This window comes from Trichoplusia ni, chromosome 1 (assembly GCF_003590095.1).
Source record: "Trichoplusia ni isolate ovarian cell line Hi5 chromosome 1, tn1, whole genome shotgun sequence".
NCBI classification, from domain to species: Eukaryota; Metazoa; Arthropoda; class Insecta; order Lepidoptera; family Noctuidae; genus Trichoplusia; species Trichoplusia ni.
Genome location: NC_039478.1, coordinates 20,167,952 through 20,312,130, shown reverse-complemented (window position 1 = coordinate 20,312,130; position 144,179 = coordinate 20,167,952). Strand labels below are relative to the sequence as shown.

The following is a 144,179-nucleotide window of genomic DNA, read 5'->3' as shown; positions in this document are numbered from 1 at the left end:
CGCCATTTAATCGTCCTCATTTTTATTCTAATAATTTATTGTTTTTCGTTTTTTTTCTAGATTTTCATTGATAGGTAGATCATTTGGATGGCAATTTGAAATTTCAAAATTATGCATGCATATATTGTGATTATGCACACCATTTGAGTGTTTTTTTCGAATAAAATTAAGTTTTAGTAAGGAAATTAAATCAAAAGTTTCTTATATAATTAACAAATATGTATTTATCTCAATTTTATTCATTAATTCATGTTTTATCTTATACACACACTCACCTGTAACATCAAAATAAACATCATCAATGTTTTTTCAAAAGGAATTCTACACATTAACTTTAGCCAAGAATATTAATTCGATTTACGAAATAATATTCAATATGAATACAAAAAAAAATACACCAAAGAAGCTTTCGCATAAAAAAAATCGACTGGTGTGATCAGACGTCAAAATTCAGGCGCGGCCGGCACTTTCGCGGGCGCACCTTTACCACCTGACTCGCGCCGGAAACGAACTTGTACACCCGGGGCCTACCATCAGACCTCAAAGCAAGACCATCGGAATTGGTGAAAAGAGACGCCGCTATACGAAATGCATAGTGTTATCTCGCTCCTACTAATTCTGCAGTTTCATTTTAAGGTTAAGTGGTAGGTGTTCGTGGGTTTTGTAACGATGACATACCAGTAACACGTGATGAAAGGCATTCAAATTATGTGAGTTTGGGAGATGATAGGAAGTCAGGTTTTATTGGTTGCAAAAGTTATTAGTTTTAATTGTGAAGTTACGTATAGGAGATGAAAGCTTGGGAACGTTTTGTCGAACTTTTTTCGTTGTCTACTCGAGTTGAAAAACTTGGCTCATAAGTCATTGCGCAGTTTATGTAAAAAAAGTTAATCTGTCTTAGAAAACCATTACCACAAATGTACAGACAGTAAATTCCTTTTTTCAAGGGAAATTATTTGTCCAGCTATGAAATACTATTTCATTATATAATCAGCAAATTTTTCAGATCTTTAATTTAGCCAGAGTATCCTTTTCTACAATTACCGATTTGCAGTCTCCATTAATTATCAGAACGCGCTGGTTAATGACTTACATTACCTGATTTTTTACTAACCTTTCATGAAATATTTTATCTCCAAGTATCCGTGGGTTATCTTCAAGGTTGTAGCGAATTTATCCGCTACTACATATCAACTTACTAAAATTATTTTCCTCCTAACGAATATAAACCAATCCTACATCGGAAGCAAAATCCAATTAAAAACCAAGTTACCGAATTCACTTTCAGAACTTCCTATCGAGTTTCTAATATTTCTACAATGTTAATTGAAGCTAAATATATTAATTATGTATTCGTATAATTACATAGCATTATTACGGCTATAAATTATATTTAGAGTGAAAGTCCGATGCTTGTTATAAAACGCATTATAACCAATATTTTGGGGTATACGTAATAAGGTTATGTGAATTCCGTGTGAGTCTAAGCAACGTAGCAAATCGAAATGCCTGATTTATAAGAATTTCTATTGCTGATTCAACACGTGCCTTCCTGTTTGTAACGTCATAATTGGTATGAATACGGCTTTCGGTATGAACATTTTATTTTATTGCACGGATAGCCGAATGGTATAGATCTCTGTGCATGCATTGTGCGTGATTCAAACGTAGTACAAGTATTTATGTGATCCAGGATTGCTTGTTCTGAATCTGGGTTTTTGTGTACACGACTCGAATGTTTGTGAAACCCCTCACGATATCAGAATTAAATCCTTTGAAGTGGTATTCCTTTTAACAATAAAAAATTGGAATTCAATAATGATAATACTAGCCTATAATGGTGCAAATGCTGTGTGCTAGTCAGATTTTGAGGTAGTTATAAAGTTTAACACTAATTTGTACTATCATAAAACTCAAAAAAAATCTCATTTAGTGAAATTCACTCCCAAATGCAAAACAGAAAACATTCAATTTCATATTCCAAATCGAGTAAAATCTTTTTTACAAACACAAATTAAGGTCAATAGAAAATTGGAAAACTTCTTGACCTAAAACTCAAAAAACATTGCGGTAGAGAGAATCAATAATATCTAATAACAGAAACCAGTAATGACTTTGGAAAACACTTGTGCTTATTGGAACCACCGAGCACCCATTCATCCCAGTGAAAAGCTAAGGAATGCCTCAAGCGAAACACATCCGTATGGCTTTCGAAGCAAACGTCCTAAACACATGTCGTTTGCTTGTGTCGCAGACCTATTCTGCTATCTGATACTTTTACATTGTATGGGTAAACATCTTAAAACTCTACTTTTCATGACGGCATTTTTCTGTGCCGTGTTTTTCGGGGTTATTTTTTTATCGTGCTAGGTAAGTTTGAAGTGCTGGTTTTTCAGAGGTGTCGTTAGAATAGTCCCGTTCTCGACTCCACTGTCGAGTTAAATATTGTAGTCAGGAAACTCATGTATACTAACCTTAGAGCAAGATTATCTCTTGTTTTTATTTCGAGGTAAGATTTGAAAAAAAACATCGAATAATTTATACATTAGCTTTTGTTTAGAATACTTCATTTATTTTTTGATAATCAACCCCCTATCATAATAGCTTCCATTTCTCCTCGACTCAAATCCTAAAATCCAAACAAACAAGTTTCAAACATCGTCTTACCAACAATTCTACTAAACAGAATACTGGCGTTACGACGGTAAATAAGTTGTAAGCCAGAGATCCGGTTCCACAGTCAGACGGACTAAATTGTTCGCTGTCTAGTACTATTACTGTAGGTAACCTCGTGAAGGTATGTGTTACGCAAGATGACCTATAATATGAATGTGAGGATGAGAAAAAGGAAGATTAAGGTGAAATAAGGAGTAGAGATGAAGGAGAGGAAGAAATAGGTTCAGCTGATGTAGAAGAACATAGCAGGAATGATAAACAGAGAGATAATGATGACGTTGGTCATGAATGAAAGTTTTCAATAGAAAGAGCATCTAATAGAACTAACTTATAAGCCTCACGTACTTTAGAGTAAAGTAGGTAGGTAACCCATTCCACCATCACCTCAAACAGGTTCAATGATATGCAAGAAAGACAAACGGTAAAAGGAAATATTATCAGGATACCTGGATTCCAATTGACTACATTGTAAAGGGCTGTTCAAGCCAGTATTTTAATTGAGAACATTGTCCATATCAACAGGATTCTAATTAATCGATTCTCAATTACAAGAACCTATTAATTATCCTAGTTTGACGAATGTCTTCATGAATACAATGTTGGAGTATCAGACTCTCATCATTAAATAAAATCACATCTAATACTTGCTTTACTTTGTTACTAATTATCGCAGTATGGGAACCTTTTTTATCGTGATCATTTTTCTATGAAAGTGTTAATTAATTTTCTAAATGCTGTTAAGTCAATCAAGTGTGTAAAAAACTTATTGAAGCTTTAGCAAATAGTATCGAATGGACTATTTGTAATGTATACGGTATGTTCATTGAAGACATTTTGAATTTAAATTACCTATCTACATTACTATCTACTTAAATAGTTTCTATTATTTCCGTGCCCGCAGAATGTTTTTTTTTGTATCTAATAGACATAATATGACATTTCGAAAAATGACGTATTAGAATTGACAATTGACACAGCATGTAAATTGTTAACAATAGTTAAGTTCCTGTTTGATTGACATGTATTTAATTAACTGAAGTATAACTAAATGATTATAATATCAGCTATCACAAATATCGATATATGTATTTATATCATTTTGAGGTTTTATGAGACATTGTAAACTGTTGGGAGAGTTAATATGAAAAATATACACGAATAAGTATTTTTAAAAGTTGTCTTTATTGACTTTTTACGTGGATCCATCGTAAAATAAATTAATCATCGCACAAACAAAACTGTTAACATCCTTCGCATTAAATAAACATTGGTTTGTAATAAATATGACTTGACTTGTACCCATACACATACAAAAAAAAAACAAAATGACTAAGAACAAAAAATAAATTGAAATAAAAATAGATAAATATATAAGATATCTTTGGAACTGAAAACTTAAAATAATAAAATGTACTATCATTTGCCCGCTTCAGAAGCGAAACGTACTTAAACATAATAAATAAAAATACTTATATACAAAAAGAGCATAGACTAATAGTATCAGTCATTACTTAAAATAACAAAAAAGATATATATAAATATAACTTAGCATGTGTATCGAACGGTGGTCAATATATACAAGAAGAAGATTTTATCGTAGAGCGTAATAAATTAACTTTACCTAAAATAAATAAGTTAATAATTTAGGTTTACGCCTGTTTGACGTGGGCTCCGTAAGCCAAGTCTTGGGCGTCGTTGTTGGACCTTCCCCAGCCACCGCTGCTTTCCCAGCCGTGGTGTTCTTCGTGAGCGGGCTCAGACCAGCCACTGCTCTTCTTGGATTCGAGGAGTTTCTTGAGAGCGCCGAAGGCGGCGGCGATGAAAGCGATTTTACCGAGGAGGTAGGCCTTGAAGACGGCGAAGGCGATGATACCGAGGAACAGAGGGATGAGGGCGACCAGCTTCAGCTTGATGAGGGCCAGGATGGGGAGGAGCTTCTTCAGCTTCTTCTTCTTCTTGCCACGGCCTGGAAAATTAATGAACAATCCAATTAAAATCAAACACTTCAAGTTTTACAGTTGAGATTCCATTGAGCTCTAAAATATTTGAAATAAATTCCAAGACACAATGGAAAAATGAAACAAGAATTCTCAGTAAAGTACAGTTCGAAAAAGTATTGATGTCTCTCTTAATCCCATAGAATTCTCACGTCGCTCACTAATTATATCAAAAACAAATCAACTTAACAAAAGAATAACCGTCCGTTTAATTTCACATAGCGAACAGAGAGGAATCTTGCTTACAAAAAAGCTTTCCCACAGCATAAACGCCTTTGTAAACGTAGCAATGGCAATTAAAAGAAAGCTATCTCAAGTTTTGGCATTCATAGTTGAATTAATTAATAATTTCTTCGAGAAAGTTCAACATGTGTGTCACGAACTAAAGGTCAAATGTGAGGAATTTGGCGGTGCGCAAAAATATTGGAAATTTTGACATTTAGCATACATTTAATCAGATTTTATTTGAGATTAAAATATAAGCTTTCTCAGACCGAGTGACATGATATTATCGTGAAATCGGCTCGTGTGTGTATACTTTATTCTCAAGTGTCGGTATTAAGTTTAATAACACTGCCATTACATAATTAGTGACAGGTTAACGCAGATTAAATGTCTCCTACGTGCCGCCTGCAGATAGAAATCTTCAAGACACTGAACTTCTCGAGTACTAAACTGGTCTAGCAGGCTCTTATACAAACAAACAGGTTGCAGTGAAAACGAAATCTTGGAGATAATTGTGTTACGTCATTTCACACGTCTGTCGTATGAACAAGATGTATAGTTTGCTGATACTGAAATTGAAATTCAGTTTTCAGTTTCAGCTTTTGATGAAGATAGATTTTAACGATATGATGATGAATTATTAATAGATCCAAAAGAATTAAATAGTGCCAAAATGTATTTTTCATGGTTAAGGAAGTTAATACTACAGACAAATTATTATTTGCGTAATGGTGAAATTGCTAACGGAAATACAGAAATACTTAAATCGTCTACCGGGTCATTGGGTGTGTTCGCAAGTTTGCTTATGTAAGTCAAATCCGAAAGAGATTTATCGCTTAACGTAAACATGAAATCTATAGTGAAAGTAAATACCGTTAAAAAACTGGTACTTGATTTTGAAATTAATATCCGAATTTGATTTGGTGCGTAGTTTTGAGTTTCACCGTTTTGAATTACTGTACTCGTCGTATGTTAAGCTTTTGTAAATATTACTTTAAGAAAGCGTACGCGAGTTTGTTTGAAATCTCACAACTGAGTGTGAACGCAGTCCTCGTAAGTGCATTTTCTAGGTAACAAGTCATTACTATTGAGCTTAAATGTTTCAGTTGTTTACTAAAATCTTGGTTTAAAAAAACTGCGAAACAATTTGAGACATCAGGAATCAAATTTAGTGTTTCTAAATTCCTAAATCCCTACTATATTCTTTACTTTTCCCGTTAGTCCAGTGAAAATTCCAATATAAACATTGGAAGCGCACAATAAACACCTGAATCGCATTAACATATTTCATTCTCAGATTTTATCGTGTTGCGTGGGAATATCTTAATACATTCTGTACGTAGATTCTGTATGCTTAATGGCGTAACTAATACTTTTATTGCCGGCATGCATATTACCATATCCAGCATCTTTAGAATTTGTTCGCGGATAATTATGTGTGAATTTATTTGTATGATTGAGATTTGATTATCAATTTCATCTTTTTGTGTTTCTACTACGAGTATGTTAGCGATCATTGTATTAGACTTAAACTTTCATGGAGTTTAAGTATAGTTACTTTAGCAATGCTTGGCACGTGACTGACTTATAATGAGTTAAGTAGATTTATCGTACAAGTAGATGATAATAATATTCTAGTTTAAATCTCTGTAATAGTTTAAACGGCTAACAATTTACGGTTACTTAAACTCGAGTTAAATTAATCTGTTATACTTTATAGCTGCTCTTTTTTCTAAATTGCTGCTTCAGTGCTTGGGATTTATTTAAGTATTTTACTGAGTTTCTTATGATCTGGGCTACATTTTTCTTCGTGTGTTTTTGTAAGATTAATTTTTGCTTTAAATTCTTGAACAAATTAATTATCTTTAAGTGTTATAGTATTAATAGGTGAATACATACCTTCTTCTTCGACAGAGTTGTCTTCAGTGAAGGATTTGGGCATTCTGAGCTGGAGTACATGGCTGTCCAGGAAGTCCACGACGTTTTCCATAATCCTCTCTTCGACCTTCAGTTCCCTGGCTTTGGGGTCATCGGGCAGGGGTTCGTAGCTGCGAGCTGATCTGGTGTTGGAGCCGGTGTTCTTGAAAGTCACGCCATCCAGGATGTCGAGGCTTGATGATGCCGCCAGTTTGTCAGTAAACCTCATTGCTTTTTCCTGAAAACGAAAGAAGTGATAAGTATTTTTGAGATTCAGGTCTAATTACTTAGTTAATGCTGGGAGGATTCGAGTTTCAATTGAAATGAGGTCATAAAAGATTACTTTGATGATAAATCTTTATGGCTAATTTGAAAAATAAATTGTTGATTCACTTTGCAAATTATTTTATATTTTAATTAAATATTTCTAGCAATAAAATTTTCATTTCAAATGAACAGCACTAATAAATCCGCAATTATTTTTCAAAGTCCTTTCATTTAGCATCAAAACTAAATTCAGGCTCGTTTTCAAGCCTGATAAATCCAGGAGCTTATCACAAAACACTGTCACTGTCACTGCACTGCACACACACCTTGAGACACATAGAAGTATCTGTATCCAGACAATCCTTGAGGGATGAGATGATTCTCTCGGCGGCGCCATCCTCCTTGGCCATGGGCAATGCCCCGGCGACTGCCACAGCACACAATAGCACTACAACCTTCATCTTACTCGATGGCTAAACACAAATTGTTAAAGATCAGTGTATGAGCGTCAGTTTTATTTTGTGTTCCCCCTCCCCGTGTTTCCATATGTCACGCACTGAGCTTCGGTCGCGATGGAGTGTGAGACCTATGACGAAATACAAACATGCTTGGGGGTAAGCGTTTTAGCAGGTATTTGTCAGGTTTTATGAAAATGTGTTATGGTGGCATGGTATTACGGTCAATGAGTGTTGGTGTTTTGTAGATTTTACTTTTGTTTTAGTGGTTTTATTGAGCTCTAGTTTTTTTTTAGTTTCTGTTTTGGAATTTTGAATTTTGATGCGTAAAATGAGATTAAGTATTTTTACAACATTAATTAAAACCGAAAGTTCACTTTTTTTTTGGGGGGGTTTGTAGTGTTATAAAACACAATGTTATTTTTTTAAATACTATTTTGTGTTAGAAAAGGACAGATATCAATACTAAAAATTAAAAACAAAATTGGATTTATTTTAATTCTAATAATTCAAGTAGGTCAACAATGATTTTTATTCAATTTTTATTTTTGATGATTTAGCTTACTGAATATAAAAAAAATCCTTTAGCAGTAATTACTTCGACCGAAATATTTGGAATACCTCGCGTATTTCCGGTTTTCGGTCCGAGGGTTTCGCAAAATAGCTTTCTAAAACCCATCAATACTTATATCATCGTCTCAATTTCTATATTTTTGACCATTTGTATTCTAAAGTAAATTGTTTAATAGTCCATTTATAGGCACCGTTGTTTGCTTACAGCGAAAGTTTCTCTGGTACTTAAAGACAAAGGTGATACCTCTATTTGGAATATAAAGTGCGATATTATGTAGTTATATTCGTAGTTACTGCCAACAGGTCTTTTGTTTGAAACACTCTTAATTTCATTAAAGAGGTTAAACTCCGCTTCTTGCGTAAGGTGCACTTTCTTTGATTCATGAATAATTACGTCATTGAGATTTTTTTTAATTCATTACAAATTCGATCTTCCTTTCATTTTGCTCATATCATGTTGAGACGTGTCGACGACAACTACTCTTGTTTTTTTTTTTAATTGTTTGAATTGGTTTGCCAATTACTTAAGTGATATATTTTTATTTAATTTATGAGTAGTGTTTAAAATTTTATAAAGTATTTCTACGTTACTTGTAGTTAATAATACTTTCTGCGTATTTATAAAGTACGAAACGTTTGGTATTGAGGTAATTATTTTCAAAATTGAAGTAGGTATCAGTTCCAATGTTTAAGATTCTTGTCTATCTAGATTTTCAATGCATCTTTTCCATTCAACAACGTACTCATTTAAACTATTCCTAATTATGCCTCTATGTATAGGAGATGGCCTCTACAGACTACAATGTCGCATAATTATTCCTCCATTACCGCCTCAAAAGGTTCTATTGACAAAGTATTCAATCACATTTAAATCGGAGAGAGTCTATTGTCCCGATCTATTGAGACATTTTCCAGCTTCATACAAAATTGATCCCTATTTTGAGAAGGTTAAATTTCAAACTGGTGCTAGCTATTTTCTTAGAAGTTGACTGTTATCTAGGTACAGTATTGGCTAGGAGGACGAAGAGTTAATCGTCGTTGGTCGTTTACTGAATGTGTAAAGGGAAATTTCTCTGACGCCGTTGGTGACGTTAATGATTTATGAGCTTTTGTCGGTCGTTGGGTCCTTAACTTAAGTACCTGTTTTGCAGAATATTCTTTAACGTTACTTTGACGTGTGGTTTTACCATTTAATATCTTAGTTTACACTTATGCTTGGAAAACAATAGATCATTGTTAATTTATATTTTACGATCGAAATATTTGTACTACAGAAGTTTATCGTCTTGCGTTGGAAATTAATTTTGTTTTAAAGCCAGTAAAAAATAAATAATTGAGAATGACGAGGGAAAAGTAGACAATTTACAAAATAGTATCAAGACTTTAGGTGAAAGAGAAAATAATAATATTACTACCATAATACACGTATATGGTGATTATAATAAAAACAAATTGAGCTGGAACAGTGACTTGGAGATTCAAGCCTTAGTTGTTAATGTCTACAAAAAAACGAAAGTGTACTAACGGCTTGTCATCGTCGCTGGACATTTTAATGTCCATCGCAGAATTGCTATTTACTTTAATACGTGTTTTGTTCTCAATAGAAGCAATGGACTATGTTGTGGAGTTGATGAGGCTATTGTATACAGGTGCTATTAGATTTACCGCGAGAAATAAATTTCTACGGTTGACAGAGGCGATGACTATGCAACTTATGGCTTAATATGATAACTATAATAATTTACTTGAGATGGTTGGCTCTAAGTTTAAAAGTACGTTACTCGTTTGGGAGAAATATTTACCTTATTGTCAATGGATATCTTTAACCATGGAATATTATGCTAGGGCCATGCCATTAATATTTTTTCATAAGTAAAATCATAATATTTATGCCTACTTATTTTCAGCGACTGGAAAATGATTCATTAAATCAGAGTAAATATATAATGTACCTGAACTACTAGAGTTTAAAATGGTATATAAAAAAGATGGAATAGTACGAAATTTATTTAAATATTTTCTTTCTCAAAATGTACCGTTGCTTCTGGGTGTGGTATTAAAATAGCTTCATTGCTTCAAGTGAGTTTACTGTATATTGTGGGAATAAGCCTGACTCGAGCAAAAAGTGATGTTAAGTTATCGTCATAGAATGTAACTGGTTCCGTAGTATTTTTGCAAGTTTATACTGGTTTATAAGCTGCTGCGTTAAAAGGATCGCATCGTTTTTAAGCTTTATGTAGGCTTAAAAGTTTTAATACTATGATATTTTATTTCTCTCTTTAAGCACTAAGGAACTATTTAGCGAGAAATAACTTGATTTTTTTTTGTAACTTAAATGTGTTAAACCTTCCTCGTACAGGGTGCTAATGATCTAGAAAATGGTTATAGTGGCAATCATCGACTTGACGAACTTTGAAAGCCGTTACTAAAATGGCTAGAAAAGAAGAAAATTATAATTCAAAGGGCATGTCACCGTTTGTCTTGTAACATGGCGCTTAGTATTTCATTACGCTACGAAGGAGAAAATGGCGTCTTAGTAGTCAACAGAGGCATCTGTATCATTTCCTTCCTACTCGGCGTTCTGCCAACAAACTACATCAAACAGTTTGTTAAAACCATCACATTTCAGAACCTTCGTTTAACTATTTATAACCATACATAGACGTTCAGATTTTTAATTAAGTACAATGATGTAAAAGGAAACTTAATACTAATTAGTCTCATAAATAAATATGCTAAAGTCATTATTCTAAAATCGTAATTTCTCTTTTTTTATTTTGAAGAAAGTTGTAAAGGTTGTGGATTTGAATATTATTTGAATATAAAAGCTAAAGTTGATTAGATTCATGTTTTAGTTAGTATTCAGGCTTAAAGTGATAATATGGTTAAAATTTAAATTATTATTTTTGTTAAAATAATCATTAATGATAATATTAGCTCGATCATCATAGTTTGTATAAAAAACACTTCAATTAACGTAATTATGCCAATAGCTCAAATTAGTCTTATCTCTATAACTTTCAGTAATTTGCAGCAACACTGGAACTTCCATGTAGATATGTGTAGACGACTATAAAAAATTATGAGTTCTTTTCTTGAAGGGATCCCGTGATTTGAATAAAATATAACCTCATAACTATCTCACTGCTCTGCTAAGGATTGTTCCCTTCACACTCACAAGTCTGAATTTTGCTCGTTCTTCTTAAGTTCACTTCGTACTTTAGTTTTGCACTTCAGATATTCCAAAAATACCATATGATATCTTCGTGAAACCATTCTCAAACGGACCTCTAAAAAGCAGTTTGTGTGAAAACCATGAATCTGCTAGACTAGTGTTTAGTTTCACACGATATAAAAACATTTTCTCTTAGTTTTTTATTACTGCTAGCATTGTCTGCGATGATAAGCTGTTGTACAGGTTCCGGACTGTGCCTAACGGAATCATTCATGGAAGTCACTTGATAGGCATTTTTATTAAAGGTTTGTTATTTGTTTATTTAAACGGACTTATTTAGGAAATTGCTGGGAACTTTGAAAAGGCAGTATTTTTTATTATTTCCCAGAGAATACTTCTACTACGTAGCTATTGTGATTGCCCTTCAAATTCGAGTCTAGCTCTAAGTAAGGGCGCCGTTTCGTCGGAATCCTGATAATAAAATATACCTGAGTAAACAATTGCATTTAAGTATGAATTATCCTCAGTGTTTTTATTCCTACCCTACTACTATTATAAACGAATACTATAATATCAATAAACTCAAATGGATGTATATTCACGAAAAAACTAATCAAAGAATTGATGGAGTAACAGAAAAAGTACTTTTCCATTAAACTTGAAAAATAGAGATGATAAAAAATGTGTTAAACCTTCCTCCTACAGGGTGCTAATGATCTAGAAAATGGTTATAGTGGCAATCATCGAGGTAAGTCCAGCAACTTTGAAAGCCGATACTAAAATGGCTAGAAAAGAAGAAAATTATAATTCAAAGGGCATGTCACCGTATGTCTTGTAACATGGCGCTTAGTATTTCATTACGCTACGAAGGAGAAAATGGCGTCTTAGTAGTCAACAGATGCCTATCTGTATCATAGGGGAAGAAAAATAGAGGTGATAAAAAGAGCGACTGCTCTTATATATTCATATTTCAACTATATCAATTAAACGACCAGGTATAAAAAATCATAGAGTGTCTTCATTTCTTTCACCTGAATGAGAATCATATTGCTGTCATTTGCGTCTATAGGATCACCTTGTGGGAATAGTGCCAGAAGTCTGAACTTAATGACTTAATAGATTCGTCATTTCATATACCCTTAATACTTGACGACTTGTTTCTTACCCTTGAATATGATATTCTGCTTCCTTCGTATATTTTGGCGAAGGATTGACTATCTTATCATGTCTCTCTTTTTCGTTCTATGTAGGTCTGTAATGTTCCAGTTTATTATTTTTTTAATTATTCTATTATCTATTTGGTAATAGACTTTTACTTCCTGCATCCAGTTTTTCAAAATGACGGCACTATAAAATTAATGAAATCAATAGTAATATACTTTTGTTGAATCAATTCTTTTTTTTTTGAAGAAGAATCTTCGAAAAATATTTAGATTTTAGAAATCAAAAGTGATAATCAAATTCAGTTTATCTTAGAACTTTATATTATTTAAATATTATGCTAAATTCGAAACCGTAACTGTTTAAACAATCGTAAATTTCGCATTCAGTTTGTAAAAACATTTATTTTATTTAAATTATAACATGTCGAACATTTTTGAGAATCAAAGATAATAGCCAGAATTATTGATCACAAGTTATCAAAGTACATAATAAAATATGATAAACACTCTATACCTCACAAACTTTAACAACTGAAATAGAGGTTGTTTCTCCAAGCACTGATCCTGATAGCGACATAGAAACTATGCTTACTCTTTATGGTCAGACTACTTTAAGTTCAAGGACACACGAAGAAAAAAATATTTTTATGAAATAAAGCAAAACTTGAATCCGATTTCAACAGAATGAGACCGAAATTTTTAACTGGTACTTCTTACATATTTTTATAATTTTATTAGCTTTAACATAATTTATCGACGATATACATTTAAAGCTTCCGTACATAATGGGTAAAAATGAAACATTGTTCTTGAGTTACCGCTGTCTGTCTGTCTATCACCAGGTTATACTTATGATCCATGATAGGCAGGCTTTTTGTTGCTTGCAGGTGTTTTCTGTTGCCGCTATAACAACAAATAATAAAAATAAAAGTCGACGTTAAGCAACGTCGTTACAGTCATGAATTTCTTAACCTTATACGGAACCATTCTGCCGAGAGTCCGACTCGCACTTGACCGGTTATTAGATAGGCCCACAGAATAAGTTAAAACTTCCAATCATAAAAACCATAACTGTCCAGTATTTTGAGTTATCACAACCTCACCCAAGCAACCTCATAAAAAGTTAATAAAAATTCAAAAGAGCATGTTTCGAATCACGTTCTATAAAAACTTTCTTTCTAATCAATAATTGTGTTCGCAATAAATAATATTAGTGCGTAAACTGGGCGAAGCCGCGGGCTATACTTGTTAACGTTTATGTCGAATATTTGATAATTATAGTATTGGACCTGTTTCGGTTCGTCGCCGCGAGGTAGATGTTGAAAATGACGCCACAACGTCTGCCGAAGCTGCGATTAAAAACTTATATAACTATTTAATACCTCATGAAGTTTCTATAAGGTTTGAGATGATGGTCGAGTGAATGCAAGTCATGGAGGAACAGGTGATAATGAAATTGATGAAGTTAAACATATATTTATCGCTTTCATATTAAGTACTTATAACTTACCTTGAAACAGATGGGATATCAAACATAACCCATTTACCCAACCAACCTAAAATTACACCGCAATCAACTACATAATTGTTATAATACATTAGTTACTTATACAAATCATATTTTATCATCTGAAAACCATATTACAGTCACCATAGCCATGTAAAAGCGAATTTCTCGTGTATTACAGCAGAAATCTCGACAACGAAAATGGAGGATTTAATATGCTTACGGTCTCAATTCGTCTTCGAAGTCTTGATCTGAAAAACTTCTCTATTTTTCTTGTGATTCAGTTTATATTCCATCATTTTCATTCTCTTCATCAAAGATATTTCAATTGATGGCTAAAAAGTAATAAGTACCTCCTATACTTATATTTGAATGACTGTTATTTTACTATTGAGGTCACCAATCCAAGTCACGTGTACGTCTACCAACGCTTTCCTTCCCACTCATAAATTATTTCACTGTAGTATAGTGTTGCATAATAAATTAACATATTATGATAGCCAAGTAAAAGTATATAATATGCAGTATTAATACTTTAGAAATTTGTAGCATAATCGATGAAAACATTTTATGTAAGCTTATGTTAACGTACCATGTAATTGTGTGAGATGTATGGGTTCATTGTATGGGATTATTGGGTTTGTGTTTAGTAATAATAGTTATATCTTTTTATACGTTTTAGGAAGAGTTTTAACAATTATAATCATTAGTCTGTGTAAGTGTGGGTTCAATATATATAAATATTTTTTTTTTTTATTTTAATTTGCAGGAATTATATTCTTTTACTTTTTGCCAATTTGCTTTTCTTTATAAAAATCGACTCGCGCATCAAGCAATTTTATCCTTGCAATGCGGGGGATTTTACACACTTTCAAGTCACATACACAAAAACACCTAAAAGAAGTAAAAGTATACGTGGATCATACAAAAAGCATGTCCTAAGCGAGGATTGAACCCGCGACACGACGGTCAGAGTAGATTTGGCTTAGTAACGACTCGGCTATCCGTGATCTATCTTTTCTTTATTTGAATAAGCTTTCCAACCGGAGTTGACATTAAAATAAATCAGGCCTTTGAAAAATGAAAAAAGTTAATAAAGAGACTTGTAACAATCCTTGAACTAGACTTAGCATATTCAGAAAAGCTATATTTAATGTGCTATCTTTATTCCTATAATATTTTTTGTCAATATTTTCCAAAAATCTCTCACGAAACTGGTCCACAATGTGTCATACAGATTTTTTTACCACGTCTTAAATAAATACAAGCTTCGCTTCGCACAGCGTGAAAATCTTTATGTCGGCATCAGCGCTGTACTGACATTGATTGAACCCAGCCGTCATTAGCCTTACTAGTTTTATTCACATTTCTCACAACCTATTAATTCAAGACCATCTAAAACCAAGACTGTATAATACTATCATTCAATATTACCCCGACAAACGGCTTAAAAAGATCAATGGGAAAAGACAATGCTTGAAGAGGAAAAGAGACGTATAGCAAGAAATGTATGAGATGACCAATCTATAAATAGCAAGAACAATGACATCCTTGAACGCAGAACAACAAGCAACTTTTCTCATCGAATATCTCACAGTTACGCAACAAGAGAAAGTTTTTTTTATTAAGTAATTTGTTACCTGTAACATTATACTTATATGGTTTTACCATAACCGTGTATTGTTTCGAAATATCTGCGGAAGATACAAATCTTGGTAATGAATGTGATGATGTATTTGAGATTTTTATATTTAGAGATTGTAATGGAAATGCTGATGGTAAAAAGGTACATGAAGCTGAATTGAAAGGTCAAGTAACTCTCAATGAGGTTATTCTATTGATAGATGATGGTGTGATATTGATGTATTTGCTTTCTTAGGTTGCTTTACCGTTATGTTAAGATGTACTAGTAAATGGGTCGGTGGACAATGAGAGAACAATTTTAACATTTTGATACTCTAAACAAGAAATTTTTGCTACTATTTTTATACGCACATTGTTTTTTGTTTTCATACATGATTTTGTAATATTGTAATCTAGTGATGTTTGCTCATTTTTCAATGTATCTAGTATCACTTCTAAATGATTGATACGCGTCAAAATTCGTCTTAAATTGGGAAACAACTTCATAAAACGGTAGAAAAAATAACAACGGTAATTTTTAGTTCTTTATTTGTACGAATCATTAAGTAATATATAAATATGTACATGGAAGTAGAAATATATTAAATGATATTTGTACTTACATAGCAGAATATGTTACAACTGCAGAAGATGAAAATAATTATTAAATAAAGGTATAGGTGGTATATTCGACTATTAATTATTTACGTAGATATAATATGAGTAGGAAGAGAAGATATATAAATATATATGAATAAAAAATAATATATAGCTATTAATATCACAATAATACTTGTATACACATAATAAATATAAGAGTGTACACATAAAAATATATACAAATTAGTCTAAAGAGTTATTATAAGGACTTAGTAAGAACAGACTAGATATCATATAAAGCCTGATTCACACATCAAGAAAGTAAGAGTGCTTTTAAAGCTTCAAAATAGCAAATAAGCCATTGATTTGTCTCCTTATGTAAAAGTGAAAAAGCATTTTTACATAAGTCCAAACTTCAGCACTCTTCTATGAAATATAAGTGTACGTGTAAACCAACCATAATATTTAGTAGAATAAAATAGGATATGTTTTGAAGTACAAAATACACATATACGGATACCGTATAGGGTTTGAAAATACTAATATAGTACATCAAGAAAGACCATACAAACTTAGAACAACATTTTATGGGAAAACAGTAACAAGATTTCGCGTCGGTAAAAATCCCTTACAAAGGGAAATTCGTTGTAGATTAAATAAATACGCCTTAAAACCTATAATAAATAAACTCAGTACATTCCGTTCACACTATGTTACAAAAAGTATTGGACTTAGAATAGCTCCTTTAGGGACTCCTTAGATTTAGTCAGACTTGACGTGGCCTGAGTAGGCTAAGTCCTGACCGTCATCCATGGATCTTCCCCAGCCATGGCCGGAGCTGGCGTAGTGTTCTTCGTGATGAGGATGAGCGACTACTTCGTAGCTGGTTTCATGGTGTTTGCTTGCCAAAAGCTTCTTGAGAGCCAGGATTCCGGCGACGAGGAGGGAGATCTTGGCGAGGAGCACGGCCTTGGCGGCGGCGAAAGCGATGATACCGAGGAACAGAGGGATGAGAGCGGTGATCTTCAGTTTGGCGAGAGCGAGGAGGGGGAGGAGCTGCTTGATCTTCTTCTTCTTACCACGAGCTGGAAACGTAATAAAACGTTTTTTTTTAGTTAAAATCAAAATATAAAACAAATCTTACAGTAGGTCACTTGACATAATACAAAGCACAAAGTTAAAGTCACAATAACATAAGTTACGAGCGAACTATTACGAGTTTAGTTATGAAACTTAATAATGCGATTCATGAAAATTGTATGCAAAACTAAATTTATACGCATTATTGAACACAATCAAAAGTAAAAATGTGCTATTAAACAAAATAGCGATCTAACTTCTTTCACGCCGCCGCGCCGCTTAAACTCAATTATATCAACCAACAAACCATCTTTTTTTTATTCTCATTTTGAAATTGTCGAAAATTGTTGAACGACATATACACTTTTTTGCATCATACAAGTGTACATTTCGAAATACAAACAGAAAAACTATTCTGTACAATTATTATCTTATTAAAATTTTGAAGAATGACTATAAAACTGATAAAACAATAATAGTTACTCGGAACAGTTACTATGCGCACACGCAATCGCTTCATTCACAGCAAGTGCGGCCTCGACGCCATCTATGACATTGACCGTGAACTAGCTGAGCGTAAGCTTGCCCTGACTTTAGCTTTTGTAACAATAGTTGGTGCTTTAGTTTTAGCGCTAAGTATTCAAACCATATGAAGTTACAAAATTATGTTTTGTGGTCCAATAAATGATAGGGATGACAACATTATTATCCTATCTTAATTATTGTAGTAGCTCTTTCAATTGGAATGTTTAGGAAAGAACGATTTGTTGCAGCTATAGGAGTATAAGCACTGAACTCTGTCCAAAGCAGGGTAATAAGTGTTCTGCTCCTAATGAGACTTCAGTATGAAAATATTGACAACAAACTCTCATACATAAAGCGTAGATACTTTCCCTCTCGTTAATTTAAATATAATAGAAAACTAAAACATCCACATTAGAATAATTTACATACTAATTGAACACTGATCACTGTACTTTGTTCAACCAATTGCTTAATTATTATAATAATCTAATTTAGATGACAGTAATTTCGCATTTTTATCCAAATGCCCTTAAACTTACAATGATGTGAAAGAGAGGTATTGAGAGACAATGTCATATTGATAACTCATGATGAAAGAGAAAACGAGAGTGAAACAGCGGTACCTATAAGAACTGTACGTACATATGTTAGCATCTGGGTTCCTTTAATATTTACTTGGAATGGATATAATATGAACTGACTGCTGTAGATTTTATCGGAACTGTAGTAACTATAGATAAGGTAATTGATAATGCATACTATGAAAAAGCTGAAGACGAAATTTCCAAATTTGAAAAAGGTTTGATTAAAAAAACTGCATCAGGGCGTAATGTGTATAACTCAGCACGAATGTTTTTAAACATAGTGTACATAGTAAATGATAGACAACATATATTATGTCTTCACGAAAATACTACTTAAAAATAATAATGGTGTCCATGAGTCATAACACCATAATTGGTATCAATCGAAGTCGTAACACGAACACATATCATAATATTGGAAAGGCGACTTTCATCGGAGAAGAGTCGAGGAGTGCCGTTTACACGATTTCTCGATGACTTGTTTAACTGGTTTAGAGGCAGGACTTGGATGCTATTGCCGTAGAGGGAACGTGCCGCTTTCCAGTTGTTTCTACGAGTTTGTTGACAAGCTCAATGTGAATGCCTTTAGTGTTGTGACATTAATGCTGTCGCGGAAGTCTGGGTGAAGGTGTGTTCCGATTCTAATCGAGTAATTTGAGTTCCGATATCGATAAGTAATACAAAGTATGAAACCGGTGTTTATCGATTTCACGTGCGCCCAGACGGCCTGTCTCATTAGCGAAGTGACTGGCGTTTTTGGGACTGTGGTTTTTAAATATTATTATGTTGAGACATCAATAGAAACTATACACTGTTATCAAAATGTTTATACTTGTTGCCACTTACGATGATGGGGCGATATATTTGTTAGAAAAATTCCATGATACTTAACACCATTCTTAATGTTACGTGACCCCAATTTCCTTAATTTTAAATAATAACGATGGTAGTCGAAAATGTTGAACAGCACCTGGAAGGCGTGTAGGACATTTATACGTCTACATCAAGGTCCACTGACGAGACTAAGTAGGAAACTGCATTCATGTAACATCCGTGAAGGTGTTAAAGACTTTCTCATGTTCACGGCCATTTGCCTTAAGGTCTTGGACAGAAAACTAGCAGACGTTATGATTGAAGATCTTACGCACATCATGTATGAAAAATTGGAGATGAATGACTATGACATGCATTGCAAATGATGTTCTTTAAAGACATGGCGAGAAAGCGTTGAAAAACCTCGGATTTTCATCAGTAACATAATTTTTCTATGGAAACGACAATTTTAATTCTGAGACGCATATAATAGCAAACACTTTGGAAAAGTACTTGATCTATTTAACTTACTTGTCACGCTATAAACATGACACGAAACAAGACTGACTGCCCACATTAAGAAGATAATCTAAAACAGGTAGATGCTACAGATGCATACAAACTAGACGAATGTAGCACAAACGAGGTAGAAGATAGAATCTCTAGTTAACAATTAAGGTACAGTTCAATCTAATCACAGTATTTAGAAAATAAGTGCTGTAAATTATCAAGTTATATCGGAAGCAGAGAGACGATTAGCGAGTTATTAACCGCATTTACTTTGCAGGATTTGTGGGCTAAAATGTTATTTAAACCAAGATGACGCTCTACATGGCTTCAATTTAGTCCAGAATTTAGTGTAGGAACGAACATAATAGGGGATATTTCTATGACTTTATGACAGGTTCTAAATCTTACGATTATTTATTTTTTCAGATAAGAAGAACAACAATGATGTAATTAAAAGTCTAATCAACTAAAATTATTGTTTATAAGTTCCAGAGTAAGGTTTTTAAATCGATATTGTTTTGGTTACAAATATGACTCTACTTATCTTAACAGGTGCATCATTAACATGAGTTACATATGCAAGTAGAGCATCTTTCCGTTCATATCCGTATACTGTTAGGTATGTATATCGGGAAATCGCATGTTATAAGTTTAATAGAATTTACTCAACCGTTGAAATTCAGAGCATGAAAATTCTGCGTTGTTAACTAATGGGCCAATAGGCTTTCTATTTATATCATAACTTAAATTAGCTCGATGGTCTATAAAATGATGTTGTTAGGTTGTACTTACTACATACGTAACGCTAAGGATGGTACTTACTTAATTTTCGATTTTTACCCTAAAAGAAGCTATGAAAATTGCTAATTCCAGAATTGATTTATTTTCTATATAGATTAGAGCAACTGATTTTTTTCTTTTATTTTGGGTAAAGCGTAATGTTGCTTGGTGACAACCCTACAGATCGTTAGCACCGCCACCTGCATTTGTAATATGTAACGGTACAGTCAAGCTATAACTTGAACAGGTATTAAGTACAGTCGACTCCATTCTGTGTACCAACATTATCATAATTATGGGAATTTACGAATTACTTGAAACTTTCCAATGTCGTGTTTTCACCTCTTGACAAATGTTGGTAAATATATTTGTCCAACGTTTTACGACCAAACATATTTTCAGTGTATTTAATAAGTTTCTTAGGTTTTAATGTTGTAGTAATTCTGGTTTTTAAAACTTTCTTCTCATATTGCTGGCAATTGTATATTCGACGTTTGTATTTTAGTTAAAATATTTAAGTGGAAACGTAAAAAAATATTGTAATAGGAATTTACTGTAATAGGACTTTTGGTTGCATCGTATTAAAAAAATTATAGGAATTTGGAAAATCTTTTCTTTTACTGAATTCCATAGAAATTACCATCTGATAACATAAAGAGCAATTTTCGAATATTTAATAAACAAATGACATCCAAATGTTTGCCATGCACATAAGCCAACAGAAGCTATGAGTCAACTGTGAAATTTGTATTTGCCATGGTCAATACTATGTAATTCTATGGCGCTCTTGTAGACCAAGATCATCTTGAGTAAATTCCAGATCACGGTTAATATAATGATAATGATAAACACTAAAATAATTGTAAGAAATGTGGAGTAGAATACAGAAAGCAAGAATGAGGAACAGATGAATTAAGAAAATGACATATTATGGTAGATTGCAAAGAAATTTGAATCCTACTAAAAATTGGAACCTTTGATGATTATGACAAACACATTAACGTAGTGATTCTTAGTTATATTTTAATTAAGTGTTAGTGCTATTCAAATTAATGCATTTAATTCAAATCTATTACGATTCTAAGTCACATCCTGTTTCATAATATTCTAAATCTCATGAGCATTCAAATAGAAAACTTATTTGAATAATTATGAGTAAATTTTGAATTTATAATGAATTCGTTTATCATACAGAGAAACTACGTACGTGACTCAAAATAAATTCTAAAACAATTACTTTGCTCATTTTGATCATAGTTTCAAACCACAATTATTGGTCTATTATTTAGATACGGACCAATGAATTTTCTATTTATTTAAATGGAGTAATTTACATCTGTTCGTTTCTTTGCTTCCAAAGATCCGATATCCGCTATATCATCAGCGCAGATTGAAATCGAAAGCTTAACCGCGAGCAGTTCTTGGCCATTAACATTTACATAATACTGACATAGTATAACTTCCGAATTAACAGACAGCTTGATTTATGTTCATAATTATTATTACTTTTTAATTGTTTACTATGATTTATGCTTTGATCGTGCTAAATTGTATCTTCCGTTTTCGTAAGTGGTTATAATTTATTGTATTGTTCAAATTGTTTATACTAACAATTATAATATTTAACGTGTTGGGACTTAAACTTTGCGTTTGTTTATAAAATTTTAATTGGATGTTTTTGCCTTACCTTCTTCAAGGGACCTCTTCATGCCTTCAACAGCAGATGACGGCAGTTTGAACTGGATGACATGGTTTTCTAAGAAATCAGCAGCGGAGTCCACCAGTCTGGACTCGATCTGGGCTTCCCTGGCCTTGGGCTCTTCGGACAGAGGCTCCAGGGCCCTGGCAGACCTGGGAGAACCATTGCTGAGTATTGCCACACCATCAGCTACATTCAGCTCCCGCGCCGTGTTCACAGCCTCCACATATTTCAACGTCTTCTCCTGCAACCAAAAGATAAGTACTTAGTAACACGTCACTAATAACACTCATTTGTTTCACATTATTCACTTCACTGATCGAACCTTTATGCACAACGTCGTGTCTCCGTCCACGCACTCTTTGACGACTCCGAGTAGGGAGCCGAAAACTCCAATTTCGTTGGACTCCTTCTCGAGCGCCGGCATCGCCCGCGCCGCGGCGACGAGAACTAGGACTGCGATGTATCGTATCATGGCGTCGAATCAAACTACCCCTACAGAAAGCTTAGCACAAAGTGTAGCGACGTTGTATATGACGGCCTGTTTTAAGCCTCTTACCCCACTACCGCGGCGGTCAAGAAAAGTGAACCCGATGTCGGTCGATTAAACTGGTACCTACGAAATTATTTCGTTGTAACTACTGACAGTTTTCGGGGAACGCACGTGGTTTTTTGTGGTGTGGGCGTGGTTGTGCATTGTGATAGACAAGTGCGGTGCATCGTGATTATATTACGTTTTTTTTTTTTATAATTTAGTTGAACAAATTTAAAGCAATATGTCCAAATTTTGTAGGGATTTGATCCTTTTTGGGATTTAGTTCTAGGTATATATTTTTAGGTTAAAAGGATCTTTACTAGTGTACTTTATCAACAATTTTATTCAGTCAGTGACCTTTGTTAAAATAATTTGTAATTGAAAAATCTATTTTTTGTGGTGTATTATCATTAGGTAACATTGTTTGTGTAAGAAAATACCTATATAATTGTGACTAGTCTATTTGTGCAACTGCGTAATCTATTTTGATTCAAGGGAATAATAAATGTATTTTAAAGATTAAAAAACTAAACATAATTGGAATAAATCTGTGAAATTTATTTTTATTGTTCATTGAATTCATTTTAACAAGGACATCAATATATTTTTACAGTCAAAAAAGATTTAGTATTTCTGTCTCATAAATTTTAAATAAAATATAAAGCGTGAGACAAATGTTACAAAGCAGAGCCCAAATTATTTACTGCGGTTACCATTGTACTACACGCCTTACAAATTCCACTCCACTTCGCTCATCACTTTTCTCACGTTTCCATACAAAAATATTCCATTTTCTTTCTCATACAGGAATGTTTATCGTCATATCTACTACAAGATTAAACGATGTTATTAAAAAGCAAGAATGGTGTTAACCTAAAAACTTTTTCTTCCCACAGAGGAACAATGGGCTGAGGGTGATCATAATTAGTGATTACAACTTTCCTTTTTATAGCAACTAGTTTAGTATCAATCGACGTATTGTTTTTAAGAATCATCGAACTAATTTTAAAGACATTTTTGGTATTATCATTATGTTGTTTCAAAACTTTTCTTACATGTAATGTATGTATAGTTAAATGTCGTTTGAGTTCTGAAAACAATCACTTTGACTCTCTCATTGTTCAAAGCTGAAATGCAGGCATTATTTTCTAATTGTTCAATTATGTCAAATTGTGTCTACAAGAATGTATCTACCCTTAGTGCGAGTATATTAATATCCTCTTCTAAAATGAGGTCAGCTAATAACTTGTCAGTTTTTTTGGCCTTCAGAGGATAAGCATTGTTTGGTAATAAATAATTATTAGCCACATTTAAATTCCCTTCTATGTTATTGGTAATATCATCTTCATATTTACGAGCTATATGTCTATAGTGAGCAAAAATGACTTCTCTATTGTAATGCACGTCTTTGTGTAACTGATGGCTATCGTCCCCAGATGGCATATTAACCTATTTCTGACAATTGACTTCTAACCTTTATATAAAGACATCAAGATTGAGTTTCACATTTTCAGACAATATGAAAATTGTATTGTGTTTGTAATTGTGTGATGTATATGTTTTATCATAACAATGTTGAAGTTGACTTTATTCAATTGATGAGTAATTATAATTCCATACTTTTTCAATTCCGCTATTTACAACGGCCGATGAATGGAAATTAATTTAAATTGGACACTATCCGTATCTTTGTAAGAATTATTTTATGCATCGTCCATTGTAAATAGGGGCCTTGATTGCTGATCATTGTGAAAAGAAAAAAAGTGTCGACTGTGCGACATTTACAAAAACTGTGAAAAAAATGTACGAAATATATCAAAGATTTTCCTGTTATTTTATAGTCTATATTTATAATCCCTTTATTCCACTTTCTCTCTTAAAACTTTGGGCCGACCAAAATATATAAGATCTTAATTTGGACAAACTCCATTATCACGCCCTTATATGTAGGTAATTTCCTAGTTATTGTCATTAGCAAATTTTTTGGGCCGTTGAACACAAAAGCAAGATTAGAAATCCAACACACCAAACTAATCTTAAATAGAAATTCTTGAATAAACTTAATACGAACAAACCCAAGTTTGAATGACCAATCCTTAGTCTTGACCGAGATAACCGAAGCAGCTATGGAAATCCTGTTGGCATAAGTGAAAACGATGCTCATATGGCTAATATCCTAGTTGAGGAATAACAGGTATTTGTAACAGATACTACCGATACTAAACGTGAAGAGTTTCATAATGACCTTGTTACAAATACTTTTGAGTATGTGACCTGTTTGTTGATGGAGTACTTAAATCAATTGTTTTTTGATTCCGTGACTCGTATTGATTAACGAGCTATCAATTACCTAAAGAATAGAAAGAAAGCAATTATGACGCATATAGGACACAAAACAGACAAGCAAATATACACATAAACCTTCCAAAACCACGGAATTGTTTTTGTACCACTTCAGATTCTGACCAGGACAACCCACTTACCCTTATGTATACACCTAATTTTGTTGTAATAGCGACCATATATTATGTTCTCTTGTTAGACAGCACTGACAAAATGGGAGAAATTAACGTGAGGAAACCTGGATTCTAGATTTTGGAACCTGAAATCGCCGACTCGCATTGGCTTAGCATTTTGATCAATGTTCAAACTTATCTTATTTGGGAAGTACAAGTGAACAGTGTGGGACATATATAAGCGTGGATTCTACGATAGATTATAGATTATGCTTCACACATAATACTCGACGAAAGTTATTGAAATGAGGATTTTGTCATCATTTAATATCATGAATTTGATTATTAGATATTTATTCATTTTTAGTGTGTCATTGGGCATATAAGACAAATATGTTTAATGCAAAAGAAAGATAGTGGTTCTATGTTTCCAAATGTATTTTTATATATTAGTGTGGAACAGAAAAACTGGAAGTAGAGTTCGGTGATTTGCCACGGATAAAAGCCTTTATGTCACTGTAGATTGGGTCTCTCTGTTGTCAATTATACATACTACATTACTAGTCAGCTTATAAACACAGAATCAATACGTAATAAGGGTAAGATTTAAACGAGCCATGTGATACACATTTCAAAAAAAAGTATTGATGCAGCGAACACGAATAAAATACAGAAATTAATGAATATAATTTTTTGTTCGGTCTTAGGCGTAACTGTCATCGGAAACAATGATGTAAGACACGATAATCGTGGATGTAACGCGTGACTTGTCGTGTGTAATAAAAGTGAAGATGCAATGTAAATTGAACAGATCGTGCTGACGCTAATCAATTGATTTACTGGCAGACGCTACTGGGTACTGATGACTTAGTAACCCCGATGAACGAAGGTCTGGTGTGTTTGAGAATTTGTAAAGCTCATGCCTCATTTTTTTTTGTTCTCTTCTAACTAGAAATCGTTAATGGCCTGCAATATACATGGAGGTATGCATATCGTTAATATTTTGGGTTGTGGAGACATTTTAATTATGTAACACCTATTTTTCCTGATACACACAGACAATGTTTACTATGTATCAAAAGAAAACTTTAGATTGTAGTATTTTGTGACTTTTTGTTCTGTAGCTTTAAGCAATCGTTTTGTGTATTTTGTATATGGTGTATTTCAATGAAAAATATCTAGTTGAATGAAATAAAAAGACTTCTATAAAAACTTTTTAACTTAAACCAAATTTAGCCTGTCATAAGTACAATTAACAGATGCTAACGAGTTATGGGCGGATCAATCAAAATCGCACTAATTAGTCCCAATACAAGTTTTCCAAAAGTGAAAGGATTTCCTAATTTGGTCCAATAGTTCCTGAGAATGCGTCCCATGGTCGTACAAACAAATAAACAGAAACAGATAAAAGCAGAAGGTTTAATTTAACACCATACTTGAATAACGAAGATGGGATGACCGCAACAATGGCGTAGTCATAAATACAAGTTGAACAACTTAGTATGAAATCTAATAACTATTATAATCGAACTTCTAATTACATAAAAACACACATTATATAAGTTTTATTGCAAGCAAGCTTACATTCAAGCTTAAAGCTCTGGCTACGTATGCTGGAGCTGGCATCTAACTTAAAAGCGATAAAAGTAATTAAAACTACTACTTTATTTACTTCAAGATCTCTCACCACCTATAGCTATATTGCTTTGTTCATCACATTTATCAAATCTTACCTTCTGAGTTTCATCTCATCATGTCACACGCCCACATTTTGACACAACCGGTCAGTCGTCGCTTTCTTTTCTGAAAAAAAAAACAAACTCGAATGACTTTCATGATGTAACTCGTTTTTTAACCGATGTTTTTTTTCGAATCTCCATTGTCGGTTTTTTCTAAGAAATTACTCACTATTTGCTTTTTTATGTTGTGTAATATTTTTGTAGGTCAATAGCAACGTCTAGCATATTAAGTTTGATGTATTTTAACTTTTTTTGTGTTGTGTAATTCCGTTTGAAGATATTCTATCTGGTGTTTAAGTTGTATTGTTGTGAAGCATTTTTTTTTCTATCGCTGTTAACCGAGTGTCATTTGTATTTGGTTTCTATGTTTTTATGTGGAAATACTTTTATTTTTGTTGTCTTATAATGTTTAAAATATTCAATTTATTACTTCTGATCTATTAATTTGTGTATCCACATATATTTGAGGATGGGAAAATTAACTTATAAAAAAAAGCAGTCTCAGTAAAACTATCATTAAAAGATAACAGGACTGAAATTCGAACTTAACGGCCAAGTGCAATACCAATCAGATTTAATGAGAACCGAACATAAATTCAAAGTCGACGTCATGAAACATCAATTCAAAAATCATATTACTTTTAACAAGGATTCCAATGTACCTGACCTGAACTAAGCCGATCTTGAACTTGAGATAACCGCAACCAATGTAACTGACCATGCAATTAAAAACAAACAAGCAAACAAAACTGAATGGCCGTTACAAGCAAAAGAGACAAACCTGCAAGTAATTTTAGAGGTTAGACTGTTTCTATATGAGCTATTGCACAACATGATAGTAATGAAATTGTCAGTAGTAGTGTAATATAATATACTGTATATAACTAAATAATAATATATTGATTTCTAGAATAAGAACGCAAAATTTTACGAAATTTCGATCACGGTGAAAAACTTTATTTGGACTCCTTGGAGAAGAATACTCATGTTTTGGGTATATGAGCAGAATAAACATTCAAAGTTTTTAAAGTATATGAAGGTTAAGTTGGATTTCATGTCTTGGAAGATATCAACGTCAAATTAGACAGTGAAGTAATATAGGCTGATGACGCATCATGAGACGATTAAACATTCCATAAATCATATACTAGCTATAGACAGTAATAAATATGGAAAAACATTACCTCACATGAAAGTAAGTAGGGGGCGTCACAACAACTTTATTTAACACAAGATCTAGCGTCAATATATTACGCTTTCGCTGGTAATCTTTACTTATAAGTGACGTTGAAAAATCATGGCAAATATTTTCTCTTTCTAAATGCTCCATTATTTTTGTTACCGTTTGGGATGGAAGGCTAATATTTGCTAATAAGTCCGTTAACTGGTGCCTTATTAGCAATGACTTTCACTGTGGGAAGTCGAAGATATGATTATGGTTTGTATACTATTTTTAGGTGCTTACAATGTTTAAATGCCTGTTACAGAGCCACTATTTTACAAAGGATTCTTCTCCATAAATACGAGTGTCAAGAGGGTACTGTGCTCAAGGAAACCATAAACGGTGGATGAATCAGGACGCTTTTAAATGTAATTGTCTCAACCAAGAATTATATTAGAAACCTGATTTGGATATTTGCCTATATTTCAACTGACATCTGATCTAAGCTAGCTTGGCTGATGGTCAAAAACCCGAAACCATAAAAAGAAATCCTGGTAGAAATTTCTCTTAAACAATATTAAACATGACTTATAACTTACAATGATCTTTTTCCTCTAGAAACCTACTAACTAGAAACTGTCATTCCGTTTTAATAACCCCAACTTCCGATCAACATAAACAGAACTACCAATACAAATCCACGATCGCCCAAGGAATTCCGTCAAGTTTCCATCCTATCCCATGAACTAAGATGGATATAATTACGATGATGTATGTCCAACGACTTTCTCTAAGGTTCGTTGCACTCAGTTCATTGCTCAGATAAATGGCCTCCGATTGTGGTATTATGATATTATTATGTTGCAGGTTGTAATAGACATTGTTGTTAGTAAATTGGAATGTGGTTGGTATAGATTTGGGGGGACTAATGCGTAGATCTATTTTTTATAGTATAAGGAACTGATCATCTTTAAAGTGTAAGGATTCTCAAAGAATCTCTCAGGTGGTCCTTTTGTCCAAAAAAAAAACTACACAAAGTTAGACATAACAAGGGACATGTTCGTTCTGCCGAATTTTAAGAATTGTATTTGTGCAATCTTTGGTTCTATAGATCTCTTATTATAATTTAATGTGCTACTTATGTATCTATTGCACCTATTTACTATCATCCTTCCCCAAATTAATTAGGGCATTTAATGTCGTTTAACTTTATTGCTCAATAGCAAATATGAGCGTGTTCCCATATCTCATTGGATTGTTAACCAGGACATGATGTAGTCAAAGAGACCCTTTGTGATACTTTCTTCAGAGTGTTTCGCAAAATCCCACACGTAATGACACAATTTCCTTTACCATATATCATTTAATATTTGGCAACCGCCCCTTTCTGCATTATGCATGAATCACTATTGTTTGGGTTTGTGAGTAACGGGCTATTGAATACGTAGCTGTGTGAATACTTAAGTGTAAGCTAGGGCATAGTACAGGACTTACTTAAGTTGATTTTATTGAGGACTAGCTGAAGTTATAAGTAACTTCTACAATATCTACTCCACAATTATTTCATACTGGTCCTTGGCGTCGTCCAAATACTTGGGCATTTAACCCTCTAAATACCCAAAAAAAATTAACACAAAAAATAAATTTGATAAACATTACATAAATTATAGCAAATGAAAAATACATTTTGAGTACCAACAGTTTAATTTAATAACATTTGACAATAAATAATTTAAACATTTTTATTAAATTAGTTTAAGAAATAATTCAAATAAATTGACTTGAACGTAAAATATAAAAATGAAATGTAATAAATAAATAACGGTCTGATATTTACATTGTATTTTAAATAAATGAGCACCTTTTATATAGTTAAGTTATAAATTAATAAATATGAGATCTGTAACCTAAGAAATTAATAAATAAATTTGTAAAATAACAATATTATTGATAAATAATATCAATATGTAGAAAAAATATTAAATAAATGCAATAATTTATTTACATATGTACAATGTAGATAATATAATATTTTAATTAATATATATACATATCAGTCTTTGTATTACATAAATAATATGTTTCACAAAATAAATATATAAATAAACGTTCAAAACATATGCTCATTAAATACACATAATACTTATATATGAAAATAATGTAAAATATATAAAGAACAAGGTTTATATTAACATGTTATGTACTTGCTAATATACAAATTAATTAAAGCAAATTCCAAAGTCTTGTTCTAGTTTATATTATAACAATAAAAATACATAAATAAATATTTTTTTTGGTTCTAACTAAAAATTCGTTGTTTAAGTCTATTTGATATAAATAAGGAGTATTTGAGGTACGTTGTGATAATATAATGAGAAAATTGTCTTTGACTCATATTTTACTTATATTTAAATATTAAAAACTTTAATAAATAAATACCCATATGAAATGACATAATGACTGACCATTGCAGTATCTAAATTGTAAAACGGCTAAACGTTCATTCCAAACATCCTGAAGCAATATTTTCGAAAACAATAAATAAATAAAAACAAAAAAATAGATAAAAATATGACACTTATATAGAAAACTGAATTTCAAATGTCGTCGAGTAATATTTATAATGTTTTTCTAGCTTTATTTACGGATTTCAATAAATAGTTTTCATAAAATATTATTGAAATATAAATGATTAAATAAATAAATATTTTTTAAGTTTTCAGGAATGACTTTGCGATAGATCCTCTCTCAAATGTTGCATAATTACGTACTCTATATTGTAAATAATTTACTTAAACGTTCTCTATTTATATAATATTCATGTGAAACCGACTGGTCCTTTTTTCCGCGTATTAATTAATAACTGGTGGGTTAGCTGGCTATTGGGCGTAAGCGTTGTACGCTAAGTCATGGGCTTTCTCGAGCGACCTGGAATCACAAAACAATAAAAATTAATAAATAAAATAACCCTCATTTATATAGCTTTAAATAATTAGGGACTTTAATGCAAAAATCCCGAAAAAATAAATCGATAACGTAAATGCTATTTTTGTAATGGTCACAGGATACCAAAATCTATAATAGGTACTATAACATTTCTGTTTGTATATGTACTTATGTTACTATTAAAACAACTACTTGATCCCAGCAAAGCGAAGCACGTGCAAAGCTTAATGTTATTATTTTTATTAAAAAGTTAGTTTCTTTCGTTGCACTTTTAGTCAGTTAGTAGAGTTGCATCTGCAAAGCCACTTCATGTACAAAAATATTTAAGCTTTCATTTTTGTTTGCGACATCGCTCCTTAAGCTTATTTATTTTTATAACATGAGTCCCAAACTACAAAGCATGAAGAAACAACACAATCTTTTATACGAGCATAAAATATATTAATTTGAATTCAACACAAAGCTCAATTCTTTCAAGAGGTATCAACAAAATCATCTACTAAACATGCAAATAATTAATTAGGTACTTTAAATTCACACATAATTGTCAGAAAATATGAAAAATATTTTAAAACCTAATTTTACAGTCATGCGGCTCGAAGGACCAATATTTTTCTATCTACCTACTTAAAAAATACCAAAATAATAAAAAGGACCTAACCCTGAATTGCCTCCGGCATTTCTCTCGAGGTGATCACTTTGCGCAACGCTGGTAAATTAGAAAATAATGTAAGTACGTATGTTATAAAATTAATATTTATAGCAGTCAAAAATATTTGTAAATCCTAGAGGGTTCTTAAATCCAAAAATGAGTAGAAAATTATTTTTATTCCAATTATTTATTTGAAGATCATAGCGATCAAATATTCAGTTACCTAGTTTTTTTTTTATATTTTCTATGACTTACTTAGAATATAAATTTAATTAAATACCAGACAGTTAGCGTCAGGGTTAGGTTATGTTATTTTAATTTAAACCAATTAGTAATAATTTCAATCAATGAGCTCTAAGCTTTCCAATTAATATCAGTACAAACGAAAGCAAGATCATTAATAATTTTAAGTACATCAACAGAGAATTGAATTCCTCACCTACTCCACCCTGAACCTCCATGTCCTGCAGAGACGACCACCTCATGAGCTTCATGTCCGCCCCCACTCGGAGACAGGAGTTTCTTCAGACCAATGATACCCGCAAGGACCAGGGCGAGCTTGGACACGATGAGGGCCTTTCCTGCTAGGAGAGCGAGAGCCCCGAAGGCCAGGGGCACCATCATACCTCCGATGAGAAGGGGGATGGCGAGGAGGGGAGCGAGCTTCTTTCTTCTGCTGCGGGCCATGTCAGTGTCGACTTCGGAGCCATCGTCAGTGGGGAATTTGACCTGGAATTGAGATTGGTTGGGTTGAGTATTGTGATGAAAATAATACTGTTAGTGAACACCCAAATAATAATTGAACATTAACAATGTTGTATGATACATGGATTTGAAATAGCGTTGATCTATTCCTATGTGCTTTGACTAGAATACTGCCTAAAAATCTCCTTAAATTTTCCTGTGAGAGGATAAGTAGGACCCAAAAGACCATTTTTTTATAGATGGATTAGAAAATGCAGTTATTGCTTCTTAAATGATATCCTTAAACTGTTACGTAACAATAACATTATAATTATTGTGTTGAGTAATTGCTTAACTACAACATGAATCTTTGGGTATATACTTAGTATTCTGTGCCTATCACTCATTAAACACACTACACATTTTCTTTACAACTACTATATAACTCATTACCTATAGAAAAAATCAATTGATTCCTCGAAAACGAGTGCGTGTACCACAATTTGTCTAATTCCATGTTTAATTAAAGACGTTTAGTACATTCGTATGAGTAACTTCCTAGCTTGATGCACGCGATAGGAAAGTACGCATGATACATTATACCTATCAGGCAGTTGTGGTATCTATCTTTCTGGTTCTGTAACTACAGCTAAGTCGTCCAGATAATATTCTGACATCCATAAGTAACGAAAAAAAATTAAAAACAGTAAATTTTAATTTCAAAAAACCATACACCTCATTGGACAAAACTACTAAATCTGTTCGTCCAAAAGTATCCTTAATAAGATATTTTTCCATTTATAATAACATTAATCTAAAAAAGGTAATCTGTTAATCATAGGTTCTTTCAATCAGTTATCAAACACTAACAAGAGCTATTATATATGCCAGTCAGATCACGTCAAGTGAGATCACAATACATTTTACGCCTACCCAGGTACATCCTCAATCAGAAAGCAATCAATCACCAAATACGACGGTGAAAAATTCTACCGGTACTTCGATTCCCAATCCAGTTCCAAGTACCTAATCACCATAGCCACGCAAGCCGTGCAAGCCACCAATTTACACCAAGATTTTCTCTACGCATAACAATTATCACGCACGGACCAATTAGAAGAAACTCCGAAGTTTAATAGAGTGTGTCTTGCAAAAAGTGAAGATGAACTAATTAAATGCAATTATGAGATGCATATAGAAAGCCGTTACGCTGCGTTGTCATAAGATATGTCGTTTTTACGCATTTACAGTTAAGAATTGATCGTCACGCTTTTGTTGTGGACGGATGTTGCATGCTCGTTTGGTTTTTGTTTCTAGGCTGAGTGAGAGCTTATGATAGTATTGGGTAGTTACTTACTTACTATTATGAAAACTTTCGTGAGGTGGATTCGTTATTCTTACAGTAAGGTTTAATCACAATTTATTGGGTTTACCTCTCCTCTGCCTAGTTAGAAAACAACCAGAGTTAAGGACTCTACCTAAGTCCGAAACTAGTTGGTCAATATTGTCGAGTAAAACGATCTTAAGCAATTGCTTAGTTATTGCTAGAATAAAACTACGGAAATACTTAGGAAAGGAGTTGTATTGTTCTTTGAAGAATAGCATACATTTAAGGATTTTAAACTATAACAGTCAATAGGCTGTCAAATTTTTTTTCATGACTCGGAAAGGTCGCTATGTCCGCAAAAGTTTTCACGCTAACTTTATGAAACTCGGAAACTTTCTTAGTACAAGACGAGACCGTGCCGCAGATACGCATCAGGAAACCATTAAGTATTAATTATCCTCATCTAATTTACGACAAAAATTCATAACCCTTGGGTTCCTTAAAGTTATAGCTTTTAAGTTGCTCATTTTCCATTTCATACGTAAGGAATTATGGTCAATATTGTGAATTGGAATAGACATTAGCGTTAAATCCAAACCCATATTTAGCTTTGACCGGCCCCGTTGAATACTTTTAACGTGTTAAGGCGTAGCGGTTTTAATTGTCGATCCCTAATCAGTCTCATTATATCGTCAGTGAGTCGTCACCATTACTTTGTCGTGTACCGTTTAATTACCGCCAGTAACTGATTGCTGATCATTTGTTCAGCTCCGATGATAATATGCTGCTCAGCAACTTGTAAAGTTTTATGCATTTGGTTTAAATCAGGAAGTTTGGAGTGTTTTTGTAAGAGAAAAGCGTACATGATAGATTGACATCAAATGGTATGTTTGAAAATGTTTCAAGAGGACAGGAAAATCTTTGATCCGAAGTTAGATAGTTCATTTTAGAAAAATGAAATAGTAGGTTCCCGTCGGAATAGAATAAGTCTTGAAACATATTTCAAAGAAAGACTTTTATTGTTGAAAGATCCGAAAAGAGCTCAACATTAGACTAGGGAAAGTATCAAAATAATTTGAAATAAAAAATGCAGAAGCACGGAGAGTGTGAACGTTGGTATTATTTTCTATCAAAATGTGTTACAACACAAAATAAAGGTGATGCTCCTGAAAATTCTAAGAGATTTATATCCCTGTATCTGATCACTACCAAGAAATAAAGGTATCACTTGGTATCGTTCAGTATTAATATTCAATTCCAGGTGCCGTATAAGACCTCACCAATGCACCTTAAAGAAATACACCGTCGACACGAATAAGAATAAGAAACCTGGATCCCTTAAATGAAAGTAAGTGATAAGTCTAAGTCAAGTGACTAAAAGCAGCAAACCCCTCCCCTCTCCCTCCACCTGCATAGAAAACTACAAAGCACTAAATCTTTTCTTCTTTGCTGATTAATTCACAGAAACTGATACTATAATAAGTCAAATCCAGTTTAAAAATGAAAGAACAAGAATACCTGTCGTCATTAATCAAACAGACGTTTATAACACAATGGATAACACGACATAACTGGAACGCTGTGTGAATGATAATTACTCTATTATATCTCTATAAGCAATCCGGTATTTGTATCATAGTTAAATAATGAATGGAGCTGTTGAGTAATATGTTTATTGGAGGTTGATTGACCGATAGCCCAAATTGTAGATACGTTTGTTTCCGAGTTTTGGTATAAATTAAGTAGTTTTGAGTAAGAAAAATATATGAATTTTTGAGACCACTGCCGCTCTTAGGAATTTAAGCCTTGTGTCGCGAGGGCTATCACGAAAAATCAATATCACATGCACAAAGTCGCCCAGATTTAGGACAGGGACAGGACAAGGATTGCACAAACCGCTTGTCCTAACCGGGAATGAAACCCGCGACAATGCGTGCAATGGGTTTGGCGTGGTGACCTCAAACACTCGTCTATCCGAGCAAACAAATTCTTTTCCAGAAATAAAAGTTCCGTCTTTGACAGCGACCGCCTCCACTCCAGTTAGATAAATCAAAATAAAATTATTTTACCTTATTATCAACAAGATACAATTTAAGTTCAATGACCCCACAGTTAGGCGGCATGAAGAATTTCCTGGATTAATTAGTGAAACAGTTGTAATAGGGAAATTAAGAAAAATAGTGAATGTTATTAACGATAAACCAGTTTAAATGAGGTAAAAAATGATTAATAGTCAGCAGAATATGGATGAAATGGATTTGAATATTTATAAAAGAGAAAAGACAGAATCGAATGCTCATAAATTTATTGACATGAATATGAAAAAATTACATCAGTCATTGACCTAAAATCATCGTCAACATTTTCTTAGTAAATATCTTAATTAAATACTAAACAGTTCAAAAGTCATCTGTTGTATTCTTCGTGTCCTATTTATTATTAGGTATTTGTATAAAGAATTTTATTTTTGTCGAGTTCTAGTGCAGTCTTGTCAGTTGTCATTAAAATATATATGCTTTAGCCATTATCAGGGCAGTACTATACCAAGTGGCTCCGGCCATAAATTCATTTTAGCAATAAAGTCAAGCTTAAAAATATATATATCAAAATCCTCTTTCTCTATTTTAAAGTAAATATCTCTGCGTGCCTTTAAAATATTCAGTTGTTTCTATATAACTCGCTTTGCCGAATTATTCAATTATAAATCTTATTTGAAGAACTGTAAGGTCTATAATAGTTTAAAATCATCTCACCTGTAACGTATGGGTCCTCATGAAATTAACGATCCTGTCGAAAATCAGGTTGTTCAGGGAACCATCGTTCATCCCCCTCGGGATCGCTTCCTCCTTCTCTTCAATCTTGACATCTTTATCCTTGGTTAACGTCACCCCATCCAGAATCGTCAGCTCCTCAGCATTCGTCAACCTGCTCAAAGTCTTCGCAAGTTTTCGTTTGAGGCAGTGCGAAATTTCAGACCCGCTGCAGTCTTTGTATGTCTCGTAGGCAAATTTAAGTTCTCCTAGGATATTGTCGTCTGCACTTCTGGCTTCTAGTTTGTTCTGTGTTGTGGTCGCCGTCCTCGCCGAGGCGACCGCGACCAAGGTCAAGACCAGGAGATACTTTACCATGTTTAATGTTTGCACTACGTTGGCGATATGGACACTGTGTATAACTAGAGCATTCGTGGCGTTTATATGCGCTTAGTGTCACGGTACACTGGCTATCGTCGAGAGGGATGCAGCGATGCATTTATGTTATCGAGTACTGTCGGGAACTGATTGGTTTTAGGTGCCATTGATTTTGTATTGACCATTGGTACCACCGTGAAGTGCAACCGATCATAGCGTAGACCAACATCAGGATATCTCTTGATGGTCTTGAGGGAGACATACTGAATCGTAAAAAGTGATGCAAATAAAAAGTGCAAAGAACTACCACATCTTTCGTCAGAATCCTTATCCACCCAATTCATTATCTAAAATAGACATATCTCGCAGTTTTAATTGCTCTCCTAAAAAATAAAAGTCATATGTTTCATACTATTTGAATAATTATGGATTATTGAGTAAAATATCCATAACATCAATAAAATTTTCGTCACAAAAACAAACAGTGTTTCAAAGGGGAAGTTAAAGTCCAAGTGATAACAACTTTTCACTAATTCTTGAATATAAAAAATCTCAAGTCCAGTATTTTTCACCGAACTGTACTTCAGCAGACTAGTTCAATTTAAAACAGTTGGATATCATGATTTAACTGTTATGAGGTGCATCAGCTTCGTCCACCGTGGATTAAAATTATACTAAACATCTTTGGTAGCAATTTATTGGCAGCAGTTTTTCTCAACGATCACTTTCTATAATAGAAAAAGCTGGAAGAAAATTGTAATGAAATGATCGTGACTGATATATTCTAATAAATAAATTGAATATTATATTTGTTGCAATGTTTAGATGCACTTTTTTATTTCATTTCTAAGAACTTTCTTTAATTAAAACACCACAAGTGGGAGGATCAAAGTGAATCTTTTGGGTATTAACTAATAAGTTAATACCCAAAAGCCCTTACCCTAAGTACTTCTATGGCCTGATAACATCTATAAAAGATGATTAAAGCTGCATCCGTTTCAGGTGGTTTGGCTTTGGCACTTGCGCTGATGGCTAACAAGGCCTATACGGGAGCGACATCGCCTAAGTACTAAGGTTACAAAAACAAATATAAATTTTACGTAAAGCTAAAAGGCAAATCTAACCCTGTGTCCAGCCTAATTCTTTCAAAACCATTAATATACGTTGCCAATATATTTCAGTCTAATTTTTGCAGCAGGGACTGGAAAGATCCTTAATTTTAATAATAATCCAAATAGTCTGGCAAATCAGAAACCTGTGCTAACTGCAAAAAGTACTACATAAATCAAAAAGTCCTTAAATGATCACTAAGTACTATTTAAATTTTTACTACGTCATGCAAATAATATAAAAGATTAGCCAAGGACCAAACCATCACCCAATGATAAATGTGCTGGAATAATGCTGAAAAAGACAAAATTGATGATTAGTTGGCCAAACACACCTATTGCATCACCCTACTCCACTATCGCATGAAATTATGTATTAAATGACGGACTATTAACAGAATATTTGTATTCGAACATTTTAATTGACAGATGAACATTCAATCACGTAAAAATGTTCAATGAATGAAAGAAATGTTAGTTATTCTTATTATCAAGACAAATCTTAAACGCAATATTATTTGGTTTTGAGTTAATTGCGTCATTATTTGGCTGGGTGTACGAGAAATCACTTTTAATTTTAGTCAGATTATTAACTAAACTGTTTACATTCTCATGGCCTTCTTTTTCGACTGATCCCGCTTTGGGTTGAACGGGAGGGTTGGACTTTTACTGAGTTTAAATCCTACTATGTTCTTTCATTTGCCTTTTGATAGCATGGCCGCGGTAAAACGTTCGTACAATAATTTTGCTGTATCCATCTAACAATTTAAGGTCGTTGCAACAATCTGTTATTCTTCCATTCATCCCTTTTCCTTTTCACTGCTCCTATCTTTTATTATTCTTCACACAAGTACTCCATCTATCTTTTAGTTTTCCTATGCCTGTGCATTTAACTCACCTGTTTTATTTTAATAGACTTAACTACTTACTAACAGTTCTTCAAAATTTTCACATGTCTATCAATCTCCACACTTATAATATATTTAGGGACTTAAGGAAACAAACGCATCCATCCCATACAGTTTAGTAAACAACTACTATTCGCAACAGTTGCATAGCTAACATGTTACAAAATCACTCGAAATTTCAATAAACAGTAAAAACAATTGATTTCAACGTGATAACGTCATTTACGTCATTTAAACGAATATCAGTACAAATTATACATGATTACAGGCACGCAAATTACATGCGTGGGTAATTAAAGAGACATTTGGAATTTCTGTGAAATATGCGATATTCTAATGCAATCGTTTGTTGCTTTAATTTTATTAGGCCTTTATATGTGATTAAATGGTTACTTTTTAATTTTTCTGCATGGAAATAAACAATTTTGATCCAAGTATAAGAACTCTATTAAAAAAACAGACATTAAGTATCTTAATACCTTGGACAGTTTTTTGTTCGAAATTTTGTACAACAAGCTGTATTGCGAAAACTATTCCATTCTTAACTTACGTTGTATAAGTATAGATATTAAATACCGGTTATATGCCAACCCCTAATATGTCATTGCCATTGTTAATCATAATAATTAACAATGGCTGATATGCAGCAAGATGACATAGTCTTCTTCGTTTGCTTCTTAAATAAACCACTTCTTGATTCCGAATGCCGCTAATGAAGTATTTAATAGAACAATCTAGTCGCAGTTTTCTGGTCCCTCAATATAAAATTAAATCACTTGCTACCACTGGACTAACGAAACAGATGAGGAATAACAAGATAATTATACCGAGCATGGATACTTCATTGTGAAACTGAAACTTTTCGATTCAATCGAATAATTGTGTTTTAGTTAGAGAGAGATGGCGTTCTACGTTATGTAGTGCGCTGTCACTTATCCCCAACGACTTTAATTAATTAAGAAGCTACCACACAAAAAAACTGTAAATACAAAAACATCTTAGAAAAATGATCTTGCAGATGTGGAAGAGAGATGCCACTCCCAAGTACTGAACAATTACGAAAGCTTTGACAACTGCAACGGTATTAATTTCAGACATGGTCTTAGGTCGACTTCATGAAATAATATTATTATAGTTACTAGACTCTCCCATGATTTAGGGCATAAAAATTCAAATTACTGAAACACAAATTAGTCCAGTTCAATTTAAACACGACATCCTGCACCAGTAAAATGAACGTTGCATTTAATAATTCTCCACCTACTCGTAGTCTAGACCAATGAGTCAGCTAAAGAAAATACTTGTACACAGTTCATTTTCCGCACGCGATATGTTTTTCATCTCGTATTAATGATAATAGGATCTCGGACGGCCCACATACGTACAACGGAACGGAACATAGCGTTATATTAAGTAAATTGTGCGTAAAACTAATGAATGTTATGGATTTACTTCATTGAGAATTTGTGTTACGGTCTTACGGAAGTTCTTGTGTTATTTTGTAGAAGCATGCTCTAGTTCTTTAATGGGTAGGTGATCTGTAGCTGTTTGCTGGTTCGACTTATTTTACCACACTCTTTTTTATTACGATTTTCGGATTATGCAAATTTTTATTTATTTATTTGTTTATCATAACACCATTACAGTCACAGTTAAACCAAAGCGATGTTTTAAAATAATAGTAATTATTTATTTATTCTGACGTGGGGGTTTAGCAAAATTCAAGACACCCAGTGAAAATCAGTCACGCATAGATCAAACCCGCGACACGTCGCGCTCAGTGGATGACGCGTGATGACCTCAACCACTCGGACATCTGTTTAGACGAAGTAAAGTTTTGATGTAGTCGAAAAGGATTTCAAAATTCTAACCTATTTGGTTTTTGGGCATTCTAAAATAATGCAGGCGATTTAGGACGAAGACTTTTTTTACTTACCGGAACTTCGATTTTGAAATACAAAATCATTGATAAATTATATTCCTTTCATATCCTATTATTTTCAGAACAGCTGTTTCATTCTTTTCAAGTCACAACGTATTATAATTTTGAGACAGATGGCATACATTTAGTATGAGTTCATAGACAACCTCATAATGAACCGCTTAGCAACAGCGTTAGAAAGTGTCACAGGATGTGAGGATATGAGCTATTGCATCAACCGAGACGTTTGCTAATTTATTGCCTCATCAGACATGGTTATTTGAAATTATGAACTTTTGTTCACTTATTTAATATTGTTCTTTGTTATGTAATTGCCTCAAAAAGAAATTAATAGAATGATTAAGAGATTATATTCAGAATAGTTTATATTGTATAAAGACTGCATGGAAAATCGCATGGTCGCCACGCCAAAACAACAGGCACTGTAGGTTTTGGCGTGGCGTGTCGCAGGTTCAATCTCCGCTTAGGACAAGCATTTTTGTGATCCGCTAATACTTCCTTGTTCTGATTCGAGTTGTGTTTGTGTGTTTGTGCATGTGACTTGAAATTTGGAATAAATTTGGCTAAAGTGAGAGTAAAAAAAAAATTAAGTTAGATGCTAGGACAAAATAAATTTTATTTTCAATTAAATTAGTTTCCGATTTTCAAAATTCAAATACATACACTGTTTTAGGAATATATACCAGCAAGAGTGTTGTCGTTATGTACCGTCTCGCTTACTGCAATAGATGACGCTATCCCTAACTTAGTTTAGAACCTACTATAACCTTGTCATTAAACCGCTGTGCTGTCGCCAAAAGCTACAAAAAATACGTTTGAGTCAGATCACCACCATGTACTACCATCATAGTAAAACGGTTCAAATTCGTAAAACAACCGAAAATGACTATGAATGAATGACGAATACGTATTAGTATCAATTCGCGTTAACATGGCAGTTTCTATACGGATGTCATTGTGTATTTAATTAGAACATGTTGGGTAACATTCCGGTGTTAAAACGCAATGGAAAGCGAAAGTTACAGGTGTTTCGGAACTTTTGTAGGTTTCCTGTATCGACTTGTAGCGACCTGACCGGACTATTGTAAATCTGAATCGTGAAACTATAAAACTAACTTTAAAAACTTGTAGTCGTAGAAATGTTCTCTCGTGTATTAAAGCATTGCCCTGTGAAATTTTCAATGGAAAATAGATCCTAGAATACTCCTTTCGTAAATAGACATTTTATTATTAAAATTGGGACATGTGAAACCAAATTTCTTATGTGTGGAATAGTGTAGCCCAAAGCAGATCTAACTAAGCAAATATTTAAGGGAGCTAATACACCATGTTATTTTATTTATTCATCAAGGGACACAAGAGGTCAAAAATCTAAACAAGGAAATAGTTCTTAATTTCATGTTATAAAATGGATGTACCTATATGAAAGTAAGTAAACACACCAAATATTAGCAGTGGTCATATTTTTGAACCTACAACAGACCAAGTTCGTGAATCTCCAGGTCACAACGGCACACCTGCGAATAGAAAGTGAAATGAAATGCCTTAACTTGAGTATGAAGGTTATACGCAAGCTGAATTACTAACTATAGCCATTGTTGGTACTACTGCAGTCAATCAAATAGGTCATATGTATGATACATGATAGTATTTAGATGTTGACACTGTAAATAATAATATATTGGTGGGTTACAAACGGAAAAATGAACATGAGGAGACAGATTTTGAGAAATGCAATAAAATAGAATACTTAGATTGGAATAACGATGGCATTTGAAGATCAAGGACAGAATTACTGAGTAAAGAAACGATTACAATGAAAAAAAAACTGATTTTTGACCCCATTTTAGGTATAATTCAAAATAGTTTTAAGTTTTTTATGTATAGTATTTAAGTTTCTGGTCATCTGGAAGCAAGAGGAGTTGATGGTAAAAGTTTGGAGATTTATGAAAGAAGCCTACGCCTAGCAATAAAAACAGATGCAAAAAGACACGCTAGATAAAGGAACCAGTAATAATAGTGACTTTACTCAAAAATCGATATCTAAATCTATTAGAACCAACTATGGGATAAGCCATGACAGTTTTAGGGATTTTGTTAATCACCACCACAAGGAATTTAATCTTTAACTCGTGGGCTTTTCAAACATATAAGTCAAGCAAAAGACACCTAGAACAAGCATTCCTGGATCACACAAATGCTTGTCCTAAATTTTGATAGAAAAAAGGACACGTCAATCTCAGTTGGTAAGGTAATTTTACCTTTATGAATCTTTACCTAGAATTTTGGAATCAAATATAAATAGGAAGTGAGTGTCAGTTTTGTACTGGCTAAAAGCCGTCCATGTTTTTTCCTTTACCCCTTGTGTGGTACCTTTTGTATACCATCACGCATCATCACCATCACATATATTCATTTCTCTAAATCTTTTTATATTCTATTCTACAAAGAACACAACACCCCAGCTTTTAATGAATAAAACAGTATTTGCCCGTCTAAGACCACATTAAAATTCCTTTAAGCAAACATTTTCTTTTTAGACACATCTCTTAGCAAACATCTTAAAGTAGCCACACCAAGAATATGCCAAAAAACACCAAATTCTTGACCTAACCATTATTAACCAACACAGAAGGCTGTTTTGATGACAACAACCTACATTTATGACATTAGAACCGCATTCCGTAATTATACACCAATATCGTCATCAAAAAATATTCGTGTCAGACGCACCTACAACATCCTTTTTCGAAAAGAGAGAGAAAAAAGAAATTTCACTTCTCACGCGTTCCTGTGTCCGGTTTACATCCAACGCTTTTCCTTTAAACCAAACTACAAATTAAATTAACCGAACAAAAATTATGATACATACAAATATCAACTTTATCACTATGCAAATACGGGCGGTTGCAATTGAAACGCCTATTTGATAACTGTAAAATTAAATCTGTACGATGGACAAGGCAAATACCTGTTTACCGTATTTCTTGGTTCACGATTTTATACTTTATTCCATTGACTTAAGATTCAACAATAGTGTTTGGATTGAAGCGCTCATAAAGGTGTGTGAACTCTAAACGTGGTTAACTCTAACAAACTTAAATCACACGTTAAACAAATCGTCGAGCGATATTGATCCTTATTTGGCGGACATAGAGTTACAGGTTAGTTACACCCTAAAATTGGATGGTATTTTTTGTTGGTAAATAAATATGGGAGAATAAAGAGGGGGGAGGTTACATAAAATACATGAGATACAGAAAGCCGATGGGCCTCGGGCGACAGCAGCGAAAGCAACTTGTCGATGACTAACGTACGGAACTCTCGTAGGTCATAAATGAGGTCGCAGACACTAAAAAATGCGTAACCCTAAAACACCTGACCAGAGTTCCTTTGAATTCCAATTAATTGTATGAACACCATCTTTTATAGGTTGCATAAGATTGAGAACACGTAAAGTAACCAGTTCATAAAGTGAAATTTTTGATTAATTATTTTATTTTAGAGCAGTTTTACAAAGCAGTTATTTTCCAAACAATAGCGATAAGATCATTATTAAGAGCTTCATACGGTGATGTTTCACCCCAGAATGTAGGGTACCATAGCATAATACATGTATGTATTAATGAGTTCAACTGTTTCCGAATTGGATTCTACATCTGATCCTTATTTTATTTGTCGTGATGGTTTAAATTAATTAGTCCATGTCATAACGTCCAGATCTTGTTTTTTGATTAGTATGCTTTACGTTTAGTTCCTAAGTGATCTTCCATGGCAGACTGAAGCGAAATTAAGTATAAAAATTGGTAGGAGCCGCAGAAAAAATATCTACTTGATAAACTAGCAATAAGAAGGCATATAAAACTTACAAATAAAGAAATGTATTGTTTCCTAACAAAAACAAAGAAACTATTTACAGTAATAAGTAAACAAGGAAATTACTATAATTGAAGTCGATAAAATCAAAGAAATACTTAAAATATTGGCTGTTTAAAAACTCGAAAATATTACATCAGAAACTTTTACTCAGAGAGACGGACATAATAAGAAAAAAACACTTTCACTCTTTGACCATGTTAAATTTCAAAACGACGTAGCTGTAAAAGTTATTGTATAGAAATGTGGTCCTTCTGCTCTTGAATAGAAGAATTATAATTATTTGTATATTGATGGTGTCTATAAAGTATCATATGAATGGGAGTCTGTAAGACAATGTGGGGTCAAAGGCTTCGTATGTGGTAAGTATTGGCTACGGTTTCTACGTAATGTCATTTAAAAAGTAAAAGTTGGTATAAACACTTTATTTGGCTTTATTGCTTGACTGTAATTATAGTTTTACTAATTTTGCTAAGAAAATATTAAGAATAAACTTGTATTTTGAAGTAATGTCATATTTTTAAATCAGCTGTTTGTAAATCTGGTACTCATCTAACTGAAGATCAAAATGTAACGGATGTTATATTGTCATCTATAATCATACTAAAAAAATACCAATCGTCCGTCGTGATATATTTCAGATTGATATATGTAAGGCTAAAATCATTCAATAAAGTGATAAAGTTAACTTATAGGTTGTGCTAAAGGTTTTCGTTTGTACTAAGCCTTATTTATTTTGGTAAACTGGATTCGCTTTGGATGAAACCGTTTAAGGAGGCATGAATAAAATTTTCAAGTTAAGGTTCTCAAGCGGGTTTTTCAAGCCCCATTGATGTATGTTCCCCAAAATGTAGGTTCCTAAGTTTTCTTCATTATTTCAAACAATAGCCATATTTTGTCGACAGACTAGCAACTCATAACGATGTCAATGTTCAGGGAACAGATGTTCACTCGGTAATTTCATCTTGCATGTTTTAAAACAACATCACGCATTCGATGTTACCTCGTACCACCAAAAATTACGCGTATTATGCAATTGCCGTAACAAAATTAGAGATTGTTCCGAAAGATAGTTTGCAAATTATCCTCGGCGAATTTTCACCTATTGTTTGTGTGAGAAGTTACCGTAACAACCAAAACAATGGCAAAGTTCACCGGAACAGAACATGGAAAGTCTATATAACCAACTGGGACCTGATACTGTTTTGAGTAACATTTGAACCATCAAAGATTGTTGTACAAGAAATTGTAACATGAAATTGGTTTAAAGTTCAAAAATGAAAGTGATCAAAATTTTAAGTGTTTTCCTCATATTGGTTGTTGAAGTGATACCGATAGAGATTGAATTGCAAGAAGGGGAAGAAATTAAAGGGAATCGTGTTGATGGGGGTTTGAATGATTGTATTAGTGTTAGAAGAAGTACAGAAGTAGGAGTTTGCTTCGGTAAAGAGTTGTTGAGCAAATTGAACACATACGATGAAGCTGATGCCTTCAGTTTAGCTACAGGAGTCTCTTTTGTAAGAGATGAGAAAACACCGCGAGATATTGGAGCTTTTCTGGACAAAGATCCTATGGATTTCCGGTAAACATTTTATACATTTTTATACTTTGCAGTAACAATAGGATTTGATAAATATTCAGTTTTAATAACACTAAGACAAGCAGATAGACGAGAACACATTTTTTACCGTTTTAATTTTGTTTTATGATAGCTCTCAAAGAAGTCTTGATTTTTTGAGGACTCATAAAACTTAGTTTCGCGTTAGCATCAAAAGGTGTTATATGTTTCTTAACTATTCATTTCACAACAGGTCAATGCTCGAAGATGCAGGCAACCTTATTGCTAAAAGATCTCTTCATTGGGACCTCAGTGGTGTCTACCCTGGATTAGTTATGAAAATTGGCCCGACATTATCCAATGGCGTTCTTGAATTTGTAATGGATCCAAGAGTTAAAGATAGAGCTTATCAACAACCTTCTGAGGTATCTACAGGTAAGTCTAAATGAGCAATTAAATCTCGACTATTTTGACTATTAAAAGACAAATGCGACAAACCTGAAAAAATAATTCCTCGTATAAAACTGTAAATTACAGAATTTCCACTTGAATACGGAAATATTGCAAAACTGTTACAGATGTCAGGTTTTATTACTTAACTGCCGAAAAATTTGTGACAACGCCATCTATCAATTTACATTGAAACAAGTAAAACTATTGGTATCAAGGTTAGCTTGGCATTGATCTTGATACAGCGCTATCTAGCGGCGTATAGTAATAACTAATCCAATTTATCGATTTTAATAAATTGTCATCATAAATGCTGTTATTACTTTCCAGGTCGTCTCCTAGCAAGAAACCTTCTCGTACCATTTCTTCTTGGCTTCAAATTCCAGCTTTCAACCCTACTGCCTTTGCTATTAGGTCTAGTATTGATTGCCAGTAAAAAAGCCTTTCTTTTAGCCAAAGTAGCTTTACTGGCAGTGACAGTCTTCAGTTCAGGGTGGGGAAGTCAGAGTTCATACGGAGGGTTTGGAACACCATCCTTGTCTTCATATTCGTCTTATGAAACTCCAGGACATTATCATGATCATCACGATCATCATTCTTCAGGAGGTTAGTATAGAGTCTCCATTCAGTACTTCTAGCTTCACAAATTTTAACAAAGCACAAAGTGCTCGCTGGATAAGTTGAAAATAATCGATGTTGGCTTACAGCATTGAGTTCTAATGATTCTGTGCACAAAGTGCTAACACCATTAATACATGTCAGTTGACTGGTCTTGAAAATAAAATTAAAATTCTTGACTACTTTTACCTAATTTTTATTAAAAAATTGTGTTGTCATGATAAAGTTAATAATTATTTACTAACTTATGGTCCAGCAAAAATAGTCGATGTAAAATACCTTAAGAGCGACATCTATAGGCAACTCTCGGAGGCATTTACAAAGTATCTGTTTCCGATAGGTTCGTTCACCTCTTGCCGTTGCACTGTCAAAAAGCCTTCACACGATATCTTCAAATTTAACTATTCTGGACCTTAGTCTCTTAGGTTTAAAGTTGAAAATTCATCTGAATGGACAATGTAAGTATTTTCAGTTGTCGCTTGATCGTTGTGGGCAGATCTGAAAAGTGCTTGGTAGAGGCGGTTAAATAAATGGGGTTGTTATTGTTGTCACTTCAAAGTATTTTCTTTTACTTTGTCTTTTTTATCTTGTATGTTTTCATTTTTATTATTTTTACTAACTATTTCATATTCTTTTGGTGTAGAAAGTTGGTTCTAAGTATAAAATATTTTTCTTTATTTTATTTAGCTTATGAGCATATTTTTAATACATATTAGAAAAATATTTATATTTACGTAGATGTTATTTCTCAGCAGAGAAGGACATTTATAGGCTGATATTATTATTTCTATCTATTTTCATTTAAAAACAAGTTTCAAGAGCCTTCCCTTTCCCCTATTAATATCATCAGTATTCAATATAAATAAACTGTATCTATGTATATTGACTTAAAAGTAAAAATTCTGTCAGGTATCAAAATATGTTCATTGTAACTTTAGCTTGTCTTACTTGTAATCAAGCTTTTAATGATCTGATATTTTCTCTGAATCCCAATGTCTTAATCAAAACCAAAAATACATTGACAGAAAACCAATCCTTACCTATACATGTTTCAGGTTACTACCGCCGTCAACCACACCCAGACTATTATTACAGGGAGAAAGAACCGGAACCCTCAACAGCTTCTCCAATAACTCCTGATGAATTAAGAGATAGACTAGAGAGACTATTTGTCACTAAGAAAGAGAATATGAATGATGCAAGAGACAGAGATGACGTCAGCTCCAGAAATGTTAGGAATTTTGCTTGGACGCCTATAAATACTGGATAAACTGATATTCTTGGTTTAGAAGAATTTAATTTAGCTCTAGGTTGTGCAACTTGTATCTATCTGATTGCAGATAAATTATTTTATATTTAAAAAGTATTCTAATTTAAAGTGATGAATTGGGGCTGAAAAGTCAAGTTTGATCCGTGTCAAGTTGCTTGTTCCATTTTCTTTTTCATCCATTTTCATTTATTTTCGAGAAATCATAGATCCTTTTCCTTTCTTCTATCTACCCTAAGTTATTATTCTTCTAGTCATAACTTCTTCTCGGTGCTTTTACACAATTTCAAATACCATTAATTTAGGGATTTATAATAAACAATTAAATTTTAAGACATTGTGTTTGATTCTTGCATATAGATAAAGAAATTCCAAAAACTAAAAAAAATCGTCGCATACTTCAAACAAAAAAAAACTTTTTGGTTATTCTTAACCATAGCTTCAATGCAAAAAAATCTAACTACCATCCAAACCACTTCAATTAAAACGCCTAGGCAATAAACATTCAGCTAGTTATCAACACATTAACGATAATTAAGTCTAATCAGGTCAAAGAAACAGTTCTTTCCACTGTCTCTATCACTCCCTCTTTGAACATCCTGTATATGCAATTACACGCTCTAAATATCGAGAAAATGGCCAACTTAGGAAGAAGTTCCGGTAGCACTCAATTGGGAAATATATTGCATTCTTTTAACATCCGTTATTAGAAAGATGGTCAATTATAATAAATGTCCATTTGTCGTGTTGGATGGAAGCCTGTTGTGGAATGATTATGTTGCTATTAATTGGCTGGTTATTATTTTTATTACTTTGAAGTGATGAGGTAATTATGTAGATGGAACTGTCTCATTATACTTATTAAAAGGAGATATTTTACAATCAATTGTATCAATCAATTAATTTACCAACTCGGTATAACACCACCCATTGTTTGCATTTGATTTCAAATAAAATTGCGCCATATTAGTCGTCTTTACCGCTTGATCTTTCAAGTCTGAAATTGTCTAGACAACAATATTATCTAAACAGTTCAATTCTGTTAAATTTACTAAAGCTTCCATCACAACGAAAAATTCTTATAATTTTATCTACACTTTTCTACCTCTTCATTCTGAACTTATCGGAAGACAATGGGATTACGCTATTTCTTTAATTTTCAATGGAATTGTACAGTAGACATTACTCCTAATCCAACACTGAAACAGTTAGACAAATGAGATGAGTTGATCCAATTTATAAGCCACCTCTACTAGTCCTGCTTTCATAGTTTTTTTATCTGAATGCCGCCATGCCGGTGAGCTACGCATCGCGTGCATCACATTTTGCGTGTAGACTCAAAGCTTTCTCGGTTTTCTTTGATAGAATTCCTTGGTTATATCTGGATGGACTAGGTTTTATATTTGATTTGCTTTATTATTTTTGTGTAGTACAGTTGATATATAGTGTAAATAGAAATTATGTAGAATATGTTTGAGTAATCAATTTTAAATACTTTTCATTTGAGTTATAGGAGATTTTTATTGACTTATTTAAACCGTTGTGCATTGAAAAGCGTAAAAAAGTATTAAGTGTTAATTTGATGATTATAAAAAAAAGTGATTAAACAGTTTTTTTTTAACAAGTCCCTCCCTAAAACTTTAATCTTATATTCCTCGGAGGTTTCCTAAGGATTCAAGTCACATGCTCAAAGACACCCCTAGAGCAAGCATTCGTGATAAACATACTTGCACTACGCAGGGATCAACCCACGACACTCCGGTCAAATGGCCAAATTGGTTTTGGCGTGATAACCTATACCAATTGACTTTACGTGCTATCAATAAAAATACTACTGATATGCGCTAGGGTCTTAGCAGATACTGATTAAAATCAGTCAGTTAAATCATTCCATATTCACCTCTAAAGACATTGAAAGCTAGTTAAACATACGAACACGTTTCCACATCTCATCCATAAGCTACTGTTACATAGCGGTCCAGTCTTGCTCCAACTATCTTTAGGATTGAATATAATTGATTATCAGCTTCCGTTAAACTAACGCAGTTTTTACAACTGACTTGGTTAATTGTAGACGGTTTTACTAGGGTAGGAGTGATATGCTCTGAATGAGATCAAATCTGGTTGTTCATTAAGTTTTAGTTGCAATTGTATTTCAAGATTTTTGATAGGGGGTATTTTACGAGGGACGGGCATTATTTTTTAGTTTTTTTTTTTACCCAAACACTACGCTCAAGGGCTAAAAATGGAACCGGAATGCTCAGGTGCCCAGATAATGTTGTGTCTTCTTTTGTCCATCCGTTAGCATGCTGAATTTCAGGAAACGGGACGGCTAAACAGTTGAAATTTTAACAGATAATTTATTTTAAATTGCCGCTAAATTACCCTCAAATCGATTTGTCACGACACCGGTTACTTCTGTTTAGCCTATTTGTATAGAACTTTCGGTGTCACAAGCCTGATTGTATTACTTCAAAATGAGGTTGTTGGGGCCTTCAACCTCTGGATTGAATATCTTCTATTTAAGTAATCATACATTTTGTATTTAGTATACTACATGATGTGAGTGCATAAAGTAATCAGTCTCACTTGCTTGTAGATTACAAATCATCTCGTTGCCTTAATAGCTAGCATGATAATAACGCATACTGCAGTTAGTTTTATCCAGATAGGTTTTTAACATGCATTTAAGTTTTTTTTTACTTCTGATTGTTTTAACTGAGATATTTGTTGTTCTTACTGCTGTATATTAATTTTTCAGGTTGATGGGACCCATCACTATTGAAATCTTTTAGAAAAGTTCTTCACTATAAATAGTACGGTAGTCGTATTCCGTATTTTATTCAATTTGTTGACGACGAGAACAATGCGAGATTCCTAAGTCCCAGTCTCAAAAAAACGCATAAGTATTTGAAAAAATAATCGTTTACTCCATCAGATGGATTATCTCGTACACAAAAAGAAGGGCTGGGAGGAGATACACTGAAAAAAAATTCTCGCGTGACGTCATTTACTAGTACGTTTTTTACCAGCAAGTTATGTCACTATCCCCCACTACCGCTTTAAGTGCTTTAAATAGTGATGACATTTTAATTTAGTTTAACTATTTAATGATGACATAAAATTAAAAGTATGTATTCAATATTTTTGAGACATATGTCTGACGGACTACTTAGATTATTTTACACATATAGCCTATTAGAGAGGATGTGGAATGTACTGTGCATTTCCGTTCCATTTGACACGCTATCATCTATTACTGCATTTCTACAGCATTAATGTAAATTACGAACGATCTGTAGTTAGCAACAATTCATGCAAATGATAGCAGCAAGTCGACCGCGACGGTAGAAAATAATAAATTGCTATATTGTTCGACTGAAGTATAATTAGAGGTGAATTACACACGATATTTTTAAGTACCGCGATTAGTTGTTTTGATCGCTTTTCGGAAAAGTCTTTATTTCCGCATTTAATTTTCTTAAAAACGTAATAATATAATGTACTCTTTTCCTTTTAACCAAATATTTATTTAGCTTTAAATACGAAAAATACCCCTTGGTAAGTATAATTTCACAACATATTCATTCTTTCAAAGACCTACCATTAGTTGGAGTCCACATCTTTTGTGTTCAAGGACAAAACAATTTGATTTTTCCTCACAATATTTAATATAAACAAACCATATTTGACCATCCCCTGTGATCATACAATACAGCAGTTTCTTTATCGTAATCCATTACTTTAATTATTGTATACTACATAAGTAACATCACACCAATATCATACTATATCGATTGTTTGTCGTTCAAATCGCGTGTCATGCCAATATATTGGACTTTTGGTTACTGACCGTAAGTTCGTTGACATGTTCTATCTATACAGGTAGTGACAAAATGTAGTCATTATTTTTTTAACTAACTACAGTATGATTTAATTTTATTCAATCTTTATTAATACTTACGTGGACTCCTTGCTGTATATATCTGGTCTTTGCTTGGATTGTGTGGTTCTTTTTTTCTTTTTAGATAAACATACTTAGCACTGAGAGATGCTTGTGCAGAGAAGATTTTGCAATTCATGTAGTCAGCAGATTGGTTGTCAGCTAGCATAGATATATTGTCAAATGTCGAAGCTTTTATGATCTGTGCAAAATTCAGGAAGTTCGTTTACAACACCGACAGTTCGCTTTATCAGGGCTAAATAATAACTATCAATACCAAATTTGAAATTAATTTATTAACCTGCCATCCCCAATAAACATAAAAAATAAAACAAACATTCAGTTTTTTTCATATTTTCTTTAGGTCGTCATTCGTTGGTCTCAATTAAGAATATTTTTCATCATCATTAACTTACAACTAAAATATAAAATTATTCTTAAAATTATAGGGTTAATACAGTACGCAATTATTATTTTCTGTTATAAATAAATTAATAAAAGGTACTCGCGTAACCACCTAGATGCAATTATAAAAAGAACAGCAAATAAATAAATAAATTAACTACTTAATCTAAACAGCACCACATAAATAAATAACATAAAAATCCTTATAAATAAACTTATACACTATTTATACAAAATTGGACAAACATTATGAAAAACAGAAATGCACAGTACCCGTCGACTAGCCTAAAAGTCTTATTCTAATTATTAAGTAATTTACGATTATTATATCATTTTCATTATTTGTATAATTAAACATTTATTAGCATAATTATTTGGTGCGTCAGATTATACAATCCTATAATTAATGTACTGAACATACAAACACACATGCAAGTCATATACGCTACCTTATTTACATAATAAATAAATAATTTAACGTAATCATGCATTGAATAAATACCGATAAATACTAATCTAACAAATAAATAAATTACTTTTTAATTAATTACCGAGTGTCGTAATAAGCATAATAATATTTTTTGGTTAAACATTCCTGCTTGCCGAGGCAATAGGACCAAAACATTGTTTTGAGTTAACATAGTGCAGTAAAAATGCCGTGTCGTTGTGAATTTTGTAAATTATGGAGTCGTAAGCCTGTTGTATACTCTAAAACCTACTGCTTCTTGGCATAGGCTTTGTAGGCCCTGTCCTGGGCAGCCGCCTCGTCCTCCACGCTCCTCCTGTAGTGACCTCCAGGGCCGGTGGCGTCGAAGTCGCTGCCGTAATGAGATGACGAGTACGTGTGGCTCTGGGACACCTGAGGGTGCTTCACGATCTCATACGTTGTCTTCTCATGGGACTCTCCACCGGATACTAATTTCTTCAAGCCAATGATCGCCGAAAGCAACAAAGCTATTTTACCGATGAGCAGAGCTTTTCCGGCAATCAGTGCGATCGCGTGGAACGCCATTGCTAAAAATCCACCTTTGATTGCGACACCAGCGAGGATAGGACCCATCATTTTCTTCAGTTTGCCCCTAGCTTCGTTGAGAGACCGACCAACATCTTCGCCGACAACCATGGGGGATATGAAAACGCGATGCGTTTGCATCAACTTTGAGGTTGCAAGTTGTAAGTACTTGTCGATTTTATCTGAAGGGAGTGATTCTAAGTCTTCATCTTCTGGCAGTGCGTTAGGCGAAGCTCTGCCGGCTTCAGGCCTCTTCACAAGGGAGATGCCGTCGACGATCGGCAGCGTGTCCATCCGCGCCGCCCTATCCGCCATCTTGGTCACCTGTATCTTCAAACACTTAACAATCTCCTGTGAACTCTCACAGTTGTCGTACATCTTGCCCAAAAGCTTCAGGCTGACTCCAAAGGTGTCAGCCGAAGCGGAGAGCACACAAAAACACAACAGGATAATACCGCGGCACTGCATCTTGTTAGAAAACTGAGGGTGTCCCCTCAAAGTGGACGATGTCCGGCGTAAGCGGTTGCGTCTATTGAAATGTGCACCGTGTAAATGTGCACTGGCATTTATCTATTTTCACCGGGAACTACATTTATCTATAAATCTTTTAGAGCGTGCAATCGTTGCATCGTATGGCCGTGCACTGAGGCGTGCATGTGCACGTCGGGATCATGTCTGTACGGGTTGAGATGCTCGTGTGTGCGTGGTCAGTCATCGCTCTCATGCTGACGAAGCGGATTCTCATTGTCAAGGTCACTGTATAAGTTTTAGGGGTTTTATAAAATATACTAGATCTTTCACTGCTTATTAACATTTTATACCATATTGAACTTCCAAGAAATATTTTATCCTAGCTAGCTTGCTTAGCAATGTGACAATTGGGTGCTTTAAATTAATTTTATATGCAAAGCTTTGGATATAATTATTTCGTAAAAGAAAACTTGCTTAGTACCGAATAAAGACGACGGCGTCTCTAATGAAATACCCTGGGTAGTTAGTTTGTCCAGATAAAGTTGCAGTTACCAATATAAATATTTACCGCAATACTCTCTGATAGATGCTCGGTTATTAGTTGACTGCCTTTGATTTAGATCTATTTGTGTTGGTTAACCGCCTCATTGATCTATGATTGAGTTACTAAGTGGTATTAAAACATTGTTCTAATCTATACCTATAAGGTAGGAAAAGAAAATGATTTTTAGTATATGGTTATCGTGTTCTTATGCTGATTCATGAGTCAGCTTGAAATGGTTTTTATCAAAGACGACGCAAAATTGTGATACCGATCAGGTAAAGTTAGGTTTTTCTCATTAAAAAATTGACTTTACTGCACCAAATTTTACAGGCACTTAAAATATTTTTGTTCAAGTCTTCGAACTACACTCTTTTATGATCATAAGATGTTTTAAACATTATCTGTAGCTGTGATATTACTGCAACATAAACGGGATGCAATCTTGTTCGCTCTCAATTGCTGTGCGATTGGTTTTGATCAATAGTGCCCCACATTTAGAAAATCAATATGAAGTCTAATAAAATGTGGTCATTTTTTTCAGTGTTAAGATGATTTTCACCACCATGTATGTAAAATGGTGTGTGGGTCCAGCTCTGATGCTCTTCTTAAAATCTTGCCAAGTTTAATGGAGGAGGAGGATATTTTTCATGGAGTTACTGCCTCTCTGACCTCCAAAACTTATGACAATTTATGATTCTATACCTCAGACAATTTTTTTTTTTTTTTGCATTCTGATCCGACTCTTTTCCTTCAGAAAATGTTCAGTAGGTGCAGAATACTGAGTATTTCGTGATAGATTAAACGCAGTAATTATTTTGACCAACCAGAAAATCGAACTAGAACCTTAGTCTTCATAAGTCTCGTTTGCTACTACTACATTAAGGAAATAGTCCTACAAATATATTTCGCTTCTACACATCGGGGTCAACCAATGCGAATCCTACTAATATTATAAACGCGAAACTTTGTACGGATGTTTGTTCCTCTTCCACGCAAAAATCACGAACTTTGGCTTGACCCGGATTAACACATAGGATGGTTTTTATACTTTTTATCCCGATTTTATCTTCCCGTGGGATCACTCTCGATTTGTAGCGTGCGGGCCCGCGGGAAAAAGTTAGTCAAGTATAATCCACTGGATAATTAGAAAACGAACATGTCGTGTATTGATTTATCTTCATTAATTGGTAGCAATAACCCGCCGTTCGAGACAAACGTTATCGAATAATTACATAATAATATGCACGCGATTGTGGATTGGGCGGTTCAGCGGGAAGGTACAGGGTAGCGACCTTGTGAGTTATAGCTGAGTAGTGTCGCTTGGTCTCGTTGGATGCAGGTGGCAATGAACCGGTCTGTGGTGGCAGTGGACTGCTATTGGCTGAGATGATGATGATGATGATGATGATGAATGTTGTATTGTGTGTTGGTATTAGTACATAATTGAGTAAGTCAGATTCCTTAATAAATTGGAATAAAAAAATTGAGGAGTTGGTGTGAAATATCACGTGACGTCCACTTTTACCGGCAAGTGACTTTACTACGAGTAGCTACCATCAATCTAAATCTTTCGATTCTAAATCGACCCGCCTTAATTTGATTTTATTCTGTTTTTAATTTATCAAGATTTTTCATCTATCAAAGAAGGAGTTGGCAAGTTGCAGCTTACCAAACTATGGGATGCAGACAAAAAAAAAACAAACGGGTCTACTGAAAAAATGTATTGTATTATTATATTTTAACTGGACAGAGTTAAGCTAAACAACTTTGCTTATTGAATTAGAAATGAATAAAAACAAATGTGGTCCCTGGTTTCAATCGTTCGTTCAAACTTTAAGTGTTCGTTTAAAACAGCGCCATCTATTGCAAAGTGCTAGAACTATTTCACTCTTAGTCTTAATGTTGAGCTTCCAATCATAGACCCTATGCTTGTTTTAACAGTAAACTAGATTTATTACTCAATAAATTTGGAGAAATATTTTTTAAGGTTTCTAAGTTAATGTTGGTGTTAATTAATTTTTCATTTAGTAGGTGCAGCGGTTTATAATGATTGCCACGCAAACAGCTGCTGCCCTCTGCTGTAATAAAAATAAAGCACTAATGTAATCACTATGTGTAGTACAAAAAACATTGTTATGAGTTCAAGTTGAGGTGTGTTTGTGCATGTTTCTAATTCAGTTCCTATGATTCAACCAAAACTAAAAAAACTACATCGGTGATAATGATGTGAACATTGGTAACTGTTTATTGAGATACTATATTGTGTATTAAAACATGTGTCGAAGGTTTGTTTTTTGTATGAGGTTAAATTAATAATAAAATTCCACAAAATTATTATTTGGACAACCCGTTTAGCAGTGTTTTTTGCGGTTTGAGTTTGACATCACAACCACAAGCTCCACACTTTTCTACAGATTTACTCCTGCATGGGACAATTTTATTGTTTATTTAATCATTATTATTTAAGTCTCTTGTGTGTTTTGGATGTTTGTAACATGTTAAAGCTTGGACTTTTTCAGTGGATATTTTATTTTGAATTATAATAAAACCTTATTAAATGATGTAACGGTTTACTCACGCGTATTTATCGGGCTAGCCTCAGTTCGACTCGCGATCCCGCCGCGTCTGCTCATGATTAAAGTCCCGGTTGGGTCCGAAACTAGTCGGGCTACCCCGATAAATACGCGATACATCATTTAATAATGAATCAGTCTCACGATAGTTATTATAAAAATATAATAAAACCTATTCGCCATTTCTTCTTATTTATAAAATATAATTGTAACCAATAATTTATTTTGACCCATTTAAGCACCTATTCATTATGTTATCAAAATAATTGCCTTAATTCTTTACGTTATTGTATCTTTTTTTAATAAACATTGGAATTTATTTATTGTGTATTGGCCTTAGCAGAACAACTGAAACCCAGTTTTCAAAAAAAAATTTTTTTTTTCAATTATTGTTAGATACAGTCTGGAGACAGACATAAACCCTTACAGGCAGTAGTGCCTCATTTTCCAGCTTTGGGTTCGTAACCCTCAAAAACACACTTTAATCACACATTCAGTTTACAAATCAAACATATTCATAAATCCAATAAACCAAAGCTCATTTAAATACACTGTCCCTAACAAAACATTATAAAAGAGGCACCCAATCACCTCACACTTTTAATATTTTCTCGCTACGTTTGCTTGTTACTACAAATACTATGGAGAAAGTAAAAACACCTGTAATAATGGTAGAATGAGGAAAGTGTCAAATTATTGAATTTGAAGAGCTTGGTCCATCGATAAGCAACTAAAAGTGGCACGGATAACTGAGTGGTTGAGGGTTTGTTCCCCGCGTAGGACAAACATTTGTGATTCACGATTGCTTGTCCCGAGTTTGGGTATCTTTGTGCATGTGACTTGAATGCTTGTGAAACTTATTTTTAAACAAAAGCAAAAATAACTACCTTCAGAGTTTATTCATTTAAAAAATTAAGGTGTTAACAAGACCAAGCAGTACATGAAAACACGCCATTAATTGTTCAAAGGAGGAAATTCCAGAAACAGTATTTTCCAATCAAAGTTTAAGTGAGAAAAGTCCAACTTCTACATCCATTAAAGCGCAGTAAACTACTAAAGATTACATTAACAACAAAGACCACGGTAAAATTAGAAGACTCGTTAAAAATAGGCAATAAACTATAATCTCCATAGCCCACAACCGCTAGTAATTATATAGAACCGGTAAAGTGCGAGTCCGACTCGCGATACCAAGGGTTCCCTACTCATTACTGCATGGATAGCTGAGTGGTTGAGGTTACCACGCCAAACCCACTGAGAGTGACGTGTCGCGGGTTCCATCCCCGCGTAGGATATGCATTTGTAATCCATGAATGGTTGCTCTGAGTCTCGGTGTCTTTGTGCACGTGATTTGTATTTTTGTACGCACAAGGATTGAATTCCGTACTGCGGGATTCGTTTTTCAAAAACAATGCCAAATAGTCTTTTTATGACCCTCTCGATTTTTACTATAAGTATATGTTGTTATGACGGCAACTGAAATACATTATGCGTGAAAAATCTGTTAATTTATGTGTAGCTAACCCTGTTCCTGAGATTCGGCTACTGACGGATGGATGGACAAACAGACGGATAGACATTAGCTTTAGTAATAGGGTTCCGTATTATACCCTTTCAGTACGGAACACTAATTACTTGAAATACACAGAGAAAGCTAATATCCACTAATAATACATTTTACAAACTTTTACTTACATTAAATTAGAATCTGAATTGAATGTTAAAATTTATACTTAGCATACGCTACAAGACGCACGTCATTATATTTTACAGTAGCATTAACACTTGTCTTATATTATTTTGTCGAAAGTTAACAATGAACTGACAATTTATTTGGGAGATAAATTTTTGTAGCATGCAATAAAGTTAAGATACTAAATATTTCATCCTATTTTAATATCTTTTTAAACTGTAAGTCTTTATTGAAATATGTTAAGATGTTATATGTTAATATAACATATGTTAATATGTTAAATAAATAAATATGTTTTTTGAAAAAAAAACCGGGTTAACGGCCTCACAATTAGTGATGGCGAAAATGTTTTTAAATAATAATTTACTTAAAAGCTTGCTAAGTGTTAGTTTAACTGAGGATCCTATAGAAAGGCTAAAGAAATCAAATGAATCCCCAACAAATTTTTGAACGTACCAACCGTTGCGTCACCTCAATTTTATATAAACTTTGGAATAGCTGCAAGGTAAATACATCATTTTAGAAAAATACTTATCACAGTGCATGAGACACAACCTGGTGACAGACGGACAGACTGTAAGACAGAGGAGCATTACGAATAGGGTTGCGTTCCTATCCATTGGTTACTCAACCCTAATAATATCCAATACCTGTTCAGTTAAATTTTAAAACCGAAAATAGTAATACCACTGTGGTACTATAGAGAGAAAGACAAATCTCGATATTGCGTGCGATAGCGACGTCTCTCTTTCACAAGATCAAGTCCCCACTTTGAAAGTTCATAACTAAGGTTCAAAGGTGTACCCACAGTAACTGTGGGAAACAAAAGAAAGTACTGCCTAAATAAGATTGCCCTCCTTACCGTGAGTTACTTGAAACCCAATAATACGCATCATAACCTTTTAACTATGCCAATTAGTACGTCACTCAGTCAATTCGTCCATCAATCCTGCCAATAGCGATCCACATTTGGGCCGTATGAGATATTTTACGTATCGGCTTGGTTCTACATGCATTAACGGCTCTTTGTTGTCTTGAATTTATATTTTTACTTAGTACTTGCACACCCTAATGTTACACAGTCCAAACATTGGATTCGATAAAATACGTATATTTTTTAAAGAATTTAATAATAATAATAAATTTATTTATTCGGACAACAGAGATCCATACTAAACAGGTACATGAGTAAATATAAAATAAAAATAAAAAACAAATTAAAGTTAAAATTAATACAATATGGTGAACAGGGACTTAGTCCGCTGTACAAACTTAAACATTAGTGGACAATCAAACTTATTAGCTATAGTGTTCAGGATGCTGTGACTGCTCCCACGCAACCGACCGACAAGCGACGCAGTCTTTTTACGCCAGAGGGCATCAAACCCGTCGGTACGTGCATCAGCGAACATGCCCGATGCACTGCAGAAGCGCGGAAGCCGTAACAGTGCCCTGAACGCATTGTCATATTGGACTCGCAGAGCACTATAAGCCCGTTGGGTATAGTTAGTCCACAGACCCCCAGCGTATAGTGAGGTACAATATGCCTTAAATAAGGTAATTTTGACCCCATCTGTACACCGGGAAAATCTGCGAGCCAACATGTTCGCCCTAACTGACAGTGCTCTGCGTTCCCTTTCCATGTCCATGTCGTCCTTCAGGTCGTCAGTTAACCAATGTCCAAGATATTTAAAGTTGAAGACTCTTTTCAGCGATACACCATTAAGAACAATCGGCTGTATTGGTGGACTCTTTGGACCCGATTTGAACGCCAGGCATACGGACTTCTTTACATTGTATATCAAACCGTGAGAGGCAACAAACAACTCACACACTGCAATAAGCTTCCGAAGAGCACCGATTGAGGGAGCCAGCAGCACCATGTCATCTGCATAGCTGAAGTTGTTACAGCAAACACCATCAACATAGCATCCGACACGCATGCCGCTAAGCTCCTCAATCAAGGCATTTACGTACAGGTTGAAGAGTAAGGGAGAACTCAACCCCCCTTGTCTCACCCCACACTCCAACCTGCTCGCATTCGAAAGCTCGCCCGCCCACCTCACACGGTTCTCCTGGTTGATATCCCAATACCTCAGGAGAGATACCAACTCTGTCGGCACACTTGTGTTAGCCAATTTCTCCCACAGGACATCATAGGCCACGAGATCAAAGGCTTTGCTCAAGTCCAGGAAACAGGCGTATACAGGAATTCGTCTATCTGTATAGTACTTGACAGTGTGCTTCAGACTATATATGGCTGTGTCAGTAGACAGCCCAGGTCGAAACCCGAACTGAGCATCATGCAGTTTAATGTGCATTGTAAAATGTGAATTGAGTACACTGTCAAGCACCTTAGCTAAAATGGTCGCCAAGGAAATTGGCCTGTAGTTCGTATAAGCAATGTTAAAGATGAATAATTAAACTCTATTTTTATTTTATTGTGCTTTCAAATTCCTATTTTTTAGAACTAATAGAAACAAATCAGTCAGCATTTTCCTCTGTGGTGTATTGTAACCTAAATATGTCCGTTTCATAAATTCTAATGACTAGTTATTGTGGATTTATGTAAAACTGACGATTTTAAAGAACCTTTAGTAATTGTAGAGCAATTGAAAAAAGCCCTTTTGTTTTCACATTGCACTTTCGATTAGTAGAATACAAAAAAAAATCGGGACGAACTATTGAACTTCGAAACAGAATCTACATTTCTCAAGTAACGAATGTCAATGTTAGCGCACTATTGCACATGAAAATGTTATTTTATGAAAAGGTTCTTTACCTTTTCTGGAAGCAGTGCTTGCTAAGTAAAAAGATCCTTCTTTTGCTAATTAAAATTTATATATATTCTCTTTGTTGTGCATCAGCCAGGCATATGTCTTACATGTATGACTGTGCCAAAGTTTTACTGAAAAAAACACCGTAAACAGTTCAACTAAACGTAGGTATTTTGTGTTTCATTTTTTATAATTGAATAATGTATTTCAGTATATAATATATGATTCTACCTATACCAAAGGGATAGCATGACTATATACATAATAAAACCATAAAACTATGACCCTGGCTATAATTGATATGAGACCAATTTCTCTCACTTTTACATGTTAAACGGTGTAATGACGGAGCGTTTGCCTTTGTGCAGGTTTCAGTTCAATTCCCAGACGTTACAAAAAAAAGATTTTAAGAGAGAGTGTAGAATAAATTGTGTTTGTTAAAAGCTTTTATATTCTTTATGTTGGGCTAGGGCTCATCAAAAGATCGCGGTAGTTTGCATGGCGTTCCCGTGGTCCTTTGTAAAAGGAGTAAGGCATACCTCTCCGCCTTCTCTAGGGCAGAGATAGTTCATGAAGATTTCCCCTGATAAATAGGGCGTATTTTTCAATTACGTTCATATTAACTTTTCTACCGTAGATGATTCCACATCATCTCGAATCAATTTATGACTCATGTTCCTAAATAGTATTTCACTCATGCTTGGCGAAGGATTTTAATTCAAGTATTCATCAACAAGCTGCATCAATAAATTAATTTCATATTTTTTCTCTGTTATTCGGTTCCCATTCAGGTCATTTCTGGAATCCTATAATAACAAGTTTCTAGAGCAAATACGTTTGTGATGTCCACCTATTAGAACCTATTAATATTCTTAGTACATGTTTTTTTTCATAAAAATATCTACAGGTCTTCAAAACCTAACGGTATTCAAAACCGCGAATCTAAGTGACGTTATAGGAAAAAATGTAATGAGAAAATAATAATTCATCCAAGTCCACCTAATCTGATTACTTTCAATTTTGCAAAAAAAAAAACATTCGTGATCAATGACTATTAATTTCAATTTTTGTGATCTTCTACTTGACAGCCGGATCTTCGGCATTCAGACGAAAATAATTCAAATTATAACAAGAAAAGATTTTCAGGGCACAAGTAATATGTTAATTTACTATTTATTTAATATAACCTTCATTTATCTTGAGTACTAATTATAATGAAAACATATTATTGCTGTTAAAAAAAACCTATAATTAAATAATGCACTACTCTCCAAACCTACAGGAACGTAAATACACAATACATTAATAACAAAGAATAAAAAATCGCTATAATTCAAGCACAAAGAAAACACGCATATCTCCGCAATAAAATCACACGCAAAATACAACTTAAACAAAGGCCAACAAGTTCTATTTTACCTAAACACACAAGAAACTCTAGTTCTATTCTCAACCCTAACAATAGATAAACAAAACAGAATCAGGTAACTCTCAAATGCCCCCGTAGCATAAGCTATAAATTGCGGGCGGAGGCACACCAGACCACAGTAACGAACCCTCAACCGCCGCGCAAACATCAACAATGTACAAAAAAGTGCTATTACTATCTCTCTACCTAACATCCACATTGGCCGCACAAGATGACCTCGGATTTCGGTACATCACCAAAGTTTACGATGACTGCAAAAATAAAGATGGCATCTTACCCTGTTTGAAGAAAAAGGCGATTTTGTTCTTCGATCGGGCAGCAAGGATGCAAGTGATTCCTTTAGTGGATGGCGTTAATGTTGTAAAGACGACTTCTGTTGATACTCCGGCTATGAACGAAGTGGATATTGATGCTGTACTGCCAAGGAATCTGGATAAGAATGAGGCACTCACGGATATGCTTTGGGATCGAGTTGCAGCGTTCGCTAATTCAAGGACGATTCAGTTGTCGTTGCCCAAAATGTCAGGACATGAGTTGAACAAGGGTGTTGAAGAAGGTAATTATATTTTCTTTATTATTTGATGTAACTCTTTACTAAATTCTCTTTCGTTATTGCTATCTCTATCACCTCTCATAATAACTCGTCGAGTAATGATATGAAATTGATCTTCAACTGTTAATTTATTTTTATACCTATAAATGACAGTTTTATATTTTCTTTTTATTGACTTCTAGTAATATCTCTTCTAATGAGTTTTATATCATTTAGATTATAATGTAACCTCTGACATATTCTGTAAGTGAGAGTTTTAATTGCGAACCATCAAATGCTACGACTAATTGCTTTATAGTAAGTCTTTTTACTCTCTTTGAAAGATTTGCATGAAGTCGTGACTCCATCGGAGTTGAACTTGTGACCCCGCGAACCTTTGATCTACTCGTCACCGACTTAAACTGAATATGGATTATAATGCTTCGGTTAAACGTTAGAATTAATTAAAAAAAAAACACCACCTTTCCTTTCATTATCAAAATTAAATATTGTGATTTTCCCTTAAAAATTTATTTTAATAGAATAGCAGACAATCAAAGCACATGTTTTATTTCATTACTAGAATTTTTCATTTATTGAATCGCTAAATTCAATTACATACAGTTTAAAATATCAAGTATTTACCCATCCCTGCACCTACCAAAAAAACTATATAACCTTTAAAGCATTTTCGAACAACAGTCTTCCCTTCCTTGGCAGGCCTCGTTACAACAAACTACTGTCATTATAAATATACCTTTCATCGTAGATAGCTTGGTTAGTGAGGAATTGCGTGAATGATTTACTAGTATGTCTCATTAACATTGAAATATTCATCATATCGACAGGTAGAGACACATATTTATGTTAGAAATTATAGGATGCTGAAGATAACTTGAGTAGGAGGTTTCGTATTTCTAGGTTAAAGGATTTTTATGGTTCATTAATAACTGATAAACGCAGGAGAATTTCAATATGTATGTTACTGTTGACTCAAATAAAAAATTGGTTTCAGTCCAAGACGTAGGATGCTTTCAGTCAAAGCAAAATCGCGTCTTAATCTTTTGACTAATATTTAGTTACTTCAAACCATATACATTCGGCTTTGACTCAAACAATTTGATCAAACCGACTTATTTTCTTAAAAACATAAACCACAAATTAAAACGGTGACGTACAAAACGTGCAACAAATAGGTCTGCTTTATAATTGAGCAAAAAGTCACAGCTTAATTAAAAGCAACATCATAATTAATTTTAGGAGAAAGTCACGTCATTATGGACATACGTGATCAAAGGTTTTGACGTGATGACGGTGACCCCTGTCAAGATGCGTGACCTTTAATGAAGCAGAGTGAAGCTGTGAAAAGCTTTTAAAGGGAGAGCATATGATCGGTCAACAATTATGTTACAGGAGGTTAAAATGGATACAATAGGACTATGATTAAACTTTCTGATCTTCTTTCATTAACTTTAGATGAAGATTTGCACATACTTTTTCAGTTTCTAATTACTTAATCAACTTAATATTAATTGCTTTCTTCATGAATTTATAAGGGTTGGTGAGGTCGTGTGTCAAAATGAATGTATATGGAAAGATTTGAGGTAGAGCTTTGATGATACTTGTGTAGAGTAAAAGAAAAAGTGTTAATGACTTAATCTCAATTAATAATTACTAGTGTTAACAAACATTTCCTCTAAAATATATTTTCTAAAATAGTTAGAAACATAAGTAGTCGCATTAGTAGCACAAACTGTGTGAATGAAAAAGAATCTGAATTGCCTTTAATGCTATCTTAAGGAGCTTTGCGATTTGAATCAGAATTTATGTGATCATCTACTAAGACGCTTTCTCAGTTAATTATTGCAATTGAGGCCCTTTGTATGTCGAGTGAAAATTAAAGCCTAGTTTTTATTAAATCTAATACCATTCTTTTGAGGTATTCATTCATTCAAAACACATTTATTTTATGATCAAATAATGCTTGTCAAAAGTTGACAGCATATGAACGATGTGGATTCAACGCAAAATGTAATTAAACCCGAAATAATTTAATATTTTATCCATATAAATATGATGTCCCCATTATTTTAATTGTATTTGTGTGTTGAACTAATCAAGCCAAACTTCTGGGCAAGACCCTCAACCATTTGTTCCATCCAACATTTTATTCGTAACAATTTGTATTTTTATCTCCTTCTTCAAGCGCTATCAGTATAATTTCAAACGAAAAGGATACATAATATTCCAAATACTTTCAAGCCAACCTTTCCATGACCTTGAAACGTGTTACCTGAACCTCGCCGTACTGGGAAAATCTCCATATCTTCGGCATGTACTAAGATGGATGATATCCACGATCAAGATATTTATTACCGTGAAACCGTTTCTCATAGGCATTCTGTGTTGCGTTAAAGCTTATGTGGTATGCGTATGCAGTTAGGTATATGATTTATGATAGCTAGCTGAAAACGGGATGCTTTGCAATAATATATGATTAGTTACACATTATGTTTTTAGCGAAGTGTTTTTACCCTACCGTAATTTTATTGCAATCTGGTTCAGGCCCAAATGGACGGCAATTATACAAAGTTATCTGTAATATAGAATATGTTAGTTTTTAAACGATTTGGAAGTTAGTTATTAGTGCTTGTTTGTGAGAACCAATTAATTATCTATTGGTAAGTTATACGGGAAACTTGAATCGTTTTAATTTCAAATTTTGCAGAATTTTCCAAACGTCGACAAAATCCATAATAAAAATCTTGGTAAAGAAAACACCACTTCTAATCACAAACTAACAATATAACAAAAGCTTTCTTTCACCGATTTAACGTTACCATGGTAACCAAGCTATTATTTAGAATCACCATCATACAATATCATTATAGTAATCATTGTCCCATACTTCAAATGTGTTGGTTACAACCATGTGGTGTGTGTGTGTACTGTTTTCTATATAATAGCTATCACGACTTTTCTTATTGGCATCATTGTTATGATTGGGCTATTAAGATCTTCAAGACGGTTTAGAAAATCGATAGAATTTATCAGCCCTACTTTACAAGTTTCCAAGCTATGAACGTCCCGTCAAATCTCTTAAAAACCAAGTTTCTAACCATCTCATTTGATTTCAAACTACTTTTTGCCCCTTATGCAAACTAATGATACGAATTTTTGGTAAATCCATTTCATAAATCCATAAAATGTACTTATACAATCTCCTAAACTTGAAATCATGTGGGAAATGAGTCAAAATCATAAATACAATCAAGTTGAAGATCTATTTAATTTTGACCTCAAGACGACGGTAAAAGTAAATTTCTTTATTCCCAAGCTTTTGTTTAACAACTATTTTGATAAAAATTACATTCATCATAAAAATAATAGCCACGATCTCCTTTATTTACTCGTTTACATCAAAAGAACTTTCTTTTTTCGCGTGATGTTCATTTGCTTTGAGCATTACATTTGTGACTAGTTGATCTTTAACCCGCATAGCTTAATCGATTTTTAATACATCAACTGATTCTAGATTATCCATCATATTTTTATCACTACTATTAGTGGAAATTGCAATATCAGGAAACACAATATTGTGTTAACATCGCTTGATTACAAGGAAACTTAGTACTAATTAGCAGTAAAATGTATGAAATGATCGTTTTCCCCGTTACTAAGTTCGCGTGATATTCATAAATTATTGCCAATAATATGCACATGCCATCATTCTTAGGGTACCAGGAACATAGGCTTCCGAAGTCTACGTTGTTATTAACGAATCGTCAATACTAATTGGTAATTTATTTATCTTTCCTCACAATAAAAGCTAAAATGTATTAATTTGAAGCCGATAAGAGAAAATGAATTGTGTACCTTAAGCAAAAGTGGTTCCAAAAATATATTTTAATTTTAAATCTAAGTAATTGTACAATATTAGTTAAAACAAATACCCGAACAAATAACATAGGATGAGGAAACTCGAGGAACAAAGCTCATCACTTAATAATAAAGATGTAACAATACTAATAGATGACCAAACAAATTCCAGGTCGAGGGAAGATGAAGAAGATGATGGGGATGATGATGATGGGAGCAGCGATGAAGATGGCGGCAATGATCCCACTGGCGATAGCCGGGCTCTTCATATTGGCGGGCAAGGCGCTCATAGTGTCAAAGGTAATCATCATTTTATTAATAACCGTGTTTAAATGAATCCTCCCTAAACACTAATCTTGACTCAACTTAACTTTAAATTGATGTGACACTTAGGGTTATTTCAATTTGGATAGCCATTCTTGAAAATAACATTTTTTGGAATTCCCCATACTAATACGAAATGTAAAAACATTATAGTAACTTAAGCATAATTAATTTTAAATAATTACTTACACTTAGCCATCATTTACAACGGTGACTATAATTATCACTATCCACATATTTATATCTGACATTTGAATACTTATTACAGATAATTTATACTCATTAACGTATGTTGGTATCACGTAATTGTCGATTTTAGATCTAACTGTCTTGCAAGGCATTGTCGTTAGCACGTAAGGAGAGAGCCGTAATAAGTCTACATGGACAATTAAATCATAGGCCAATTGTAGTTAGCACGAATTTCGAAATATTCATATTTTCTATTAACACGAGAAATGGAGTAGATTAATAACAGTGTAATTATTTAGTGACCGTTAGTTTAAGTAGCCAAATTTTTGTTGATGATGAAGAAGAAAGTTATGAATCAGCATATTAAATAAGGAAGGGTATTGAATTCGACTCTGAGAATGTGTAGAAATAATACATTATGATTATTGCGTTGGATACGGATAATCAATTATAATGTTCTGACATATTCAAGTTACAATTGAAAACCGCAAACTATTTGCGATGACTGTGGTCAATTTGACTGAACTTTTACTTTTTGCTTAACATGTAACATTTTGGTATGTTGAAGACTTATTTGGAGCCAAAGAAAAATTTTGGAAAGAAAAACTTCCTTTCAAGAAGTATTACAAAGATGATATCATAAATAAATTATTTAAAAACATAAAATGTCATATACTAAAACACATTTTAGAAAATCCATATATTACTTGATCACTTTAGGCTTATAAAGCTAGGTGCAAAAGTAAAAACATAGTATAGAAAACCCTTGGAAACAAAAACAACTACAAATAGTAGAACATCATGCAAATCTACTAAATCACCGGCAATTGATAGACCATATTCAATATAACCCATACCATCTATTACATCTAAGACACAAACCCATTTTCCGTACTTTCATCTATCATCAATAGTACCCACTTACATGGTTCTCTTCCTATTTTGCGTACCCGTTTTTGCAGCATCAATGTAGAGAGAAATTTTCTAATTGGTAGTAATTTCCTTTCCCACCCTGAGTCGTGGGAATGAAGTATATGATATATGTGGGAATTAGCTTCATCTAATTGTCTTCTGACCTACATTCTATTGAATTAGTGGATCAAGTTTAAGCCCTTGGAATGTAAGCGTTAAGTGAATGGGTAATGAAATGAATAGAATTGAAATTTTGAGAGTAACGACAATTGTTGTTTTGTTGGTCATATTTTCTAATTTTATACTCGTTCAAGTATGCTTGGTATATGATGAAATGGTTTATCAATGGGAAAAGACTTACGTGAATTTAGAATCAAAATTGTATAGTTTTATTTTGGTTAGGGCATCCAACGCTGGATCTAAGCTTAATTTTTTTAATGAATATGTTTTGAATATAGTAGACTTTTATTCGTCTAAAATACATATATTTCCCTCGTTCCATTCAATTGTCTTTTAGTTCTGACATTGTTGTCTGGGTTTCATGTGAAGTTTAGAAATTCCTCATTTATTTTAAAAATGCAACAAAGCCGTTTATTTCAAAAGTTGCCCTGTAATACATTATACGCTTCCTTAATATTAGCTACACATCAAAATGGTTTAAACACCAGTAAAAATACTGATCTAACCATAGCGATAAAAACATGGCCGTTATGCATGCCAATTGCCAATAGCTGTTTGCTATGGTTTAAATTTAAATAAGGCATATGTTTAGTTGAAACAATTCTCTGGAATCCCCGATCATTATATTAAACTTCGACTCCCCACGGCATTGGCACAGACCTTGTGACACCAATAGAAAATGATACTTCATTGTGGCCAGAGGCGCTTACTTACACTCATAGCCTTACTACTTTGTGGTCGACAACTTAGCGGTCCCGTAAAGTTCGCAAAAAAAGACTCAAAAAATTTCCGATTAAAAATTATAGTCTTCCAAAAGTGCATCTAAACTGTATATAACTGTTACTCAAATTTCATTTGAAATATTAAATTGCAAAATAAAAAAAAAGAATAATGGAAGCAGCAATCAATTATGGTTATGTCAGGTGATCAATCGTATTGTAAAAAAATATCAACATCCGGTGAAACAAGCTGACAACTTAGTATAATTTGGGAGAAGTAATCGCTATAAGTCACAGAAATTTGAAATAATATGTGACCTGCGTGGTCTTTACTTGATTATGATCATTTTTTTATCAACAACCTACATCCTACAGTGATACTGTCAGATGCAATTTTCTCTAACAATGCAAGATCAGTCATATCCGCAGAGAAAGTATATTTTAAAGGTGATCTTCCTTTCCTTCTCACACAACCAATACATGGCACTGATGACAAAAAATCACATGATGTAGGTATTTTTATAACTACGAAAAAATGGCTATTAGCAATCAAATCAATTATTGCAATGACTGTCCTTTTCTTGATCTCTAAGTTATGGATTTTTAATTTGCAATACTGCTTATTTCAATATTAAGTCTCAATCGAATTCTTATGAGGGATTTGCTTAAAGAACTTAGTTTCTAACGCTACCAAAGAAAATTCCACAATAGTTAGAAAGGAGTTGGATTGGAATATTTCTAGTACATCTGAGTCACGATTCTAAGTTTACTTCACATATTTTGCTGGCAATTAAATTGATTGAGCCTATGAGCTGTGTTTAGATCGTTCGTGAAATTTCCTTTCAAATTATGAATTGTTATTTTGAATGTATATTTCTGTATTTTAAAGTGTTTCTAAAATATTATATCTGAGGCAACACAGAGCTTTGTCTTAACTGGCAGCATCGACCTGAAAATAACCCATTTATTTTTGTTTCACAAAAATCCATCAATTCAAAAACAAATTAATCAAACTTATATCAAACCATTCGATTATTATTTTTTTCATTTTAATCATAACAAATCACCTTTCCACTAAATTCATCATCTAATGATCACACATGATAAAATACCATATAATTCCACACGTTCCAGCAATTTCCCATTCACTCCAAATATGGTATTTCCTCAGTAGTCTATCATTGTCTAGATGACGATCTGATTTATCTTCAAACGTATCTAACAGTTGCAGAACAAAAACTGGCCGCACATCGATTAAGTTCACATTATTGTGATTTCTTATACCATGTAAACTGTGTCGCGAAGCTTTGCTAGTCAATGGTGACGATCGATGTCAAGGTATAAATGCGAATGATTTGTTGGCGTTTGGTGTTCGGTAATCAAATTAGGGGATGGGTGTGGTTGGCGATAGTCTCTGTTATAGTAGATTGAAGAAAAATAGGTGTAGTGATGTGTCAGTTTATGAACTTTTGATAGATTTCTTTTTCCTTATGCCAAAAATACTTTTATAGAACCAAATTTTGTATTTTACGAGAATTATAATTTTAAAGTAAGCTTTACACGACATATTCACGTAATTTGTATAGCATAACAGAAACTGAACAATTAAAAAAAATGCAAATTGATGGAAGCAAATTTGAAAGCATGCATAAAAAAAGGTCAAGACTTTCAAAACAACACATCCTTAAACCTCACAAAACAAATACGACACAACTTATCTTAAACAAACCCAACGCATCAGAATCACGAACTACCGTCCTAAATCTCATAGGAAAGAAAACAACACGAGTTGTTTCTACAAATGACGTACCAATAACGTGCCCGGTTAAAGATCACACGCAGAGAGTAATTACTGCGCAAATGTCACTTGTAATGCCATCATCTAGTGTCATTATCATCATCATCATCAAGTCACTGAGTTGGCACTTTCATGGTTCGATGCCTTACTTTTGTTTTGTTGTAACTAGTTCCTGTTCGATGATTTTGTTTTTAGTTTTGATTTTGGATGTTTCTTCATATTAGCATGGATGTTTCTTTTCTCCTCAATTGCGTGTGTTGAATTTCGAATAGTGATTCGGTGTATTTCAGTTACTTATTATGGCTTTTGACTTAGGTTTCGACGGTAGAATGTCGACTACAACGTTCTCAAAAAAGACACGTATATTAAATAACGGACTTTCGTCAAATATAGTGTAAATAAGATTAATAATGGGCATTATGTTCATTATATCTTGAAAGAGTATGTAAGATAGGTAATCGTGCATTTTCTTTTGCACTGTCTTCATTTTAGCCTCTACTTGGTTTATTGTAATTTAGATGATAGATTACTATTTTACACGAAAATTATTTAAATTCTTCGTGCTAGTGGGCCACTCGTTTTATTTCATAGACACTGCAATTAAAAGTTATGATCCGAGCAATTGCAATTTTATGCACATTATACGGATTTAAATTGGCCTTTCTTCTTGGTCAACAGCTTCTGTTATTTAATTATTCCAATCTCGTTTACACGAGTATTTTTAAGAATCATTATGAAGCCATTATTCTTCAATTTACGTATACTTTATGATATCTGAAACATCCGCACTTATCTATGTGAAACATTTATTTGATTAGACATTATTCGATGCTTTAGATGCACAGTAAGTTAGTCAACCAGAACAGAACCATATAACTGATGGGGATAAAATTTGCTTCACATTGCTTTATTGCCTAGAGTTACATCAAACCTTATCTTGATAAGCCTTCGCGAATATCTTCAATACTTACCAATCATCGAATAAAATCGAAAGTTCTATAGAAAACCATAGATCTCTGGTTAATACTCCACTTTCTCTGTACCGTTAATATCGTAAAATTGTTTTAAAATTGTTGCTTATAGATCTTTTCTTATGTGCATCACCAATCGATTACTATAAAGATTGCTCCAAGCACGCAATTTCAAGGTATTTTTAACTTAGTTTATTACATCCAGTTAAGGTTGAATAAATAATAGGATCATTAAAAGCTATTGTTGTCGGTAAATAAGGCAGGCAAAGCTTGGGCTTAGGGTTACTACATAAATGCAAAACTCTTGTAGTCAAAGAAGTCAAGATTATACTGGACAACATTCTCAATATCCAACACTTTACCAATTCCTCAGAGTTGTTGTAATAAAAAAGATAGAGTGTGAGTCCGACTCGCTGAAGATCAAAGCCTCAAAGTTATTTTTCATGCACCAACAAAATAATGACCTTAACAATAACGACTTCATGTTATGCGTATCTAACGTTCATGGTTAATGAGTCAAACAGACAAACAGAGAAATAGAGATAGACATGTAGAAGGACAGACAGTTGATCCTCCGTAATGGGGTTCCTTTTTACCTAAAACCTAAAAACTTTTACAACAGACTTTTCACCAGATTTCCTACCCAGCACATCTACTTCAATGACAAAGTAACACATAAGAAACTCAAACCATTTCATGTTGTTAGAGCTCCCCTAGTTACCATTTAAACATGACACAAACATCACAATAATTCCTAACTACTTGGTTAAACACAAATCATTATCATATCCCTTGTCCATTTGATTAACGTTCCAACCATTCTAGACCGATGCTGTCTAAGTCATAACGCTTATCTAGGTATGCTAGACTCTAAACTTTCTTCTAGATTAAGGGCTGTTTAGTTAAGTCTAATTAATGAGAAGCCTTATTGAGCAGTTAATTGAGCGGTTTAATTGAGTTAATTAGTTTGTGGCGGGTTAGAAGATGAAATTTTAAGATAGTGATTAAGATGTTTTTGAAGCCCTTTCCGCTCTATGCAAATTTAATTCTTGTGTATCGGTTTCATAAGTATTCAAGTCACATGCACTATTAGACCCACAAATGCGTGTTCGACGCTGAGATCAAGACAGTACTTTGAATTGAAACTAGATACTAAGGAAGGGAAGAATTACAGACTTTTTGTGAACTGGGTGTAGTTTTACGATAACGTTAATTTTGATTGTGTTAAGTAACTTAATGGGAGTCATTTTAAAGGCTGATGGGGTGGTGGCCAATTTGGGCTACATGAAACAAATGAGGTATCAAACCCGCAGCTTTTAAGTAGGTATGAAACATAATAGACAACTTTGTGGTTGTCTATACCACTCAGGTATCTGTGTTGTATCAGTTTCTATGATTTAACTTGTTTCAATTTTATTTGCAACAAATGAAGATCATAAAGGAAATAATGATATATAAATCTGTATACAATTTGTCTCATAAAAGTAAATGAAGCAAAAATACCTAGTTTGTTGGTGGTATACAAACCAGTCATAATAGTAAAGATATTCACTTAAGTAAATCACTTTGACTAGAAAGTAAGGGTCTCACGATGCAGGGTCAGGACAGAGAAAGCCGATGTATGGTATCTTTGTAATAATGTCATTAGGCAGTTACTTTAACGAGGGGCTAAGGGGAAGGAGGTACTGTGTCAATTTGACATGATTTGACGTCCGGTAGACCGGTATTTGGTGGCACTTTTGAACATTATGTGCCTTGATGTGTAGGTGAGTTGAGATAGGCAGTTTTGAGTAGATTATGGTGAAATATGATGAGCAGGCAAGTCGTGGTGGATAGAGAGTCGAATTGAATACTATATGGTAACGGAGTCCTTAATCATAAGCGCTGAGGTTGCGAGTCGAATTGACACTTGCCGTATTAGCTCATGGTTAACGACTCCGGTTATATTCGAAATTGGTCAGGCAATCCCGATACATAAGACAACAGTTACGTCTTTTAAATATGAATAAATATCAAAAAAGTTACTAGAAGTATAACGCGGAATAAGGCTAGACCAAATAGATTGAAATACTCCTAAATGAAGTTTTTATGGACCGAAATTATACTAAAGATAGTTTTGATTAAAAATATTCATTGTTTCGGACAAAAACCTGGTAGTCAAAAATAAAAGCGTCGATTAGATGATTACAATGATTGACTCTTCAAAATTGCTTGAATGCAATCCTGAATATAATATTCTGGCAATAAAACTAAACCTTACTTCACAAGTAAAACAGAAGCAAAAACAAAAAATACTTATCAACACCAAAATATTATTAAAAAAAACAACACAGTTTTTCCTAATTTATTGCTTCGTTATCGGTCGCGATAAAATACTGGGTCAGTAGTATTAGTACTTGAGTTTGCATTATTAATGTAGATGTAGGTCAAATCGTTTGAAGGCTTTTAACCTGGAGGTACCTTTTTGATATATTTATAAGATATGGATAGATAGAAAGATGTTATTCAGTCCCGGATAAGTGTTGTCGTTGTATTCCTGAATGTATTTCATTGGCATAAGCTTGTAGATATTCTATCCAACTGCAACAGGGTTCAAAGATGAGAATGTCACTATAATTTTGGATTATTGTAAAAAAAAATTGTCACAAAAACGCGTATGAGCTAAATTTTATCTCGAATATTTTATGGTGATTGAAATTGTTTAAAATAGATAATTAATCTTTGATTGTAAATATGATTTGATGTCACAAAAGTCGACAAAGATCTAAAGTCAGTGCTCTTTAAAAGTTCACTAATCAGCGATTAACTTGCCTAAACCAAAAATACTTTTGTGACATTGCGACATTTTGAGTGTTCACATATGAATGGTAGCAATAATAATTCACCTGTACGAAGATAGCAATAATCCTTCAGTAAAACAATATCGTAAACATAGATAAAACCGGCATAAACCTGGGCGGATATTTTGTCGGTCATAAATCAAAGTGTTGCAGACACGTCCTATTTTTAGGAGAAGAGCAAAACGACCGTATCTGATAACGCTGAATATAGTTAGATTTGAATTTGAAAGAAACACCTTTCGGTGATGTCACTTACTAGTCAATTTAATGTCTATCAAAATTAAAAATGTAATTACACATAAGGTCTTGCAATGAAATAAAAAGACAAGAAAAGTTAATTAAATATGAACTATTTCCGAGTATTTTTTCCACTTGTGTCACAATAAACTTTTTCATCGACTGAACTCCAACTAATATTCTTCTAACCAAAATTATCTAAATCAGTCCAGTCATTCTTGAGGCTAACAAACAAAAATCCTGTTTTATTACCTAACTTATTCCCAATTCTGAAAAGATTTTCACAGATTGACTTGGCCTGTTTTGCACTATGGCACTTTACAAAAACCTCTTATTACGATATAAATATCACTTCACCACCATAACTGGCGAATCCACTTAAGATAAAATATTTATATCTAGAAACTTTACAAAAATACCAACTTTGAGAACTACAACAGCATTTAATCATAAAGTTGAATGCCCGCTCACAGTAAACGTTATGCGGTTACTATGGTTGCGTCATGTCGTAGTTAACATTCGCAGCCTTGGGTGGCGTAGGGATGTCACCGGTTCGATTCCCGATCCATGCTTGAATATATAATGTAGAGTCTGCTTTAGTATTTGTTTTGCGAGAAGTATTTTTGCCCATATATGACTATTATTAAAAAATTAAATGTTTCTTTTGAAAAATATAATAATTCGCTGTGTTAAAAAAAAATGGATTGAATTTTGGGTTTGTTTAAGGACTCTAGCTGTCTAAAGTTAAAACCAAATAACGGCTCTATCAAAGTTTAATTGCAGCCTGATCATTGGTTTTGGAAAGCATGTGGATCAAATTTTGAAAATACATTTTCAAGTCATTGATAAGAAATGAATAAAAATATAAATAATTCGACATATTGACATCTAAATATAAATCTGAACAATTAATATTATAACCTGATATAAATCAATTAATAGTTTTACATCAAACGTTGTCTAACAATAAATATGAAATAATAACTAAACAATTAATTCTAATAATGTTCTAATCAAATCGTTTGATGTCTTGCCAAATGACTTGCAACCTATACCCCATAAAAATAGAGTTATAAATCCTGTGTTACACATTTTCAGTACTTATAACATTCCGTTACTAAGATTTTGAATCTTATCTATATGGTTTTAAAGGTTGGTTTTGATTGGTGTAGGGACGTGCAGGAATGTAATGTGTTTTGAAGGCATACGTCACCGACCTTCGGGGTTCCATTCTAACTCCGTTTGCCTGGTAGCACGCATTGTAATATGTGTCAGTGTTGCTAGTGTAACGAGGAGTTGCAATAATATATGGAAAAAAATGTATAAAGGATATTATAAGGAAAGTTTAAAACAAATTAATTAATTATATTATAAGTTTCGTAATAAAATGACAGGGGTGTGTATATCATAAATAAAAAACCAACTTCTAAATAAAAAAAAAATTGACAAAGGCCATAATTAAAATATTTCAGCACTTGAATGTATTCTATAAAATAAGAATGAATACCACTCAAAAAGTTACAACATAAATGTAAATTAACAAAAATAGTTCCGAAATAAAAAATACAAGGCACCCGAAGTATCCAAACAATTTCATGAAAATAATAGTTTTCGGGAAAATCGATTTATAAACCAGCAACACTAGTTTACAACAGGCAGTCATCTCGTTGCAGCGGGTCGCAACACCCGCTTACAAAACAAAGTTGAAGCCGCCAAAAATCGAAGTCGATTTACCGTCGACACAAGTAAATCTCGTGCGGCCTGTCTTAATTCAAGCCGCAAGAGATTTATTTACATCGATGGTAAAAGAACATCTGTTATTACCGGCTACGTAACACGTGGTAAAGGATTTTACTTCATTTTTATTTTACGTAAGTTGCGTGTTAAGTTGGCAATTTATTTTTTATTTCCGTTATGTTTTTTAAGCTTTGTTAAAGCTGATTATGTGGGGTTGTTATGTAGGTCGAGATTTCCCAGTTCAATTAAATTATAAGAAAACCTGTCAAGTGCGAGTGGGATTCGCGGCACAGAGTTCCGTATATGCAGATTGAAAAAATTGGTCATCCTTTAAATTTATAACAGTATCAACCGGTGTTAAAGCTTATTTTTTAATTAGGTATGTTTCATTACGGTAGCATAATAAATATATCGAATTTCGGTTCTTTTGATAATAAAAAATCCAGGTTAAGCACGGCCTTTTTCGTCCAAAGTTATTTTTCTTTAATCTATATGTATTGAACCCTCAGTATCGCGATTCTGATTCGCACTTGACCGGTTGAATGCTTAAAATAGCGTAAATCTCAGGAACTATTATCATCGTCTTACTGAAACACACACATATTATTTTAACTAACACATGCTCTATTAACCACTTTTAATTGACTGCACCATAATCACATAAACCCATATGTTACTATTGAAGCAAAGGAAAACATCAGATATTGATCAATGTACATAGGAAATGACAATCTCACAATATATCAGTTTTTAACAGTCATTCAGACCTTGGATTTTGAAAGGTGTCTACTTGAATTTAGCTAGGCCATTCACTTAGTGTGGATTTAGCGTCGAGTGTTGATTTAGGTTATAAATCCTGAGAATGTGAGTAGGATTAGCGACTATAGTTCCAAAAAGATAGTCTAAAGAAGATAGATAGATATCATAGAATATAGATATCACGACAGGCGAACGGTCCCGTTATTATTCTTTGAGTACGAAACTCTAAAACAGATTTGATACAGAGAAACAGACTAATTTTATGCGCGTCACAACTAAACCGATACCTCGGATTCATTGAAACTTGTAACACTCAATAGTCATAAAAAGGAGTATTTAAGGTACTTTGCGTTGCGACAGCTAGTCATTATTTATTAAAAAAACAACTCAATTTGAACTAAATATAAGTTATAATAAAACGGCAAAATTAAAACTCTTCAAAAATCTTAACTGATTATTTGTAGACCTGTTATCTTTGTTTCATTTGCGTTTGTCTCGCTATTCGTTTTTATCAACAAAATTAAGATCGCAAATAAAATAGTACGATAAAGGAGGTCATGATATACATACTTTTACACAGTTATAAGTATATACATCTGTTCAAAATTTATGTATAATCCTAGAATCCGTTGCAGCTTCTCCGACAGTTAAATCTATTCCTATAATTAAACCTAAAATGCATTCTAAGTCGGAAGCAACTACCTATCAGCCACTATTGCAATCGTTAAGGAAACAAAAGATACCTCTTTTATTCAGTCTTTTGACTTTTAGTGAACTTTAGGGAGAAGTAGAACATTATAAGGCAGCCAAAAAATAGAGTTCATACGATTTTTATTTTATTTTTTTCATACATACACACACACACACAGACATGCACACACACACACACACACACACCCATACACATAAAACACAAATGTGAGAACTGTGTGATAATTTATCTCATAGCAAGGAATAAGTCTCCGCAAGTTGATTCCGTCGTATCCTGATCAATTTTACACCAGTCAAACATTCGATTAAATATTAACCAAACTATCCTCCTTTCCAGATTGCGCTCCTACTCTCAGGCATCATGTTACTGAAGAAGTTGATGTCCAAGGGCGGTGGCGGTGGAGGTGGCCACGAGAGCAGCGGCTGGTCCTCCAGCGGCGGCAGCAGCGGCGGCTGGGACAGACGCGCGTACGACGATCTCGCTTACTCCGGTTATAAGAGGGAATAGGGTGGGAATGGGAAATGTGGTCCTTAGTTGGTAACGCTTGGTGTTAAGAATGTTTATCTGTTTTCTTGATTTTTGAGTCGCGGTTGAATATTTAGACGATGCAAAATTTTAACGAATTGCTTGAAAATCAGAAATAAAAGTTTCTAGAGTTTTTTGGTAAAAATCGTTAAAAACCGAAATCACAGTTAAAAATTGTATTAGAATAATAATAAATGAATATTAATGCCGTGTAAATTTAAAAACATGGAAACAAAACGCAAAAAGAACTGCCGAAACCCGGGATTGAACCGGGGACCTTTAGATCTTCAGTCTAACGCTCTCCCAACTGAGCTATTTCGGCTGTGAGAATACTGTTAAAATACCTATAGGCTACACGTATACCTAACCTACGTGTGACGTATGAAGGTCAAAGATTATTTGCAATCTTTTATTAATCAATCATGACTCGTATTTTTGATAAGTCGTCGTTAATGGTATTATGGTCGTTATGTACTTTAACTTTGCCTTTAGTACTACCACGCCCTTTAATAAAGGTAGTATTTTAAATCGCTCGTCAAATTACGAATTTATACTGATTCCCATCTATTTTCCTACTTACAAAAATGAGGATGCTACCAATTCAACGCCCTAATGTCCCATGGAGTTCTCATACCAATAGTAGGGGACCGAAATGGGTCAATTAATGGGGTATACCTCAAATTCCCGACCCCTTTTGCGAGATAACGGCCTTTGGGAAAAGGCCCGTAACTGACATTCTGTCTCTGTCATTTTAAAGTGGAAAGTAGAGACAGATAGAAGTTTAATTCTTTTATAAATATCGAAACTATTTTTAATAAACTCTTAACAGAATTTTAGACGCTTCTTAAAACGCTAAGCGTTATCAATTTGTGACACATTTTAGATAAAATTTTATTATTACTTAGTTTAATAAATGTGGGATTGTTAACAAAATAATTTATTAACGCGACACGAGTTCTGTTTTGTAAAGGTTCTTCTTTTGTTATTTCTTTTTAACAAAAATACTCATTAATTTATAAATCTTTTCTTTAATTTATTTCTTAAAGTAATTGAACACGTGTCTCGTTTAAAAATAATTTACTATTTATTGATAAAATAATATTGTAATTCTTTTATTAAAAATAATCGTTCGAAACGAATAAAATACGAACGATTTTGAGTACTTTTTATTAAAAGATTTATTTAATTAAATAAGCTATGACGGTTGAAGTAATTTATTTGTTTATTTCTAATTGTTATTGTGCCTGAATACTCATTAATTTATTATTAACTGTTGTTAATGTTTTAATTTATTTTTATGTTACAAATAATTATCAGTATTTTTTATAAATAATGGTGATTTGAATGATGGTTCTATCTGTACACGTTTATACGAATAAATAAATTATGAAATAAATATATTTATTTTATTTTACACTCCTGTTAGAAACTTTGAATGTCAATCCTGTAGAATCTGGATCTTAAAAGAAGTTAAGACATTTTCGGAGTCGACTCTAGTGAGGCTATAAAATCAATTTGACATGTAAAACTGATGAATTATATCCTTTTTGCAGAATAAACTATTTCATTTCATTTCAATTTCATCTCACCATTGTATTGGAGAGACTCTAGATACTCCAGAAACTGTGTAAACGCTGGTTTGTCGAGTACACAACGATACAACACACATTCACACGTTGAGCACAATGTTTACAGTGTATCTTTGCTAAAAAATAATATTTTCTGCTTAGGCGGCTTAAAGTAAAGAGTCTAGTTTCTTAATGAAATAAATGCTATTACCTATAATGTTGATAATGTTGGCTCTACCTTAACGACCGCGATGTGGGTAATCAGAGACCCACGAAGTTAATATCGTCAAGTTGACGTTTTTATTTCAAGTAGGTAATTTTTTGGCATTGTTAAAGCGTAACAATAATTTTTCCAGAAAATGATTGCAATGGAGAAGAACCCTCTAAAAAGTCCATGAGAAACTTTTTTAATAAAGATAAATCTACATTATTTATTTCACATTAATATTTTGGTTATCATATATATATTATTTGGTTATTTAACTTATTTACATTAAACTTTTTTAAACTAGATCAAATAGCTGACCTGCAGCTATTGCTAACAGCGCCATCTGTTAAGCGGGAGTGGAACTAAGTGAACAGGTTTAGATCATGTGGCTGAATAATAGCGTCACGGAGTAACTTAGTAACAGCTACAGTGCCATCTTTAGAATAGAAAATGAACTAACCAGTTGTTTTAGCTGAACGCTACTTTCATGTAGTAAACAGAAATCATTGCTTAATTTTAAAATAAATAAAATTATAATTTACATGTATTAAATATGAAACAATAAATGAATAAATTCTTTAAAGCTATTTGTGCCACCCAAAATTTTTGAACTATGGATTAAATAGGATAAGAGAAAAAATCTGAACGTGACAAACTGGATTAAATTGCAATAACCGTCAACTGCGAGTGGTGCCTCAGGAACAGGGTTGTATTTAAAAAAAAAATAATGTTTCATGAATTATTATAATGTTTCATTAATATATTTAATTCCAAAGTTTCGCAATCAGATGTCATTTGTTCATAGAATCATATTAGTAAAGATAGCTATGCATCTTATTTTTTATAAACACTACGCGACAAAATTACCACGGAAAATGGCAGGACATAAATTTCATACACCGACTTAAACTTACTTAGCTGACAATTAAACACGAAATAATTTAGAAATATGAAGTAAAAATGTATCGAATGGGTTTTTTGTGCAATACTTTTCCGAATCAGTTGTTCAAATGACGATTGATACACGATAGGTTGGAATATACGGGAGGATATTGTGTACTGGCACGACTGAAAGTATTTTGCTGTGAAGTTAAGTTGTAAGAGAACTTCGGTCTGGAGAAATACGGTTGCTGATAGTTTTTTTGAACGTTAAAGAAGTGCTTCTGAGAACCTAGTCTATCTTGAATAAGTAAATGAATTTTTGTTTAAAACGTAAACATTAACGTGATTTGAAATAAAAGCTCAATCATTGCATAATTGATTCTTTTAGCTTTATAAAAAAGAATGGAAGATATTAGTTATACCGTTTACCGTTGCTTGGCTCGTATGGACGATGAGGTGATAACGAATGATTTTAACAGCATAGGTCTGTTAAAGGTATACACGGTGATTTTTTTGTCGTTTTACAAAAGCAACCCAGTTCATGTATCCGACGTAAAATACGAAGTCAAATCAACTAAGATAATAAGTACGAAGAAAAATTAAACAAGAGAAATCTGAAATATCCTCTTAAAAATGATAAAATTGCCGCCGCCCGCGCCCCTCACCATTGTAACAAGGCTCGGACCGCTCTCCTAACAGAGGTGTGCCTCAAAATAAACTACGAATTGCATCATAATATTGAATAAAAATTGCATTTTTTTTTAATCTCATAAATGCCTATTTTTTATCATGAACGTGTTCTAGTCATTGGATACATGAACTGGGCTGCTTTTGTAAGACGACTAAAAAATCACGGTGTATAGCTAAAAACACAGAAGTGCAGATGTTTTTATTCACCTAAAATGACCAGTTACAGTTGTATGTATTGGTAAGCATTGAAATGGCCTTGTTTTGGTATAGGAAGGCAATCCACATGGAGGGAATGGTAGTGTCAGACTCTTGCTGCCTAAACCTAACGGGCGGGTGACGTTAGCCGCAATTTATACGTGCCCTCACGTATTTAGTTGAACTACACGTGCCGGCCGCCTGAAGACATGAAATAGTCTACCTTAAGAAGTAACCGTTCCGAACCTTCTTTACTTTTTAATATTGTCTGGACTTTAAAAGAGACTGTGGCCCCTGAGTTTCTTTCGACATTTCTTCCCAGGGTAGTCAGATAGGAAATGTAGACTCCGTCGTTCTAAGAAAAGACATTTAAAAGTGACGATAACATCCTATTTGAAGAACGCACCCGCTTCATATCCTCTCCCGTATATTCCAAGCACATTCACTTTCCTAAATCAATACGCACGTTACGAGGCAATTAGCAAATAACTATGGAAGTATATCGGTCTTCCGTCTCCTCCGTGCGTTTTGCACGAATAAATATGTTTTCCGCACGACTGTCCGACTCCAGCATAGTTTCACACAAACTTAAAAGGTTTGTTATTTATTTCCTTCATGATATCCGTATCGACAAAATTGAATACTGTAGCAATAAGAAGGGATTATTATGAGTACGAAGGTTTATAGCTACACTCATAAACAGATTTTAAGAGTACCTAGCTACAAATTTTCGTCTGGCAATACATGAAGACGAGAAGTAAAAAAACAATCGAATCATAATCATCATCGGCCATTTGAAAAACAACTCATTGAGTCATGAGGGGTCTCACAAACATTCAAGTTTCATGCACATTATTACACAATAGTATAACTACAGTACTTAAAATAGAATTATTACGGTCATAAATTATTAGGATTTTAACACGTTGTTTGCAAAGGGAAATGAATGGTAAAACTACATAAATTCAAGTGGACGAATACTTAGTTGAGTTTTACATGGTATGCGATGGCCTGTGGTTTCGCACTCCTGATAGGTTATATAATAGCGAACAATTCAATCATATGTTAAAAAACATGAAACATAAAATAGCATTTTGTCACATTAATTTCCCACACAACCATTTAGTTTTTTGACTTTTTGGTCTGGTTCTGGGTCTCTTAGTGCATGTGAATTTAAAGTTTACGAAGCGTCACACGGACGGAATCCTCAATTTACTCATTGTATTCTTTTCCTACTAGGATTTTATAAAAAACATATTATTCTCACTTCAAGGAGAGGTCATTTACCCTGCAGATTTATTCACCTGGATTTTACTTCATAATTCCACATTACCCACACACGCGATCCCGTTTTGTCTCGTAATACATTATCATGAGAAAAACGCACCGTATTGCAAACGGTTTTTCTCAACTTTATGCTAATTTTAAACAGATGTTGCGTGTCCACATTTTTTCGAATTCCATTTATACAGATTTAGTAGCCGGCCTGGTATTAACTCTAATACAACAGTTTCTTATGATAATTACTCGTTAAGTTTTTTTAAACAATCTCTTTGTTAATTTACATTTTGTGTACGGAGTGTCCAATATTTTTGCTAGCTATTTGCAGGGTAAGAGTTTTGAAACTTTTAATTAAGCATGGAAATATTAATGCAAGAAAAATACCTAGCTAAGTGACGCTTATCGTTTTTTATATTTTTCTCTATGTTTTAAATAATATTGATAGAGACAACATGACTGCTACAAGCGATTTAAAGTGGTGCTTAGTGTCAAACTTGAAAACAGACGTTTCAAAAACAGAGGCAGAAGTTTTACTAGACCCTAGATCTATATCGAATATTCTTTGCATCTTGAGGCAAGTTTGCAAATAATTTTATAGTCTACTTGAAAATTAGGCCATCAAAGAAGTATCAAAGTGTGATTAAATTCAACTTCCAGTAATAAACACGAATTAACTTAAATCATGAATATTTATCGTTAACACCTTGTTATTGACTCAAGTCACTAATGTATTTTAATAATTTGGATTGAAGAAGTCGAAAGCCTCATACGCATCTCTGTGGTCTTTAGGTTCCCCTGCCTTACTTGTAGATGTGGAAGTGGGACAGAGTACTAAATGGCGTAGAGCAGCATCTCGCTTCGACAGATCACTCTCAATTTAAGAGGTCTTCTATTTCTATTTCTTTTTTTCTTAATCGACTCCCGCAGCAATGAATTTAATCTTTGTGTCGGGGATTTTAAAAACATAATAATGACATGCACAAGACACCCAGACTCAGAACAAACATTCGTGGATCAAACAAATGTTTGTCTAACGCGGGGATTGATTAGACACGTCGCGCACAGTTGGTTTGGCGTGGTGACCTCAACCACTCGGCTATCCGTGCAGTTTTGATATACTTATGCTAGCTTTGCAGCTATTTTGTGGTTCATTGATATTATAATTCCCACATAACAGTTACACAGTGAATAGGAAGTTAGGAAACTTGTTATTTAAATGAGGCTTTTTAACATTTTGGTATATCTTTGCATATCGTTGGCAGAACAAGAAATCGAATCACGATAACGATGTTACGTATAGAATGTTTGTTTATAACTTCCGATTATTTAATATCGTCGTTCTTGATATATCACCAAAATGATATTATTTATTTATATTTGACTCCTGGAACCTGGTATTTTCATGTAAAGATTTTTTTTTCTGACCCAACCTTTTTTTTCTTAAGGTTCCCACCTCATGAATCCTCAAGTCGGGAGGGCACCCTATCCGCCAGGTGACGTCACCCACGTTTGGTGCCTATCCTATACTTTTTAACCTATATTATGACCCGGAACTCCAGGTTTCTATAAAAACTTACTTCAAAAACTTTCTCAAAATTCAATCTCATCGAATTTACTACTTATATTATTGTATTTTAAGAGAGACTGAAAATTTTCCTTGTAACAGATTGTGCTCGTCCTGGAAATATATCGAGATTCTCTTTTTAGAAGATATCGTCCAACTCTCTCACGAACTCTCTTTTAATTGATTTTCTAACCTAGTTTACATAATCCACGTCTGAAAGTATCCCCAACCCTTTTATTCTTCAGACCATTAAATCGTCTACCTACTCTTGACCCTGATAAAGTTACGTCTAATGATTCGACTGTCATTTGTATTTCGATTTGAAACAGTTAACCGGAGATAGGATTTATGGTCGACTTAAACTCAAATTTGATATTGAATTATCTGTAAGTCGGCAGAGCTGAAAAAAGATGAATTTATTTCTTAATAAATATGGTGATGTTAGAGTTGTTCTTGATACATTAAGGGTTCTGTACAACTAATCTAAAGATAAACGAAACGGTTGATGAAGAATACATTTAAAGGTGAGTCCACGAATTTTATTTATTTATCATCCAATTTATACAATAATTTAAACAACGTTAAAGTAGGGCGCGTAGGAAAGGCATTTGTGTGATCAACGATTGAATAGTCTAAGTCTGGGTGGCTTTGAGGATGTAAATTAAATGTTTATCAAACCCTGCGCGACTCACTACTGCGGAAGAGGTTACCAAAAAATGTATATCCAGCAAAATAGGTTGAGCTGTGGCTTTCAGGGGCTCCGAAACCAAAACGCAGGCCTAGCAAAAGGATATTTCAAAATAAATCTTAATGACCTCCTATACCTACATTGCCTACATTTTCCGACCATTTTCTTCTTTCACACTATTTCCCACAATAATTAAAACCTCTTCATTCACCCGGTAACATCCTTCCACATGAATTCTAATTATGATAATAGCTTGGTAACGAATAAAAAAACCTACAAAAAATTGTTAACTACCACCCATTTCCGATTAAAAGCAATTGTTACCAATTAACACGCATCGTCAGGCGTCGCTCTAGTCAACCATGATGTGGGGAACTGAATGACTAAAACTCGTTACATAATATTGACTAGGCTAAGAAAAGTAAAATGGAACTTGTAAAAATATATAATGTGTTTTTTTTTTTTATTAAACAAAACGTCTCTCGCAGTAAGGCATTTATTTAAGCCTTGTGTCGCGAGGGCTTTCACAAATTCAAGTCACATGCACATTTTTTATTAATAGAGGTTTGTGACACATAACCTATTGACAGAGGGACGGAGAGTAAACATCACAAGATATTAGCTCAGATGGCGCGAAAAATTTGTCTCGCTCAATAGTTTTTTTTTTGTTACTGTCCCGTTGGAATCCTGACAGTGGGAGGTACGATTATAGTTTAGTTTCACGTATTAAAAACATGCCTGTAAAAACAAGTTACCCAATGAGTGATTTCCAAGAATTAAGTGCTGGACCACCACAATGTTATAGATTATATTGTAGTCATACTTTCAATAACATGGAAAATAATGACTACCTAAATTCAAAATCATCTAAACGCTATAGCCAAATTGTAAAGCAATCACGATAAAAATTGATCCGTAGTAAATATTATTTCATTATATTTTATTAGTTCCAGTAACGTCTATTGCAATAGTTTTTAATTTATTTCTGAGTAGGCAAGCCACACGTTCTTTTCGTTGCATAAAGTAAATTAATAGAGTGTACATATCTAAATTATTATTCATTTCATTAATAACCACTTAAATAGAAGGAAATGGCGTGAAATTAAATAGTTTATTCGGCAAGTAGGAAATATCATCACTTTAACTTGTCTTTTTAAAAATACTGGTGCCACAGGAGTTCATTATACCCCGCATGTATAACGATTTCTGGACAAAAATAATCTATATTCTATACTAATATATAAAGCTGAAGAGTTTGTTTGTCTGTTTGTTTGAACGCGCTAATCTCAGGAACTACTGGTCCAAATTGAAAAAATCTTTTTGTGTTGAATATACCATTAATCGAGGAAGGCTTTAAACCATCACGCTGCGACTAATAGGAGCAAAGATACAATGGAAAATGTGAAAAGAACAGGACGGGTATAAATCATAACTTATATCTTCTTCTACCCACGGGAACGAAGTCGCGGGCAACAGCTAGTTATCCATAAAGTCAAAAGTCGCAAACGAGGTGAGCCAAGGCCTTTGGCGGTGGGACACCAATATTTTCGGATGGGAAAGGTGTAAAGTGGAGTAGGACAAACCAGTCTGGAGTCACATATTGGAGACCATTGCCAAGTTTGAAGTCAGAAATTAGATTGTACAAAAAAGCAACAGTTCTTTTTCTTAGTTCAATACCAAGCATTGAAAACTGAATCGTAGTTATAGTTTTATTTCCCTAATCAAAATATTGACTCGGTCATCTGTATCAAAGTCGACGATATTATATACGTTTAACATGAATTACATCAGCCTAAAAACTACAATAGCTTAGTCATCAATCATCTTTAGAAACCCCCATCGAAATTCGTTCAGTATTCTATACTGCACTCACTTTCGTTGCATCTAAGCCATAGTTAATAACCCATGCAGAAGAAAACTCATTGATTTTAATTACCATGGCAACGGTAATAATAGATCTGGAAAAAAAAGCGTCATTATGTACGATTTATCCGATAGCAAAAAAGGAGGGTAATGTTTTTCAGATACTACAGAATTAATAGAACGTTACTTGAAAGGTATATTTTATGTTTTCTTTTCAAAATGATCATGAATTTTGGAAAATTTCGAAAGTTGGCCGATGTCGTTTTGGTGAAAATCGCAAGATGTTTTGATCCTACGGCAGTTTCATGGGTTGGTAACTGCAGAACCGGTCATTTCTCGTCGTTGTCGGTCGTCTTAATATTGATCAGTGAATCATATTTTCCTTTGAGTAATATGTAAAGAAAATTATACTTTTTTAGACCTTTAGCCAATATCGACATACCGATCATGAGTAATCCTTAAGAAGTCACAACAAATAAGTACAGAAAATAAGTTATCATATTGAGTAGGTATAGTGTTGTGCTAAAACCAATTTCTGAGCAAATCAGTCTAGTACAGAATTAAGTTACAATTGTATACTCATCACACACCCTAACAAGCAAATTGCTGACAGAATGAGCACACTCCACGACGGTAATAACTCAGATGTTTAATCAGCAACTCAATTTGACAAAAGACGACAGCTTTTCACCATCCGTACATATCAAGACATCTCCTGCCATCAAATAATACGCGAACAACAAATTACACCACAATCAATTGGAGAAACTGTCACCAAACCATTAACGGAAGAAGCCACGCGAAAACGACCAAGTTTTTCATTTCGAACACATTTTGTTCATATCGGAATTGAAACCAAAGGAAGCTTGTAGGCCCGTCCGACCGTGAACCAACTGGAAAAACGCAAGTTTATACTTACACATGTATAAATATAACGTCTACCAGCGACAGTAATTCAGTTTTGCGCGATCGCTTGATGCAAAATGGTGGACAGGGCGAGGATCTGAAGAAAGTGAAGTGTTGTGTAATAAGTGACATTAAATAACCATCAATATGTTTTACCAAACTTTAGTGCTCTGTTGTGTGGTGTTGGCGTCAGCCACTGAGTACCAGGACGCTTTGAAGAAACTTTGGAACAAGGACAGTGATTCGGTGATCGATGTAACCAGTGCATCTATAGTCATCAAGCCTTCGAGTTTCCAGACGAGAGAGTCCCGTGTCCCATATATGTACAAACGGTACGCCTTTAAGCCTCGCGCCATCCCTCTGAAGCCGGAAGAGCCCCAAGTGGAAAGGAATGTATATTATGCTGATGTGAAAAACAGTTCCAATGTGCTTTTCCCTGGTAATTATATCCCAATTGCCAAAGAGAAAAGTAATCTGACGGACAATGATAAACAGTTTCAAATTAAGACAATACCCTTGATTAGGAATGCTGAGTTCGAGAGAAGGTCTTTGAATGTTGAGGAACCTATTATTGAGAAGCCTGAGGGATTCTCGGAGCCTAGTGCGTCAAGGAGGTCGATTTCTTGTAAGTATAGGTTTACTTTAATAACCAATTATTAGGTTATTATGACCTATTAAGCTTTTTCAAACCTATTTGGACAATAGTTACTAAATAGATGGGAATAAAATAACAGCCCCTATTCAATTCTTTGGCCATTCTATTAGGGATTTTGATCTATTGATGCATTTTTCGTTTCACAATTTTACAGAATTTGGTACCTATTGACTTAATGCTAAAGATTACAAATGCCAATATACCATGAGATATATAAATCAAAATGAAAACATAGCTAACACCTAACCAATGGACCCAGCAAAAATAAAATCTCTTTCGTTATTAAATCAGTTGATAAAAACTGTATTTTCCATTGCATTCCATATTATCCTAAGCAATAAATCAAATTGAAAGAGATGATTTAGCACGGAGACTATCTAATGCCGATGTGAATACGCCACTATCACGCAACACTCTGTTAATAATTATTTATTTAGTATCAATGACCTTGCGTTGCATGATCGTTCATTAATAGTCGATTAAAACGTACAATTTTCAGTGTTCCAGAGTATATCGAAGTTTAATGATAATTTATTATTTTACTGGTAATTATTAAATTAGAGATATAATAAAGTATTTTAATTGATACGTATTACATAATTAACATCAAGATCTTAATTGAATCTAATTTGAATATTACTTAACATGACGATGCAATTGTATTGAAACACCATTGTTCTTTTAACAACAAATACGATTATTAATAACGATGTCAAGAGAATAGACTCTGAAAACTTTCCCTGAATAATAATGAAGAATTTAAATTACCAAAATGATTCAGATGATGTAGTTATCTAAAGAGATATAGACAAAACCTCATATAACACAGAATCACTTGATAATGACGAAGGAACCAAAAATAATGACAAAATAGAGGAGCACAATCCAAAATTATATGGATCTATGTCAGTATCACCTTAAAATCAAGAAACACCTACACCTGATAATTAAAAAGCAAAATTAGCAATTACACACAAGATATTTGCATTTAATTCCCTTTCCGCTGTTATGATTACTGCCAGAATTTAAAAGGCTTCATTAATAAGTAATTGTTGATTATACAATATCTAGTTCAATTGATGTAGGGCACCTAAGGACCGATTCCCATATCTGTAAATAATTAAGCGACCAATTTGAAAAAGATTTTGGGAGTATCTAGTTCGTCTACAAAGTAGTTTGATGTTCAATCAAAGTGAACATCAATTGGATTATTAATGACATTTAGGTCATTGGAATTTAAATTTATTTTCATTTCATTTCAACCCTCATATTCAGTAGCATCTTTCTTATGGATGACATCACCAAATTACACAAAAAAGTACCTGCATCAATTATTTTACGCATGCAAAATAATGGCATGGTGTAGAGTGACCGTAATTCTTGCAATGCAACGCTCCAATGCAAGTCCTAGATCAAACAAACAATTAACAAGCGACTGCTGGATTGTTGATGTTTCCATGTCAACGACTCCTGATTATGAACTTGATATAAAAAACCGTAATGCAACGCACATCGAAGCGAACGGTAACAATATACATAAAGATATAGCTGAAGTTAACGAGCGGAAATGATTGCAAGTTACGATATTGATGAAATTCAGGGTAGCGAGAGTTATTGCTTGTTAGACATGTGTGAAGGCAGAAGGCATATGATGACGTTAATGAAACACCTTTATAGAAACATAAAAATTAGGTATTTGATGATGAGAATTCATTGGGATCACAAGTTGACTTGAATTGATTCCGTTAAATAAAAATATCGTCTTTGAAACTGAGGTTCTGCTTCGATAATAATAAGATGACAATCGTGATCTAGTCAAAAAAAACTAATTTTCGCTTGTCCCGTATCCTAATCTCTTTAAGGTGTTAAGGACCATTCAAACGAAATGATATAAATCATTTGCTTTGAAATTATTCTTAAAACAAGTTAAAGGATAATTACGATACTTAAATATTTTTGTATTGAACTCCAAAACCTCATAAAGTCTTGTCCAAACTTGGCCTTTTGTCTACTTTGCTTAGTGACGATCAGTCGACGGTGAATTTGTAACGGTGGGTAATGATAGTGGTAGTATTGCGACGGTTTCTCTATTATTGGGTGAGCAGGGCGGTAAGTGCAGTGGACAAGAAAGGGATCATTTGAATGTTGAGTTGTGACCGAGCTTTACTGAGTTGATAGATAAAGCATCTTAGCTTTGGATCTGACGGCTCATAGCATATAGAAAAAGATGAAATGATACATATTTAATTCAAACAATGAAATAACGATCATTAATCTCATAAATATTTAAAAGCTTTATATTTTTTTATAAACCACTGGAAATTCAAATGGGATATTTTTATTTGACCGAATATATTGGTATGGGTGAACAAGGAAGAAAAATTATGAATAAATTGAGCATGCAATATTTTATTAATTAACATTTTTTAATTAAACTTAACACTTTCATGCAATTCAAAAGCAAGAGTGAACACGCTAATCACTAGACATTATTATCGCTTATAATGGTGCGATCAATATCAGTTTAAATGGTTTGATTGATACCATTATCATTCAGTTTGCTATCTCCTTCATAAATGGTCATGGCTTCATTAAATCTTAGGTGTTGATTGCCAATAAATATTGAAACTGTCAATTGTGTTACTGTTTCTTTATCAACTTTATTGTTCTTTAGTATATTATGAGATCATAAATCAAGTGCTTCTAGAACACAATAATTCTCGTTTATTACAACTCATTCTGTATCAACATGATCTTGTTCTATTGGTTGACTGTTAGTACTTAGATGATTTTGGTCATCAATGTTTTTGAGATAAACATCATTACAAATGGCTCATATTTTTTTAAATCCTTAATGAATGCAATAATAAATACAGCAGACAATCATTTTGCGATAAAAGTGTATTAAAATGAGAGAAAATTTGAGTTCGAAGATGGAACTTTGGAAAATGACAACGGCAAAGGCTGACAGCGCCGTTCAACTTTCCTAACAAGAATGTTTAACAGTTTAGTTGTTAAAGATGATAATTCAACTTTAATACTTTCAGATTACGAACAATTACGCTGTAAATTACTGACACATGCGTGCTGTGTAATCAGTAGTCATCTCTTGTCTTAAGCTAACGCAATCGGTTCAGGTTATTAGCCTAACCAAGATGATATTACGATATTTGTGACATAGTCGTTGGTTTTTAAAAGCGGTAATTAGCTGACAAGTTTCATAACCTGTAATTTCTATAGTAAATGCGTGTTTCTTTCTGAGAAACTATTTTATATTTTTCTATATGACAGCAATTTAATTAAAAATACTCTAGGTATACTCTAGATACCTAGCTATAAATATTCTCTAGGATAATGTTATGATAATAATAAAAATAAGATGATGAAGTAATAATGATTCAAAGCAAATTTGTATACTCTGTGTAATTATAAATATTCCATTGTAATTAACAAAGACTTTTTCTATTTTCCAGATTTAATGGGCGACGACGACGAGGACGAAGAGGACGAATTTGAGGATGATGGAGAGTTTGAAGAAGAAGACGTCGGCAGCATCAAAGGTCAGGAGGAAGTACGGAATAAGAACAAGAAAAAGAAGCTCAAACCAAAGAAACTAAAGAAATACATGTTGCCGTTACTACTGGCTTACAAGATGAAGTACTTTGCTCTGGTTCCAGTCATGATCGCAGGGTTAATACTCCTGATCGGAGCAACCGGCCTCGCAGGATTCTTCTTTGCATTATTCGCAGCGGTCATGGGACTACAAAAGGGAGGGTACTAAACGACAAACGAAACCGACTTCAAATATTTGGAATGAAAGCGACTGTGGAAGCAGACACGAATAGAGAATCGACAAGCAAAATCAAAATAGAACAGATATTTATTTTGGATTGGGATTTGATATGGATGGAATATAACCAATTTTGAAGTCGGTAGGAAATTAAAGTATAAAATAAAGTCGACGACTCGCAGTTGCCATTCAGTCTAAGTAAGCGTCCATTCGGAATCTGTCAGTCTGACATCAAAGATATGGAAATCCACCGATTGTTGATTGGCTGATTTTACTGTTCCATTTTTTTTCTGTTTTTCGTACAAAACTTGGGCTATCTGTATTTAATGAACAATCAACGCTATTTTTAAGCTCGCGCAAATGTAAATATAATTAAGTACTAGAATTTAAGTTATTTATTTATTTATTGTTAGTAAGTATAGATAATGTAGTTACCAATTATAACGTAGACAAAATTGTGTATCGCTAACAATAATAATATAATTATACTCAAGTGCTTCGATTTTTTATGACTTTTATTGAAATTGTCTGAACCTTAAATACTATTTTTATAGTTTTCTCAATAACCTATTGCAGCGTGCTTCTATTTTTAAACCATTATTGGACTAGACGCTCTTAAAATTAACTATCCCGTACATATATCACAAAACGAAATGAAAAGAATCTACAAAAATGTTTACACAATAAAACTCACGGAAAAGGGAAATGCTTGATAACGTCAGTTATGAAGGGTTACCTTAATTATTAATAAATTGCGTTATCTACAGATCATTACTACGCAAGTACCGCAGACAAGCATTTCTGTGATCCACAACAATTTGATCTATGATTCGCTGTCTATACGCATATTATGAATGACAAGGAGTAAATTTCTTAGTAAACCTGCTTCACGCTGCCATTAAAGTACCGAAAAAATATTTTTTATTAAATCACAAACACTAACAAGTACCTAGTGAGATCGTTTACCTACCATGGTCAAATGAAAAAACACAATCTACTGAATAGATAGAAAATACTTTTTGATTGAAAAGAAAAATTAAGTTTTAAAATAACAAATATTGATAACCACAGAATAGGATCGACATGCTCCATTTGTCTTTCCATTAGATTCTCAACTCATCTTGTGGTTACAATAATGACAGTCTTTAAAACGATATCTCAGAAAAAAAAATACTTTTGATAAGTAAGTATAAAGTAGATAATGTTAAAGGTACGTATGGCCAGTTTAAAGTTCAATCTTAATATCATTATAGTACTTGAATAAAATGACCATAAGCTTCGAGTTGCCAGTCAACCTTTTAAAATTATTATGAACAATGTTATCAAAACTGATTTTGGCTCAAAAGTATCTGCAGAAAATAATTATAAACTAGACATCCATTACATGAAGGAAAAGATTGTAAGTTACAAGATGAGATCAGATCCATGATGGGATCAGATACACCTGATCACAAACTAAGCCGAGCCTGTAAAACGAAAAGCTGACAACTCATACAAATATTATCAATATTTTAAGTCTTGTCATATGCAAAAATGACACCCAGACAAAGAATAATAAACACTCATGGTCATAACACAAAAAATATTCCTGTGCGGTAATCGAACCGACAATCTCCAGTTTTTTAGTTAAAGCCACAACCACTACGCTAACACGACTAAATAGTTTCATACTTATACTAACTAGACAAGATACGTGTCAGGATTTTAAAAAAATGTAACCAGCCGGCTACTACCCTTCTAACCATTGAACCCATCCACCCTCTAACTATACCATCAACAACGCCATCTATTTTATTTACGTGTTACTACGAAGCGTAGCTGTTGACAACATGAACCTTTTTCAATAAGCTACAAACTGATGACATATAAGTACATAGTTCCTACAGATCTACGAATAAAAAAAAATCAAAATGACTTTACTATCAATAAAATAAAAACGAGCAAGTTGTACAGCTATCAATTACAGTCTTGAATCGATTTTTTTTTTTTTACATCGCATAATGGTTTTGCCATAATAAAGATTGCTTTGCACCGCAGTCGGTGAGTGATGGATTTCATTGCATTGCCAAGCACCGGCCAAATGCGGAAAACGTTGCACGGTTGAGGCTTAGTCAGTATGATTCTGATTCTATCCTCCTTCTGCCCCGAGGAGATTTATGTCCATGAGAAAGCCAGCTTATTAGAATGATCATCAGGCTTATTTGCTTATTTAACATTCAATGGTTTCCTAGTGCAAATAATGAAATGTGGGTTGTAATATTTTGTGACAAGCGACATTTTTTTAATTAATCGTGAATAGCATTGAATTACCAGTAAATAAAAAATCTGGACCACAAATATTATAATTTACAACTTACTTAAAAAGCAGCGAATTAAATAAATCCGGGCTCCAAATGCTTTGCGCCAATGTTATCTCCTAAAATGGGAAGAGGGATTGCAGAGCAGCTGCAAAATCCTTTAATTCCAAAAGCCTTTGCTGCAAAAACGATTTTAGAAACCCGCAACAATGTCAAAGTATAACATCCTTAAACTTCATAGTTCATTACCATCTAGCCAATTAAGTCTTCAAAATGACCACCATACGCTTTCCCTAACACTAAAATTAGCGGATAATTATCGTATGGAGCCATTAAAACTTGACGCTTCATAGACCCCTGTAGTCTCATTATGTCGCTATAAAAGTCAAAGACTGTCTATGTCAACACCATTACACTTGAGGTAGTCAAGAAAAAAGCATTTAGGAATAATATGAAAAGTATCAGCGTAGCTTAAAAGGTCAAGGTCAAAATGCTTCCCTATTCCCGCGGGTTAATGCTTGATAACACAAATAATTATGGAATTGTGAAGACAGAGACTGTCTTTGGGTTTGGGCCAAGTGGTCACGATAATTACGTGGATGGTAACTTCAATGCAACTAAGCCTTTGGAGTGGATTATTGCTAGTGGTAACTTCGCGCCACGATCCTTGCCAGGTAAGGAATAATATTTTCAGTAACATGCTCAATACATACGAGCTATAAAGATGTACGTCTTTTTTCCTTTTCCCAAACATTTATGTTTTCTCTCCGAAACAATATTTTTAAGTCTGATTATTTCAATAATATCGACAATGCATATTCTTAAAACCTCTTTTATTCATTAATTTTGTATTCTTGGATATGTTAGGAATTGACGTCATCAAATCCTTTTTTTCCTTACTGCTAAGCAAATGCCTGTATCCAAAATAAATACAGGTCACAATTATTACAGACACGGAATCACGAGACCTTAAGGACATCGAACCAAGATCATCAAAGCAACAGAAAGGCTCAAAAAAGAAGAAGCATTCGAAAAAGAATAAGAATACAAAGCGCAAGGGGAAGGGAAAACATAAGGGGATTAAGGGGGGTGGAGACAAAATGAAAAATTGCATCTTCAAGGTCATCAGGAAATCAACAAAGAAGAACAGGGGAGGGAACAGGTTCCCGAAGATGCATCGGAAGTATATGATGCCGCTGATCCTCGGGCTGTTGGCAGCTAAGAGCCTCTTGATACCAATTGCTTTGAAAGCGTTAGCTTTCTTATCTGCTAAAGGTGAGTTTTTAGTTATTTATAAATAGATTTTAATGATAAGAGACGTTTGGTGAGTCAATTTGTAGACAGGCTACTTAAAAACTCTTGCGGAGTAATTTAATAAAGTACTTATGGGTAGATTTATTAAGGTATTAATATTGTAAGTGGCGTACCACGGTAGGGGCTTATGTCCAGCTACTAAGACGGATCACATTTTGCTTTGACCAAAACTCATCATCTGGCATTAAACTGTTTATGGCTATCATAAGCATAACTGTGTGAATAATAATCACTTACTTTTGTTTATATTACAATATCATATTAACACCCAAATCTTTGCCGATTACTGAAATAGCATTGAAATCTAACAGATCCAGATTCTTCTTTAAACACTTATTTCTTCTAGGTCTGATGATGGGCTTCTTCTCAACCGTAATGGCCTCAGTCCTCAGCCTCAAAGGCATGTTCGACCACAACCACAGCTACCAGAATCGGAAGGACGACACCAAGACACAAGTCGAGATCATACAGGTGCCGTCAAAGAGTGAAGACCATGTGTACTACGATGAGCATTATAAGAGAGGGGATTATGTTCCTTTACCTGTTATGGTGCATTAAAGACCTAATTGTAAGAATAAAGAGTTCAAATTGGTATGGCTGAATGATAATCACGGAATACAATGAAAAAACTGGTGGGAGCGAAAAAAATAGGTTTTTACGTCAATTTATATTAAACGTAGTATATGAATAAAATATTCTTGTAATATATGAAAAATGTGCAAATTATTATATTGTATTATTGTAACTGTATGTTTATACTTATAAGTAAACTTATTTTAAACCAAAGATTAAATCCAATGTTTAAAACGAAAAAGGTTTTGTTATTGTATTATATTATGTGATTCCTTAGAGTCTGACACGCAAAACATGAGCTAGACAATTTTTAGACATTCTTCATATAGCCACACCAAAATATATGTCAAATGTCAGTACATGAATTGTCATTTGCATAAAACGTGTTTACTTTTTTGCTGCGAAATTATTTTAAACCATTAAATATGAAGACTCCTATTAAGAATGAGGCTAGAAGGCTAATATTCAATATGATTAATAAATTTGATGTGAAAAATAAAGACAATGAACAGATTTTCAATGTAAAAGACCAATGTTTGGTTACAATCTTGGAAGCCATTGGTAAGCACGACACGTTTATCTTGATCCTTTGCTTAATCCTATTACATATTCATATTTGCATAAAACATTTATCTCGTTATCTATGAAAATGTATTCAATGTTTTATATATTTTCGTATTTCTTCAGGAACCGAAAATATAGATGTTAACATTTTTTAAATAATTTTATAATATTTTTTTTTGTTGCAGAATGGAATAATTGTATAGAACACCTCATAAAAAACGAAAATAATTATGTTGAAAAAGATAACATTCTTGAAACGCAACTGGAAAGTTTTACTATAAATGTAAAAGATGATAGTAGTGATAGTGACGAATCTCTTGAAGTAGTTTTTTAGATTCCGATTTTGATTACGAATCACAATAAATAATGTTATAATAACTACGTTTATTTATTTCTCCTTACAATTGCAGAATGCTTATATACAAAAATGACCCTCCTCATTCTGAGAAGAGGCCCTTGCCCTGCAGTGGGACAGTAATGGGTAGATATTATATACACAAAAATACTATGTTTAAAACGGTTGAGCCATTAAAAATCGTATGATATAAAACAACAATAATATTTGTCCATAATTTATTAATCCATGATGTAAAATCAAATATCAAAATGTATTTTTCTTACTATACACAGTGATACCAGCGCTAGATTTTTTGAATTTGCCGCTTTTTTCCAGGCTCATGTTTCGTATGTCAGACTCTAGTCTCATCAATTTTATGTGTCAAATAAAAACAAAAATCATTTACAATCGCCACAGACCTTAGCCACAGACTGGAATAATTTGATTCTATGTTATGATAAAAAATCTTACTTACCGCAATAATTTTTCTTCTTATAGCAATTGGATACTTTTTGGGAAGCAAATATGAATTTTTATCAACCTTTATCCCTCTAGTCCAGAGCAAGAAAATAACAAAACGCAGAGACTAAAAACTCTTTCAGTAAGATTTCACTATCAAATCCAGAACTGGCGACAAAACAAAAGCGGCCAAGCGACACAACTGACACAAGACACTGACATCGAAAAACACTAAAGTATGGCAGAATGTGAAAAATAAAAACAAAAATTTATTTGTACCCAATCCCCAAAAAACATCCATAAAAATAAGAAAAAAATGGCAACCAATAAGGAATAACCGGTGCTACCATGGGTAAGCGGAGGCGACGTATCTTTCCTAAGAGAAAAAGATCAGTGTTCAGCAGACCACATCCAATACGACGAAAAATGGCTCTCCGACACAGGAAAATGAAGGCATTCTTCCATAAGCACAGCCCTAAAATGTTCATAACGAGAGGCGTTCGAAGAGTTGTGGGGGGAATCTACAATGTGTCAGACAAAGTGAGAGACAAGATCGCTGAGAGTACGATGGCTCTGGACAATCCTTTTAGCGCGCAGTTCTACGAAGACCGTTGTACAATCCAATAAAATGATATGTGACGTGGCAATAGGATTGCAATAAATAGTTTAAAGTTTCCTGGCTTGTTTTTGTCCTATGGTTGTTGGTCCCTGGCAGTGTCTCAGTGTACACTCAGTGTAATATCTAGTGATGAATTGATGACGATGGGCATGGTAATAAATGGAGCAGAAGGTATGATGGAACGTTTTCCTTTTTATAATTATATTAAAATGGTTTTGCGTGCAGAACAAATGCAGATATTTCTTCTAATCAACATCAAGTCAATCTAATCCACCATGGGCAATAAACCCAAAACTTGGTTGGTATACTAGTATACCATCACACTGAGCATGAGCTGACAGTCAGCCCTGATGGATCAATATGTATGCAGTTATATTAATCATTTATTTTTAAATCGCACCGACTTCTCAGCCCAAACGCTGCACAAATTTTAGTGTCTATTAGTATGGACAGTCAGCTTGAGGAGTGCATGTTTCTGGAACCAGCCTATTTCAAATTCAAACATCTACACGACACCCAAAAGAAACAAATCAAACTTTCTAATACATAAAATCAGTTCCAAACCCTTACAACAAGTACGTGCATTACTCATGAATAATTAAACCGATTCAAATGAAATTGCTCATAAATAATAAGCGGGTTCTTCAACACTGACCATGGGATATAAATAGTTGTTATACAACTTAAAGTGTGCCAACGCACTCGAGTTACGCAACACACTCGTTGCCTCTCAAGCTACAGTATATGCAGAGATAACAGAACTAATATTTTAGACGTATTTTTTTCACTATAAGCTCTACATTCCCGTTTCATAGGGCTAGGTAATTATAAAAATAAGGTAATAATCGCCTACTCTATATAATCTTTAAATGTTGTACTTTAACGATTAACTAATTCGTCGTTTATTTGTAAAGTGTTTGTTTTACATCCTCAATTTCTCAAATTCATCCTAAATTATTATTAGTAACCCACTAATAATAATTTTCTTTCCTCCCGCTCTCCTCTTTCGTTCCATTGCAGCAAAGCGTCTACCGCTTCCTATCGCCTATCGCCTTTCCCGTCTAAGTAAGTAAGGTGATCAAATTTATTACAGACTTTAAAATCAGTATAACTGACACATTTAGTTTTTGATATGTATAATTGTTCAACAAAATTTTATCTTAGTAAAGCTAAATGATCAATGACTGCATAGTACAATTTCAAACTCGTAGTTCAGTTGCTTTAAACATTTGTACAAACTTCATTACTGATTTAGCAACTTAAAAAATCGTTTTAAGTAATAATATATTTGTTTTTCTTCCTGCCCATTTAAATAAACCTCTATATTTATCTGAGTATAAAGCTAGCATATACTACGTGCAGATCAAATAGAAAGTAAGCGGTCGGTACAAGTTCATTGCGACGACCTTGAACGCGTCGATGCAACTGCGATCTAACGCGCGCCGCACATAGAGACACAATACTGGGAAGTTTTATGTAATAATATTATAATAGCTCTGTTACGTGATATTAACTGAGCTTTGCCTGTTCTTTTAAGATGTTTTCTTAGGGGTATCTGATTACGTTGGCAATTTTTTTTGGTGTTTCGTCAGTACCCAAAATAGGATAAATAACATTTGTAAATATTTTGGTCGAATAACATTTGTAACCCAACCAAAAGATTTTTATAAGATATTTGTACGGGACCCGGATTCTTTTAGACATATTTCTAGTTTCATTAAGCAATTTACAGAATAATATTATTTGATGCCCTGTTCAAAATCACGTCAAGAGGTATAATTACACTTGGGCACGTAAAACTTTAATAAATTATTATTGATACAGCTCTTAAATAAAACATCAGAAATATGTTAGCTATACTTTATTTATACTTATTTCAATCATAGATTTATATATGTCGTTCAATGTGCGCTCAACCTAAAGGGACAATTTGAAGAGATTTTGGAGAAAGTTTCCCTCCGGCAGTACAGTAGTAGCCTTGACCCCTTTAGTAGATTAGAAGGCTCTAGAGATACCATTAAATGGTAGAGCCTTTAGATTTCCAAGATTTAAATAATCTTTTATTCGGTAGTTCTGTAATCGAATCCGTGGTTGACCTGATATGCCTAACTTATTACCATACACTGTTCCCAGGTAACATGTTTGCATGCATAGAATATGTTATGAGCAAAATTATTTCCTAAAAAAATGTAAAAGGGACTTTTGCCAATTATGTATACCATCCATCTTGTGATTTGGAAATAAAGTTGTAGCTGCAAGATTACCATTACAAAGTACTAAAATTATTGAGGTATTTTTACTTCACGTCCTCGCATCATAATCATTTCCATCTCACGTGGTCGTGGTCCCCCGATCAGGAAGGATCTTTTTCTCTATTATTATCACGTAAGCTGACCCTCTCCTTTATTCTACGACTCTTAACAGTTGTTCTAGGCATCCCTCATAACGGTGCTGCCAATAAACTTAAACAATATACTTATGTCGATAAAACTTCGAATAAAATGTATACTATACTTTTAGATCGAATGATAGAAAATAGTTTTTCAACGTCCTGAAGCATTGTAAAACTTTTGGGTACCAAAATGATCTAAACAGGCAATTACAATTTAGTTTCCTATTACTATGCCTACTAAATTCTACATTAGCTTACTTCAACAACGATTCACTCACATTGCTCTACATTATTCAAAGCTAGAAACATTTTTTCCTTCTTAAGGATGTTCAAAGTGACGTCACCCATACCTACCGGATTGCTTCCTTTAGAAAGTTTTTTGACAATCGAAGAATGTAACAATAACATAAGCCCTGCCAAAAGGCGTAATAAAAATAATTTCACTTGAATTTAACGTCAGAGAGCTGTGTCAGTAAATATATTGTATGATCTTATGATGGTGGTTTGTGTGTTGTCAAATAAATTTATTTAAGTTGGATTCAGTTTAAAAAATATGTACGAAATATACCTATTTAATCTCTTTTGGATCTAATGAGATAATTTTATTGGATCTGATTTTATTTGTGTATATATATTTTTTTTTGTAGATTACAATACTAATTTCTCAAAAAATACATAGTTTACAAAAGCGAAAAATAGCAGCATTAAAAGTTAAATAAAAATTAGAGATGGTAAAAAAAAATTCCATTGTACAATGCTTACACAATGTTTAGAAATTTACAAATGCAACAATTTTTCAAACGCAGAAAACTAATTACACCTGAAATTGACTTCCATACAACAACACAACACAACACTAAAACCTAAAAACATTATAATATACCACCATTACATCCGTATACAACATTCCGAAACAAAAGCCCGCGAAAATATTCAAAACGTAACCCATACAAAGTATCAAGACCATACAACGCACTATTCGGTAACATCCTTGGCTCACATATATAAGCGGGCGGGATCCCGGGCGCATCTCATTTCATCCCAAGCCTCCGGCAACGAAGGATATAAAACTTCAAAGAATATATTCTAGAAGTATTTCTTCTGAATTATCTGGAAACGTCCAGAACGTTCTAGAATCTTCGAGAATGCGTGTGTTGTGTGTATTCCTGATTGCCGCGGTGGTGGCCTGCAGTGCAGCGCCGGGGGGATCCAATGAGGAAGATGGAAGAATTGAGCTGTTTTCTGGTGTAGCGATTGAGAAGTAAGTGGATATTCTTATTTTATTTTAATCTATAGACACTTTAAAAAAAAACCGTTTGGTGTTTTAAAAGGCGTCTGAAGTTTTCGTTAAAATCATTTGTTTAAAAAAAAACAAAAAATGTGATTTAAGGAAATTCTGTGGTTGTTTATTTAGTTTAAATTTGTTTTTATTTTTGTTTATCAAATCGAATATTAGGTATAACACTAATACATGAGGGTGTTCATAACAAGATAAAATAGACAGTTACAAAAAAAAAAACTTCAGCTTCGGCAAGCGCGCTTTATTTTTTTTTGTTTTTTTTTTTACATTATCGGCATTTTTTAGTTATAACTAAGCCGACTAACAATCTTCAGTTGTATTTCTATAAAAAAAACTGAGCAAATAACATTATTTACCAATAACACGTATGTCAAAAGAAATCTATGTCCATAAAGAATCCAAGCCTTATATTCTCGTAGCTCGGCGGAGACAAAATAGACGGAAATACCTATTTATAGTTACTACGTTATTGCAATAGGGATGACGGGACTAGGGAATAAAAAGTCAAAACCTATTCAGTTCAACTCATAGATGATTAGGAGATATTATTATTTTTCACCTTCATCTATAAATAAATACTAGAAATCAATAAAGACAAGGATAAAGTGCTTACATTTTAGGAATGGGAGTTTTCAGCGTAGCGACATTATTGTTTGTAGGTCAAAAGAAAAAAATACGTTAATGACGGACATTGAAAAAAGAGCCAGTGTCCCCGTTCTTATTACTAGAGCATTTTAAGTATATTATTTTCAGTGTTTTCCTCATTAAAAGCGTAAGCGTAAGCGTCATAAAAAATAATCCTTTAGTCGCGTGGGTTTCCTTAATCATTCAATTCATATGCACAAAGACACCCAGACTCAGGACAAGAATTCGTGGATCACTCAAATACTTCACCTATACGGGGATCGAACTCGCATCACATCGTGCTCATAGGGTTTAACATGGTAACCTCAACTACTAGACTATCCGTGCTGTCCTACCTACCTGTACCTATTAACATAAAACAGTTTCAAATAATACAAAATGTCCCTTCAAATTACCAAAAACTGACTTTCCATGGTGTTTTCGAAGAGAAAATGATAGAACAATAGCTATGGCTTACAATTACCTTTACTGGTAACGTATGCCGAACTGTTTCACGCCTCGTTAACTACTTATTTTGTACAATGTTCTGTTTACATTAAAAATGTATGAGTGCGAAAGGTTTTGACACTTGAGAAGTCGTTTGTACCTAGAATTTGGAATGAATTTAACTGAAAAAGTATGCTTGAGTTACTGAAATTGAGCTGAAATAAAAAAATGAATGTTCCTTAAACAATTCTTTGCTTGATTCTACACGCAGAGATGTTTTTTTTTCAATTACTAAATAGTGTTAGTTTCATATGCCTATATCGATTTTTATCAAAGAAAAATAATCTATGTTTCATTTAAACATTCATGGTGGCAAAGTTAGATACATAAAAAATTGATACCTAAGAGTAACATAGAGTGACTGCCAATAACATTTAAAAAGTGACTGCCAATAAAAGGATGTTTCAGAATCCGACTAATTTTTCTTCTTACGATCTATTTATTTGGATTTCCAACAAGAATAACATAATACAAGCATACTTACATGTGTAGCATATTAAACAATATTCTATGCTTTATTATTTTTACGAAATCACATGATGCGTCCAAATCTTTGGATGTACCGGCAATGCTGTTATATTTGATACACATTATTGGGATGGAAGAGTGTTTACCGAGATTTGTATGACATTATGGCACATTGATGCGAACCTTATTGAGTAATTCCGGACAATCAATTTTATTGTTGAGTACTTTGAAGAGAAATGTTAAATCAGCAATCTAGACAACGTACCTGCGTGTAATACGTGTGCATTATAATATAGTATTACTAATCCCCATAAATCATATGTTACCCAAAAGAGTGACAAATATCAAACATATTCAATCGAGAATTACCCCGCCCCCTGATCTTACAATGGGTACATTATATTATGTATGTAGGTACGTATTATAATATTGCATTGTCACTATTTGTTTGATACCTATAAGTTCACTTTCTCTAAACTCTATTTATGAATAGTTTTCACTTTCAAACCTTAATCTGGATTAAAATTAAGTGTGGATATTGTTATAAGTTTTAATGAGGCTTTTTAAATCCATTTCGTCACTCTATAATCACAAGCTCGGTGTACCAAAAGCTTAGTAAGGCAACGTTGTTTGACTTTCTAGCTTCTGACTACTTCTGACACCTGGGTCCCGTAATTTAAAGTAATTTTGAATAATTAAATGGTCACCTTGGAGAGGCCTATGTCCAGCAGTGGATTGCGATAGGCTGATAATGATGATGCTGATGATGAAATGGTCACCTATCCACGGACCGACCGCGAGAAGTGTTGTTTAACGGACCAATGTGATCGATCAACCGTTACTCTTATTGCGTAGCCACGTACAATAGATCTTATTTAATTATGAGTTCCAACAATTATCGAGGAAAACAGAGAGACTGGCAGAAACTTTCCAAAAATGACACAGCCCTAATCACCAACCGTTTTTAAAACTACATCTTTGTCATGCAAATGTAGTGAAAATGCTCTGTTCTGTATTTCCAACTGTTTATGAAATATTTGAAAAGGTCATCTTTTTATGTTTATGTTATATAAACACACTCACAACATTTAAGTAGTTTGTCTTTTTTTTATAATAACTATCGTGAGACTGATTCATTATTAAATGATGTAACGGTTTACTCTCGCGTATTTATCGGGGTAGCCCGACTAGTTCGACTCGCGATCCCGCCGCGTCTGCTCATGATTAAGGACTCCGGTTGGGTCCGAAACTAGTCGGACTACCCCGATAAATACGCGTGAGTAAACCGTTACATCATTTAACAGTTTGTCTTTGTAATTTTCTGTAGTTAAAAAAAACAAAAATACTTCTACATCCTTTCAGGTAACTGAGGGACTTTTACTTTTTATGCTAGGTCATATAAAAATGTGATTTGTGATATGTGGCAATGCAATATAATATTGAGATGTGGTGAATCATTCGTGTTAATAATACTTTTAGTAGGAATTTTATATTTTTATCTACTTGTTTCGTACTTTATGCTTCCTTTTTATTCGCAGGGATGCGACCGGTGAAGAGAAGTTAAACGTTAAGTTTGAACCTGGTGAACTGCGAGAGGCCGCCAGGACTTTTGAAGAAGGTGAGAAAAAACGTTACTTGTATGTCTCTGTGTACATTTATTATTTCCATATATGTTTTATATTATCTTTGGATTGTTTGATTCAATTTAAGTTATTTGAGTACGTTTCTCCCAGTACATCCTTGTTTCGCCACAGATAATAAAAAAGTAACCTAGCCTGTCAGCTGGTACTTTCCCAAATTAATCATAAATAGTTCAGCAGTTTTACATAAACCAAAGATACACACATATTTACAAACCATTCCTAGAGTTTTGCTGTTATGTTGACTACTATACTCTTTAAGTAGTCAATCCAATTAGATACCAAATAAAAACGACCTATCATCATTGGCCTATGCCTTTTCCCAACTATGTTGGGGTCGGCTACCAGTCCAACCAGTTTCAGTTAAGTACCAGTGTTTTTACAAGGAGCGACTGCCTATCTGACCTCCTTAACCCTGGGCAACATGATACCCCTTGGTTAGACTGGCTGTCAGACTTTTTCAAGCTTCTGACTACCTGTAACGACTGTCAAAGATGTAGGAATAACAGCCGGGACCCACAATTTAACGTGCCTTCCGAAACACGGAGGAACTCGTTATGACAAAGATGGTCACCCATCTACGGACCAACCGCGTCAAGCATAGCTTAACCTGTGATCGAATCACTTATGCGGTTATAGCTTAGCCACGAGCTCCTCTAATAAAAACGACCTATTTTGTATTTAAAATAAATACTATTATAGCCTCCTTCTTTATATTCATTTGTTTTGAGCCTGCTACACACTCTTGAGAAAAAGATCAGACAAATGAAAGTTGTCATTAGGTCAATGTACCATTACGTGAGCGGCGCTCGCTCGGTCAAGGTCATTCATCGTAATATGGACTTGTAGGATTAAAACACTAAAAGAGATTATTAAACATTTTAAAAGTATTTATGTAGATACTAGTTTTTGTCTGTCATGTGCAGTGTAAGAAGAAGATGAAGTAGAGTTCTTTGACAAGAATTATTTGACATTGAATAGAACATGGACAATGGCTATTATAAATTGATATGACTAATACGCACGATTTAATAATAATTTGCCAGATTTAATTTAACTATTTGCAGTAAAATTGTGACTAAAAATTGAGATGTAAGCCATCCTATCTTACAAACTCATCAGGTAAGTAGTTTAGAAGTCCATTACAAACAAACAATTGGACTATCAGTCATAGTATAGACTTGCTTAGTTTGAAATTAGATAACATTATGTCTATGTTTTTATATTATAAACTAGCTGTTGCCCGCGACTTCGTCCGCGCGAATAGAAGATATAAGTTATACCTGCCCTGCTTTTTTCACATTTTCCATTGTATCTTCGCTCCTATTACTCGCAGCGCGATGGTTAATAGCTTTAAACCTTCCGCGATGAATGATCTATAGAACACAAAAAGATTTTTTCAATTTGAATAAGTAGTTCCTGAGATTAGCGCGTTCAAACAAACAAACAAACTCTTCAGCTTTATATATTAGTATAGATAATAATTTAATATAATACGAGATGACTTACATTATAAATCCGCAATTTCACTCATGTTTGTAGAAATAACACTTGTCTAAGACGATGCCAAGAAATAATAAAAGCGATTAGAGTATTAAACATTATTTAATTTTCACATGCAATAACAATATTACACTTACCACGCAAGCGAACTCACGTAGCAGCCATGCCATGCATATCTATGTTTAATAATATTAATTAAAACCAATAAATCTCACCTAGCATATATCAAATGAATAGAAGTGATGACAGGGTATAAGAAGCCAATATTATTATCGCCCGTCAATAAAGTGTTTGAATTATTTCTCACGTGATCTTTGTGTTTTGAATGTAAAATGAATGTAGAAACAGAAACTGGTGAAAAAAGCCTAGATTATATCGCATTAAAATAGGTTACAAATAAAGAAATGTATCAGACGTATAAGAATAGCATTTTGGTCTAAAACGTAGTATTTCAATACAATGGTATTTGAGAACTTTTTGTAAGTTTTGGCGGTAGGAACAATGAAAGATATATTACTATAGTCGCTAGCGTAAGTAAATGCTCAAATATAGTATGGAAAAGATGTCGTTACCCATATGACTTGGATCTAACATTTTCATACATCCGAGGATCTCTACCAACGTTAACTATTGGTGCAATGACAACGACAAAGATATAATAGGCCAGGGTTCAATTAAGAGAACAGTTTCTCTCTTCTCTACAAACGTTTAATTTGATTAGGTGGTAGGACCTCTGAAAACTTACATTTCTTGGTTTAGACAAGGATTTGTTTTAAACATTTTGTATATGAGACAGATTGTTTGCCTTACGTTTTTATCTTAAGTTTCAATGTTTACTGAGTAAAACCCACTTCCTCCCTGAGGAGGATCGTGCCCATGAGTATAACCCCCGCTTAACCAAAAAAGGCCACAAATATTGTAGCTTGTAGCCTGTGGTGGTCACATTGGTTTTATGTATAAAGCAATAATTCATTTGCTTCCTTTTTCTTTTAGCTCGTGGAAAAATCAAGAAATACTCTCCTCTCCTAGCGGGCATCGGTGTCAAGGTTCTGGCGGTAGCTGGTCTGCTGTTCGGAGGCCTCACTCTTCTCGTCACGAAGGCACTTGTAGTGGCGAAGTTGGCGTTCGTGGTAGCTGCCGCCCTGGGCATACAGAAACTGTTGAGCGGTGGTGGTCTTAACAGTATTGGTGGAAAGGTGAGGCAGTGTTACTTTAAAAAGTGTTAATAAATCAAGCGTTAATAATTGAATTTTACAAACTATTTTATGATCCAAAGTTTAGTTTAGGTTTCAAGTACAAAAATAGTTATCAAACCCCTTATTTTTGAAGCAGCTGATTCGTTAATCAATTTTTAGCCTTTTGCAAGTTCAAAAGTTTTAGCTATTCCATAACTTACAATGATTTAATGTATTTTACATCGACCTCTACGTGCAAGTATGGACAAATATAGCCTATATTTGTCCGTTGTTGAGGATGATAATGATGATGACAACGACGTCAATTTTTTTCTAATTCCTCAGCTCGCTGGTTTCCAGTCTTCACAGCAGTGGTCTTCCCCGACAGCTTCAGCCGGGACCTACCCTTACGCCAGATCTTCAAACATCGCAAACGACGCCAACGACCTAGCTTACAAAGCCCAGATCAGTTCATAAACTTAAATAGGAGAGCAGAGAACAGAAGTATTTTTACTTCAAAGAAAGATGTAGAAGGAAAAATATTTAATTTTCCTTTTTGTAAAATGTAAGAGTTAAGAACCTTTGCAATACTTTTTAATTTTACAGTAAATATAAATAGTCGATTTTTTTTATTATAATAAATAAATAATTTAAATTCTAAGTTTAACAGAAAGAAGTACAGATTTCCAATGATCTTCTTAATTATAAGAATTTTATAAAATGTTTTACTTAATTATTTTTAATTTTGGAGGTGCGATAGTAGGCTTTAATTTAAAATTATTTATTTAAAAAGCTGAATTAAATGGTGCATGATTCGTTATTATATTTAAAAGATTTAATGTAGTAGAAGTTATATAAATTTATAATTATAATTTTTATATTAATTTATTTAAATCTGTACAAATAAAAATGGCTTGGATACTACAGGGTATAAATCAACGAAATTATTATTTATAGAAAACATTTATTTTTCTATAAAAACTGGTGAGATTTTGTATAAAGCCGTCCTTAAATTTGAAGTTATGAATGAGAGATAGTTTTAATTTTTAATTCATACGGGTTTATGTGTCATAGAACAACTTGTTAATTAAAACTTTTTTTTTTTCAATAATAAGACTGTATAACTAGTTATTAGTAACAAAATAAACTGTATTTTAATAAACTTTGTTTTTTTCGAACTATTACCGTGAAACACAAACAAAATGTATATATTTAACCTACACATATAAAATCATAATTTCATTATTAGTCAATTACAATATTGACATTGAATGGTCAAATATTCACAGTAAAAGTACAAGAAAGTAGTTTTGGATACAAATAATTGCAAATCGATACATATTTAATATTTGCTAAGAATCTAAAGTCTTCCTACTTTTAAAATATGACCAATAATGGCCTGAAAAGTGTAAAATTAAACATAACTTTTTATTTCATTATCGAACAACGAACCTTATTAGAACTCCATAAAATCTTATTTAAATAAATCAAAGAGTCCTATACAACGTACACCGAATCGCTTGGGCGTGCAAAGTTGAGAAAACTTTCTTTGCGAACTAGTAACGCCATCTGTTGGTGAGGTGTTGTTACTAAACTCGTCGATGCTATGACTGAGAAATGGATTTAAAGTGATCTTTATCTTAACTGCTAAATTCGTATTTAGGTGCTGTTTTGTGGCTAAATTGATGACAAGAAATAATAGTAAATTAAAATTGAAATATAAGAAATCTTCTTTAATTTTACAATGCGCTCCAACCTTTTTTTTCAGATATCTATTATACCAATACTTAGATATTGATTAAGTAATTGATATTTACTATCGATGATAGTTAAAATTTATAAAACAACCAATCCAACTTATTTAATAGACATTAAAATTATCTTTATATCATATCATATTAAGAAGAGATTAAAAATTAGTCAATATGTTTCAGTTACGTAGCTAGTTTTTCGAAAACACAATTTAACAAGGTTTGGATATATTATTTTTCTTTTTTGTTCAAACATCTGAAACTTTTCCTGCATTTTCAGATATAGCTACGACTAAGTAATAGTTTTTGTATAGTTTTACTTGACTTTAAATGAATATCGTTAAAACTGTCTTTAAAATGAAAGCTGAAGGATATCTCAATAGATAAGACTATTTTAAGGACTCATATTTATATTAATTACACATTACTACATTCTTGTCTATCTCCATCTTTGGAACAATATAAGCTAATAAAAAAATATCTATACATTTTTCATAATAATTGCTAACAAAAGCAAAATCAAAATAATTTCAGTATATATGAAATGTAAAAACCAAGACTCTGAATTCTGAAACCAAAAAATAATGGACTTCAATATGCTAAGCATAAGTCCATCTCAAATCTAAAGCCCCGATTTTTCTTTTCCTGAAATACATAAACGCCATGCACAGCTGCAGTTATTTAGAAACTAAAACGAATACAGTAGGGAACCCACTTTTATACTAGCTCTCAATATAATTAGAATGTTAAACAAAAACAACATGCCATCTTCACTCACACGTGGACAGATTGCGTGGGTACGATCGTGTGCGTATACGCCTTTCACTCACACACACTGGTAAGGAAATTGTTGAAGACGGAAAACTGTGGAGACGACTGCTGAAGATTTTTTTAGTATTGTAAGAATTGTGTAAAATTCTATTAAAGCATTATCTATATATCTTAGACCTTTGTTATCTGTTTATTGTTGTAAAGACAAGTTGATTAAATTCCTTTTCATATACACATACTCCTCCAAAACAAATATTTATTATTTAGTCAAAATTACATCGATTGTCAGGGTTATAATTTATTTTAATTTATTGATTTGAATTTAAAGTTTTTACGGTTTTTATAGTTCACTTTATTTCAGACTAATGCGGGGAAAAAATAATATTAGCCTTACTAATCAAAACTTACCGTTACGAAATATTTCTTAAATGACGTATAATTATATCAATAAATATTAATCTATTGCTTATAAAAATATTCACCTTTGAAGTTAATTATAGTAAGGAGTTTGTGTTTATTTAAAACAGTTTGAACAAAATAATCTACATCTTTCGACTCCATAGCAGTCTGTAGCTCTATTATGCAGACGACAGACTTTCTCCACCACTACACTGACAACTTGTGTATGTGAGCGTGACACTTTCACTAACACGCATTTTTGTTGTATTTTGTTTCGTTTTCTTATATTAATTATATTTTTTGTTATTTTCAACAAATTAAACACGAAATTACTTATTTTAAATTAATCCGATATTTAATATGATTTTGTTGATGAATAAACTTTAATTCTATTTCTCTTTGATATAATATTTTCAGGAAATGTAAAACAATAGTATGTAAATTTTGAAGTTGTGGATGGTGTTGATAAGCAGCCTGTTAAGGTTTTAAATGTGTTTAAAGGCTGATTAGTTTTTATTGAAAACTAAAAATTTGTCTAAAATAAAAATATTTCATTGGATTTGATCTTTATAACTACCACGAATTAATTTGTAATTATTTTTAATTAGGTTTTATTAGTCTGGTCTCAACAATTAAGCTAAATTTATATCTACTATTTTAATAATATATATTCAGATTTATGATAAGATTTGTTTTAAAACCCACGAAATATCTTTAATATTACAAACAAGCAAATTTCATTTATTATAATCTAAAATGGGTTTACTCTTTTCTTCGTAAATTCTAGGGCAGTTCCTCTCGTTTTATATGACAAATATTGTTATTTATCAATTCTACAATAATAATCAAAGTAAGTAATGTAATAAACCAATCAATGATTGCGATTATTGGTAAATCTTTTGTTCTCTAGTAATGTGTCTGCCGTTATTATCGAAACTGTCGAGTGAAAACTTTTATTTAGAAATCTGTTATGAGATAAATTGTTCTTAACTTAATTGGAAATTAGGATTTGATGTCAGTTACAATAAATGAGCAAATATAATTCTGAAACAAAAAACAATTTTAAATCTAGATACTAATGTTCAGGTAATTTTATAAAACTAGTAGTCCCCACTTAAATTTATAGTATTTTCTAAATTGATTGTCACCCATCTTCATACAACCATAAGTTTTCATCATTACCATCAATTACTCAAACGAGAAAAACGAACCAGTCTCATGGGCTATTAAAAAGAAAAAAATCTCTTTCACCAGCTAAGGAATTTGGGGTCTAGCTACGTCCGCTTATACACCTTTCTCCCCGCTTTCACACTGAGAGATCGAGTAAACACAGTGCCCTCAATGGTTCTACAAACACCATCACACAACACCATAACTAAAAACGAACACAAATAAAAACCAACTTTAAAAGCATTAACCAAAGCTCAAATTACATTAGCTCAAGATTGCGAGTTACGTAAAAAAAATGCTTAGCTTGGTAAAAACAGGTGGGCAAGACATTTCCACTTTTTTTTAATTTTGTTGTGAGATTAGGCGCCCACCCATGTGATAACCTCGTAATTTATTTGATGTTTTCTATGAGTTATATTAAGGCATTTACGAGAATGTTGAACATGATGACAAATTACTGGAACAAACTCGATACCTTGAGGGACACCATCACCGAACTACGAAGTAATTGGCGTTAGACCACAATAATATGCATATATATTACTACTGATTATCAGATCCTGAGTTGATAGGAAATCGATATTTGCTTCAAAAATACTATTTTAATTACAGTGTCATGTCTCACAGGATCTTTCATACAATGCTATCATCTTTTATCATGTTTCATATCAAAAAAAGCTAATGAATGGGAATCAATCAGTATTTGTAGAAGTCTATATGATAAAAAATTAGTATGCCGGTCATGAATTTAATAGTGGCTCCTTAAAAATCATGTCAAACGTTTTGAATATCAATTAAAAGAAACCAAAAATCCAGTACTATATAATGTTGATCTGACTAAGGCTTTCGACAGTGTTCTATTGGATAGTACCTCAAGTACATCTATCAAATCCTGATGATTAATCGTCACATTAACTTTTGGCGAGTCTTTTTCAATATTCTTTGGGGTTCGTATGAGTCGGACTCCTCATGTGTGGTTAAAATATTTTTTATCTGTTTTTTAAATGACGTGAAAGCTGAACGTGAATCTGCATTCAGTAATATTTCACATCCAATATTTTTTTGTAAAAAAGTGATATTTTTAATTCGTCTGTACCTGACTAGGTGAAGGACTTAAACTTGAGATTTTGAGACTAATAGCAATCTACAGATGAAATTGGTTTATCTCTCCAGTGTATTCTAGTATATAACTCTATCACGAGAAAGTAGATAAAGTTAATTTTATGATTATAAATCTTAATTGTTGTAATGATTTTAAAAATAGGCAAATATTGATGCTGCAGAAGAATACTCCAAAGATAATAAATAAATAATAACTGCTAATAGTTACGGTACTTTTGATTTTTTTCCAGCCAACAAGGACCAGATACCTCCCGATAGCTTAGTAAAAAACTAGTCAGATTTAAATAAATACTTAAACCCAAAAGAAATAGGCAACCACAATCATCAAATTCATGGAAAATCAACTACCCATAAAAGCCTTGCTCATATCAACGACACCACAAACCCAAACAGGTGATACCAAAACCACCATACCACGTACTCAGGTAGATTTCGCAACAGCCTTCGCAACCGGATGTATTTTTCTTGCGAAGGTGAAAGTATTGTAAGTGGCACATACAGTTGAAAGTCGAGAAAGTGAAGACCTGTCGAATATGTTTTGGTAATTTATGAGGGACGAAAGCGTGGCGGTGTGGGAGGGTTGCTTACACAATCAGTGTGTTGCGTATCTTGTAGGATGAGGTGATGAGGAGTTATTACTGAAGTATTATTATTCGACCTGATAAATTAAAAGAAGTTAATAGAAATGAAATAAATAATAATAATGAGGATATTACAAGTAATACTTTTTCAAAAGAATGGGGAATTTGAATCCACACTAAATTTATCTTACTGGGATAATGAATTTGGTATTGTGATTCGGTTTATGTCAAGGATGGAATATAAATATTAGCACAAAATGGCAATCTAGTTTGCTTTTATATATGACATGGAACAGACAGACAAGTAAAAAATACTAAGATTTTAAAACTTTTTCCTTTTTTTGGAACCGGATGTAGGAAATTATTTCAAATCATTAGGAGTTTCCTTGCTAGTATGGATTGTGTTTTAATTTCTTGTTTGATATTAGGTTATTTTAACAGAAAAAAGTAGGAAAATCTGTTATAAATATTTTTGTCACCTACTGGAATGATTTGTTATGCTCTTTTGCCTGAGACAATATGAATTTCCAAGTGTTTTATCTTTTACATTGTTATTTTAAACCTGAGCGTTGATTTTACAAAACAAAACCTTTATTGGAATTCTCATAAAAAGAGGCTTAAAAGTTCCAGATACTATTATGAACTTGGACCCTTGGACCGTCTCACATCTTACATTTATACTTATTAACTGAATAAAATATTCTTTATGTCTTAAAACCTCATACAACCAAGACTATTCATTCGTTTATAGTTCTTCATCCTCCATCGAACGTTTACAACAACAAAACATCACTGAAAAAAAATCCTTTCACACGTTACAAAATATTACTCAAACATTATCCAAAACGAAAAGTCGTACAGAAACTTTCATTTCGAGTGACATCACAGCATCCTTGTTATATAAGTACACACGACCAAGATGGCCGCGAGAAAGCCGGGCGTTAACCCCGACACACTTCGCCGACGGAGAATGTATTGACCATTCATCGGTCGTTATATAATTTTGTAGTTAATATTTTCGAATGGACTTTGAAAAATATTTTAAGACAAAAATTGTACGTCATATTTCAGGTACTTCTTTGATGCGAGTTTATAATTATTTGATAGAAAGAAGGTTTAACAAGGATGGATTGAGATTGTAAAACTTAAAGATACATTATTTTAAGTTAGTTAAGTTTAAGTTGGCTCTGACTAGAATACAGTCTGATAAGTTTAATATATGTAGTTAAACAAAATGAGTAATCTCCTCTCGCAGTTTTGAAACAAAGAGCGCAGAAATGTTATTTTCAGTTTTCTGTCGAATAAATTATTGAATTAAGCATATACGTGTTCAAAACCTTTTTTGTGATTGAATTGAACAGCTGTTAATAAGGAAGAAGTCTAGTCTTTTCTATTACGAATTTTCTCTATCATAATTCTTCATACCAATATGAGATATCGAAAACCTTAGTTTTTGTTCAGTTTTAAATAATTTATTTTCACTTAAACGCGACTTCGACATTATTAAACATAATTGAATTGTATTTTTAACCATTCAATTTGATAAAATAAAAAAAAGTTGAGAAATAAAAAACTTACAACGAATTTGCAAGGCTACATTTTGAAAGTGTGAATTTTCATATCATCATACGCTTTTCGGCTAATACCTACCTATATTAAGATAGTGCTTTTGAACTAAGCCCAGTAGAGTTTTAAATACCGTCTCAATGCATGAGAAAAACAAAAAAAAAAAAGTATAAATGTGGCTCCTCAGAATAATACTATGGTTTATCACTGCATTACAATTATTCGAGTGAAAACCAATTTTTTTAAACAAATTTCATTAAATTCGGTATTAAAACATAAATAGTTATTTAAACTCGTAGTAAATAGTCTTTAAACAAAAATAAACACAGCGTAAAGAATAAAGATCTCCCAGTATTAATGTCATCATTCACGATGTACCCACACTTTCACCTGCGCGAGTGTGCGTGAGCGCTTTACACACACACACATAGCAAGAGATCCGTGAACATGACCTCCTTTTGTGCGTCGCTTAAGTATTATGTATTTGGGGTATAAGCAGGAATGTCGGAGAAATGTACGTGGTTATATATTTGTGTGTTTTGATTGTAGTTGGAAATGATTTTCTTTCCTGTATTGTAAAGGTGTTTATAATAATGTTACTTTTGTTGAGTCGTTTGGATTAGTATTGGAGTTTTCTATATGCATGAGATATTTTTTACGGTAAAATTCACAATTGAATGTTTTTTTATTATGGCTGAATCACTTCTAAACAATGTTTCTGCTGAAAGTACATTTAATCATAATTATTTCGGCAGCCTTAGTGTTAAAGTGGATGGAATAGAAAATATGGCCCTGTTATGATATATGTCTAAATCTGTCAGATTTAAAATAGTGAAAATAGATATTAATACACCTTTCGAACGCGTTGAAGTCTTTTGTACTACAATTTGTACATGTCGAACGTAGCCTTTACTGAATGATTATTTAAACTATAAATACATGTTTTTTAGCACAATAATTCCTCTTATAGATACGGTTCTATATTAAGCACAAGTAATATGCATAAAAAACTTAAGTTTTGCAAATAAATCCTAAGTAAAAAACTACTACCAACAATATTATTTATTCTTTTAAATATAATAGTTTTACTACAACCTCAAGTCCAAACATACTCCGTGACTCACACATAAACCTATAATAAACCTCACTAACACATACACAATTATATAATTCGTGACACAGGTGCTAACTTTCACGGACTTTCATTTTTCCTATTACAACGAACACTCAAATCTCAACCAAATCTCTTTTCAAACACAGTCGAAATTCCAATAGCAAAGAATTAAATTTTTCATTTTAAAAGTTCCGAGCTAAATTGCATCTTATGGCTTTAGAAATAAAGTTTATTTTCTAAGTGTGTAAATAACCAAGTCCGGCATCAAAAGATGAATGAGCCTTTCTGAGTTACGTAATAATTTCGTGTGTGAGAACATTGACCTTAACTTAAAGAAAGCGATTGATTTCAAAGAGTTATTGTTTGTTGAAGTTGAATGTTTGGGTATTTCTAGAAACAGGAAGAATAAAAAAAGGCGAATCAAGTGTTTCAGTGATTTATTTATAGGAACGAGGATTTTAGTTAATGTAGGCATAGTATTCAAATTTATTTATAGATCATTTGAGGAAGCATTTGAGGTATAAGACCGTTAGGACAAAAGCTCAATTTGCTGTACCGACTGCTTCGATAATTGTTGAGCATTTTTAATAAAAGCCAGAAATGCTCTTCTCGATTTGAAAACTTAATCATATCTTGTATATTTTAAAATAAATATTTGGTTTTAATATTTTATTCATGACTTCTGGGCCCCGATTCTGTTATTTGCAAAGGCCTGAATGAATTGCAATAGGATTCAATTCAGGGTTATTCTTGTTCGATAAAGCACTTTTCCAACACAATAATTGGAAGTAGCCATTGTAAATAGCAGAATTGGGACCCTGAACACAAACTTCAAGTAGAAATTATTATTCAAAAGAATATTTAGAGATCTGAGTAATCATGAAGTTACTCATTTGGTTCTTTTTTCCTCAGGCTATTTTCATGTTTTTCAGTGTGTTATTAAATATTTTATCTACGTTTAACGAAATTAATTTATCATTATAAATAATCCTATCAAGATCATTTAAATAGTTAAGTTACGTTCGGGTATGAGTCAGTCAAAGTTTGCAGCTGTGATAATTAACCAAAAAAGTATGTTCCTCTTTGCCTACAAAACAGTTAAAAGAACAATTATAATTATGGATGTATTTTTAAGACGATGACTATCTGAAAAAAGAACAAATAACTACATTAAATAAATATTTTTGCATAAACACCAAACAAACTAGATTTCTAGTGAAATCTAAAGCAACATAAATCAGACTGTCCCATTAACGAAAGAAAACATCAGTCAAAAGAAATACAAAACAATTTCACAAAACAACAACATCTCTAACTAAACCTTATTGCTCTTTTTATGGTCATCAGCGGACTGCCAACGCCATCTCTTGTCAAGAGCAACGCAACTCTTGGCCGCAGCACTAACGCCATCTATTGGTACTTTGCAGGGACTACAACGACCGATGTTAAACAAAAACTAAAAGAGTAGAGTTCAATGATTATACGCTAGAGAGAGTTGTTGTATGTTTTTTTCTTTTTGTATAATGTTTTATTGGAAATCGAGATCGCTGTTTGATTAAGAATACATTATTTAACTGGAATGGACTTATAATAGTTCTGTAGAATGTAGAGTGAAAATGTTTTGTTATATAAATTTAGTTTTTGTATTCTAAGAGTATTCTTTAATAGGTATAATATTTATTTTCAAATGGTAAAAAACCATTGGGGAACCTGGAATCCATTTTTTTTATCTGACTTCGCCTAATCGCATGCTTGCAAGCGCAGTGAATAATTCTTGTTTCATATTCAACATCTTCACATGTATGTGTAGATGCTGTTTTCCATGTTTGAACAGTGAAAAAATACAACCCGTTCTGTTTCATTAATTAAACACACTGATTAGACAGCATATTAGTTTTCAAAAAAAATATTCGTAGTTGCTGACGATTTCAACATGAAAAGATTTGAATGCACAAAATCGTCTGCAGTCAATTTAATGTAGTTTTTAACTTGAAGCTAAGTCTGAATAAGTATTTACTTTTCAAGCTAGAGTCATTAGGAGAGTTCCCAAGCTTATCAATATTTCATCATCAAACGAAAATATATCTTAAAGCTTACACCATAAAGTCTTATATGTTATGGAAAATAACTCAGACAACAAAACTGGTGTTCACAAGATGTTTTCTTTTTAGGAAATAGTATTCTATGTTAGTGAGTTTAAGTGGATTTTCGTAAAGCAAGATGTTACGGCACGTGCTGGAGATAATTCGTCCTCATATTTTGTTAATAAAGCTATCGTAAAGGTTTGTGTTTACCGAGTGAGACAGGAACAAGTATAAAACATTTTTGTATGGTGAACCCGAGCATATCTTAACAACTGGGTTTCGTCTAATAGGCCTCGACATGAACGTCTGACTCCAGTGACTTTTGCAGACCCCTAGCAATGTCAAATTGAAATTCAGCCCACTTTAAGAAAATAAAAACTATATCGTTATTTAAACAATATAGTAATTATCTTGTATCTCGTACTTTTCTCTACTTACTCTATTTGCATAGCATTACATTCATGTATTATTTTCAATATGTATCGATACAAATTTCTGTCATTTATTTAACTGAGCTTGTTTCTATCTGCCTTCAACTGATCCTTCCAAATCGCATCACCATCTCTGACCAGCCTTCATGTCTTAGTTCGCATCGGTAACAGAAGCAGGTTTGTACAAAAATGCCTAACTCTGGTTGATAAGATGACGATACCTATCACAGTTGATTTATTGTTTTTAGGGTTACTTCCTTGTTTACATTATATTAAGGAATTGAATTATCGCAGCCTTTATACGTCCCACTGCTGGGCACAAGCCTCTTTCCATTTAGTGTAGTAACCACGCTTGCCAACTGCGGGTTGGCTAATTCAGATTCCTGTTTTTTTTTTTATATCGGTTTCCTCATGATGCTTTCGTTCAACCTTGTTTTTAGTTTCTTAGAATAATAAAAAAGTGCCTTTAATTCTGAGAAAGTCACATGGTACACAGTTAGGAGCTTTGCCTGCGTTGGGATCGAACCTCCACATCGTGCATTAAAGTCCATGTATAGCACCGCAAGGCCACCACGACATCAAAACATAATGATATGCTCGAAAACTTGTCGCCAACCGAAAACCAATCCGATCAACGTTTTTCCGACTTTCCACAAAAAATAATAGTATACCACAATAAGCCGTAATAGAGACAGTAGGGCTACAATGATTGCAGGTCGCTGTGTCGTCAAATAACAGCTAAGAAAGAGCAATGGAACAGTATTTTGTAGTAAACTGATCGTTACCGTGATATTGTAGATCGTAAGTGCGAGTGAATGCGCGGTATGTGCTGTGGATTAGATACTAAAGTTAAAAATTCAAATTGACTACATCCATCAGGTTCAATGTTTTTTTTTTAAGACGTCGCATCAATGCATTGGTGATTTATATTTTTCCGTAAAATATTGAATATTGTTTATTGCACACCACATAATGAGGGGTGATGACTGGGTATAAAAAGAAAACATCTCATTAGTCCCTCAGTTAGATAATTGAAAAGTATGAGACCAGTATTTTTTCCTTTTTCAGAAAAACTAGAATTGACAAAGATTAACTGCTGTAAAGTTTAGGAGAGGGGCTTGTGTGTGACGTAAAACTATATGGTAAAATTTATACTCAATCGTGACGTCACGCGTAAGTTTCATTCACTGTAATTTGGTCAATTTATGTTTGCGGGACAAATTAAAAAATACGTATCCATTATTATACAAAAAATTACAAGACGGACACTGCAAAAAAAATTGTCATCATCCCTATTACAGGATTTGACAAAGAAAATTAGTTACAAGTTGGCACAATGGGCGAACTTATCGCTAGAGCGATGTTCTACAAACAACCTTTAGATGGACCGTATAAGTACTGTCTGAGATGGGAAGTTTAAAATGTCGTAAAAAACTCTATTTTTTTTTTTGGAATTCGTCATTTATAACTAGAAGTTATATTTTCTTTGGACTATGAACGAGTATACGAATATATGACTCATTTCTGAAGGGCAAAAATCAATCGTAAATTTAGTAAAAATCATTTTGATTGGGAATTCAGAAAGATATAATTTTAACACATTTTTTACAGAATAAATCAGAATACGCGAAGTAATATTACAGAAACATTACAGAATGCCATCATCAAGTATCAAACCAACCAACCTTAACGAGAACACCTCACTTAGTATTTCATTTATCAAAAGTGTACGCTCCGTGCCACGGGTACCTGACAGCCGGTGATTAGACATACGCTGGTGAACACTTTCTGGTATCAAACCGCGACACGGTTTTTGTTAAATTTTGAAAAATAATTGTGCACCTGGTGGAAAGCGAGAGTTCGTTAAAGGGACATTTTTTGTCAACTGACCAGGTTTAAAAAAAATAGTGCAAGAAAATCTTGATTAAGTCCGCGTATCCCTCAAAGATGTGCGAGGATGCTTAGTGAGGAATGTGTTTGTAAAGAACTAATAGAATCGCTTTATTTGCCTTGCAGCGATCAGCACAGCTCTGGTGGAAACGGCTCAGCGGACCCCTTCACTCGGCACATTTCCATCGCAGATCTCTGGTGGAAATGCAGCCTAATTGCTTCTTAACTACTGGAACACTATGCAAAATATTTCTCAAGCAAAATAGATAATTTTATCATTGAAACAAATACTTTCTTACAAAAACTTAAAACTACTCTACTGTCAAAAGTTTAACTACCGTAGGAGCAAATGATTCTTTGATTGATGACCGTGAATCCACAAACGTGGTGTAATGCGCGTATGACCACATTAAAGCTGTTTATTAATCGACGAATAGCTCCGTGTTGGTTAAATGGGCTTAAAAACCACTTAATAGTAAGTCGTTTGAGAAAATGAACCTACTTAATTCAAATACACAAACTGAATGAAATTAACAAATACTGCACGAGATGTACGAGCTAACTAGAAAACTATAACTTGAGCCTACAGTTACGTTACGAGCCGCAAACCAGCTCAAGTGCGAGTCAGTCTCTGCAGGTTCCATACATATAAGCTGAAAAAAAAAATAGATTTAGTTATCTATTCTTCTAATATATAAAGCTGAAGAATTCGTTTGTTTGTTTGAACGCGCTAATCTCAGGAATTTCTGGTTCAAATTGAAAAAATCTTTGTGTGTTGAATAGACCATTTACCGAGGAAGGTGTTAGGCTATATACCATCACGCTGCAACTAACGGGAGCCAAGATGCAATGGAAAATGTGGGAAAAACAGGGTAGGTATAAATCATAACTTATATCTTCCAACGAACGACGAAGCCGCGGGCAATAGCTAGTTCACCAATAAAATCAATGTATTACCGTGCATTTTTTTCTTTTCATAATCCGCTATAGTCACTTAAATACATCATCCTGTGAATTTTAACTATCAAACAATCACGGTTTTTTTTTCGAATCAAAACTCCTTTTAAATTGCAATCTATAATGTACAATTGCAGGAGGTAAAAATATAATAAAATTATGGACCTTCAAAGGGAAAAAGAGCGCTTTATTAATTTGTCTTTAAAATATTCCCATTTATTTGATGTTTATATTCTTCTAATTATTGTTCATGCAATACAGCCGTGTGACAGATGGACGGATAGCCTTGTTAAAAGCGTTCCGTTTTTAATCATTGGCTATGAAACTACATAAAAAGTCATCAATGAAACTGAAAAAAAAACTAAAACTTCTTACATTCTCAACATACTGACCATTCTGTTATTCCTTTTTTAATTTGGCCGAGATTAGAATGGACCGTATTCACAATAAAAGGAAAAAAGATGAATCTGCTAATTATCTTTCGGCTGTGAAAGTAAAAAGATGGGTTATCATTCCGACAGATTTAATGACAAAGCAATATTTGTAACGTTACTTTCATTTATAAAATTGTAACAGGCGATAGTTTCAGCATGAATAATTTTGAATGTTTTATGAAATTTTGAACAGAAAGTGAAAACAATCTTCTCTTTTATTATCTATCATTGCATGCATAATATGTAAGGTGATAAGTAACGACTTAGACATTTTTTTAAAACGTCTCTCACATTTTTTTATTTAATCCTTGTGTCGCGAAGGTCTTCACAAACATTCAAGTCACAATCACCACAAAGACACCCAGACTCTGGACAACCTTTCATGGATCACACGGATGCTTGTCCTATTTTTGGATCGAACCCGAAGGATAATTTTAATGGAAAAGCATTTAAAAGATTTTACAATTAAGCTGTGTTCCTATGTTTTCAATTTTCACAAATTCACTCAAAGACATGTAGACTAATTTCTTCGCAACTAAAAAAACTACTTTTTAAGCTACTACCTAAAAAACGCTACGAGTGAAGAATCATGTTCACTCACCTAAATTATGTTTAATCTTGAAATCTTGAGAAATTACAATAATTACTATAAGTGTATTAAGAGCTATGTAAGAAATTACGAACTACCCAGACCGAATCAATACAAAACAAAACAAAATCAAAATTACCCACACTAGGCTACTCACTGATACGATTTTTTTTGTGTACTCTCGTACGTCTGCTGAAATAAAAGAATGAAATAAAGCAAACCTGACATGCAAAAACCGACCATCACTGTTGAACATTAAAACCCAAATCCCCATCACAGTTCTTGCCATTGAAAACACTTTGGTTGGTCGTTAGCTATGTTAGCTAGCAAAAGTCTGTTTATACATACGAAAATGAAGACAAAAACCAATTTGTTATTACCTCTCATTATGCAGAAGACAACTAGATGACTTTCGAAAATGAATCTTAATGGTATGGATATAAAATACTTGGAGATACAGATCATATTTTTTGAACTGTAAGTAACAATTTTGAATGAGAACCACACGCAAACAGGAGCAATCATTGAGCTGACCACAAACATGAAATATAAAAGGGTGACAATATACAAGATGATCACAGTTTCAGTGTGGTCTGACCAAAGTGGACGTGTAATCTAGCAACATGTACAAAATTTTCTTTTTGTTCGCTATCGCCAGTGTGGTGGCTCTCCCACATGATGATGTTAAAAACGTGGATAAAGTTCGAGTGATTAAAAAGGACTGTGCCAGTGGGATTTTGAGTCCTGCGTGCCTCAAAGTTGGTGCCATCACTTTATTGGAGAAACTCAACGGGAAAGACGAAGTTTCTATACTTCCTGGTGTTAGTCTTGTGAAGGATGCTGGAAAATCTAATATGGAGTCAGTTGCTGCTGATTTCGCGAGATCCTTCTCAAGTGATTCTGATGAGAAGTTGGACAAATCTCTTTTGTACCACGTTGGGAGCTTCTTGGACAGTCACTCGGTCAAGTTGAGGCTGTTGGATGACTCTGCTGTGGAGGAAGCCAAGTCAGCGATGGAAGAAGGACGTGCGAAGAATGGATTGGGCATGGGAGGCAAGAAGGGAGGCATGGGCGGACTGATCGCTATGGCCATGATGATGAAGGGTATGTATATGTGACTTTTACAAAAGTTTTGTTCTTTTTAGCATTATGTGGATTATCGGAACTTTATATTTGACCAAAAAAAGAAGTGTTTCTGTGCACAATCTTCAATGTCACATGTCATAATATTTAATGCTTATATTGATTAAGCTTATTATAGGTGCAAAAACGATTGTTTTCATCGGCTTTTGGTGGTAATTTAGTTACATTTGGTTTCATAGCTTTTGGAAAACGTCCTTTGCCATATAAGTTATTTCTGGGTAATATCTGGTGTAGAAAAATATCGGAAAAAATAAGATTATAATCCTCAGACCTTCTAGATAAGCAAATAATTTTTTATAAAAATTGGATAAACCTTGTTGAAGGATCATGGTAAATAGCATTGTGATACGAGAATTTGGTTCATAAGACAGTATCACATTTAAAGAGACATCTAAAAAGTTTCAATTGGCAATATCAAATTGTAACTATTTGTTACGGATACAAATACCTTCCCGTGATATCTCTTCATTTCCGATTCTTATATCATCATCATTATCTTGTTGATCAAATTATTGTCAGAGTGCTCTAAAACTATTTTCTATTGTTTCTCGTAATATAACGAAATTAACTCGAGAATTCTCGAGAAACTGATTATTTTTGATCTAGTTATAATTGATATTACGATCTTACTCTACTTTGTCTCATTATTTTCCGTTTTGGTTTAAAGTCGTATTCAAGCTTAGATGCTGTGAAGCTAGCTTAGATGTTTATCAAAGGAGTATTTGATGTTATATGAGTTATCAACTTTAATGGGCAACAACAAAATTCAATCATAAGCTTAGCAAAAAACTCTTAAAATTTCAATATTATTTATAAGTTTTAATCTAAACGCAATTTTGAAAAGAAGTTTACTGTGACTTCTGACAAAGGTGTTATGCAAAGACGGACAGACAAATATTGTTCTTATTATTATCTAGTATAATATGTAATATAAAGTGTGTTGCTAACCACACGACCATGATAAAGCTAGTTTGGTTTGTGTTATCTGATATCAATCTTTGTATCCGCTCTGATTGTTCAGCCCTTAATGCAAAGCTCTTAATTTTGTATATTTCAAGTATTTTAAGCCTAGAATAGATGAGTGTTCCACCAAAAGACACAAGGCTAACTTCGATTTTTCAGTGTAAAAGAAGTATTTCGATGGAAAAAAGGCTTATATGTCACTCAATACAATTAAAACAGAAACGTTCATTCCTTATTAATCAAGTCATTAAGATGTCAAGTCATGTTTTCTCGACTTAAAGATTGACGTCAATTAATAAGTGAAATATACTCAAAACGTAAAACCTAAAAAAGTATTGCTATGTGTCAATAATATTAAATCGGAAATTCAAACCGAATATTCGCGGTATACGGTTTCTGTCGTCTGAAAGATGGATGGGTTAATGAATCGAGGAATCGAACTTATTAAATTCAAAGTGAAATTTATTACCATTTCTTTATAAGTGAGTTCTGCACCCGATTTGGTGAAGATGGCCGTATAACAATGATTGTTAATTTTCACGCAACAGTTTGTTGAGTAAAAGTAGTGAAGTCTAGACTTGCTTAGTTACGGTATGTAATTGATGTCTTTTTGTATGAAATTTAATTAATTTACGTGCATGACCGTCGATTTTACTTTTAAAAAGAGCGTTCCAAATTATCTTTTCCATGTTACATATACTGTGAGTTTAAAATGTAGAGCGACTGCCAAAAAACATAAAACTACAAATTAAAATAATCAATAGACAAAAAATATCAAATTAACAATTACTTTCTTTCTTAATTAAACACGAAGAAAACAAAATGAAAAAGTAATATGGAAATCCTATAAAATGACTATACATTTAAATCATTCGCCTACTCCAATGACTGCATGCGATAATAAACGAAAACCTTACGCCAGCGAAACCTTCAAGAGAAAGTCAACCAAAGCACCTACTAGTAGAGTGCATTTTAGATTGTAGTTTCCCAACATTTTGCAGTCAGCCTTCTATGAAAATATAATGGATACAAGAGTACTCCGTACTAATCACACATCTATGAGAGACATATATAAGGTGGATGAAACAATCGCTTATCAAAGTGTAACAGCATTCGGTCCAATACAGACGTGCGACAATGTTCACCATACCAATAATATTCCTAATAACAGCAGCGACTGCTCTACCAAATCCTGAAACTAATGAATCCACAAAAAAAGTTGAAGTTGTTGAAAGTGCAGCAAGAGCGATGAAGAAGGATTGCACCAATGGGATATTTAGTCCGACATGTCTGAAGATAGAGGCTATATCGATGCTTGAGAAATTGAGCGCGAAAGAAGAACTCAGACTTTTGCCAGGAGTGAGCTTAGTTAAGGAGCCCAGTAAGGACAACGGGAGTAAAGTTGAGGAGTTCGCTGCTGAGCTAGCCAGGTCCTTAGCGAAGCCAGATGAAAGACTTGACAAATACCTTTTATACCGCCTTGGAGATTACTTGGATACTCATACGGTGAAATTAAGGCTGTTGGATGAGAATGCGGCTCAAGAAGCGAGAGCTTTTGTTGGAGAAGGCAGGGGAAAAGGTGGATTTGGGGGAGGCAAGAAAGGGGGTATGGGAGGACTGCTTGCTGCTGGACTCCTTATGAAAGGTATGTTGGGTTTTTTGGACTACGGATAGACTGTTGGTTTTTCGTCATCTGATCTGAATACGTCGTCATTTTTTTTTGTTTCGCATCAATGTAATACATTTTACCTGACTTCTCTTTTGGCTCTTCTGAGATTCATTTGAAAGATTGCCATTCAAAAATCAGGGATAAAAAATCATTTTCGAAAAACTTCATTAAAACTTATCGCAACTTAATGCTCTGGTACATTTTCCGTTTACTATGTCAAATGAGTCGCTCAGAAACACTGCGTGTAAAAACTTTATAAGTACTTATGTACTAGAAGCAGAAAGCACCATTTAATAATACATTAGCATAGGTAATAATGGAAATACATATTGGAGCGAAAGCTTTAAAGAAAAGTAATCTAGATCAAAGACTTAAGACTTTTCTAACATCATCATTTAGTTTTTACCCGACTGCAACAGAAGTGGTGGTGGTCGTTTTCAATCATACATATTATGGATATATTTCTTACACATGATTATAATTTGTCTGTCAGTTTTAAATCGTTGATTAATGCATAAGCTGCTTGTCATTTTAAAATATAAATTTGGGATAGGTTTGTCTTATTGAACGTCTTAAAGATAGGTAGAATTAAGGTGTTTATTCGCAAGGCACACCATAGCATTTCTAATTATTGTGATTTTAATGCATGTTATAGCGCTGCCACGAATACTTGAAGTGATAAAGCTTTTGGGCAACATGTAAATTAATTAATATTTTCTAATCTTAACGTATTGCCTTCAAGTAAAATACTGTGCCACATACATTTAAAGGTTAAGAAAGGTGATAAAAATAAAAAATACAAAAAGCAACTGAATAATATGAGGTATACTTATATTTACGAAAAAAAAATAGATTTCTATGTAGAACGATTTAAATAGTTTGCTTTAAACCCTTTTTAAAAAGAGTGTTAAGACAGATAAATGCTAGAAGTTTGATTATTATTACAATATGTTAGTCAGACCAAAATAATTGTAATAGTTTATAAGTGTGAGGTAAATTGGCTATTATTATTCACATTTTACCTATCTACTGAAAAACTAAACGATTTAGAGCAAGCTTAGAGCTTATGCGAAGCTTACACGGAACTGTAATTTCTACTAATTAAGGTGCTCAATGGTAGAACCATTTTGACGGTGTACTAAATAAAGAACATGCCTACGAATTATTGTAATAAGATGTCTTACGGTCGCATAAAGAAATTACACATTCATTCGTCAATCACACAAAATGTTTGTCCTACGCAGGGATTGAACCTGGGTAATCTAAAAAAAAAACACTGTGCTATCCAAGCAAAAAAATATTTAAATCAATTAATCTTTAGTAGAATCGAAAAACTATCTATTCTAGATCTACTCTGTGTTAAGCATTTCGTTTAAATTATTTTCATGATTTCTTCTATTCATAAATATTTCAACTTTAAAAAATATATATTTAAACCCCAGACAGTCATTAACTTCATTCTTCATTTAATTTCTGCCGATAAGACGGACAATAGATCAATGTTACATTTATATAACTCTTTTGTGTAGTAAATAAGCTATCATGACTATGCGTAAAGGTCTAAAGCAATTACTATCAGCGGGAAAAGTCTGAATGGTTTGCGATTAATTTGGTTTTAAATTAAGTGTTATGTAAAACAAGAAAATATTTAGATATATACTACACATTATTACACTGCAAAATCAGTATATTGCTAATAGTGTTACTACTTAAATTGAATAAGTAACGAGACAGCTTTAACGCTTAAATGCGAATATTATTTTTGACAAATACATACGATACAATTTTGACGAATAATATGTCGTTGTTTATGCTATTTGCAATTTGTGTGTACTACGAGAGAGCGGTCAAGGTATGACACAAACAACTTTATTTCAGTATTTTTTCAAGTTCTACAAGAAAATATATTTTACACGAACTCCAACACCCCTCCAGTCAAAAATTTTAATAAATGTCAAAAAATAAAATGAAATTGACTACTTACTTAACTCAGTTTTTCTTAATTATCTATGAAAAACATATTTCAATTTTAAGTTCTACAAGAAAATCTTTTTTACACGAACTCTTGTCAGAAATGGTAATAATTGTGAAATGTAATAAAATTAACTTACTCAGTTTTTATTAATATATCTATGAAACATATATTTCATCAGATAATAACTTTATTTTGTACTCAGTGAACTAAAACTTTGATATCATCATAATTATAATGAGCATTGTCTAATTGTATACAACATGTACAATCAGCTACAAAATTACGGTAATCATAAATCTGCAGTTTCTATTAATATTGGGGCTCATTAAAAGAAAGCAAGGAATTGTATGTACAATTGCAATATGTGTTTATAACTTATCTATATATCAAATTCAACATAATTATATGAAAGCGTCCCCGTGTTTTTTCTTCAAACGAAACAGTTCACCTCTTACCAATCGCTCTTTCACTATGGAGGTTTTAACCGTGGAAGCGAGACACAGTATGCGGTAGGTAGCGTCGTCTCTTCTCTTCAATAGCAACAGTTTTTGTTTAAGAGTTCATGGTACAGGGTCTGTATAACAAACAGAGCGTGAGAGAAAAATTGTTAGTTCTCATTTGTTTGTACGATATTTACTTACATTGTCACCGAAAAGTATATTAATATGTAGAGTCATTAGTATGGCACGGATGTGAATTGAAACGCAATGTATCTCATTCAGCAGCTATCAACTTTGATGAGTAAATAAATTGGAATTAAAATCTTCCTCTTTTTAATAAACGTCTTTCGACATAATATGGCAAAAAATTGTCTCTACAACTTGTTCACTTGAAGGTGAATATTTTAATTTTAAAAACAAAATCTGGACGCATTTTCTGACATAATATCGTCCATATTCAAGGGCGACGTGATACATCGGCCTGTATATTTTACAATATATGTTGTCATTTGAAATGTACACTTGTACAGACATAAAATGACACTTAGAAAAGAGTATGTTTATTTTAATACAGATCAAAAACAACGTGGATTCAATATTTCCACCATCAATTTTCACAGCACCAAATTCAGCCATCTCATTAAACTCAAAATTGTTCAGCATAGTTCAATGTACTAACCATGACCTTCTTCTACAGGTACCCTCATGTCAGTAGGTCTGGGAGCCCTCGCACTCCTCGCCGGCAAGGCTCTCATGACAGCCATGATGTCTCTCCTTCTCTCAGCCATCATCGGGATCAAGTCGCTCTCCGGTGGACAAAAGTCGACCACTTATGAAATAGTCTCAAAGCCTATTTATTCCCATTCCCATTCCCATTCGACCGCCCATGAGGATGTTGGGGGATACGGCCACTCTGGATACGGCAGGAACTTGAATGTGAGACGGCGTTAAGTTTAGTGAGGTTGGTTGAGCAAGTATTGGAGGTTGTACTTTCTTTCTCTTCTTACTTTTTTGAGTTAATTTAGTTCTATTTATTTATTTTTAAAGTCTTACATATATCTTTTTTTAGTTTTTTTTGTTTCGATTTTTTTTGTAATACTTGAGTTAACGTTTTTGTTGCTTTTTTTTATATTTTTCCTTGTCTTCTCTGCTTTTTATTTCATATAATGATTTCTTCAAAACCGAGAATACTTGCTCAAAATAGTGTAAATAAATGTCGAGTTGACATAATGACAAAATGTATCGAGAATAATCGAATTAATTTATTGCGACTATTTATTTTTTAGAATAAGGTCACCGATTTATGTTAGCTGAAATAATTATAATAACAAAATATAAAAGTCTATTTAAAATATGTATTTATTTATGTTTTGATAATTGTTTATTATATTTACTTGTTTTAATTTTATATTTATTGTTATGTCTTTAATTTTCTTATATTTATGTATATATTTTATTCCTCATATTGTTATTTAGTGATAAACATGTATATCAAAACGTTTACCCGCCTAATTGTAACAATTTCTATAATATTATTTTCTATTTATTCAATTGAATTATAAATCTAACCAATAATATATAATTGTATTATTTTTAGTATACGGATATTGTATGTATTTATTTATAATATTATCTATACAAGTATACAGTCAAAATTTATATACATACTTATATTAAGCATATATGTGATTTTTATGTACAATTTTTGTTATATATGTAAGTATATTTGTAAAATATGTGTCGCTTAACTGTGGTTTCTTCTGCACCCAAAGAAATTAAATGACGTTTTTATAAAATCTTTTGTTTTTCATTCTGAATAATTACCTACAGCGTAGAACCACAACACAGATTACTTGAATCAATACAAAACTCTTACAATAACTAGTACCAAAACAATATATCGTCAAAGCGTTTGTTATTTTATATATATTTCTTAACTCTTCAAAACGGCTGCATCGATTTCGATAGAATTTGCTATACAGGTAGCTGACACCTTGACTATTTTGTTTAACTTCGTTAAAGTACGGTTATGTTTCCAGCTGTAACAAACATCCATGCGGACGAAGCCGTCAGCAACGGCCCTCGTATTTATGACAGCATTACTCTAAGCGCTGAACAACGCTAGTTTAAAAATTAATTAAAAAATTGTCAAGCGAAGGTTAAAAAACACCTCTAAGCATTATTCTTATTCACGAATGATTTTTCGGAGTCTGGGATCTACAATCATACACGTATTAAATTCCTAAGTGCGGGATTTGTCTTTTAGAATCATAGTAATTATAAATGTGGGTTCCCAGTACAGTTTCATTCAAAAAGCCATATCCATATTCAGCAAGCAGAGCGCACAAATTCATTCATTCACAAACTTGACAATTACGGATTTTTTCCTGAAACCTGCCAGTAACTGCCCAATGTACATAAAATTTTATTGTCTTCGTCATTAAAAAGTAAAAAAACTGAAACAAAACACAACTTTCATTCACTGATTAACGTCGGCTTATGTTTTTTCTATTTCTACTTTTTGTAGAACTGGAGTGAAAGGTGGTACTTTTTTTAATATTATTGGTCTGTTGGATTCACACTGCTCTATAATGGAAATAATATTTTATGTTCGATTGCTCTATTATAATACTCCATGGAAGTACAAATTGTCATGCAATCGTGAATATAAATTAAAATCGTCATCCATCATATTGGGGAGATTAAAAAACGATCAAGTGCGAGCCGTATTTTCGACAAAGAGGGTTCCATATAAATAGGTTAAATATAGACAAATCAGTTGGACGACGAATAATTTGTTGGGTCTCACCCTTAAATTTATTTGCAATCTACTACAAATTTAACCGAAATGAAAATCTTAAGTAATATATTAAAGAAAATTGTGGAAGTTTTATAGTCTGTTGATTCATATTAATCTATGAAAATCTTAATCTGCAAGATAGCTTGCAAAAAGACATCGCACAAGGACTTTACTACTCGTACGCTAACAGTCCGCCCGACCATCCTTCCGTCTGTCAATAGGATAGGATGTCTTCAACCAAGATAGCTATGCTAATGATGTATTTATGTTGAAGCTAAATCAACAAATACTAAGATGAAATAAGAGAGAATAAACATTAAAGTAAAGCAACGGCAGCGACTATATCTGTGGTCCTCCCTTAGATCACCCTTCAATTTATTTTATCACCCAACTGCCTTGTCCATTAGCGTTAATCTAAAGCGAAAGTTAATAGTAACAATAAACGACGCTTATTACAGTAATTTAATCAATTTATTGGTCAGTTTAGTATTGATTTAATGCGCTGGCGGCAAATGATGCAGAACTATTGTTTATATTGAAATTATCTCGTAAGTGAGGCATCCAACCTGCTAATAGTTAAGTAGAAATTAGTTTTTTTAGTAAGCTGGTGTCTGTGTTTATTTTTAAATGTTTATTACTTAAGGATTTCAGTATGCGGTGTGTCGATAGAATGTTTCACTGCTACTTACTTTGATTCAGTAGCCTAAAGGTCGATCTTATAATTAAAATGGCTCGTGGCTTCATAAAATTGTACTTATCGTGAACGTTTTGACATAATATGTATAGATTGAATTAGATAACTGAGATAGAAAATTGCCTAAAACACAGGACATTTTCCTTGATAGGATACTATCAACCTTATTTAGGTGTTTTTATGAATAAACATGTTCTTCCATTACGTAAGGTAATCAACTAATGTCATAAAAAACCATTAAAAATCAATCCAATTTACTTAACTACGTAAAGTTATCGATTGGAAACCGAAAATATCGGAACCACTTTCGACTTTTCCATTACAACAATCTTTTATTTACGGAACGAAAGTAGTGCTAACAATAACGTTCAAAAAGCAACGACACTTTGACTTGCCTTGCTCGTTTTGTTATCATCGATGGTATAAAATAAATGGCGATCAGATTACATCTATCAGTCCACAGTGGGTCCCCATGGAAATGTCACAGTAGTTATTACAAAGAGTGCAGTGTAAAGTGTTCAAAATGCATCTCAAAAGTGTAGTATCCATTGCCGTTTTAGTTGTGATCAGTTCAGTGAACGTCAAAGCAGCCATCGATGGATCAGATCCGAATGCCATAATGGACGTTGTTAAAAATGTGCCAAATAACACGGAAAGAGTCGGCAGAACTCTTCACAAGGAGTGCAACAGTTTGTTCAACTCGAAATGTTTGAAGATCCACGCTTTGAGCTTCTTGGAGGAGTTGAGTTCTCGTGAGGAGTTGAACCTCCTTCCAGGACTGAGTATAGTAAAGGAGAATCAGACGACGAACAGCACGAGTCCTGAGGAGATAGCCGCGGAGTTATCGAGGCAGTTCCCGGGGAAGATAGATGAGAAGTTGAACAGGTTCCTGTTGTACCGTCTGCAGGATTACTTGGATGGGCATTCCTTGAGGTACAGGCTGCTGGATCCTCAGACTACGAAGGAGGCTATGGATATGGCGAAGGGTGATAAAGAATCGGTGGCGAGGAAGTCTGGCGGCGGTGGGTTAGGTGGCAAGGGAGGTGGCGGCGCTCTGCTTGCAGCGGCGATGATGATGAAAGGTACGTTTGTTATTTAAGAAATGTTTCACTCATATCAAGTGATGATAAATTTTATAAACTATCGGTTTGCTATATAAAACTGGACAAAATTTCGGTAAAATCATTTTTGGAGCTTCGAAGTTATTTTTTCTTGAAACATACTATTATTTAACGAAAGGAAGTAAATCGATTTGACAATCTAGAGATATTTTTGCATATTGTGTTTATAAAAATTATTACAAATCAGTCCGATGCGATAAAAAACCGAGATCGAAGCCTAGGAATAGTAAAAATTGAGAACAATTAAACAAAACCTTTAAAATAACTTCTTGTTATCCAGGTACATTAGCAGCAGCTGCTCTCGGTGCCCTTGCCCTTCTTGCCGGCAAGGCCCTGATGACGGCCCTCATGTCCATTCTCCTCTCAGCCCTCGTAGGAATGAAGGGCCATGGGGAACACAAGTCTACAACCTACGAGATCATCACCAAGCCCGAAGTATCCCATCACCACTCCCACAGCCATGAGGAACACCATGAGCATGATCATGGACACCATGGGGGTTATAGGAGAGCATACGATATGAACAACTATAATAGCTACATGCCTTATGATACCACCAGCAGTTAATTTATTACTTAATCGTGATTTTCTTCTTAATAAGTACTCACACGTGGTTCGCCTTTGTCTTGCCACAATATTCAGGATTATGATATTAGGATGACTGAAACTTTGCTGCAAATAGTTTTTTTTTATTTTTAACCATTTAAAAACTTAAGGAGGTTGTAAGTCCCATAGTGTGTCAATATGTAGCATGCGTACTTCTTTCACTCATAATTTTTATTAATATGCTTTTAGAAACTAATGGTTATTACTAACTCAAATTATTTATTTGTAATTTATTAACTCATATTTAAAAAAATAGTTGTAAGATTTATTTATTACCTTAGGTTTTACGTTTTTTTCTTGTTGTTATCAAAATTATTTAATTATTGCAGCTCAAGTGGGTGTGTTAAAGCTTCTTCTTATTTTAAATATATATTTATTTTTCCCACCGTTTAAAAATATCGTTATATATTTATTTATGAGTTTATTATTCATTGTTTAAGGTTTTGCCTTTTAAATATTTGTCTTATTTATTTATTTTATTCATATTTATTTATATTTGTTATTATTATGTAGCAGTATATGTAACTGTGATAATTATGAAATACATATAAAAACTATACTTCTTATTATACCTAATATTATCTTACAATATGTAAATATTTATATTTATTATTAAACTAATAATATAATATCTGCTTCATTAAATTTTGTAAATCAAAATTTTGTCATTTTATTTTATTGTTTTGCAAACACCTCCATAATTATAAAAGGGTGTTTTATATTATTTATACAATTTTATCTTGTTATTATTAAACTTGGAGCAAGCATGGATTCAGTTAATATTTATTACTTGTTAATTAGTAGGTATTAATTATAATTATCGAACAAAGGTTAACGTACAGAATATTGTTTTCTATTAAATTACAATCATAACATAAGTGTTTTATTACACCAATTTATTTCTTTCATCCCTTGTTTTGCTTTCAATTATTCTTAAGAAACGTTGCTGCCCCGTGATTATAAAACTGGGATTTTTCAATTAGGCACAAGACGATGGCGGGCTGAAAATCATCTCGCTACGATATTGATGAAAAAATTTGTCAATAGGATTGATCTGACATTGCAAAAACATTATAAAGTAAAAAAAAACTTAAATAAATAAATAAAGTAGACAAATCCCTTAAGCGACACTAGTATTGCAGTTCCGTTTTAAGGTACAGTAATTTATGATCCAAGCAATCACAAAGTTCCACTCAAAAATCAACCTTACCCCACACATAATAAGACCTTCGAAACCCAGCAGCATCCTTTGAACATTTCTATACACAACCACTTACCGAAACCACAGAGTTATTTAAACAAATACTTTTATATAAAATTATATGTTATCACGGCGAAGACTTGACTCTTGACCCAATATCCCATAAAGATAGAAAATAAATAATATGACATGATCACCACAATTTCCATTTGCGTACAAACAATGGAACTTAGAAGATTCCTTGTGCAATTCATTTTTATAGTAATACAAACTGAAGCTACCAAAATAGATAATGGTGACGTCACGAATCCCGATGATACGTTCAATGGCGTGTACACTGATTGTTTCGTTCACATGTCGTTCCCATGCGTGCAAAGAAAAACGTTGATGTATTTGAAACAGTTGAATAATTTGAGTGAGGTACCCGTGTTTGGTGATTATGTTAAGTTTGGTAAGTTGTTTTTCTATTTTAAAGGGAACATTTAACATCCATTAAATAAACTCCTTATTAAATGTGAAAAAAAATCTTTGAATTACATTTTTAAAAAGCCCTTTAGGAATAACAGATTAACAAAAAAGTTTTTTAAGTCAAATAAAAACTGTGTTACTTGTTTGTATTTGACAGAGCATGATTTCAGTAAATAATCTAACAAAAACCCCACAAAAAAACGCCTTAACAAATTGTTATAGCAAAGTAGTAGAAGAATGCTTAGCTCTACCTTTTTAACTCTGGTGTGGTATTATTAACTTTCAGTGAAGTTAAATGTGAGTCAAATAGACCACAAAGAGACAGAAGATCGTTATAATGAGAAGAATTCTGAAGAGCTAACGCAAATGATTGACAGAGCAGTCGACACGTTCTTTGACAACCACGTCATAAAATTCACTGCTTTGGGGAAAGAGACATCTCTACCCATCCCGAATAATGGTAAGAATGTTTCTTAAAAACTGTTTTAATTATCTGTAATGATTGTTTGATCAGAATACTTGTGATATTGCTTTGTATTATCAGAATTTTTACGCAACAAGTACAACACGAGATTAGAATAAGCATTTTTTTTATATTTTTTGAAAAATCACGGCAATAAGTTGTCGTTCTACGTGTACTTACAGAAACTTAAAACAAAGGTCTAATTGAAGTATCGGGTAGTAGAGATAGCTTAAGCCAGGTATTCCTAACAAGTTCCATTTTATTGAAAACAAAATAATAAACCAATTACTACTTATTTTTCTAAACACGGTAAACAAGTATCTCCTTTAACAAGCACAAGTGCTTAAATTTTAAGCTAATCTCAATCCTTTACTAAATAATATACACTTTATTGAACTAAACCATTACAATCTTACAGTAGAAGAATTTGTCGGTAGAAAGAAGCGCAAGGGCGGTGGGATGGGGGGCGGCGGCGGCCATGACGGTGGCGACGGGTTTGGCAAGAAGAAGATGATGATGATGGCTATGATGTGCATGAAGATGAAACTTATGATGGTAATAGTAGACTCAAACATGTCAAATATTATAATCGTGATTTTTTGATAAAAGGATTCCAAAATTAATGGCATAGGCAGTACACGCTACAAAATGAATTTGACTTCTGCTTGTGTTATAAAAACACCTGTTGGCTTAAAAACTAAATTAATACCAAGAACAAACAAAAGCTTTTAAAAAAGACTTCTGAATGTGTCAAAATTAATGATTGAATTAAAAAGTAAAGTTTAGTACTTAGAAGAAGGCATTTATAAGGAAGATGTTACTAAAAACTGAACTGTTTAAGTATACTTCTGTAACCTTCCAGATGGTGCCAGCGATGATGGGCATGATGGGAATGATGTCCTTCAAAGGAATGATGTTCAGTATGATGTCTTTCATGTTATCGAAGGTAAATTTGGACAACATTGTACATGGACAAAGCTTATTTTTTACTAGGATTAGATGATTAAGAGAATGAAAATCGTAAGATAACTAAATGACTAAACATTTGTACAGATGATGCTGTTGATGAAGATTTTGGAGAAGAAGGGTGGAGCTGGTGCTGGAGGGCTAGGGGGTGGTGGTGATGGAGGTGTAAGTATATGGGCAGTAAATAAAGATGTTCATAAATGACTACTTGCAGACCAACTCATGTCATACCGAATACAGTTTAAATAAAGCTATCTTACGCTAAAGAGCTCTATTTAAAATTGTATTTGATGTATAGACATTTGGTATGGCGAACAGTTTGCTTGGAGTAATCAGCAAAACAATATTTTGAAAATGAATGGTATCTACTTTTTGGCAGACACTAAATAAGCCACGTTATGCGCCTATGGATAATGCAATAGCAAAGCCATCACAGTCGACAACTGACTCTACATAATGTTTTCTTTCTCCATTTCAAAAATGTTTTATTGTCTAAGCTACGTTAGACTTCCTAAGCCAAGGCCATAAACCTATCTACGTACTAATGCAACATTTACTGCCCAGGGCTGGGCGACCGGAGGCGGTGGTGGCGGCGCTTGGATGCCAGCAGGTATTATCCCAGTATAACAATTACTACACTAAACACCCAAACATAGAATCAAAATTCGCCTTTTAACATCCAGGTGGACAAGACTACGGCGGCGGCGGAGGAGGAGGGTACGACGCAAACGGGCAATGGCAGAGTCGATCCATACTTGACCTTGAAGATCAAACCAAAACTATAAAAGCCCAACCCATCATCTCATATGTCGCATCTGAAGTCAGATATAATAACATAGACAAGAAAGGAAATCCATTCATAAGAACAAATGACGAAGGCAAAATAATCAAAAGTGGTATTGCAAAGTCTCGGAGAAAACGAAGCATCATTGATATCCTGCAAAACTCTTACGCTTATTGGATCAATAGACTTCTAGGAATCAACAGTAACAGACGAACGTCAAATCACCCGAAATACAAAATTGTTAATGGGATCAAATATGTGTACTACCCACATCGACAGCAAAAATTGAAAGCTCCTAAAGAATTACAGAGCAATAGAGTTAAGGCGGTCGATGAAGGTTTCAAACCTATTATAACAGCTGAAGATTTTAATAAAGGAGAGATTGTAGAAGGCGCTGTTGAAAGCAGAATGAATAGAAAGAAACTCAATAAAATGAAAGAAACTGTGAACGATACTATAGATGACAATCCTTGGGAATGACTATATTATTTGATGAAATTTTACGTGCTTGACAATATTGTAGAGCCGGACTTTCGTTCGTTCATATTTTTGTAAATTTGGTATTTTATGAAGTAAATAATAGTTTTTTTTTGTATGTTTAAGTGTAATTTTAGTGAGTGAATTTCTATTTATTACAAGAGGTTTTAGACTCTTTAGAGGATATTTTAGATTAAAGACATTTTATGGAAGTATTATCTATTAAAGTTTTTAGACAAAACTGTGTATTTTTTCTTTTCGTTGACGGAATAACTAAGCCCGTTGTTCTTATCCTTAGGGTGTGTTTTTTTTTATTTGGATAAAACAAGTTAGCATGTTATTATGTTTTGATAAACAACTTACACATGAATTTTCTTTCTTATCATGCTACCCTACACTATAAAGAGAACCCCTGTTCAAAATGTAAGGTTTCTATCCCTTACAGTTTAGGCCCTGCCTGTTGGTAAATCAGTCAGTCAGTTTTCGCTTATATACATTTAAATACACGCACAGAGTACATTGTGGATACACGCAACCCTATAAAGAACCTGGCCCTACGTTCTAACTCTACAATAATTTACTCAGTTGTCCAGCAGAGGGCGCTCTCACGTTACGATAAAATAAAAACATACGTAGTACCTACTGTACAACATAATGTACGTAGAGTTAATTATGCAGCAACAAAATAATGTAGATACTGAATAATTTACGAACTTCTTTTGAATTTCGAAAATAAAAGCAATTTACGATCACCTACCGTCATTCAAAGGTCAATTTTCTATTACTGATACCTTAGACAACGCCATCTGTTATTTGTGGGCTGAACTACAACAAGAAAACGCTGTCCATGAAGCTTTACATATTTAGATTCACGTTTCGTGGCTAACAAATAAGTAAATAGGTAGTAATTAAAAGGATTTTACAATCCATAAAAAAAAATAACTTCATCCCTGTCAATGGCGGGATTCGTGTTTAAATATTACGTGTTTGGATTGAATTATTAAAATACAATGTTAATTACTTGTGTCAGACATTAAATGAGTATTGAAATGAATCATGAAAAATGTCCACACACATTTAGCGCTTTAAAACGAACAATATAATTCAATATTTCATAATCCTTATTACAATCCGATATGGTCTAGTGGCTAGGATACCTGGCTCTCACCCAGGAGGCTCGGGTTCGATTCCCGGTATCGGAAAAAAATAAACTTCAAATGCGTTTTGCGCATTGTAATATTGTTTTTTTATAAAATATTTAATACTTTACTTATTACTTTAGTAACCAATAACAAGAGTTTTTTTTTCAGTAATAATAAAATCTTAGGTTATTTTAATACTTTTAGTTTAATCTTAGGCTAATAGTTTATAGTTAGTTTTCATTTCGTATTTTTAACGAACTGTACTTTTAACCAGATTTGATTAATCATTAATTTACTTACAGTTTTGTGTGTGTTGAAATAATAAATCTTTTCGTAACAGCAAATAAATCTAACGATTGCTGAAGATGTCTGAAGAACAAACATCATTCCGTTTATCAGATCAAATCCTATGGTATATAATGTTTTGTTGTTAATAACCTGAGCTTCAATTTTTCGATTCCTGATAATTGTCTAGACCAGGCTAGTTCATTGTTATTTAAATCGCAAAATGTCGGTAGATTACAAGTCAAAACGCTGTGTAATTATAAAAAGCTTGCCATTATTATGAAGTTATTAGCCATGATATATTTTGAATTGAAATATTTTATAGTGCCATATTAATATTATAGTGGCTGATCCCGCAAAATAATTTATTTGTAACAAAAAGACGTGTTGATTTAAAACGAAAAAAATTAGGAACGGGCTCTGCTCATATTCATACTATAGATATATTATCTATACTAATATTATAAAGAGAAAAGATTTGTTTGTTTGTTTGTGTGACACGAATGGGCTTCGAAAATACCAGTCCGATTTGAAAAATTCTTTCACTGTTGAGAAGCTACATTATACTCGCGGAACATAAGATATAATTTATTTCCTAAATATTAGGGTTTCGTAAGAAAATTGCGATATTGTAACCCAAGGTATCATAACATAATCTTCTAACCACGCGGACGAAGTCGCGCGCTACAACTAGTTTATTAGATTAAAACAAGGAAGATAAAAAACTTGATCAATTAAAATGTTCAAGCCTTATGACTCAGGGGTATGAAAAATATAATGCAGCTATCGTATGCATATTTAGTAGCTGATTTTCGGACCTAGGTAATACAAAGAAATATTTTTCATAAAACTGAAAGCTGTTTCGGAGGAGTATGGAGAATTTTATATTAGAAAATTATCATCAAAGTCCTTTTAATATAAAAACAAACAGACAATATAAAATTAATAACAAAGTGTTGTTTATTCAATAGTGATTATTATGATATCGATCAAAATGTTTTGTCGCGTGCTGCGTGAGGCATAATGTGTGGAACTAAATTTGACTTAAATACTAACATCTGACTGTACCCATATTTAAAGCCAAATAAATGATTTGATTTGATTTGTCAAATTATTGAACAATCTCGAATTGTAAAATAAATCATTACATGCAAATGCACTAAAAAGGCTTTTTTTGTCGGGTCATTGTAAATCTATAATCGAAATCAAAATCAAAAGATTTATTTCAAATAGGCCATTTTTCAGGCACTTTAAAAACGTTATAATTACCTACTCTAGCTGGGGCCCCGATTCTGCTACTTTACAATGGCGGATGAATGAATGGCCTTCACGCTGCGACTACAAGGAGCGAAGATACAATGTAAAATCTGGAAAAAACAGGGAAAATTATTCATCTTCGAGGGCTTCCGTTCAATAATTCCTGACTTATATCTTCTATCCACGCGGACGAAGTCGCGGGCAACAGCTAGTGAAGAATAACCGGCAAGAAACTCCATAGTTTACTCTTTTAAAATTACTAACTCAAACTCCTCGTATTTGCCATTTATAAACAGCGAGGCGTTAATTTTAAGAATGAAATTGAAAGTGAAATACGAGCAGTGACATAGAGATTAGTTTTACTAAATAAGTTTAAAGTAATAACGATAAAAAATATAACATATTATTATCCCTTCATTTTAGTTTTTTTTAACCTTTAGGAAAGTTGAGTGGTTTCTAACATGACAATAATCATGTATGTTGTCAAATAGATTCATTAGAGTTAGTCCTCCAGCTAGCTTTAAAAGATGGTCAAGATTCTGTTTTAATATGAAATACGAACAAGAAAATAATAGTAAATATAAAAAAAAACACGCAAAAAAATAATATATTCTTGACAATTGCCTGTCAAAGGACTTCATTTATTAGGCTTATAGCGATTTGTATTTAATGGTCGATTAGGAAGCACCGGCACCCGACGTGGTTATCGCTTTCGAAAACAAACGGATCGATGGCACAGTAGTCTTAACTGCAGTCAGTAACTTTCGTTTAACGAGAGATCAAATTGTAACGTACAAAATAGTGAATTGACCAGGGAAAAGCGTGTGAAAGGGAAGTCACGATCTTATGAACATTGTGTGTGAAAGTGATAGACGACCACTGACGACTGAGAAATAATTTGAGAATTTGAAGGTCCGGGTGACGTGTGTTGTCAAACAGTTCGATAGCGGTCGATATATTTAATACTGACGAGATTACCCTAGGCTATCTTGTGCTCTTAGGCGAGCCATTCTCTAAAAAAATATATTTTCCATAACGGTATGGTGTACGGGACGGTATATAAAAACGGAACCATTTTCCTAAGGCTCTGCTGACTGACAGTTAGACTGTTTAAATA

At 33.3% G+C, this 144,179-nt stretch overlaps 11 protein-coding genes, 1 long non-coding RNA gene and 2 other non-coding genes across 16 annotated transcripts; 9 read left to right on the top strand and 5 right to left on the bottom strand.

The window, feature by feature from the left end:
- Positions 1 to 4,056: 4,056 nt before the first annotated feature.
- On the bottom strand, positions 4,057 to 7,614 carry LOC113498701. The gene is made up of 3 exons (XM_026878821.1): positions 7,409 to 7,614; positions 6,798 to 7,053; positions 4,057 to 4,642 (listed from the first exon to the last, which is right to left on the bottom strand). The coding sequence occupies exons 1-3, from the start codon at positions 7,541 to 7,543 to the stop codon at positions 4,326 to 4,328; spliced, it is 708 nt and encodes a 235-aa protein (XP_026734622.1). The 5' UTR covers positions 7,544 to 7,614; the 3' UTR covers positions 4,057 to 4,325.
- Positions 7,615 to 16,110: 8,496 nt separating this feature from the next.
- LOC113498691 lies at positions 16,111 to 22,749 on the bottom strand. The gene is made up of 3 exons (XM_026878809.1): positions 22,495 to 22,749; positions 22,158 to 22,413; positions 16,111 to 17,263 (listed from the first exon to the last, which is right to left on the bottom strand). The coding sequence occupies exons 1-3, from the start codon at positions 22,642 to 22,644 to the stop codon at positions 16,941 to 16,943; spliced, it is 729 nt and encodes a 242-aa protein (XP_026734610.1). The 5' UTR covers positions 22,645 to 22,749; the 3' UTR covers positions 16,111 to 16,940.
- Positions 22,750 to 30,442: 7,693 nt separating this feature from the next.
- On the bottom strand, positions 30,443 to 36,968 carry LOC113498673. The gene is made up of 3 exons (XM_026878788.1): positions 36,424 to 36,968; positions 32,099 to 32,388; positions 30,443 to 30,989 (listed from the first exon to the last, which is right to left on the bottom strand). The coding sequence occupies exons 1-3, from the start codon at positions 36,796 to 36,798 to the stop codon at positions 30,941 to 30,943; spliced, it is 714 nt and encodes a 237-aa protein (XP_026734589.1). The 5' UTR covers positions 36,799 to 36,968; the 3' UTR covers positions 30,443 to 30,940.
- An 8,929-nt stretch (positions 36,969 to 45,897) lies between these two features.
- Positions 45,898 to 48,591, top strand: LOC113498682. The gene is made up of 4 exons (XM_026878799.1): positions 45,898 to 46,215; positions 46,445 to 46,626; positions 46,972 to 47,247; positions 48,315 to 48,591. The coding sequence occupies exons 1-4, from the start codon at positions 45,911 to 45,913 to the stop codon at positions 48,527 to 48,529; spliced, it is 978 nt and encodes a 325-aa protein (XP_026734600.1). The 5' UTR covers positions 45,898 to 45,910; the 3' UTR covers positions 48,530 to 48,591.
- Positions 48,592 to 53,154: 4,563 nt separating this feature from the next.
- LOC113498664 lies at positions 53,155 to 54,834 on the bottom strand. The gene has a single exon (XM_026878774.1). The coding sequence runs from the start codon at positions 54,352 to 54,354 to the stop codon at positions 53,590 to 53,592; it is 765 nt and encodes a 254-aa protein (XP_026734575.1). The 5' UTR covers positions 54,355 to 54,834; the 3' UTR covers positions 53,155 to 53,589.
- An 8,434-nt stretch (positions 54,835 to 63,268) lies between these two features.
- Positions 63,269 to 79,790, top strand: LOC113498655. 2 transcript variants are annotated; one of them, XM_026878757.1, is made up of 3 exons: positions 63,269 to 63,929; positions 67,957 to 68,084; positions 79,499 to 79,790. In XM_026878757.1, the coding sequence occupies exons 1-3, from the start codon at positions 63,527 to 63,529 to the stop codon at positions 79,667 to 79,669; spliced, it is 702 nt and encodes a 233-aa protein (XP_026734558.1). In that variant the 5' UTR covers positions 63,269 to 63,526; the 3' UTR covers positions 79,670 to 79,790. The 2 variants fall into 2 exon arrangements, 1 of the variants encoding a protein (XP_026734558.1); XR_003401033.1 differs by lacking the exons at positions 63,269 to 63,929; positions 67,957 to 68,084 and adding an exon at positions 77,793 to 77,825.
- A 146-nt stretch (positions 79,791 to 79,936) lies between these two features.
- Trnaf-gaa lies at positions 79,937 to 80,009 on the bottom strand. The gene has a single exon. It is a non-coding gene; the product is annotated as a tRNA-Phe (tRNA).
- Positions 80,010 to 88,847: 8,838 nt separating this feature from the next.
- LOC113498648 lies at positions 88,848 to 94,368 on the top strand. Its single transcript, XM_026878745.1, has 2 exons — positions 88,848 to 90,157; positions 93,661 to 94,368. The coding sequence occupies exons 1-2, from the start codon at positions 89,680 to 89,682 to the stop codon at positions 93,966 to 93,968; spliced, it is 786 nt and encodes a 261-aa protein (XP_026734546.1). The 5' UTR covers positions 88,848 to 89,679; the 3' UTR covers positions 93,969 to 94,368.
- A 4,073-nt stretch (positions 94,369 to 98,441) lies between these two features.
- On the top strand, positions 98,442 to 99,103 carry LOC113498642. Its single transcript, XR_003401032.1, has 2 exons — positions 98,442 to 98,722; positions 98,911 to 99,103. It is a non-coding gene; the product is annotated as an uncharacterized LOC113498642 (long non-coding RNA).
- Positions 99,104 to 103,548: 4,445 nt separating this feature from the next.
- On the top strand, positions 103,549 to 110,328 carry LOC113498631. Of its 2 annotated transcripts, XM_026878720.1 has the most exons (4): positions 103,549 to 103,793; positions 106,970 to 107,049; positions 109,568 to 109,770; positions 110,095 to 110,328. In XM_026878720.1, exons 1-4 carry the CDS (start codon positions 103,678 to 103,680, stop codon positions 110,224 to 110,226), a joined length of 531 nt encoding a protein of 176 aa, XP_026734521.1. In that variant the 5' UTR covers positions 103,549 to 103,677; the 3' UTR covers positions 110,227 to 110,328. The 2 variants fall into 2 exon arrangements, 1 of the variants encoding a protein (XP_026734521.1); XR_003401031.1 differs by lacking the exons at positions 103,549 to 103,793; positions 106,970 to 107,049; positions 110,095 to 110,328 and adding an exon at positions 107,975 to 108,193 and having other exon boundaries at positions 109,568 to 109,632.
- Positions 110,329 to 125,162: 14,834 nt separating this feature from the next.
- Positions 125,163 to 125,754, top strand: LOC113498624. The gene has a single exon (XM_026878707.1). The coding sequence runs from the start codon at positions 125,232 to 125,234 to the stop codon at positions 125,724 to 125,726; it is 495 nt and encodes a 164-aa protein (XP_026734508.1). The 5' UTR covers positions 125,163 to 125,231; the 3' UTR covers positions 125,727 to 125,754.
- A 2,082-nt stretch (positions 125,755 to 127,836) lies between these two features.
- On the top strand, positions 127,837 to 131,835 carry LOC113498614. Its single transcript, XM_026878695.1, has 2 exons — positions 127,837 to 128,359; positions 131,496 to 131,835. The coding sequence occupies exons 1-2, from the start codon at positions 127,852 to 127,854 to the stop codon at positions 131,747 to 131,749; spliced, it is 762 nt and encodes a 253-aa protein (XP_026734496.1). The 5' UTR covers positions 127,837 to 127,851; the 3' UTR covers positions 131,750 to 131,835.
- A 2,920-nt stretch (positions 131,836 to 134,755) lies between these two features.
- LOC113496800 lies at positions 134,756 to 136,019 on the top strand. The gene is made up of 2 exons (XM_026876169.1): positions 134,756 to 135,374; positions 135,694 to 136,019. The coding sequence occupies exons 1-2, from the start codon at positions 134,816 to 134,818 to the stop codon at positions 135,978 to 135,980; spliced, it is 846 nt and encodes a 281-aa protein (XP_026731970.1). The 5' UTR covers positions 134,756 to 134,815; the 3' UTR covers positions 135,981 to 136,019.
- Positions 136,020 to 141,508: 5,489 nt separating this feature from the next.
- On the top strand, positions 141,509 to 141,580 carry Trnae-cuc. The gene has a single exon. It is a non-coding gene; the product is annotated as a tRNA-Glu (tRNA).
- The last annotated feature ends 2,599 nt before the right edge of the window (positions 141,581 to 144,179 follow it).

Excerpts from the sequence above, each read along its gene's own strand:
- LOC113498701 (XM_026878821.1), bottom strand. The coding sequence starts at position 7,543 with ATGAAGGTTGTAGTGCTATTGTGTGCTGTGGCAGTCGCCGGGGCATTG. Across the intron at positions 7,054-7,408 it reads ATACTTCTATGTGTCTCAAG|GAAAAAGCAATGAGGTTTAC; the intron begins GTGTGTGTGCAG and ends TTTCGTTTTCAG. Across the intron at positions 4,643-6,797 it reads CAACTCTGTCGAAGAAGAAG|GCCGTGGCAAGAAGAAGAAG; the intron begins GTATGTATTCAC and ends TTAATTTTCCAG.
- LOC113498691 (XM_026878809.1), bottom strand. The coding sequence starts at position 22,644 with ATGATACGATACATCGCAGTCCTAGTTCTCGTCGCCGCGGCGCGGGCG. Across the intron at positions 22,414-22,494 it reads ACACGACGTTGTGCATAAAG|GAGAAGACGTTGAAATATGT; the intron begins GTTCGATCAGTG and ends TTTTGGTTGCAG. Across the intron at positions 17,264-22,157 it reads GAAGAGGTCCCTTGAAGAAG|CTCGTGGTAAGAAGAAGAAG; the intron begins GTAAGGCAAAAA and ends TTACGTTTCCAG.
- LOC113498673 (XM_026878788.1), bottom strand. The coding sequence starts at position 36,798 with ATGGTAAAGTATCTCCTGGTCTTGACCTTGGTCGCGGTCGCCTCGGCG. Across the intron at positions 32,389-36,423 it reads TGAGGACCCATACGTTACAG|GTCAAATTCCCCACTGACGA; the intron begins GTGAGATGATTT and ends TCTCAATTCCAG. Across the intron at positions 30,990-32,098 it reads GGAGGTTCAGGGTGGAGTAG|GTCGCTCGAGAAAGCCCATG; the intron begins GTGAGGAATTCA and ends TTGTGATTCCAG.
- LOC113498682 (XM_026878799.1), top strand. The coding sequence starts at position 45,911 with ATGAAAGTGATCAAAATTTTAAGTGTTTTCCTCATATTGGTTGTTGAA. Across the intron at positions 46,216-46,444 it reads AAAGATCCTATGGATTTCCG|GTCAATGCTCGAAGATGCAG; the intron begins GTAAACATTTTA and ends ATTTCACAACAG. Across the intron at positions 46,627-46,971 it reads ACCTTCTGAGGTATCTACAG|GTCGTCTCCTAGCAAGAAAC; the intron begins GTAAGTCTAAAT and ends ATTACTTTCCAG.
- LOC113498664 (XM_026878774.1), bottom strand. The coding sequence starts at position 54,354 with ATGCAGTGCCGCGGTATTATCCTGTTGTGTTTTTGTGTGCTCTCCGCT.
- LOC113498655 (XM_026878757.1), top strand. The coding sequence starts at position 63,527 with ATGTACAAAAAAGTGCTATTACTATCTCTCTACCTAACATCCACATTG. Across the intron at positions 63,930-67,956 it reads GAACAAGGGTGTTGAAGAAG|GTCGAGGGAAGATGAAGAAG; the intron begins GTAATTATATTT and ends AACAAATTCCAG. Across the intron at positions 68,085-79,498 it reads AGGCGCTCATAGTGTCAAAG|ATTGCGCTCCTACTCTCAGG; the intron begins GTAATCATCATT and ends CCTCCTTTCCAG.
- LOC113498648 (XM_026878745.1), top strand. The coding sequence starts at position 89,680 with ATGTTTTACCAAACTTTAGTGCTCTGTTGTGTGGTGTTGGCGTCAGCC. Across the intron at positions 90,158-93,660 it reads GTCAAGGAGGTCGATTTCTT|ATTTAATGGGCGACGACGAC; the intron begins GTAAGTATAGGT and ends TCTATTTTCCAG.
- LOC113498631 (XM_026878720.1), top strand. The coding sequence starts at position 103,678 with ATGCGTGTGTTGTGTGTATTCCTGATTGCCGCGGTGGTGGCCTGCAGT. Across the intron at positions 103,794-106,969 it reads TCTGGTGTAGCGATTGAGAA|GGATGCGACCGGTGAAGAGA; the intron begins GTAAGTGGATAT and ends TTTTATTCGCAG. Across the intron at positions 109,771-110,094 it reads TTAACAGTATTGGTGGAAAG|CTCGCTGGTTTCCAGTCTTC; the intron begins GTGAGGCAGTGT and ends CTAATTCCTCAG.
- LOC113498624 (XM_026878707.1), top strand. The coding sequence starts at position 125,232 with ATGTACAAAATTTTCTTTTTGTTCGCTATCGCCAGTGTGGTGGCTCTC.
- LOC113498614 (XM_026878695.1), top strand. The coding sequence starts at position 127,852 with ATGTTCACCATACCAATAATATTCCTAATAACAGCAGCGACTGCTCTA. Across the intron at positions 128,360-131,495 it reads TGCTGGACTCCTTATGAAAG|GTACCCTCATGTCAGTAGGT; the intron begins GTATGTTGGGTT and ends CTTCTTCTACAG.
- LOC113496800 (XM_026876169.1), top strand. The coding sequence starts at position 134,816 with ATGCATCTCAAAAGTGTAGTATCCATTGCCGTTTTAGTTGTGATCAGT. Across the intron at positions 135,375-135,693 it reads AGCGGCGATGATGATGAAAG|GTACATTAGCAGCAGCTGCT; the intron begins GTACGTTTGTTA and ends CTTGTTATCCAG.